Source organism: Puma concolor, chromosome C1, assembly GCF_028749965.1.
Source record: "Puma concolor isolate L17-30 chromosome C1, mPumCon1.1.hap2, whole genome shotgun sequence".
Lineage (NCBI taxonomy): Eukaryota > Metazoa > Chordata > Mammalia > Carnivora > Felidae > Puma > Puma concolor.
Window position 1 is genome coordinate 146,698,194 of NC_141674.1, and position 144,179 is coordinate 146,842,372.

Genomic DNA, 144,179 nt, shown 5'->3' on the forward strand with positions numbered 1-144,179 from the left:
TATAATGAAGCTTAATGTAGTATGGAGACAAGATACTATAGCTGTATAATGGATGACAGTACAGTAGGGTATGTATATAGCAAATATGTCACCTGCTGAAAAAGCTAGCTGTCAAGAGCGCTAAATACGCCAGGAGTGATAGCATTATACTTTTAAAGATTTCCCCTTGCCCCCATTACTTCATGGCAGAGTTACTCTTGAAAGTTACCTTAGCTTCCAAACACTGACCGATGTCGTTTGCCAAATAAAGCCTGCGTTTCATCCAGTAATATTCCAAGGAGATGTGAAGGAGGCAAATTCTGCCTTTCAACTTTCAGGACAGGAAGTCCCTGTTTCATTCATCTGTAACTAGTGTTAATTGCCGATTAGTTTTTTACATATGAACATCTTGTCTTTCAACTGCATTTCAAGTAGATGAGCACAATAGCCATATCTTGCACTGCTTTTTCCTAGCCCAGAGTGGATGTGGAATCAACCCAAATCTGTCTGTAACTTGCTGTAGAAAAATGGGAAATAGATTGAATCTCACAGATAATTTTCTTTCTCTAAAAAATAGCCAGCACCAAATGATCTCTAAAATCTCTTAAAAGATTCTATGAAATATGATCTAATAATTAATTACTCAGAAAAACAACTGTGAACTAATTATATGGAGCAACAAAACTGTTAATAACCAAGGGTCTATGGAAGAAAAGTATACAAGTATACAAACAATGGAATCATGAACAATGACGCTATTTAAGATCATACTATTCTGTGAAATCTCAAAACCATCCATGTAGTTGGTGAGGAGAAACCATGTAACTGCAATCCAATCACACTGAGGCATTTGGCCTGGCCTAACACATCCCATCTTTATACAGATCGTGGGGAGACTGTCTTTGGGAGAAGAGGAGGGTAACACCACAGCAATTAGTACTACAAATAGCAAAATGGCCGACCCATTATAAAACAAAACTCCTCCAAGATGTGTCCCTTACTCTTTCTAATCATAGTATTCATTAAATAAAGCACTATGAAAAAGAGAAGAGAAAAAAGAAAAAAAAAAAGCAGAGACATCAATGGGTTTGTTGCACGCAGAAGAAACCAGCTCAAAAGCAATTCATTATTAATGCCTGAATATTCTTGCTAAACAGTTCTGATTATTTCACAAGAAAGAGGTCAAGGTAGTGGAGAAAGGGATTTAATCAAATAAACTCTCAATCTCTCTCCAAATAGCATTTTCATCCAGCTGCATGTAAATTCATCAGATGACTAGCCTCCAAAAGCACAGGCAAGGTTAATCTGCTATGACTGTTAAAACTTCTATGATATGCCTATTGAATAAAGATTTAAAATGGGATGAACCATGCAAGTTACCCCAAATTGGTTTTTTTTTTTTTTTTTGCTCATAAAATACACGAAATTTTCACTGTTAAAAACAAACAACAAATAAGCCAAATTTCTTTCATTTATAGTGGGGTTTGTTATTAATTTCTTCGAAAGGACTCTTTGTGATATCGTATAGTTTTCATTTACTGGGATTTTTAGGGCTTCCCACCCTCAGGTTCCAGGAATTCAAAATGTTTGTGCTCTGCTTGGAATTAGCTTAAAAACTTTAAGACCTCAGAAATCGCATAAAAGAAAAGGGTTGTAATAAGTTTTATGATATTTTTGAAATCATGCTGATTTACTTTTACTTATATGCAAGATTATAAAATTCATCACATTTTCATCCAAAGGCAATATCGCTGGCAAACATTACCAAGTGTGTTGGTGATTTATTACTTAAAAGATAAATGCAATTTCAATTTCCAATCTTCAAAGTGTAAAAACGGATGGAGATAACATGAGTAAAAAGGTATATTAGTGTGTATTTTTACAAGAAAGGAAAATACATATAAAGATACAATTACTGCACAGGCACGATTTTACTGATACATTTTTGTCTGCTTCATTCTCTATGAGACTTCATAATTGTATAGAAATATATTATGAAAGTTAAAAGCCTGTTTTCAAATATGGCAAGGTACTCAATACCTTTAACTCTGAGAAGGAAGAACCTGAATTCATTTTTTTAAATATAAAATTATGCTCTACAGATGTTTCTAGAATTCAAGAGAATATAAAAGCATAAATAATCTTTGACAAGGATATATAATTTACCTTCAGCAACAAATAATTTAAGTGGTATCTCCAAAGGAAGTCAATGTCATAATTGTGAACCTATATAAAGATTTTGAAAACACCTATGGTCTCTTCACTGTTTGAATGCTCGTTTTATGCATTTTTCAATTTATAATTTCAAAATCCATATGACAACACACGACACCATGGTAATTCAGCCTATCGCTATTTCAATAATCCTTATAACACCTTTCTTTCCTGCTAAATTTGTTACATTGCATATTTCATCTCTGTTTTTAAGAAATCATGCAGCAGTTAATAAATCTTCTTTAAAAAAAATTAAAGTGTTTTTCTGCTGGCATTCTTTGCCCTCTTAACTCTCAGCACCTTTCTTGAATCATAGACACCATTTTACATGAGGACAATTTCTAAAAAGCAAAATATAACTGTCTAATTAAGGGCTGTGTGATTGGCTAGTCCGCGGTCCCTGTGACAGTTGTGACAAATACACATATTGGCACAGCCCTAACCTCACTTCACAGTTTGCAACACAAAGATGGTATTTTCAGAAATGTGAAGAACACTCTGATACAAAGCTTCACCTTGTCTAGTGCTATTCCATTTAATTTTTTATTAACTGCCTGAACATATGCCATTCTAGAAGAGGGTAATAGTTACAAAATGTCAGCAGAAACATTTAAACTGCTAAAATGTAAATGATTTTATAAATTTGTAATGAAAGGTAATTGTCATGTGGGAAAAGTAACAGAAAAACAGATATGTGTAAATGCAAAACTGGTAAAAAAAAAATACATCTTATTGGTTGAAGGTAGGAAAACCTAAGTATATTTTAATGAGTACTGTAAGTAGTATTTAAATAAAATTAGATTCATAAGCAGAAAATGTGAATTCTATAATATTTTATTTTCTAACATTAGGAAAGTTCATAATAATGACAAGACCTCATAGATCTTTAATGTGCTAAATTCAATAAACAGTAGGATATTAAGATGCTTCACCTCGTTTAAAAAAAAAAAACAAATAAATCAAAGTAGGATAATATAAATAAAAAGTGTCTTTTTATCAGCATAATAGCTTTAAAAGCACCAAATTCAAACACGCGTGGTTTGTTTCTTTACTTTCCACTACAGTGAAAAACAATTTAGTGATTAATCCCTTCAGCAACATAATGCTGGGTCAGTACTTTCAGATATATGTCAGGACGACGACTCGGGCAAAGGATTGAGTATTTCCTCAGCCACCACACAGAGCAACCACCTTCCAGTTAGGTTTGCGGGCAACCATCTTTAAATGCTTGAGCTGTTCTGCGTGGCCATGACAAGATTTGCAATTCTCTACGTTTATTTACACACCATCACCCCAACTAGACATCACATGGAAGTGGCATGGTCACAGCTGACCCCGGGGTAGTCCCTGTCCCTGCCGATCCAATTTCATCGTGCTCTGCAATTGAACTGCAGTCATACTGTGGAGGATGTATGCATAGGACTCCACGCCACAATAAAATTAGCAGAAGCTTGTCAGGGGGTATTTTCCTGCTTTACGGTGACAGACTCTGGACAAATAGGTCTGCTTTCCAGAAATCCACAGAGGTCTGGCTCTCTTGAAATGTATATGAGCCCAGCATATTTAAGCCACACTATTCTATATGGTAAGCTTGTTACATGATAGTTTGAGAACAATGTTAAGCCTTTGCTGAATACCCCATTTCCTTTTCACAGATTTTAAGGGTTTTAAATCGCCTATGAATAGACTACTTATTTTTGATTTGTAGAAAAACAGCTTCTGGTTAGTAGTGGTAACCGAGAAAAATTTATTCTTCCTTCAGAGAAAAAAAAAAAAATGCAGCACAGATCTATTGTATTTTGAAAGCAAAAGTTCAGAGAGAATCTTTTTTTTTTTTTTTTTTTTTTTGCAATTGGATAAATCAAGCTCTGAAAGTCTCTTTCCTGAACTCATATTTTACCTGTAAAAATTAATTATATCACAAGTAAAATCTGTTTCAGAAGGCACATTTAAATACACTTGCAAATAAATTTAGAAGATCCTTTTTTTGTTTGAGATACAATGTTAAGAGAATAATATGGTAAATAGAAAAAATTTTCTCATCTGTGGGGAGAACGTTTTAAAACATAATATGTTTTGTAATCTAGCCTAAAGTAATTTTATTAGATATTCTGTGCAGTTCTTACATCAAACATGCTCAGAAGCCCTGGGATCATTTTATATTCACTGGAAGACAGAAAGAAATCCAAAACCTAGTTAAATAAATTGTTCATTTATTCCTTCCCTTTTATGCACCAAGATCTACATGTGGTCATTAATTATAAAGAGACTATTATAGCACCATATTTTCATTCAATACGATGTCCTGGTATATATCAAAGAAGTCCCATAATTAAAACAGAAGGGCCACAATGACAATTAAAATTACAATCTATATGGGGAGAGAAAGTACAGTTCTGCAATTTTTCACCCTGTCACTGTCAGCTGCATGGACTATTCTGGTCACGTCTCTTGTAAAGCAGCCTAAATTCTTCTTCACCAATGCAACCTCAAAAGCATTATCAGCACCTAAGCAAAAGCCTATGCAAGTATAATTTAATACGAAGCCACAGTTTGCAAGTAATAGCGTATAAAGTGATATTTAAGTGGTGTTTTAAGCACACTTCTGATGGCTACAGCCGCTTTTCCCTGGTAAATGCGTTTTCCTTTGAGTAGTGATTATGAGTCCTAGGTGAAGAGGTCCTGTGTGCAGGTCTGTCTGTAAGCCTTACTTCCAGCTGCCAATCTTTACTTCACAGTGAAGAAAAAGCCACATAGCACCTTGTTCTTACTCTTGTATGCTGTCATCCCCTGAGCCTGATAACACAAAATCATTTCCACATAACACTTGCCTGCTTCTGCCTCTTAAACCTTGAGACCTCCACATTGTGCACGCACTTGCACCCTTGGCAACCGGCTCCCAGGAAGCCCCTGCCTTTGAACCATCAGAGTCTGGCAGCGGACTATTTTTAACACTTATCTTGGTAAATATCTGCATTAATGGAGTACAAAGCTTTTGGGTAGCAATATGTATTTGCTACAATTTATTGTCTATAAAAGTCACGAACAGTGAATTATTACTCCTAAAATTGTGTTTTTCTTCATAATAACTTTAAACCGAGCACTCATATATGAAGCATGCAATGGAGATTGAGAAGGTTTTGTATAATAAAACGGTGACATGGTCATTTTTTCCAGTTTTGCATTACAGAGGCACACTCATGCATGGTGCTTTTTAAATTCTTATTATGTGTGAGGTCAGGGGGTCGAATGTCAGAAAGTACTGTTAATTTCACGGGGTTAGGGGAAAGTAAATTCAGAGGGAATACAGATCACTTAGCACAGAAAACCAACTCCTCTGAAGTTTGGTTTTACATTTGTTAACCATATCCTTCAGCTGACGAACCATTGAGACCACGGTGACATTCTGGTCCCAGATATAATGGCTTGACATGCTGCACTGAGAGTGTGATTCCAACGCCCTGCTCCTGGTGCCAGGCTCCGACTTCCTCTGAATCAATGAAGCACTAAAACTCCACACAACTGGAACTGAACAAAGCATGTTGCCATTTTGGCTGTGATGTTTAAATTATAGAGAAAGCAGTCAGGATGTCTTAAAGTTCAATCTGACAAGAAATGTAAAATATATTTCTGTCTTCATTCTCTGGGAAGGTAGCATCTTAAACTGCACAGTATCACTACCCCGAGTCCTTTTAAAGTGGTTCATAATAGAGCATCAAAGACAAAATTCTTGCATTTCAGGGCCTTTTCTCTAATCACAATGACACTTCGACTGGGGCAAAGTTTTTTTTTCCGAGGGGGGGGGGGCGGGGATAATTACCTCCATAATATGTTTTGTTCAGTTGACAGTGTAGGGATACAGTTCCTTTATTTTACCGTTTGTTCTGAAAGAAAAAAAAAAAAAAATTAGCCTGCGCGCACAGATACGCGTGCCCCAAGTTCTACGACTCACCACCACCAACAGTGAGGTAAAACAATACTCAAAATATGTTTTAATGTGGGGAGGGTGAGCACGTTGCTGAACTCTGATCAAACCTACGAGTCTGTTTAAATATAGTTCACTGGGCTGGTGGGCAAAGATACAAATAGGTGCGGTAGGTGGTTTCATTTGTATGTTGTTTTATTTTTTTATTTTTTTTTTTTTACAAGATTTTTCAGATGCAAAACTCAAACTGGGCTCAGCTGCCCCCTTGGAATTAAATTTTAATGACGGAGGCTGAGTGTTTGTGTTTTGGCAGCAGGCTTGGTACTGTTCGCATTTAAACGGTTACAACCAGACGTGCTGGGGGACAATCCCATTGCAAGGCAGAGGTGACACTCCTCCAAGGTGGTTTACTGGGATGCTGTGGGATTCTGGACAGCCAGCCACGGCCACTTTTTAAAAGAATGCATTAGAATATAACACCACATACTTGAATTTCCACAGTAGCCTGAAGGCCAATGCTTTTCCATTTTAACACTTTTTCACTGGAAATAACAGTCCTATAGGTTTTTGTATGCCAAATGATCTACTGGTAAATAAAAGCCGTATGTGGTACTGCTCATAAAATCACCCTTTGTCCCCAAATAGCAAGAACAATCCAAGGTACATATTTTAATCAGGGTGTTGTGTTTTTTTTTTTTTTTTTTTAAGAATGATTATTAACTTTGCCGTGGCACACTTCACTGTCTTCCTTTTATAATTAAAAACTTTTTCCCCTCAAATCCCCTTTCCAGCAAGCCGCCTGTTGCCTGAAGTTTTAATCCTTCATTACTAGTTAAAACAAAATCACCAATTAGGCACATGAACACGTCTGTATTAATCTCATTAAGGTGATGGCACCAAATAAATTGGAACTATTTTTGTGCTTTTACTGTGTTCCTATGGCTTTATCAGGCCCTGTGGTCATATACAAAGACCTCGAAGCTTAGTCATTTAGAGTCATTCGGTTGTGGACTGAATGTGGCATTACCATCTATGGCTGAAAATTGCTTTCAGCTTTTAAACTGCACTGACTAGTCTGTAGTTAATCTTAGATCATTCACTCGCAAAATTAAATGAGCCAGAACGATGGTCTTTTTTTTTTTTTTATAAAATAATACATCACAAAACACTTATTTGCCCTGCCCAAAAGAGAGATCAAATTCATTTAAAATCCCATAAACCAGAGTTGTGAATTTTTAATTTTATTTAGTAGCAGAGAAATAGAGGGTAAGCTATCTTTCTACAGCACATCATTGCTATAAATTTACATATGGAACATGGTTTGATGCTTAACCAACCTTTAATCTACCTTTGATGTATACTTCTCCTTCAATGTGGTCATGTGACACCCTTATTAATGCAAATGTAGAAAAGAGTGTTTTGGACCTCTGATGTAATTAGCCATAAACCATGTTAAAAAAAAAAAAAAAAGAAGAAGAAGAAGAAGAAAAGAAAGAAAGAGTGGCTACTTGAGTCACTAGAGTTGCATATAAAGTTCAGTTATTATCACAGAAGAATAACCTTAAGAAACTAAGTTTAAAATTTTTACTTCACTAATCATATGTTTTCTGCCCAAGTAACTATTAAAGACCATTTTACTATACCAGCAATGGTCAACGAAGATTTGATTGTGAAAGAATTCATCTCTTAGGATTAAAACATTTTAATTTCCTGGGATTTTAGCGTGCTTCTGGTTAAAGTGCAATCACATTGAGAGAAAAACGCTAACTGAGGCAGGGGAAGGTGACTTCCTCATTAGCCTGTGTAATAATTATGTCAAACACATCGTCTTTTAAATGAAAACATTAGGTGCGTTGGCTTGTTGTTGATTCCCTTTCTTCCCACTGCCCCACCCCACAGTGTAGACCAAACGTATATGTTTTGATTTTTGCCAGTCACTGATTTTAGGCTCCAAAAAACTTGAGCCACGTCAGATGAGGGGAGGTCACTCCATCGTGCCAGATGGAGGTAAACCATTGGGATATTCTGAGGGGCTGACCGAGGGTAATTCCCCTGGTGATGACAGGACGTGAAGGTTAGATATTGGAAAATAAGGTTCATGCTACTCTGTCAGTAGGGCTAGTGCAAGCTGCCTGTTTGACAGAGAAGGTGGTGTGTGGTCTGGACCGCAAGAAAAAGGAAGTCAGCCACCCAGATCAAAAATTACTCTGTCGGCCATCCAAAAATGATTCTGACATTCAGCTTAGAGACACAGAAAACAAAATGGTGAAAAAAAATGAAGATTGTACTTTATTCTGGGATGGTCCAGGGAAATTCACGGACCCATCACAATATCATGAAAGTTTCCGAATTAAGATGATGATTGCCAACGCCATATTAGTGACATCTCTCTCTCTGTTTTTTAATTATAGGTTGCAAGTGTACATGACTCAAGCTATACAATCCCAGGAGTTAACTATTCATCATTTTCTAAAAATGGTGTTATAAGTGCAGGTAGAGTAAAATAAAATGCATTTCTGTCTGAACGTTATTTTTAATTTCAACAAAAGCAAAAGTCACTGAGCTTAATAGAAGTCTCTCGCTAGTTACATAATTATCTTTCCCACTATGGACATGTCCTTCTGTACCTGTTGTAATCATTTAGAAAAAGAGGATTTTGTGGCCAAAACGCCATACTCATTTTTATCGGGGTTGCCCTCTCTGTCTTAAAAACTTTCTTGAGATGCCTTGACCTGATTCTAAATATAACTCTATTCCTTAAATCTCGTCACATTGCTCCATTAAGAGACATTGAGTTTATATTTTTCCATAAATTTCAATGATTTAAAAGCACCTAAATCTATTCAAGATCTGTCCCTTTTCTAAGAATATGGATGAAGTAAAAGTACATGTATATTTTTAAATAACTTCCAAATCTAAGGTGACCATTTAAATACTTCACACTATTAGTTTTCCCATCTCAAGAAGAATATCTGCATATTGTTGTTTATTCTGTAAAATATTCCTTTTTTTTAATAGCCTGAACCAAATAATTTCTCATTTTTACAGGCTTCACTTCACTTTTCTTACAGTGAATAAATTGCAACTTATTTCCATGAAATTCACAGATGACACAGATCTTTATTTTGCATAAAGGCATAAAGAAGTGTCTAATATCTTCAATATTCATCTGCTAAGTGGACATTTGCATTGGGTTAGAACGGAGAGAGAGCCCCAACCCTCCCGCGGTGACAGCTGTACAAAGGGATGACATCTGACAGCTGTGACAGAGCTGAAGGGAAACTCAGATGACTCTCCCCATCCATGATCCAATTACAGCACACATCCCTCTGACAGACCCAGCAGCTTGACTCCAGCGTTTGGAAGGACAGTATTGATCTCTTGTCAGAAACCAGTTGCCTGCCTGCAATTGTGCGTTGCTGAACTTTGAAAAGCTATAGTACCCTCTTAAATGATAGGGGCAGGCAGGTTATAGTATTCAGGTACAAAGAGAGGTGCAAAGGGTATCTGCTAAATGCTCTAAACTTGAACAAATCATAACAATATGACAGTCCAATCATACTCAAGGAGCCCAGCTGATCTAGCTGGCTACTGTCTGTGCTAATGGAAAGACAGCTCTTTGTGTTTAGCGGGATGATCTTACTTGATGAAAAGGCCACTGCAATTAGTGCATGCTGGTTGGCTGTGTTGGGTGACAGGAGCACGGATGGTGTAATGGCAGCTGCCAATAACCCCAACTTCAAGAAAACAGACAATTAGGCCTTTGATCCTAACACTGTTAGTCCCTCCACTCCAGACCTCTGCTCGGCTTTTACTGTAAACTCACAAGGGCAATGTGGTTCAACCTCACCAAACAGAATGACTTGGTCAAGGGGTCAATTACCTGTCTCCTCTTGCTTTCTATTCCTGCCTTCCTTAGAGAGAGAGAGAGAAAAAAAAGACAAGGAAAGAGAGAGACACCCATGCAAAAGGTTAACCAACATAAACATTTCTTTCAACTATAATTTCAAGAAAGCTAATGTATGAGCATCAATATCTTGCGATGCAAAATTTTAAAACATATTTTGAAAAATAGGCTGGTAAAAACAAGATGCTAAACTTTATAAATGAGATAAGAGGTATCTAATGACAACTGATGTAGTACGTTCAGATACATGTAACACTCAGTGTTAATAAGTTATCAAAATCCCAGGATAATTAAAAGTTGTGTCCGATTTAACTTTATTGTTTTAGAATTGCATAAAGGTAGGTGAAATGTGCTAAACGCAGAGCATACCCAAAACTTGCAATGCAAATCATTTCAGGGCTTCTCATCAAGTGCTGCTCTACCAGAGAAAACACTTGGGCAGGAGTAAAACAAGTTGAATGCAATACTGGGACACACATGCGAGGACTCACGTACATACACAGATTATACCAGAACAGACAGTTCTATGATCAGAAACTCTAAGTCCAGTGCTCGCTTCAGCAGCGCGTTTGCCAAGACTAGAATGGTACGGACATTGGCGTGACCCCTGTGCATTGGCGTGACCCCTGTGCAGAGATGACACACAAAGTCAAGAAACGTGCCATACTCTTGAGTAAATGTTCTTTTTTATTAAAGTACTGCTGACCCATAATGTTTCATAAGTTTCAGGTGTACATCACAAGTTTTTCGACAACTCCGTACGTTACACTGTGCTCCACCCAAGTGTAGCCACCATCTGTCACCACACAACGCTATTACGATGACATTTACTCTATTCCCTATGCTATGCCTTTCATCTCCTGAATTATTCACTCCATGACTAAAAGTGTGTACCTTCCACTGTAAATATTCTTCATGTACCTCAAATTTAGAACTTTTCTTAACTTTAAAGGTTTTTTTTCTGTACTTGGGGGAGAGATAATAAGCATCATTAACCCTAAGTAGGTAGGCATTGAAAACCAAAACTATAGAATGGGTGTCATGGCAAACCTAGAAACTGACATTACCTACATCATAAATTAGGTTTCAGAAAGAACAGTTTGGCCTATTTAAAAGATACTATAGGGAATAAAAACTAGGGCTTCAGAAATAAGCAGAGATCTAGAGATCAAAAGCATGAAAAAAATAAACTTTGGGAGAGTTTTAGAGCAGAGAAAAACAGATATAACAGTATCTAAGATAGAAGAAAACACAAAGCCAATGTGCTTCAGAAGTACAAATCTTAATATACGTGTAATGATACTCCTGTTCACTCATATGGAAATAAATGCTAATTAAAACACCTGAGATCACCCAAATATATAAATTATATAATATAAAATTAATGAGAGTGTGGAAAAACAGTCTCTTCTTTATGGAAATATAAATTGCAACCATCTTTCTCAAGATTAATTGAGAAATATCTATACAAAATCCATGGTGAAGAAAAATTGCTCAAACATTGATGTGCAAAAACATTCACTGCAGTATTGTTTGTAATGAGAAAAAATGAACATAACCCAAACTTCCAGTAGGAGGGGATTAAGTAACTATATCATGATGCATACATGAAATAGAATGGCCAATAAAAAGAATGAGGTGGATTTATATAAGTTGATACGAAATTTTCTCCAAGATATAAACATTATAACAAATAAGTATTATCTTATTTGTATAAAAGTGTACACGAAAACAAATGTATGTATGGGGATCTTTGTATATCTGTGCATGTATGAATATATCTGACATCTGTATATATGTATGCATGCTTCATATATATTAACATTTCTAGAAATACAAACAAGAAACTAGTAATAGTGTTTTTTTGTTGTGAGTTGGAGATGGTAACACTTAATTTATATTAACTTACACTATTTGCATATATAGGTATTATTTTGATAACTTTTAAACTAGTTAATTAAATTTTTTGTGTTAATGATCTCTTGACTAATATAAAACTAGCCTAAATATAGGACTTAAAGGATTTGTACTTTTCATTCCTTTGGTAAACATTTTTTTTTCTTTTTCAGGTATGTGCTCATCTGGGAACATGAAGAGTAATTAGTAGTTTGCCTGACCACAAGAATCTCATGGTCTAGTTGGGGAGATTTAGTGTTTATTTTTTGAGAGAGAGAGAGAGAGAGAGAGAGAGAGAGACAGAGCATGAGCAAGGGATAGACAGAGAGAGAGGGAGACACAGAATCCAAATGCAGGCTCCAGGCTCTGAGCTGTCAGCACCAAACCCGACGCGGGACTCAAACCCATGAACCATGAGATCATGACCTCAAACCCACGAACCATAAGATCATTACCTGAGCCAATGTTGGATGCTTAACCAACTGAGTCACCCAGGGGTCCCTTGTTTGGGGAGATTTAAAATAAATGAATACAGGGATGCCTGGGTGGCTCAGTCGGTTAAGCATCCGACTTCGGGTCAAGTCACAATCTCACAGTTTAGTTTGTGAGTTCAGTTTGTGAGTTCGAGCCCCACATTGGGCTCTCTGCTGTCAGTGCTGAGCCTGTTTCAATGACCAAAAAGACCTGCAAAAGTTCCAAAATTTTTCATTCATTGAGATAGTATGGAGATGCAATTGTCCAAGTATGTTGAAACCTAAGAATCACCTGGGCTCCATGTTAAAGGATTTGTGTCATGAAGTCTTATTACCCAAATTCATCTTATTGAACTGATAATCTGCATGCATAACGAGTTATCTCAGGTGATTGTTATTATCTGACAAGTTCAGAAAAACCTTGGTAGAAGGGTACAGTATCCATTAGGCTAATAATCGTAGCCAAAACTTGATCCACCTGAGAAAAAAAATACCAGCCCAAATTAAAAACTCCATCTTTGGAGCACCTGGGTTGTTCAATAGGTTAAGGGTCTGATCCTTAGTTTTAGCTCAGGTCATGATCTCGTGGTTTGTAAGTTCGAGCCCTTCATCAGGCTCCACACTCATAGTGTGGAACCTGCTTGGGATTTTCTCTCTGCCTCTCCCCTGCTTGTGATCTCTCTCTCTTTCTCTAAATAAATAAATAAATAAGAAACCTCCATCTTTGAATTTATTGCTACAGTGACAAATACAAAGTAAAATATAGAACATAAAATCTTAATTCCTCCAAGGCTCTATTATGAGATAATTGTTTACTTTCTTGATAAACAAGTAAAAAAGTCTTATTTCCTTGAAAGCATCTCATAGAACAAAGAAAGTCCATAACCCTTATTCAGGTGACTTTTTAGGACAATTTATTACTAATTCAAATGACGAGATAATATAACTTATAAACATTTTAAACTGAATGACTTTAGTATGAAAATAAAAAATTAGATATTATAAAATTCCTTTGAAATAGTTTACATTTTTAATGATTTTCAATCTGACTCTAGTTGTCTTAAATTTTTTAATTGTTTTATGACTTTTAAATACATTACATTTCATTCATATTAGTTTACCTTCTCCACTAAATAGTTGAATAACTTTACCAATAATAATTTACTATAATTTAATAGTTTCTGTTTCCTAGAAGTCTGGAAACAAACCACAGGAAAGAAAGAGAAATTTTATTTCTGACTTCATTATAGTCCTAAAGATGGTGAGCTTGTTGGTTTTAGTTTTAGGCTTCTGTGGTCTAATTGTACGAATTGATCTCTTTGTGGCTCATTTAACACTGTTCTTCTCCATTTCAGAAGATTGTGTCCTTAAGCCTGTCCATCTCTCAAATACCTGCCATTGGTCAGAAGGAGAATGAGGAAAGAGTGTGAATGGTTTCATAGAAAAACACACAACAAATTTAATTAAATTCAACTCAATTCAGTTGAATAAAAACTTAAAGAATTCTATACCAAGGATGCAAAACCATGACCCATGAACTGGAGCTCAAAGATATTACAGTTAATAACCACAAATAAATACATAAAGGGAAATAACACAGTTTTGTATTATAAACATAATAACAAATATATACAAAGCACAAGAGAGGATTATCTGATGAGAAAGCAGAAAAGAACATACTTAATGAATTTAAGATAATTCTAAATGATAAATAAGCATTCATCAGATGTGTAGGGTTTGGGAAAAGGTTAATTCTGAGCAGGAAGAATAGCATGCCCAAAAGTGCATGAAAGTGTGCATGCTGGGAAACTGTAGCATTTTAGGCACCTGGGCAGCTCAGTCTGTTAAATGCTAGACTCTTGGTTTCCACTCAGGTCACAATTTCATGGTTCATGGGTTTGAGCCCCCATCAGGCTCTTAGATGACAGCACGAAGCCTGCTTGGGGTTTTCTCTCACATTCTCTCTCTGCTCCTCCCTGACTCATGCTTGTGCACTCTCTCTCTCTCTCTCTCTCTCTGTCTCTTGCTAAATAAATAAAATAAAATAAAATAAAATAAAATAAAATAAAATAAAATAAAATAAAATAAAATAAATAAAAGTCTGACAAAAAAGAGGAAACTGTAGCATTTTAGTATTGAAGGAATGCATGTTTTGAGGAGGAGAAGAAAAGAGACTCAATCCTACCGAGACTTTTTTCAATTTTGAGGTATCTCATTCTTTGTATTTATGCTCCCAGTGAAAACTTCCTCCAAATCCCCATGTACCTATTTAATCTCAGGTCCTAGAGAAAAATATGCAGTGGAACCATGCTGAGTAAAATTGCATTATTTATAGCTAAGATTCTCTGATAAATTGTGTTGTATCCAAAATATCCTAACTTAAGACCTGTTATAAAAGGAGACCTGATGCAGTCTTAATCTTCAGTTATAAACTTTTTTCTAATTAAAAATAAATAAATGCTGAAAAGACTCATCAACTCCAGAGAAAATCAGTGTATTTTTCCCTAAACCTTGAATTGTTTGTCTAACCTATCCACTCTTCATGATTTTTCCCCAATACCACACCTTGGTTCTTGCCTAGATTTTGCATGACACCAGCCCTGAAAAGGAAAGACTATGATGCATATGAATTAACAAAATCCATGTAAAAACTCTCATGAATCACTTAACACTCTGGAAACACCATCTCTTAGCACTGCCACCATAATGTTGTGTTTAATTTTTTTTTTTTGACATTTATTTACTTTTGAGAGACAAAACATGAGCAGGGGAGAGGACAGAAAGACAGGGAGTCACAAATTCCAAAGCAGGCTCCAGGCTCCGAGCCGTCAGCACAGAGCCCAATGTGGGGCTTGAACTCATGAACCGCAGATCATGGACCTGAGCTGAATTCAGAAGCTCAACTGACTGAGCCACCCAGGCGCCCCCATAATGTTGTATTTATAACAATGGACCTCTAACTAGGGAAACTCTTAAAGAAGTTGAAACAAGTCAATAATAGCCCCCAGCTTTTGGTTCTCTTCTTGATCTAACTGGCTTTGTAGCGACATAGGTCTACTATGGTATCCTGGAGACTTCACATGTCACCACATAGATCACATAGGCAATGCTTGACCACAGTTTTGGTGGAATGCCTTGTAATTCCTCCTGGACCAAGGGCAGACATCCTGATAAACTACGCTTGTCTACAATTTCTCATCTACATTTTATGGGAGATTTCCACGCGACCATTTATCATCTGTGTTCCTAGATTCAGCAGCATGCAGGTACGTCTACCTTGCCTCCATTTCAGAGTACAGCTGGAGGTTTCTGTAAGAGTCTATAAAACTGCTACATGAGTAATAAGATTTTAGTTTTCACTTGGGCTCATTGTCCCCTCACCAGCTGTATTTATGAAAGTGTGGCAAGTGAATCTAGCAGCTGTCACCAAGGTGTATCTTATGGGTCACTGGGTCACTTTACAGACTGGTCCATGGAAAATATTGCTTCCCCTTGAGGGAGAACTTATGTTTGGCGATAGAACTAACATTAATTTCCAGCGAATATCTGCAAAATATCTCTATGCAGTGAGCATAGAAACAGTCTATCCTATAGTATGCTAAAAACCACTCACCATACTAACATATACTGTTATATATGTAACATATATAACATATATGTTACATATATAACATAACAGTATGCCAGCCACTTTTCTAAGGATTTTGTACACACAATCTATTTTAATCCCCACATCAACTTCTTTATTAGTTTAAATCTATACATGAGGAAATTGGGGTTATTGGAGTTTAAGTAACCTCCCCATAGTTAGTACAGAGCTAGGATGAGCTATAGCCAAAGTTAGAATAGGCATCGTCCAGTTCTAACACCTTTTTTTTTTTATTTTTTTTTTAAGATTTATTTATTTTTGAGACAGAGAGAGACAGAGCATGAACGGGGGAGGGGCAGAGAGAGAGGGAGACACAGAATCGGAAACAGGCTCCAGGCTCTGAGCCATCAGCCCAGAACCCGATGCGGGGCTCGAACTCACCGACCGCGAGATCACGACCTGAGCTGAAGTCGGACGCCTAATGGACTGAGCCACCCAGGCGCCCCCCAGCACTTTTGTTTTTGACAGAAAATTGAACCTCCCACTAACAGTGATCACATCAAATATGTGCACACAGCAATTTATCTTACTGTGGATCTTTATGCCAAGTAAAGCTGATCACCTCATGTGATCAAATGTGCTCCACTCATTTCTTCAGAATACCACTTTTTTTAAAATAACACTTTATCAATTAGTCATTTCTATGTTTAATTTATATGTTAATATAAGAGGGGAATCAATACCTCATCCCCAATCATGTGATCATCTTCTACATGACAATAAAACATTTTAATAGGTATCTTTTAAAATTGAATGTTTTGGGGTGCCTGGGTGGCTCTATTAAGCATCCTACTCTTAACTTTGGCTCAGGTCATGATCTCACAGTTCATGAGTTTGAGCCCCACATCAGGCTCTGTGCTGACAGTGCAGAGCCTGCTTCAGATTCTTTCTCCCTCCCTCTCTCTCTCTGCCCCTCTCCGCTCACACTCTCTCTCACTCTGTAAATAAATAAACTAAGTAACTAACTAACTAAATAAAATTGCATCAAAAAATTAACCATTTAAACACCCCACTTATTTAGGCCAGTTATAGACCTATCCTTATGAAAACATAAGGAACATGGCAACGATTGACCCCCAGTAATGGATGTCCCTGAGACTCGACAATAAATACGGACCTATGTTGTCACATATATACTCTGAAGATTGTTTATCATTTCCTGTGTGCTGATATCTACTTTTGGCTTTTCAAGAACACAATTCCAAGGGAAGCTTTCCTTCCTATGTCCTCTGAATTGTAGAGCCATGTTAGGAACAGCTACCCTTCTACTCTCCAGCCTCCTTGTGATCCCATTTTGATTAGACAGAAGTTATGAAATCATCATCATTTGAAATGACCCTGTTTTCCCTATCAATACAGAGTCCCATGAAAATCAAGCAAAAGAAGATACAAATGAACAACAACCAAAAAACATTTTCAGAATTAATCCAATGTCTTATTTTATATTTATGAGATTTGACTCAATTAATGGTATGTATGCAGATAAAATCTTACGTTTATAGTTGTTTTTAGTAAAATATTATTTTACACTGTATCTATGTACTGTGATTTTCCAGGTATTAAGAATGTTCCAAAAACAAAATTTGCTAAGAAAACTATAGGAAATTAAATATAGACTTTCTGTATGTCTATCAAATTGCCAGGAAAATAAATAAATAAATAAATAAACCTTTGGCTCCAGTAAAATCTTGGCAAAATTTACCAATAAAGAGATGTGGTAAACAATAAGACAGTACTTGCCAATGACAAATCTAGAAACAAATATATGTATTTTAGATAGAACATTTTATTACGCATATAAAAGAAATAAATTACTTGTTCAAATTCTTAATCATTAAGGAACAAAAGGAAATAGGGATGAATTGTGAAACAAATTCACATGCAAAGATTTACCCTTTATATTTTGTGTTGACTTGTAATTCTTCATCAATATCATTTTTATAAATATTCATATATGAAAATTCATAAAGGGGAATACACAGGATGATATTTTGTTATTGTCCAGCTGTACTTTATAGTTAATGCATGAAGTCATACTCATTTAAATGTCTATAACAAATATCTTAGTCTTTGAAAATTGACAGAATCAGTTTTACATATTTTTATTCATTTGTTTCAATTTATGAACTGCAACCCATGGCCTCTGAGTACATGTGCATGATAAAATTATCAGAAAACAAATTATAAATAGTAATCACTGCCCTCTTTCTTAGCCACTGAACTTTATCAATGGCCTGACCCAACATCCCAGGCCTGAAGGCCGATCAACTTTACCCTGTCAGTTCATAAGGCAAATAAATTTCTAAATATAATCCCCCATATGAAGAACTTCCAACCTCTAGTTTGATGAAGCTGAGATTCACTGACTGTTGTCTGTAGTAGTTATACAGCAAATTTTAATTATGAAAATATAGAAGCAAAATTTACTACAGGGATCTTATAGAAACTAATTTATGCTCCTAATTCATAATTCATTTCTAAGTCAATTTAACACCATAAATACAATTTGACAATTTAGAATTTCTACTCTAAAAATAAATTTACATAGAGATATATAGTTTTATTTTAATAAAGATTATCATGTTGACAGAATTAACCTAATAGCAATTGGCTTGTAAGCTATAATAGGTTTTGAATTTTTCATGTATTGTATTTTCTACATTTCAATATAGTGACGAGAATTCTGAGGAAACACAAAACAGTTACTTGAAATTTTGAAATAAAAGTAAAGAATTGCTTTTAATCTTTAATTTTTAATAATTGCAGCTATTTTTTTCTTCCTACTTTTCTCCATGTATTTATGATCTTTACAACACTTTGATATTATTTAAAAAGTATGAAAGATTTGTTCATAAGGGCCTCACTCTCTAAGATATGAAAGGCTGTGAGGGGAAGTAAACAAACAGGGAGAAGGGGTCAGAAAAAAATGTCAAGTCCTTCTTTAAACTTTATTCATGTGGAAGTGGACCCAGCTGAGTTAGGTCAAAACAAATGAAGAAATAGTGAAATACTGAGCAAAAACTCAAGATTTAAAAAGAATACTCTTAAGCATTCAGAATGTGTACTATACATAGAGAAAATTTTGATATGTTAAAAACAGATTTTATTCTTGTGGAATAGTTAACAAAAGACAAACCTAAAAAGATATACCATGTTTATATGGAGATGGAAAGCATCCAGAATACCCAACACAGTATTGAAGAAGAAGAACAGAGCTGGAAGATTGATGCTACATGACCTCATGACCTATTATAAAGGGACAGTAATCAGGACAGCATGGAATTAGCTAAAGAATAGACAAACCGATCAATGAAATAAAATACAGACCGCAGAAACAGTCCCAAATAAATATACTCAACTGATCTTTGAGAAAGTGTACAAAGGCAATACAATGGAGTAAAGATAGTCTTTTCAACAAAGATTTTTCAACAAATGGTGCTGAAGCAACTGGCCATCCATGTGAAAAAAAGTAAATGGAGACAGAGACTTTATTATACCTTTCAAAAATTAACTAAAAATAGATCACAGGCAGAGCGCCTGGGTGGCCTCAGTCAGTTAACTGTCTGACTCTTGATTTCGGCTCAGATAATGATCTCACAGTTTGTGAGTTCAAGCCTTGTGTAGGGCTCTGTGCTGATGTGCAGAGCCTGCTTAGGATTCTCTCTCTCTCTCTGCCTCTCCCCTGCTCATTCTCTCTCTCTCTCTCTCTCTCTCTCACTCTCTCTCAAAAATAAATAAATAAATAAATAAATAAATAAATAAATAAATATCATAGGCTTAACTGTAAAACACAAAACTATAACACTCCTAAAAGATAACATAGGAGAAACCTAGGTGACCCCGGCTATAGTAACAACATCTTAGAAATCATTGATAAGCTGGTCTTTATTGAAATTAAAAACTTCTGCTCTCTATAAGACCTTTTCAAGACAATGAGAAGATAAGCCACAAATTGGGAGAAATATTTGCAAAAGACACATCTGTGAAAGGACCATTGTCCAGAATGTACAAAGAATTCTTAGAACTCAGTAAGAAAACAAATAAACCAATTAAGAATAGGTCAAAGATCTTAATAGACACCTCACCATGAAGATATGCAGATGAAAATAAATATATGAAAAGATATTCCAATCATATGTCATCAGGGAAATGCAAATTAAAATAACAATGAGATACCGGCACAAGCCTACTAGAATAGCCATAATTCAACATACAGGCAACATCAAATGCTGACATGGATACATATGGCACAACAGAAACTCTCATTCTCGTAGAAATGGTAGGAAGGCAAAATATCGCCCTCACTTTGGAAGACAGGTGGTTTCTCACAAAACTAAACATACTCTTACCATACAATGAAGCAATTGTGCTCCTGTTTTTTTTTTTTTTTTTACCTAATGACTTGAAAATTTAAGTCCACACAAAATCCTGCACCCTAATGTTTATAGCAGTTTTGTTTGCAATTGCTGAAACTTGGAAGCAACCAAGGTATCCTTTGGAAAGTGAACGGATAAATAAATTGTGGTACATCCAGACAATGGAATATTATTGAGTGCAAAAAAAGAAATGATCTATCTAACCATGAAAAGACAAGAAGGAAACTTAAATTTACATTATTACTAAGTGGAAGAAGCCAAAGATTACATACTGTATGATTCCAACTCTATGACATTGTGGAGAAGGTAAAGTGATGGAAATAGTAAAAAGATAGGTGTAGGGGAACCCATCAGCAGTATTCTCAGTAATACGGTACAGACATGTTCAGAGATAATTGGCTTTGAAATGACATCAAAGTTAGGGATCAATATTAGTATCGAGTTCCAACTTTCGTTAGAAATTAAGGCACTTTATTAAGATTTAGTGCAATTAACCCCTCTGGACATTCTTCCTTCCTGGTTTCATTATCCACTCAACACTAGACAGCTGAATTACTACTAATGCTTCTAGTCAAGTGGACTGCTTCATCCATATTTATATGGAAATTTAATAATGTTTATATCTATTTAAGTTTATATTTGCATAATGTAATTTTTTCTTTTCCCAAATGGAAGGCATTATTCTTTCAAATGATTGTTAAATAATTGGAGTGTGGATGGTATAAAACTCAAATTGAGGCACTTTGAAACTTCTTTCAGTTTGGCCACATTGCATCAGACATTAATTAATTACCAATCAAGCCAATCTATCTTAATATAACCATTTAAAAGAAGTACTGGAGAGATATGCTTGTATCCTATTGTGATTTATAATAAGAAATATATATTTAGCCTTTGTACCCATTTCTGGCACAGAGCTCCTAAAACTCTTTGAATTTCCCAGTGATAAGAGCAACAATAGTGTCCTTCTGTTATGTCAATGAGGTGACTATTGATCACACCTATGGATGGGGGCTGGTTGCCAGAAGAAACAACCAGGCTGTTAGAGGGTTGGAGCTTTCAATCTCATCCTCAATCTCTGGAGTGGGAAAAAGGGGCCTGGAGGTTGAATCAACTGCCAATGTCCTATTATTTAAGTGACATGGACAGGGCAGGGAAGCTCAGTGCTCTTTCCCCACACCTGGCCATATGTATCTCTTCCATCCAGCTGTTCCTGTTCCTTTTATAATAAACCAGTAATCTAGTAAACAAAATGTTTCTCAAAGTTATACAAGTTGTTCTAGCTAATTAATCAAACCCGAGGGTGGGTCATGGGAACGTATGATTTATAGCCAGTTGGTCAGAACCACAGGTCACAACCTCAGCTTGCAATCAGCATCTGAGGTGTGTGTGTGGTGGGGAGGGGCCAGCAGGGTAAGACCCAACCCTTAACCTGTGGAATCTGATGTGGTCTCTGGGTAGATGGTGCCAGAATTAAGTTAAATTGTAGGACGCCCAGCTGGTGTCTGACAAATTGTTGGTGGTATGGGGGAAATCATTTTCTCCCACACACCCATATTGGAATTGGATCCAGAAACCCAAAAGATCTTGTTACTATAAAAGTGGTTTTTAAAGAATCCTTCTTGGGGCACTTGGGTGGCTCATTTGGTTTAGTGTCTGACTCTTGATTTGGGCTCAGGTCATGATCTCACAGTTTGTGGGACTGAGCTCTGCATCGAGCTCTGCATTGACAGCATGGAGTTGGTTTGGGATTCTCTCTCAACCTCTCTCTCTGCTTCTCTTCCCTGCTCATGGTCAGTTTCTCTCTCTCAAAATCAATGAACAAACTTAAAAAAAAATCCTTCTTGAAGAATATGTTAAGTGTCAAAGATGAGGAAGCTAAGATTTCTCTCCTACTCTAACTCCTATGTATGACTTGAACTACAGACATCATCTGATTGAGATGCCCTAACTGGTAAATTATATTTGTTGACATTGAAATGAAAGGGGACAAAGTACTGAGGCAAGCAAAGCATAGCATTCTGGTTCCAATATGTGCTTTTCTTCTTTTCTCCAAATGTGGGCTGAATTTTCAGACTAGCATAATAACTTCTCTCAAGAGTCATCATTCATCTCCAAGTATCATTAGAAAGGTTATAGATTTAAATCCTGGCAAATGGGCAAATTTGGAACCTTAGGGTAGGATACACAGGTGATTTACTTAATCCTTAAGAAATGAATATTTAGCAAAAAGAAATGGACCCATTTATTCACAGGATATTATTTCAGTCTGTCTACTCCTTCTTGGCATTTACTATAGAAACTGACCAGAGAGTTATTCCTTGAGAATTTTACCTACTAATACCATTCTACTATATTTCTATTCAAAAAACCACACAAATATCTTCTTGTAATCTTATATCTTTGTTATAGAATAATAATGATTACTGGGGTTCTTGGGTGCCTCAATCAGTTAAGTATGACTTCAGCTCAGATCGTGATCTCACCCCGCATGGGTTTGAGCCCCGTATCGGGCTCTGTGCTGACAGCTCAGAGTCTGGAGCCTGCTTGTGATTTTGTGTCTCCCTCTCTCTCTGCCCCTCTCCTGCTCACGCTCTGTCTCTTTCTCTCAAAAATAAATAAATGTAAAAAAAATTTTTTTAAAAAGTGATTATTATAATAAAATATCAAATCTAAATATAGCAGCAACACCAATTAATCCATTAGTTTAGACTTTTTTAAAAAATTCCCCCAATTTAAAGTGTTATGTCTTATTCATTGCAGACTCCTCTCACCTTAAACATTTGTGATGATATAAAATCAACATAATAATTAAACATCTAAGAAATGCATTGATTGCACTGAAAAGTTTAGTAAAGGAGAAGTAGGATATAATCTCTAACAGGATTGAGACCAGAACACCACATAGAAGGGAACACAAAGCAAAAATCTTTTGCTGGGAACAAAAATCTATATAAATACAATGACCCTTATTCCTCTTGAAGGGGGAGATAGAAATAGTTATTTTATCAGCAGGACTCAACCTGAAAACATATACACACAATTGGACAACTGCTGATTATTATTCAATCATTACTAATTTGCATCACTTAACTGAGAACCAACAATGAACTGAGCACTGTCAAAGTTTTATTTTAGTGTACAAAAAGGTTTTGCATCAGTCAGAAGTGGTCAAAACTACAGATAGGGAAAATAATAAGATTTTACCAAGATATTACCTACTCCTTGAAAATTTTATCTATAGTGTAAAAGAACAACTTAAAATTTAGTGGTTTAAAACAGTAATAATTTATTATTCCTCACAAAGCTAAGGGTTGGCTATATAATTCCTCTGTTGGAATTGCTATCACTCCAGGGACAGCCGAGATGGAATGTTCAAGATAACCTCACTAACTAATCTGGAATTTGGACCTGGCTCAGTTTTGTTCCACGTGCTCTCCCATTGTTTTCGTAAAAAAAAAAAAAAAAAAAAAAAATTTAACATTTATTCATTTTTTGACACAGAGACACTGCAAGTGGGGGAGGGGCAGAGAGAGGGAGACACAGAATCCGAAGCAGGCTCCAGGCTCTGAGCTGTCAGCACAGAGCCCAATGTGGGGCTCGAACTCATGAACCATGAGATTGTGACCTGAGCCGAAGTCAGATGCTTAACCAACGGAGCCACCCAGGAGCCTCTAAACCACATTTTTAAATAAGAAATGGCAGGGGCGCCTGGGTGGCGCAGTCGGTTAAGCGTCCGACTTCAGCCAGGTCACGATCTCGCGGTCCGTGAGTTCGAGCCCCGCATCGGGCTCTGGGCTGATGGCTCAGAGCCTGGAGCCTGTTTCTGATTCTGTGTCTCCCTCTCTCTCTGCTCCTCCCCCGTTCATTCTCTGTCTCTCTCTGTCCCAAAAATAAATAAACGTTGAAAAAAAAATTAAAAAAAAAAATAAATAAATAAGAAATGGCAAAGTATTGTGACAATGTTTTGAGTTTACAACATAAATGAATGTTTTTTTTTCATAAATACATAGAAGATAATAAAATCTTTATTGATTGATAAAGATCAGAACTGTGTAGTCTAAGAGGAGAGCTGTTTCTGCTTGCTTCCTCATTATTTTATTTTTACCTCATATTTCTTTTCTTATGATAAAACTCTGCAATATGGCAAGACTTTTAATATCTTTCCATATTCTTATAAAATTCAAAAGAAAATAGAGTAAAAATATAGAATCACTTAAAACAATAAGAGAACAGAATTTAAAGGAATATGTAAAAATTACTGTATCTACAAATAAAAGCAATCTTTATATATTGCTTGGCACTTTTAGAAAGTGCTTTTAAGTATAAAATTATTTGACTTGCTTCTTACAATAACTCTGAGGAAGACAGAAAAGATGTTATTACCCCTATCTTACAGATTGAATTCAAATCTTTAAGTGATTGTTCTAAGAACACGTTCTTCATAGAAGGCAGAGACATGTAGAATTTAGGTTTTCTAAGTTTAGTAATTGAGCCATTGAGTTCCAATACTAAGCAAAGTTTGTCTCTTTCATTTAATGAAAATTTACTTAGAGTATGCGTATGTAGAACACTTTGTGGACTTCTCTTACTTTTCTTATTCTTTATGGCCATGCTTTATGCTTTCCTTCTTCTTTTTTATTTTTTATTATTTCTATATTAAGAGGATAAAGTCTGATTTTTGTTTGATTAACCATTAGACTCAAACACAGTGGTGTGCTTCCTGTGAATGGTCCTAACTGTCTAATAATTATGATAATGTTGACTGCCAGAGGTTTATGGGCAAACTAATCTAATTATTTAATTAACACTCATATCACCTGTTTGTTATTGCCTGAGATCTATGTAACAAATTTAAAAAATAATATATCCTGACTTAATTGCTAATTCAAAATAAACACGAAAATCTAAAACTAATTTTCATTTGCTTTAAAAATGTACTGTTAATTTATATAAATATATACAAATGCTCTGAAAGAAATCATATCCCAACTAAAATATCTATTACAGAAGATTTCATCACTTATACAGAAATAAAATTATGTATCAAGACTTAATTTGGTGTTGTCTATTTTAATATTTAATCAATTTGGTATCAACTATGGTTTTAAAACTGATTTGTTACTGGATGTTAAAAATTAATTCAGGAAGAGGCACCAGGGTGACTCAGCTGGTTAAAAGTTGACTCTTGGTTTCACCTCAGGTCATGATCTCATGGCTTCGTGGGTTAGGACCCTGCATTGCAATGTAGAGCCTGTTTGGGATTCTCTCTCTCTCTCTCTCTCTCTCTCTCTCTCTCTTTCTCTCTCTCTCTCTCTCTCTCTCTCTCTCTGCTCCTCCCCCACATGGACTGTCTCTGTGCCTCTCAAAATAAGTAAATAAATTTAAAAAAATAATTCAGGAAAAAAATGTGTCAAGGAATGTTAAATTATAATATACTTAAGAAAAATTAACATAAATAAGTCATATTAAAGGCTTCTTTACAGGGGTGCCTGGGTGGCTCAGTCAGTCAAATGTCCAACTTTGGCTCAAGTCACAATCTCACCCCTCGTAGGTTTGAGCCCTGCATGGGGCTCTGTGCTGACAAGTCAGAGCCTAGAGCCTTCGATTCTGTGTCTCCCTCTCTCTCTTTGTCCCTACCCTACTTGTGCACATTCTCTTTCTCTCAAAAATAAATAAATAAACTTAAAAAAAAAGAGCTTCTTTACAATTTTGGAATTCAAATTTGTATATAATTTAGTTTCTAATAACTTGTTTAGACTGAAATATGCTGAATATTCAAGAATGAAGAAAATGTCTAGTTGCCTCTTTGATTATAAAATTGGTGAACTATAAATTGCTACAAAGCATCTGTATTTTTGTTCATTTTGTTTAGAAAAATCACATTAAAGAAAATGACTCATGGAAAGTTACACACACAACAACACATGAAACAAATAAAAGGTTTCATCATAATGTGAAGTGTAATAATGAAATCCTTATAAACTTACTAGTGGAAATGAGAAGGAAATATTATACATTGACTTGACCCCATCACGTTTGAAAAGTAAAGGCAACTAATATTTTGACCCAGTAAAATTTTTCAAGCAAATAACTTATGTTACTTGCTCTTATGCAAAATTCACTTCCCTTAGTGTGTGTTTAGCTGGTAGTTAAGCGATAAATTACCACCACCATACAATTCACATAAGTTTAGGAAATGGGAACTTGTCTATCAACATATTAAAAAGACTCATCCTCAAGAAATAATACATTCTCAAAAAAGGTAAGTAGGGGCGCCTGGGTGGCTCAGTTAGTTAAGTGTCCAATGCTTGATTTCTGTTCAAGTCATTATCTCTGAGTCGTGAGATTGAGCTCCATGTTGGGCTCAGCGATGGGCAAGGAGCCTGCTTATGATTCTCTCTCCCTCTGCCCTTCTCCTCGACTTGTGCACTTTCTCTCTCTCTTTCTCTCTCTTAAAGAAAAAAAAAGATGAGAAAAAAAGAAAAGAAAAGAAAAGAAAAGAAAAGAAAAGAAAAGAAAGTAAAAAGAATGAGCAATGGTAAATCATGTAATAAATTAAATCATGCAGAGGTTGAATTTAAGAAGAATATAATGAACAGGAAAAAAATGTCATATTACATTAGAATAAGTATAAAAATTATGAAATTTTATGCCCTGAATAACATAGAAATAAACTGTATCATAAAAAAAAGAAAAAAAAAGAGAGAGAAAGAGAAAGAAAAGTAAGAATACAAAGATAATTTTAGGGAAAAAAATCATAATAAGAAATTTAAAAATCTCTCCATCCAAAAAAATAACAAAAATAAAAATGATGATAAAGATTTAATTAATAAAATCAAGTAATATAAATACACTTATCTACATATGTCATATTTACCTCACAAACATTATTTAAAATATCTTCCACATATTTGTGAAACAGTATAGATTTCAGTAATGACAGAGGGCCTACTAGGAAACTGAGGCTTTTGCAGATAACAATTATAAGCTCTGCACAAAATATAAAGAATAACTATTTAGAGACACTAAAGAGTAGCCAAATTCAGACAGAAATAGGGGAGTCTGACCCTTGAAAGAGGTGCACTATATTGGATGATACTTGAATTTACACAGTTTTCCACCTAAGTGTATTCTCCAGTCCCCAGTACAAGATAGCTAACGCTCAAGTAGAAAGGGATAGTCCTTAAGGAAACAGAGGATATAATTTCAGGTTTCTTAAATGCATGGAAAATGAAGGAAGAAACCCCAGGAAGAAGACAGCCACAGAAGTCATAAAAGTTGCATATAAATGATACTGAAATCCTTGCCTGACCCCTAATCTGTGGGCACTTGAGTAAGATTTCAAGGTGAGGTAACATAGCTGGAAGGCTAAACTCTGAGCAGAGTTTTCACTTTCTTTCAAGTAAGTGAGAATTGAGTTTGAGTTCAGTCAAGCTAACTGCATAGCAGATAAAAAATAATTACCCTCCAAAGAAGACAAGACACAGAACCTACAATATATTATTTAAAATGCCCAATAATTATTGACAAATGACTAGACATGCAAATATGCATGAGAATTTCAACAGAAAAAGCAGCCAATAGAAACGAACCTAGAACTGCCTCAAATTTGAAATTTAACATGTTTTTGAAAATTTTTTTTAATCTTTATTTATTTTTGAGAGAGAGAGAGAGCAAGAGGGAAGCAACAGAGAGAGAATGAAACACAGAATCTGAAGCAGGCTTCAGACTCTGAGCTGTTAGCACAAAGCCCAATGCAGGGCTCAAACTCGTGATCCGTGATTTCATGACCTGAGCTGAAGTCAGACACTCAACTGACAGAGCCACCCAGGAGCCCCTGCAATTTAACATGTTTAAAACAATTATAAGTCTGTTCAAGAATATAAAGAAATATATAATCATAAAAAATGCAAATATGAAAATGTTTTCATATAGATGAAAATAATTAAGTTAAAAAATCATGACCATAATATACTGAACATACTTCAAATGTAGAAATTAAACAACATATACCTGGATAAATCGTGAGTCATGAAAAAATCATAAGGAAAATGAATATTTTGAAATAAATAATATTTAAATATACCACATCAATATTTTAAGGATGCATAAAGCATTGTTTATACAATAACAAGAGCAAGTGCAGAGCATTTTGAAAGAAAAAAACTCCAAGAAATTAACAAAAAATAAACAAAAGCTATTGTTTTGAAAATATTTACAACTACTCATATAAATATAAATATATAAAATTTTTTGTGGCCAGTGTTGTGTGTGTGTGTGTGTGTGTGTGTGTGTGTGTGTGTATAAAGTCTTAGCAAGGGTGATCAAAAAAATAAAAAATAACTGGAAACTGTGGAAGTCTTCCATTTTTCCCCATCTCGCTGCTTTGAGGGCAGCATTGGGCATGTTGTGTGCCATTATCACAGTGATGGAGCATTTTGAGAGAAAATTCACTTTTCTGTCCAGAGAAACTAGGAAAAGCAAATCCTTGGGGGGAATCCCTGTTAATTTTTTTTTTTTTTTTTTTTTTTTTTTTTTTTTGCTTTTGCTGCTTTGTCATGAGAGTGACCAGGAGTGTTGAACTGAGTTATCAGTAGGAAACTAAGTTTCTGAGAGAAACTTTGTTTTTCTATCTGGAGAACCAAGAGAAAGGGTTCCTGAGAACTAGATAATACAAGAAAAATTTCAGATATATGATCCGGAGAAAAAATATATCCTAATTCTCTGTATGAGCTGGTAAAAGTCCCATACTTTTTTCAAACTAGATAGACACAAATTAAACCAAGGCAACACAGAACATGCTGAGGACTATATCAGAATATTAACTTCAGCCCAAATCCTAGACTCTAACCTTTGAGAGGAACATGGGCAAGATAGATCAGAGACATTAGGAGAAAGCTATGAAAACTGAACCGACATTAGAACCACTGGCCACAAAATGTGACATACATTTGAGGTCTTTACCTAACCAAGTTGAGTGTCTACTAAAACAAATAAAAATCAACACTCTTCACAAGATAACAGGAGACACAAACTCAAACATGATTTTTAAATTTTCAAGATAAATCCCAAATCATCTGCCATAAAATAACCAGAAAACTATGACAAATTCCAAAGAGAAAAGATAATTAATGTCAACTTCAAAATGGCCCAAATGTTGGAACTTTGAAACACTTGCCATCACCGTGCTGCCTGAAATAAAGAGGCTTTGAAATGGAAAGATAGAAGTATTCAGATAAATAAAAGTGATATTAAATAATGAAATATTTAGTACTAAAAATACAGCATCTGCCATTAAAGTATATTCATTTGATAGGATCAAGATGACAGGACAGAGTTCAGGCACTTAAAAATAGATCAATAAAAGTCAGGCAAGCTCAAGAACAAAAAATAATTGAAAAATCAAGTCACAAAGCTTAGAAACTTGGGAGGCAATATCAAAGGATGTAGCATTTGTCTTAGAAAGAGATTCATTCAGAAAACATATTTGATGAACTGGTGACCAAACGCTGTCCGTTTGCAAAAAGCATACATTTACAAACGTAACAAACTCAGCAAATCCAACTAAACCTAAGGAAGTGATGCTCACATACATCATAACCAAAAATGAAGAATAAAATATTAGAAGCAATCAGAGAAAACGGCTTGCTAGAGATTTATACTGTTTTAAATGACTGTGGACTGCTCATCAGAAACCATACAGGCCAGAAGACAATGGAATGATAGATATATTTAAAATATTGAAAAAAATTGTCAGTCCAATGTTTTATATCTGTAAAAAAAGTTATTCAGAAATGATGGTAAAATGAAGTCACCATAAATGAAGGATAATTAAGAGAATTCCTTTCCAAAATACCTTCTGTAAAGTAAATTATAAAGTCCCTCAGGCTTAAGGAGAATGATACCAGAAGGAAACTTAGAACTTCAGGAATGAAAGGAAAACAAGAGAAATGGTAAATATCTAGGTACATTTATTCTTCTGAACACCTGGGTGGCTCAGTTGGTTAAGTATCCAACTCTTGGTTTCAGCTCTGTCATGATCTCACAGTTTCGTGAGTTTGAGCCTCACACTGGGCTCTGCCTTGAAGATGTGGAGGCTGCTTGGGATTCTGTGTCTCCCTCTCTCTCTCCTCCTCTCCTACTTGCTCTGTCTCTGTCTCTTTCCAAATAAGTAAATAAACTTAAAAACTAAAATAATATTCTTCTTCCAAGTTATTTAAAATATATATCACTAGGGGCACCTGGGTGGCTCAGTTGGTTGAGCGTCCCACTTTGGCTCAGGTCATGATCTCGCGATTTGTGGGTTGGAGCCCCACATTGGGCTCTGTGCTGACAGCTCGGAGCCTGGAGCCTGCTTTGGATTTTGTTTCTCTCTCTCTGCCTCTCCCCTGCTCATGCTCTGTCTCTCTCTGTCTCCAAAATAAATATAAACATTAAAAAAAAAAAAAATAAACTATATGACTGCTGAAGGAAAACTTATAACACTGCTTCGTGGGATTTTCAGTATATGTGGAAGTCATACATATCGAAACAATAACATAAAAGAGGAAAGGTAAAGTGACCTGCATAATTACAAGGTTTCCTACATTTTATGTAAAAAAGAAACTACTAATTCTAAATGAGCCACGAAATGTAAGGTATATTTGTTAAAATACCTAAGGAAATCATTGAAAATATACAGAGAGATATAGCCAAATAGTGAATAGATACATTAAAAAATAATTTCATGGGGCACCTGGGTGGCTCAGTCAGTTAAGCGTCCGACTTTAGCCCAGGTCATGATCTTGGTGAGTTTGAACCTGGCATCAGGCTCTGTGCTGACAGCTCAGAGCCTGGAGCCTGCTTCAGATTCTGTGTCTCCCTCTCTCTCTGCCCCTGTCTCACTCACACTCTGTCTCTCTCTCCCTCTCAAAAATGAATAGACATTAAAAAATTTTTTAAAAGTAATAATAATTCCGTGAAGCATTCGTGGAGCTTCAAACCATGAGGAGCAAAACCTAACGTTACTGGTAGGAGAAGTACATAAACCCCTAATTATACATGGATATTTCAACTCTCCTTTATCAATAATACTTAAGAAATAGAGAGAAAATCAGCAAAGATGTAGAAGATATGAGACACATGGTCAGCAATCCTGACTTTATCCACATTAATGAAACAGTCTCAAAAAAACATAAGAATGCAGGTCTTTAAGTACACATGGACAACACAAGAGAGTAATTACCATTATTAGTAAATCAGGGAGATAAAAATTATAAAAATAATGAGAAATTCCATATCTTATCAATTATAATGGATAACATTTTAAAAGGTTGACAGCACCAAATGTAAGCAAGGATGTGGGGCCACTGGAATGTTCATACATTGAATACGGGAAGGTAAACTGGAAGGATAAGTTACAAAACAGTTTGGCAGTTTCTTACAAAATTGAACATGTACCCATTGTGTAATCCAAATAATTCCACTCCTAGGTATTTACCCAAGAGAAATGAAAATATGTCTACAAAAATTTTGCCCAAGAATACTTGTAGAAACTTTGTTCAAAATAGCTTAAAAAATGGAAATAATTCAAATGCCCACCAACAGGAGAATGTACAAACAGATTGTGGTATATTCATGATAAAAATTCAGGAAAGTAATTTGGCACGAGAGGAGAACAACTAGGAAGGAGACTGAAAAAAATGTTCTATTCTTGTTAGGGGTGGGGATTACATGAATGTCTGCTTTTGAGAAAATGAATTAAATGCTTAAGCTACGTACTAGGATGTGATGTACACAGGATGACTAAAGCTAACACTTCTGTATGATATATAGGAAACGGAGTTGTTAAAGAGAGTAGATCCTAAGAGTTCTCATCACAAAGAGAGAATGTTTTCTCTTTTTTTTTCTTTTTTGTGTTGTTGTTGTTGTATCCATATGAGAAGATAGACGTTAACTGAATCGAATGCATTCATCATTTCACAATATATGTAAATCAAACCTTCATGGTGTATGCCTTAAACTTATACAGTGATGGATGTCAATTGCGTCTTGATAAAATTGGGGAAAAAAAGTTTATGTATTCCACATACATACAGTAAACAAATACAGAATTCCTTTTTGTAGTAACGAGTTAGCAACTGTGAAACTACTTTCTGTGTGCTCTAGGCTTGATTAAATGAATGAACATATTGATAGTAATGAGAGTCCAATTTCTCACTCTTGGGAATTTGAAATACCAGTATGAACTCATGGTCTTTAAGACAGAGAGAAAAATAAATAGATATAAAAAATGATATTATATATGTCACATGCCCTTTCTTTTTCCAATAAGAGCCTAAGACCAATAATACAGGCAGCAGTGAGCACACTTACCACCCTGATTTTGGCTGCTAAATATCTTTTTCCACCTAAAGGTTGTGAGGTTTTTTTGGAGAAACAGCTAATTCCAAAGCTGGGGTATGAAAATTAAAAAATAAACCTGAAGTGTCTTCTACTGCCTTCAATAAGAAAATATTCAAAGAATGATGGGAAAAAAACCCAAAGGACACAAAAGCTGAATATAAGAGAATCCCGCTGAACAAATACGATACATGTCGAGCATCAGACATGAGTAACTATATTTATGGAATACAGTATATTGCATATAAGAATGCATGAGCCATCCTAATGTAGATAAGTAAATAAATAGACAACAAATAAATGAACTATAAATAGTTTATAAAGCATTCACAGTTGTTTTTAGTGGGAGGTATCTATTTATCTATACTAGTGAAAATGGAATTTCTAACAATGCGTTTGGATCTATAAACATATACCACCGTGGCTTACACGTAGTATGAATTTAATACACATTTGTAAAATTTAGGAAAGGAACACAGCAAGAAAAACAAATACTACTACATTTATTTAATGGTATTATTTTCAGCAATCGATGCAATTATAAATTTTGCAATAAATGTTAAAACAATTTATCCAAACTACGTGTTTTTATCACCTTTTGAGTAACAGATTACTTAGTCGACCACATAAAAAACTATTCCTCCAAGCAGCATCCTTCCCTTCCTGATGCTTTCTGTGTTAGAGCTCCCAAATATTTCACAAGGGAATCCCATACAGAGAAAATGAGACACTCACACTGCCAGAAATGGGACACCAGGGAGCTTACTAGGATATTAATACACGTGAGTTACAGTAAATTAAACTAAATGAAGAGCTGTCACATAAGGCATAGCGTCTACTGATTACTTATGAGCGATTCTGGATGAACTGCCAGCTATCACCTATACACTCAGCATCAAACCAGGAAACAGTAATGTTTGCTTCTAGTTTTAATGGAAGTAAAGAACAAAATCGGAGTGGATTTTGTCATTTTGCTCCTGTTATATTCTCAAACACTGAATATACATTAGATGATGTTGATTACTTTTATTTTAAAGAACAGGTCCCCCCAAATTGTATCATAGACTCACAATATTGTCAACTTAGATGCCTAGAACACGTGATACATCATTCCTGTTTTCAATTTGTAACGACTGTTTATTCCTTATAATCTTCGTATTCTTCCTGATTCCCATATTTTTCGAATAATCGTATTATTTTCTCTTAATTAAAAATATTGCAATTTGATATGCTTTTTCAGAAAAAACAAGTGACAAAAGACAGCCACTAAGGCAAGTTTATTCACCTGGTTACCCAATGCTAGCTGACGTATTGCTGCACTAAATGTAAGCCTCCAATAGTATTTTTCTCTCTTGTAACTGACCTTTTACAGTTCAGTGTAAAGAAGTGATTGGTTTCATCCGCTAACTTTGAAGTCAGCATCACAGCTTTACCTTTTATACTGAACACCTTATTCTGCTCAAGTTCTGTTTTATTAGCTACCATATTTGGAAAACAAAGGCAGATAGTTCAACTTGTGTGCCATTTGAAATTTTACAGCCTCTCATGCCATATCATGCTATTTTTTATCGATCTATCCTCATAGAACATAAGCATAAAATAAGGGGAAGTCCCTTGGATTTTACAATGGGTTGAGAACCAAATTCTAAGACTAAGCAAATTAGGTAAAGCAAATCCCTTAGTATCTACAAATTAAGCAAGTAATACCACTTTTGTGAGCCGGAATTCTCTCACTTTTATTTATTTATTTTTTTTTAATGTTTTTTTTTCAACATTTATTTATTTTTGGGACAGAGAGAGACACAGCATGAACGGGGGAGGGGCAGAGAGAGAGGGAGACACAGAATCGGAAACAGGCTCCAGGCTCCGAGCCATCAGCCCAGAGCCTGACGCGGGGCTCGAACTCACGGACCGCGAGATCGTGACCTGGCTGAAGTCGGACACTTAACCAACTGTGCCACCCAGGCGCCCCATCTCACTTTTAGCATGAGAGTGTTAAACTAGATAACCCAAAGAGTTTATTGTATATCTAAATGTGAGGTATATTCATTTAAGTAAAATGAAACTTAAGAGAAATGGGAATAATAAATGTCTATAAGACTTCCAGTTAAGATGGTCTTCTGAGTTCAGATATTAGCTTCCCCACTTCCCCTATTATACAGGACACATATCTTGAGGATACACTGAAATTTATAATGTGGTTCACTTCCTATAACACACTGCCACATGCAATACCAAGTATTCACATTGCCTGGGAAGTGCCAATCACCTCCCTTTGGCCACCTGCATATCTCAGCCAACCAGCTACACACCCAGAGTTTCCAGCTTTAATGACATTTCTAGACTTGGTTTAAACTCTGTACCAAAGAGATCAGGTACGGCATCCTGAACTGCATCATCCAAGGGGTGATGCAATCTTTTAGAATTGGGACCCGATAGATTAAAGAGACAGATGGAAGCCTGGGAGATTCCCCTCTTTACTATATTAGTTTGTTAGGACTGTCATAACAGAGTACAATTAGGTGGCTGAAATAGCAACAGTTTGTTTTTTCATAGACCCAGAGGCTAGGAGTCAAGGACCAAGGTGTCAGCACGTTTGGGGTGTCCTCAGACCTCCTTCTTTTGTGTGCAGACAGCTGTCTCCTCTTTGTGTCCTTACATACATGGCCTTTCCTCTGGGTACACATACCCATGGAGCCTCTTCCTCTTCTTCTAAGGATACTAATCCAATCAGAATTAGGGCCCCACCCTTATGACCTCATTTGACCTTAATTACTTCCTCAACGGCCTTTTTCTGAATACAGTCATATTACACGTTAGGATGACATATGAATTTTGAGGGAATGGAATTTAATCCATAACATGTACCTGCTCTTATGGGCTTCTTTAAAATAAACAAATAAACAAACAAACAAACAAACAAATCCAGAAGAATCTTGTATACTGAGTGGACATATCCATTGAGCTGTTTCTCTTTGGAGCTTGTCATGAAGTAGTGTCCATTTTGGTAGTCCATCAGTTAGCTTCAATTCATATTTCCTACCTCAGTTTCCTTTCTCTCACCCTTTCTCCTTTAGTTCTTTCTCCAGACTGTATTTTCCAGAGTATCTGTCATTGCACTGGTACATAAATTGTCTGTATATCGTCTGTATACATCTTTTTCAGGAACTTCTAGATCAAGCAGACAAAATTAAGTTGTAACCTATACAAGATTTGAACACAGTTAACTCATCCCCAGCCTGTTCCAAAAAAGCAGAAAACACATTGATAAATTCACTGTGAAGTTTTATGTTCATCTGGCCGACTGTAATTAATGGTTGCTAAAGCTGTAGGTTCCAGGGTGGTCAAATTCCTCTGATGCCCTTGTCTTTTAGCTCCCCTGTTGTCTTTGGGTATTCCTAAGAACTCCTTCTTAAATAGAACTCATACATTGTAGTTCTTCAGCTGTGATCAACTGTTATCACGCAGGAGTCCTGCTGACGTGGTGATAAGATGTAGAGAAGAGGATTATTTAATATTATGATTAAATCTCAGTTTTTTTGGTGGACCTAAGTCCCTGAGCTGTGACCTCCCCTTTAGTTTCTTGTGTTTTTTTTTGTTTTTTTGTTTTTTTTTCTTTCCTTCCCCTGAGGTGAGACCAGCTACAGTTGGCCCCAGCCGGTTAATTGCCCTTCTGCAGACTGGGTGAGATAAGACTCTTTTAAAATCTATTTTCACAGGAGAAAAGGCCTTCGTTACGTGAAACTCACCGGACATATTTCAAATGTTTCCTCTTGCCCTCCTCTGCCAGTGACTGAGGGTGCTTTTCCTTTGTTCTTCACAGGGAGTCCCTGGTGGTTCCCAGAAGTAAAACCCATGAAAGTGTGGGTACCTCCTCACTCTGATCTTCCAGAACTTTTTCGCTCCCTGATAACCCACCCTCAGTCTCCAGCAATTCATCCGAGTTTCTATTTAAGTTTTCCTACCAGTTTATGACCCCAGTGGCTTCCATTCCAGAAAGGTGACCTCAGTGTTGCTTCTTTGTATTTCCTCCTCTTCCCAGATCCCAGGGTAATCATTTTCCCTGTGACCTCAATTCTTTCACGGGGCCCAGAAAAGTCATTGATTTTCAGTTTGCTCAGCCTTTTCCCTTGTTGTCAGAAAAGAATTGGTAATTTCCAAGCTCTTTACATTTAGAAGCAAAAATCAGAAGTACGTACAACTAATTGTGTTTTTTTTTTTTTTTTTATATAAGAAAGTGCCATGTACAATTCCATGTGGATAGCTGAAAATTTCCATGGAATACATATTTTTCTAGAAAACTCTAAATTGCCACAAGTTAACTTATAAACTCACAGAAATATAAACAGGATGATGCTAATAAATTTAGTCGGTAATTTAAACTTTCTTACAAAAAGACGCTAGGCACAAAGAGTATTACAGTAAACTTTATAAGCCTTTTAAGAAATAAGGAATACTCCTTAATTATAAAACATTTTCCCCACAAAACAAAGAAAGAAAATTTCCCTATTAAGAATCTAGGAAAAGAAAGGAGCTTTTTTAACCTAATAAAGTTTATTTAAAAGCAGCCTACAAAGAAATACTAGAAAATGGTGAAACTTAGAAATGTTTCTAATTGAAGTCAGAAATAAAGGATGCCTGGGTGGCTCAGTTGGTTAAGCATCTGACTTTTTTTTTTTTTTTAATGCTTATTTATTTTTGAGAGAGAAAGAGTGTGAGCTGGGGAGGGGCAGTGAGAGAGGGGGACAGAGGATCCCAAGCTGGCTCTGAGCTGACAGCAGAGTGCCTGATGCAGGGCTCAAACTCACAATGAGATCATGACCTGAGCCGAAGTCTGGTGCTTAACTGACTGAGCCGCCCGGGTGCCCCAAGCATCTGACTCTTGATTTCAGCTCAGGTCTTGATCTCAGGGTTGTGGGTTCAGGGCCCATGCTGGGCTCTATCCTGGGTGTAAAGCCTACTTTAAAAAAAAATTAAAAATTAAAAAAAAATTAAGTCAGAAATAAGACAATGACACCACATATCATCAACTATATTCAGTGTTTTACCAGTGCTCCTATTTAGGTAATAAGACAAGAAAAATAAATACAAGGCAGATACTTCATTTCTTCATTTCTTATTTATTGGCAGAATTCAATTCCTTTATGGTTCTAAGATAATGCCCCAATGTTTTTTTGTTTTTGTTTTTGTTTTGTTTTGTTTTGTTTTGTTTTTTTGTTTTTGGCTGGCTGTCAACCAGGAATGGATCTTAGGTCCAACCAGCCACTTTAAGGTCCCCTCCATCTCAGCAAAACAAAACCCCCTTCATGCCAACCTCTTTCAAGCTTTAAATCTGACTTTGTCTTCTGCTGACAGCTTAAAAAAATACCCTTCTTTTAAAGGGCTCATGTGATTCAGTCAGGCCTACTGGGATAATCTCACTATCTTAATCTCAACAGATTAATAACCTCAATTACATCTGCAAAATCCCTTTTGCTATATAACATATTCATGATGATAACACCAGGGGGTGGAGGTCATGGGGAGCCATCTGTGAATTCTGCCAACTGTTGTACACATACCACTGATCATCACATTAGACTGATATTTAGTGGAAGCATAATGCTCATTATTACTCCACTAAAAAATTTTAGTTGTAGCAATAATTAATTCATGAATGAGCTGACAACACAGTAGCTCACTCATAATAACGTTGTAACTTAATTCTTGCATCACTCATCACATACCATCATGTCACAAGTGGATGGATTTTGAGAGGTATTGTCAATAGTCATCATCATCTTTGTGATACTTCCCTAGATTGTAATAGTTGGAGAGAATGATATTTTCAACTCAATTAAAACAAAATCCTTTCTGTGAAACAAAATCACTCACCCAAGAATTTGCTTTAGTTAAATCAAAGATACATATCTAGGCATAAAATATAAGTATACATGTTTGCCAAATCCTCACACTAATTTCAAAATGGAAGGATAAAAAGGAGTAAGCAACTTACCAGCAATTTAATGAGCTATGAAGTAGAACTGATGCATCGTAGAATTGTGCTCCAGGCTGAACAAGGACATCAAATTTTCCTCTGAGATAGATTTCCACTCTGGGATGACCTGAGAAAATATATTGTATATACATACACAAACTAGATATAAAATGATAAGAAAAATTCCTGCTCTTCCTGAGTCCCTTGAAAGTAAGAAATGTTTCTTTGATTTTTTTTTCCCCTTCCCCCTGAAGTGCTTAGAAGGCAGTGGACTTATCAGAGTACTCAAAGAGTAACCTCACCATTGCTATAAACTATTGGCTCTGGTCCAGCTTACAGTCCTGTTGTCTTTGGACCATGCAAGGACTTTTAAAAATTAGAGGGGCGCCTGGGTGGCTCAGTTGGCTGGGCGTCCGACTTCGGCTCAGGTCACAATCTCACAGCCCGTGAGTTCGAGCCCCGCGTCAGGCTCTGGGCTGATTGCTCAGAGCCTGGAGCCTGCTTCCGATTCTGTGTCTCCCTCTCTCTCTGCCCCTCCCCCGTTCATGTTCTGTCTCTCTCTGTCTCAAAAATAAATAAACGTTAAAAAAAAAAAATTTAAAAATTAGAATCAGATGTCACTATTTTTAACAGAAGATTCCATATTTTTTAGCAAATGTAGATTTTTGTCATATACTGAAACATCAGCAGGTCCAGTAACTCAGAACCCACATTCACATATGTTACCCATCCTCTGAAGGTGTTCCAGTCTAGCTGGTGCAAGCTCTCTCCAGTTTAGGACGCCAGCAGGCTGTTTTATTTACTTATATTACCTCCCTGGATTCTATGGAACTTTACATTTTCTACCATTTCTCCTCTCTAAATGTTGTTTCCATGATGCATTTCAGATATTTTAGTCGCAGTGGATGCTCTGAGAAAGGGGAGGAAAAAAAAAGCAATATAAATCAAGAGTATTAAGTACAGAAACTTGACTACACTTGCTTCACTCAATATTTTCCAAACATCATCGACTGCAGAGCATCTTATTGAGTTACACTTATTAATATATAACAAAACTGGTCATTTATGGTAATCCAATTTAGTTCTCCTTACCCATTGCAAAGATATGACATGTGGTCTTAGCCAGGCTCTGCTACTTTAAGGCAAAGTTTATATGCTAAAATTTTTGGCAAAGAGAGAGGAGGGAAATTTGAAATCCCAAGATCCTTGCAACAAGAATAAGGGGGAAAGGAGAGTAAAACAAAGAAAGAGGAAAAACTAATCCAAGGTGGTACTTGACCAAGCCAGTCAAGAAAATTTAACCCATGTTCTCTAATATGAACGTTACTGCACTGGCCATATGGAACCATAATGCTTCAGAATTGCCATTGCTGGTTCCATCTTGTCTCTTGTATCTAGTCAATATTCAATGTCTTTTTTTTTTCTTTATGTTGGTTACTTGTCCCCTCCAAGTAGCCATTAGGAAAGCCATGTACTGTAGTAGAATGCTTCAACAGAGTCCAACATTGGTGGGAATTTCCAGAAACTTCGGGGCCTGGTTCAGTTAAATCTACAATCCAGAACTGCTTCTGCTACCTCTATGATGGCAGGCACAAATTAAGCCTTGATGGAGATTTACACTCACCCAGGATCAGGCTCACACAGCCAAAAATGTTAGGAGATGAGGCATGGGCAGTGGCACCCAGGAATCTTCATAGGGCAAGTGGTCCAGAAGACAAATAGGATCAAGCAAATTGGGAGGATAGATACTTAAGGATTGATATACTCTATCAGGTGATGCTTAACCATGAACATTCAACTCAGCAGGAAAAAAGCAACTTTAGAGAAACTGTGAATTAGTTTTCCTTTGCCCAAGGACCATCTGCAATCAGGTTTTTGAACCCATTTTCTCTAGTTTTGTTGTTGTTCTTTTGTTTTGTTTTGTTTTAATTTACTCAGTTCATTTACATACTAGAAATTCCTATAGTTTTATGCGCGACCCAAGTTTTCCAGTTTCTATCTTTGTTCCTACTATGGCTTGGTATTATTGCTTTCCATGACTGGTATCTTCTATTTCTACATGAAAACAAAAGCATTGCATGTTTATTCACAATTACTGTGTTTTTAATTTATTTTATGCCAAGACCATTGTGCAAAAAAAGTTGATGGTAATTAAAAATTATCTTCTTCATTGATAGACAATGATCCTTTGAAAAATGAAGATGAAATATAACATCCCATTTACAGTTTCTAGGATCTAAGTTTGAAGAATACTCTCATATAACATATTTTCTATCGACTACATAAAAAATTTCACAATGGTTTTGAACAGGAGAATTTTATAGCTAGATAACTAGTAGGAAAAAGAGTACAAAAATTCAGTGGCTTCCTTTTCTGACAGACACATTTATTTTTTTTTCTTACCTTATTTTTTCACTTCTCTATGGGCTCTCTATTTTTTATTGATCTATTTGAGTGTTCTTTTGCCAATATCACACTGTCTGGATTTCTGTAGCTTTATAGAAAGACTTGACGTCAGGTCCTGTCAGTGTTCCGACTTTGTTCTCTTCCTTCAATATTGTGTTGCCTCCCCATATAAGATTTAGAATCAGTTTGTCCTAAAATCACTTGTTGTGATCTTGACTGGTATGGTGAGAAATCCATAAATCGAGTTGGGAAAAACTGAAATTTTGACAACACTGAATCTCCCTATTATGAACATAAAGTACATTTTCATTTACTTTATTCTTTGATCTCCTTCATTAGAGCTTCATAATTGTCCTCATCTACAGCTTGTACGTATTTTATGGATATTTTTTGACATGACTAAGTATTTCATTTGAAGGGTTATTAATTTAAATAGTGTTTGTTTTAATTTCTAATTCCACTTATATATTGTTGACATAAATATTGACCTTTAATTCCTTCCTTAACCATGGATTTAGTTCTTTTTAAAGTTAATTAATTTAATAACTCCTGCTGAGGAAGATATGTCTGTTTATTCCAGTTGTTCATTTCAATTCATTTTGCTTTTTCCCTCTTCTCATCTTCTATCTTGGGTAATATCAAAGATAATAGCTTCCCCTGAGATAACAGCTGTCTTGTGTTCATAGCCAGGGTTTACCTCAGAGAGGAAGCCTAGCTCTTGCTGTGTGCACACTATATGTTAAGGTGTGAGCTGGGGACCTTTTAAAATTCACATTAATATAAGATGAGTGCTACTATGCTCAGAGTACTGATGAGGCAGCTGGATCTCAAAGATGTTACATAACTTGGTCTGGGTCACATCAACAGAACACCGTGGCTCCAGACCTTTCTTGAACATTTCTACAACGCACAGTCAACTGTGATAACAGCATGCAGTAATTTACAAACAGACCCCAAAAGTTTAATGGAAAGTTATAGGTATCGTACAACTACAGAAATGTGGGCAGCTTCAGTTCCTGACTATTCTCAGGGACATGATTTAATATAAAATGATTCTTAATCATATGTTTGTCGTCTCTGTTCATCAGTTCATCTTCTCTGAGGTAAACTAACCCACACACAAAAAAATCAAGTTCTGAAGTCCCTAAACACCTTACGAACTTTGAAAAGGGACAAACTGGTATCATGTTTTCCCAGTTCTCTCCTCTCTGCTCTCAGAATATGACCACACCACAAAATAATCCAGGGAGCAAATAGTTTAGGGCATTCAAGATGGTATTACTTTCCCCAAACTGCACTAACACTGAGACAATTTTAATGAATTTTCAAAGACAGAGCAACTTATTTTTGACAACAATATATCTTACCTATTGGGACATCCAGAAATTATGCAAACTCTAAGAGCAAATATTCTACTGGAAACATGGAATGGTTATTTTTTAATTGTTCTCAACATTTTACATGTAAGTAAAGATACTTTTATTTTGCTTTCCTCTCACATTTGCCTTCTCTTCTCGTTAGTCTAATATTGGCAAATTAGACCAATGCAATGACAAAATGTAAGTATTGTTTTACATTATTTTTTTTTAATATTTAGGAGTATTTGTACAAGAAGAAAAGTTGGAGTGAATCACCTACCTTATAACACCATCCACTCTATATTTCTATTCCAGTGGGCTAAAACACACACACACACACACACACACACACACACACACACACACACATTAAAAAGCACCTGTGTCTTCTCAGACTTGTCTTACACACCCACTCTGTCTTTTTATGTAAATAAAAATTTACTTTTGCAACTTTTCTTTTCACTCTACATATACTTTGCCCAAACCTTCCTTCATATCCGTGGCTTTAATCATCACCTGAAATTTAGATTCTAATATACTGATGACTGCCAAATCTGTATCACTGTCCATAACTCAAAAGATGATACATGTTCCGATATGTTCTTTTATTTTCTTTGGTTTTCTTTTGAAATTTCTCTTCGGCTGTCCCTTTCTTCTTCTTCCTCCTCTCAGAGGATGCTACACTGTACCTTTCATAGATACTCCCTGTATATGTCAGTTGGTCCATTCCTGTTCCCAATTCACGTGAACTTAGCCCTTGCACAATTTCTTTACATTAGCTTGCATTTACTCTTTTTTCTCTGGTTGCCTTACCTTCTAAAGCTCACTAAGATCAATAGAATAATAGCCAAGAAATTCTGAAGAAAATGATTTTAAAAACATATTTTTATAATCAACTAATAGTTATTAGCATTAGCACTCATAAAATTTATAATTAAAATGCTTGCTACTGTTCTCATTGTGTGATTTTTCTTTCGAAAGGAAATTCCTAAAACAGAAAGGGCCATAAAATGGAAAATATTTATTAACAATGTCAAAACATTAAAAAGAAGGTATGGACGGTAGGCAAGTTGAAGAAGAAAGTTTTGTCTTATTTGAAGGAAAGTTTTGCTTGCTGATTATAATATGACCTTAAACTTTATACATATCCTATGCATATCCTGTATACCACTAGAGGAAAAAGAGCAACAATTTTAAAAAGCAGGAGGAAAAAAGCAGGAGAACATAGTAAAATAAAAATTAAACATTGAGAAAAAATAAATAGAAAATATTGACTGTAATAGCAGACATATAATAAATGGATCAGTGGCAAAGTATAAAATCAGATATGAGACAAAACCTATCAATGACTATAATAAATGTGAACGGCTAAAACTTATCCCACCACCACAACTAAGGCATCTAGAGCAGGAGCAGTGTGAGCCCCTGCCCCAGGTCTCACTTCCCAAGGGTGAATTTCCTCCTGTGGGAGACCAGGCCTGAGGTCTGTACACAGGGTTGCTGTTTGCAGGGTTAGGTTAAATAGCTGGAGTTGGATTTCCAAGCTTGTAGTGTCTACACACATGCATGCAAAGCCCATCATTGTGCAGGATGATGGAGCCTCAGGTAGAAAGAGAAACATAGAATCCTGACTAGGGGCATGTTATTTGCAGGAGTGGGAGTTCTAAATGACCTAGAAATCCAGATCATTTTGTAGGTAACTTTTTCAAGGGATTAAGTCATATTTTATTTCACAGCTTGTTACTTTGATATGTAACTTTTAAGTATTTAGACATATGGTATCTAGGCTTCCCTTTATACTTTTTACTCAAAGCCCTAGGTGGGAAACTCTCTCTCCACCCCCCTGGAAAGTTTCCCTCTGCAGGATGATAAGCCTGCACATCTTAGAGTGAAAAACTGCAGCTCTTGAAAAACACTTTTTTTTTTCCCAATTTGCAGCTACACTTTCTCACCCCTTTGGATTCATTTTTTGTTTGTTCGAAATGGCATATCTAAAGAAAGACTGCAAATCCAGCCAGGTAGATATATTATTCTTTTCTTCTCTGTAGTTTAATAGTCTAGATTCAGTGTGATCCCTCTTGCTTCCCAAAGAGAAAATAAGACCTTACATTAGAGTTTTCAAAGTCATGAATATACATCATCTCATTCCGTCCTCACAGCAGCCCTGGGAAGGAGGCAGGTGGGCATCCTGGTTGGAAGAGATAGAGGATGGAATTGTATAATGGGTGAGGCTGGGAATCAAATCTATGGTGTGGATATGTAAATGGATGTTTTGTACTTAAAAGGTTTTCCAGACTGTTTTCAGCTGTGAGATCAGTAGGGCAAAACTCCCCTCTGCAACTTGTGTGCTTAAGCTCCCTGAGCCACATGGCACAGATCTTGGTGTTCCCTCATTCGAATGTTCAGCTTGTCCTGTGTGGCTGAGAAGAAACCAAAGGGCTGTGTCTGGAAGCTTCCAGACCTCTCTGTGATGGCTGGCCCTTTCTTTCCTGTAGTACGCTATACACTTCTCCTTTCTTATAGCCTCTGGTGAATACAATCTGTGAAATCTTTTGAGTCCTTTCAATTAACCGACCCAGTATAAATTGGTACAAGTGTAAATAAAATAAGTGAAATGGCACTCTACTTGTAGACCTTTTCCAAGGAATGTAACCCTACCTTATTTTATAGATAGAGAAACTAAACCAGAGAAGTTACATGGTTTGTTCAATATCCCACAGCAAATTCCAAATTATTGTATTAGCAAAAAAATAAATAAAAAGAAATGTATAGGAGCATAGTCATTGAGTTAAGAATGGTTAAAATTAGGTTTTCACCTCAGGCCTGTTATAAGCAAGCTATACCACTGGAAACAAATTGCTAAATCATCACATCCTTCATATGGAAAATTGAAGTAATAATACAGCTTGTGTCTTAGTGTGACTGAACAAAAATAGAAACATTTCAGAATAGACAGACAACATCTCTCTTCCAGGGTGACAAAAGGTGGAAAATGTTTAAATCAGTTGACTTTACAGAATAAAGTACATAACTCCTAAGGAAAAACATGGATGGGTGGGTGAGAGAGAGTGGGAGGGAGATTTGGGAGTAGAATTTGTGACCATTAAAGAGGAAATAAGGAATGCCTCGGCGGCTCAGTCGGTTAAGTGTCTGACTTCAGCTAAGGACATCATCTCACAGCTTGTGGGTTCGAGCCCTGCATCAGGCTCAGTGCTGACAGCTCAGAACCTGGAATCCTGCTTTGGATTCTGTATGTCCCTCTCTCTCTCTGCCCCTTCCCCACTCGGGCTCTGTCTTTCTGTCTCTCAAAAATAAATGAACATTAAAAAAAATTAAGAGGAGATAAAAGGGTCTTATGATGAGAAGAAAAAGATTTCACCACAAAATCCAGCAATATTTATTGATAACTTTCATCGTGGGAAAAAAAAAATGAGTGGAAGGCAGTGATAGGACAAGGAATGAGACTAAACACATGAAGACTAACTTGAGAAATTACAAACAAACTGAAGAGTTTTGGGGGCGGGGGGGAGAAAGTTAAGAAACAAACAAAAAATAACAACTAAAAGAGCAAGTAACATGATGTCAAAAGATATCTAATCTGAAGAGGGGAAGAAATGATTCAGAAGCAGTTATCACAGAAATGAGGACCATTAAGCTATTGAAAGTAGCTTAGGGATTGAACGATTTTAAACTAATTAATACGGTTTTCAATAACATAAAAGATAGAGGTGAATTGAACAGAACAAATAAAAACACAAGTGAACCACACAAAGGACATTTGACATATATTATATACATATATATATATATATATATATATATATGGTTAATATATAGAAGATTAAAAGACAATGACAACCATTTTTATCATTCTCGTGAATGAGCCCCCCTCCCCCAAATATATTTATTTTTGAGAATTCTTGTATAAAAAAAAGGATAAAATACATAAGAAGCAGGAGCACTGTGCTGATAACGAGTGACAAAAATGGATTATTCTCTACAAATAGAGATTTGAGAAGAAAATTTTCTAGGTGTGAGTCATAAAAAAGTTCTTGGTCAAACGCACCATGATTCTCCTTTTAAAATGATGTAAATAGCACCTAATGTTATAAAAGTACAAAGAGTTGATACTAGTTTTATTCTTGGATTAATAGAAAAAGACAGAGTAGCACACAGAAGGTTGCTAAGCGTCAAAGTGAGCTACGATGTCACACCGAAAAGATTAGCAAAGATCTAGAATTGGAATCGTCACTGTGTTATAACTAATGGCCTACTATTCAGGAGAGCTAATAAATGGGTGTGCAGATTATTTTATAATGAATTAAATAATTAAATTAAATAAATACAAGTGCGGTTTATGGTCAACTAGTGGAGAGGGCAAACGATCATATATTTATAGTATTTTTTATCTCATTATAACGATTGTTGCAAAGAACATTTTGTAAAGTTGCATTTGTCTATTTGCCTGTAGCCTTAGGATAAAATACAAGGAATTACACGGTTTGCTTAAAGTTATAGGGACACTCATGTAATATAAACTAGAATAAACACTGATAAAAAAGAATATAGTTTAAAACACAATTGTTGCCTTCCTCAGTATAGGAACATAGAGAAATCTAAATTGAACACAGCCTTACATTTCTTTCAGACAAGTATTACGCTCATTCAAATTGTTGTCAGGTCCTGAGACACTCAGGTTTTGAGCTCACTCTGCTTTTATATGGGAAGTCCAAATTTGCAAATTTTCACGAGATTTTATGACCTTCTGTTATATGCTTACTAATTTAGTCATTTGGCCTTATAATGTTTTACAATTGGCTATTGTATCCCTTGAGGAAATGTAGAATTGAAAGAGATGTTAAACTCAGATAACTTCACTGCTGATCAGAGAAATGACAAGGAAATACTGTTACACATCATGTCATTTTATGACACTTAAGATTAAGATCATAAATATTTGTTGAATGCTGAAGAGCTGGTCATTGTTCACATATTCCCAAATTTTGAGAGGGGGGAAGGATAGTTAAAATAAATTGGTAAAATTAAGTGGAAAGGAGTATCAACTTAAACTTGACCATGCTTCACATGTTGATAAGAGAACTCTTCAAACTTTACAATGTACTTTGCATAGAATTGTAGATAAGACCAGGATGTCGCACACTAGATTATTTCAATTAAAATGGGACTAATCTATAAATCTTAAACACTAATTTGAGATCTGGATATTACAGACAGGAGAGGATAAGAGGGAAATTAAAGGATGCCTCGGTGCCATTCTAAGAAAATGTTTAAAAGTGTACACTTTTTTTTTTTTTGTTATCTCTTTTGCACCATTCCACTTCAAAGTATAATTTTCTTTTTGTTCTCAAAATCCTGATGTGCTCACATTGCCTTATGTCACTTCCCAACTTCTCAGTCCTATCTCATGCGACCTAAAATTACTTACCTGTCCTCCAAATTTGGAAACTACTTCTCTTTCTCTCCAAACAGCTCATTTGTATTTATATACGAGATGTAAGTTAATCTTATTATTTTTTTTTTAGTTTATTTATTTTGAGAGAGATGTGTGTGCGTGCACACACATGTGTGGATGGGGGATGGTCAGAGAGAGAGAAAGAGAGCAAATCCCAAGGAGGCTCCACACTATCAGTGCAGAGCTCAGTCTCCTGAACCATAAGTTCATGACCTGATCAAGAGTCAGTCGCTAAATCAACTGAGCCACCCACATGCCCCTGATATAAGTTAATCTTATTAAATTAATTTTTTCAAACTTAGCTGATGATAATAATTATCATATTAAATATTAGAAATTTTAGAAACTCTTACACTCATCCCAGACCAATTGATTGATCTGTTTGAATCAACTCATGACAGTGTATGCGTGCATGCCATGTGTATGCATTTATATACTACTGTTATATATGATAATAATGTTGTTATATATACTACTAATATGTTAGTTATATGTTAACTGATATTATATATAATTTTGTATAACATCATTATATATATATATAACATAATATACATATAATGAAATGATGACAAGATGTAAAATGCATCTATTAATTAAGTCAATTACATTTACATTACTTCTTTTAGAAAAGTATTATAGGGATGCCTGGGTGGTTGAGTTGGTTAAGCGTCCATTCGTGGGTTTAGGGGTTCAAACCCTGTGTCAGGCTCTGTGCTGACAGCTCAGAGCCTGGACCCTGCTTTGGATTCTGTGTCTCCCTCTCTCCACCTCCCCACCCCGACTCATGCTCTGTCTGTATCTTTAGAAAATGAATAAACATGAAAAAAAGGAAAATATATATATTATAAACAGTAATATATAAAAAAAAACACTGATGAACATCTTTATAGATAAGTATTTCTTTGCATTTGTCACTTGTGCTTTAGCATAGTTTTCTATGTAGAAGCAATAAGAAAACTATGCTATTAAATGTTTTCTCAAAAAACCCTGACTGACATTGGCATCTGCCTTTCAAATTTAGGAAAGTGTATAACTTATAGCAAAAAGTTGGCTCTTTGTGGGAGATTTACTGGAACACGGTCTATGTATAAAAGGCAAAGTTCTTGAAAGAGAGAGTAGAAAACAAAGCAGGACTGAACTGTTCTGCGTTGAAGAATTAGAGGAATTCGTAGTTTGTACCCAATAGTTTGAGAAAGAGAGAGAGAGTGAGAGAGAAAAAGAGAAAGAAAGAGAGATGCTAAGGAGAAAGTAAGGACATGGGTGGAGGGAAAAGGGAAAGGGGATTTTCACCTGGAAGAGAAGAAAGGAAGAACTGAGACACATAGGAGAAGATCAGGTAGAAATCTCATATGGCAGCAAAGGAAGAAAGACTTTTCCATGCCAGAGTTTGTGTGTATGTACAATATATGCGTATCTTCCTGATTCTCAATAACTGTGTGATAAATTCAATGGGTTATTATTTTTTTTTTGTAAACACCTGTTGCTAAAATTTCTCAAGACTTTAAAGTTTCTTGTAAAACAGTACACTTAATTGTTTTATAATATCCCTTTGTAGACCTTGCACAGTGTATTTAACTGATATGATATTGAGTATAGAAATATAATTTTAACTCTTATAAATTATGCTTTGGTGACAATTTTCATAACTGGATGTTGTCATATATCTTGATCATTTCTAAAATTGAAATCACTACCACATATGTTGAAAATTTTTTTTCTTAATTAAAATTGGTCAATGCAATAAGAGAAATTTTAAAGATTCTTTTTTTTTTTTCCAACGTTTATTTATTTTTGGGACAGAGAGAGACAGAGCATGAACGGGGGAGGGGCAGAGAGAGAGGGAGACACAGAATCGGAAACAGGCTCCAGGCTCTGAGCCATCAGCCCAGAGCCCGACGCGGGGCTCGAACTCACGGACCGCGAGATCGTGACCTGGCTGAAGTCGGACGCTTAACCGACTGCGCCACCCAGGCGCCCCAAGATTCTTTAGTTCACACTTCCAAATTTTCCTCTGGCTAGGAATGGTGCATTATTTACACTCCATCGAGGGTGCCTAAGTTGGCATCCTTACTTAACGCAAACTTCACTAGATATGAGAAGCTTTTCTCTTTTTCTTCTTAAACTTAGTTAATTTGAGGTGAAAAATCATATATCAATGATCTGGGGAGACTCTTAAATACTTTTTGCACGTTTATAGACCACTTGTATCTCTCCAGCTGTCTTTTATGAATTACCTGCACACAGAAAACGTTTTACTCCTATTAGTGATGGTGTAGAAGCTTTTTCAATATTAAGGTTATCAATAATTTTTGTGTCAAATATACGGCAATGTCTCCCTACATTATCATTGTCCTTTTAATTTAGGTATGGACATACACTCTCTTTTTTGTGTTCTTGTCATTAAAGCTACTAATATTTTTTACTTATTTTTTCACTTTCCTTGTTTATTTAAAAAGTTGTTTATCCTTCTGTATGAGACATTTTTATTTCCTAGCAATGCCTAAGGTTTCCTCCTACTGACGTTATGACTTACATTCTATTTCATTAATGTATCTTTAGTATATCTGGGACTTACTTGGAGGAAAAGTTTGATATGACAGTAATTCTAGCATTTTCCAAATTGCTAAGTCAACTGTTCCACTAATGTTTATTAGCAAAGACCCCTCTTTCTCACTGATTTTAAATGCTAATACTGGAAGGTGAACATTTGGGGAGAAACTTAGATGCTATCCAAACAGAGGACAAACCTCTGTTCTTAGAAAGTTCAGCATATGCTTTGGGGAAGTAAGGAGCTCCTCGGATAAAATGATACTTTGAAAAATTCAGGAGGGTGTGCTAAATAAATCCAAAATGCCACTTTGGCTAAGTAATTAATGTGTTGTGTCACATTAATAGATTTTCTACTATAATATTCTTCGTGTTCCTAAAATGAACATATTTGGTCATTTTGGGTTATTTAAAATAACATGTTGCAGGAAATTAGCTAGTATTCTATGTGAGGTTTCGTACATATTGCATTAGCAAAAATTAGCATGTAGATTTTCATTGTCCACATTTTAGTAAAACAATCATGCCGTTCTATTAAAACAAATTCAAGGGGCGCCTGGATGGCTCAGTTGGTTAAGCAGCTAACTGCAGCTCAGGTCATGCTCTCACAATTAATGAGTTCGAGCCCTGCATCAGGCTCTGTGCTGACAGCTCAGAGCCAGGAGCCTGCTTCGGATTCTGTGTCTTCCTCTCTGTCCCTCACCCGCTCATGCTCTGTCTCTCTCTGTCTCTCAAAAATAAATAAACATTAAAAAGTAATAAATAAATAGATAGATAGATAGATAGATAATAAATAGATAAATAAAACTTGAGATTTTTTGTTTTTCTATCCTCAGTATTTGTAGCATAGAAACTAATATATTGACATTTGAAACTTATTTTTATTCCACCACCTTCTTAATATTCTCATTAACCTGCGGAGTTTCCTTTTAGAATTCTAATACTGTATAAGCATATAATTGTATTTTCATGTTTTAAGTTCACTATGCCTTAGAGCAATAAACAAACAGTGCACAAGAAGGTTAAGTTACTATGAGAGCAGTTCTCCTTACTTGGTTTATGATTTTAATGGGAGTGCCTCTATTACCTTATTATGAACATTTTTTTAAAATAATAGATTATTTTGTACACTTTAACTAGTAATACATTTTAACTAGTAATACACAGTCAGGTATTAGATTTTTTCATGTTTATGTATTTATTTTTGAGAGAGAGAGCGTGAGAGAGAATGAGCCGGGGAGGAGCAGAGAAAGAAGAGAGAGAGAGAATCCCAAACAGATGTCATACTGCCAGCACAGAGCCCATCATCATCATGGGGCTCGAACTCCCGAACTGTGAGATCATGACCTGAGCTGAAACCAAGAGTCGGATGCTCAACCTACTGAGCCACCTAGGCGCCCCGATCATGTATTAGATGTTTTTAATTGCTGAAAGGTTATCTCAATTTACCTGTATTCTACCGCGTATATGTAAAGGCATTGAAATACATCAACATCTATTAGTGTTTCAGCGTCTCCACAGTACAGTTTAAGAGCAGCTTCTCTAAACCTACAATACCTAAATTTAGGTTCCACCTCTATCACCCGCCAAGCTGGTAGACCTTGGCCAGTTTGCTGAACTTTTTTTTTTGGTCTTAGTTTGCATACCTGCAAAATGGGATAAAAATAAACCACTTACCTCATAGGACTGTTGTGAGATTTAAAATTCTTAATATGTGTAAAGCACTTAAAAACACACCTGTCACATAAAATTGTGCTAAACGGGTTTGTGATCATTATGAGATGCAATGCAATGACTGATAGTATTTTCTAGTATTAAACTCCTCTAATCTACCCGATCACTCTTTATATGTATGTTTCTGTCTAAATATGTGTATATACAAAACGTACACACTTACATTCTTATACATAGTATGAATTATATAAGCTAATAGGTATTTTAGTATACAGCATCCTCATAGTAGAAGTGTGGGTGGACAAATATTTTCTTTGTGTGCGATGTCAAGTTTTGGCATGTTTAACTACGTTCATGTTTCTTTATTTTCTATGCTCTGGTCCAAAGGTGTAGAACAAAATTTGTATTTGTGTTCTGTTACTGCCATAAGGAATGACCACAAACTTGCTGGCTTAAACAACAACATGCATTATCTTATAGTTTTGAAAAACAGAATTCTGACATGGGTTGCACTAAATCAAGGAGTCAGCAGGACTGACATTTTTCCTGGAGAATCAAGGGAAGAACCAGTTTCCTTTACTTTTCTGGCTTCTTAAAGGCCACTTCATTCCTTGATTTATGGTTCCCTTCCTTCATCTCCAAAGAACTTCTGTCATCACACCTCTTTCTCTGACTATAGCCAAGAAAGTTTCTCCATTTTAAGGACTCGTTTGATTAGATAGGACTCACCCAGGATAATCCAGGATAGTCCTCCTATCTCAGGGTCTGCAACCTTAATCATATCTGCAAAGCCTCTTTTGCCACATAAGGTAGCAGATTCTTAGGATTAGGACATAGACATCTTAGATTATTTCTCCTTGTTCATTTCCCACTGAAACTCTCTCAATGCTTTGGAACTCATTTATTAATGCTAAGCTGGTTCTCCCATTCACACCCTCTAAAATCTTCCAAATATTTGTGACCACCTTTTGTAGCTGTTGGCAGCTATCAAGTACAAACTCTGTCAGATCATTTTACTATGACTTATCTGTTTCAGAGACATTTCAGAGGGCTCTTTTCAGTTATTTCCCAGTTGAAGATTAGACAGGAAAAATCATCCCAGTGCATTTTCTCATATTTTCCTTCTCCTCTGCAGTAAAATCATTTTATATCCCTAAATCATCTTCCCTCACTCAGGAATAGCAAAACACCTCACTCTTTCTTCTTTGTACTGGTTGCTTGGGCTGCCATTACAAAATGATACTGGCTGGCTGGTTTGCCCAATAGAAATTTATTTCTCACGGTTCTTGATGCTGAGAAGTCCAACATGAAGGTGCTGACAAGATGCTGAGGCTTCTTTTCTTGGCTTGTAGGTGGCTGCCATATTGTTGTGTGCTCACATGACCTCTTCTTTGTGTACAAGTGGAGGGAACCATCTCTGGTGTCTGTCCCTCATCTTATAAAGACATCAGTTCTATCAGATTAGAGCTCTACTTTCTATAATATCCCTCCACCTTTAGAATGAGTCTAGAGACCTTAAGTTTCTCATAATATGCAACTTAGTGTTAAGATCATCCTATAATCATTTTTTGATCATGCCACTTGTTTTATTTCTTATATCAGTTCAATTTTATTCTTTTCTGGTCATCATTTATTTCATCATTCATTTAGTTGAGATTTATCTTTTGTTCCTTTTCTATTATCTGAATTACCTATTAACTCATCCATGTTTATCCTTCTTCTTTTATGAAATAAATATTTTAAGCCTGCAAATTTTCCACTCACTGTGAATGACTTTTGCTATATTCACTAAGTATTGGTAAATAGATGTTTAATTCATTCTAGGTATTGACTAATTTCTTTTTAGACATCAGATATTTTAGGTACTTCTTTTAGATTATTTTAATCTTTTTCCAAAGTATATGTCTTAGTGTGTTTAACTAGATGTAAAAATTATTAGATTTTTTAAATCTCAGAGTAAGAAGAAATGCAGAATCCTAGCAAAGACTGAGAATCCTGGAGGAACAGCATAATTGGAAAAGCATGAGATCAAAATCAGGTATGGTGACTTTGAGCTATCAGCATCAGAGAAATGTGGAAATGGAAATGGAAAGTAGGCAGGTGAAACTCAAAGGAAAGTTCAGGCCAGAGATATAAGTTTGAGAATTGTTGGCATTGGGATTGGTTTAAACATGGAAACACAATTCTTAAGGAAAAGATGCATAACCAGAACGTAGGTAGGTCTAGGACCAAGGGCTAAAGAGCAACCCCAACATCCAGAAGTCAGGAAGTTTCAAGTGATAAAGTAGAAGCAGCTTAGTTGATAAAGTGCAGAAGCTGAGTTGTTAAGGAGCGTAGAGAAATAATTTGGTAGCTGGAGGGAGATTTTTGGTCAAAATTTTTTTGTGTTCTTTGTTTTGTAAGGAGTAGAACACCAGAGCATGTTTGAAGGCTGATTAAGACATAATAATCATCTTGAAGAAAGAGAGTGATTGAAGACACATGAAAGATGAAAGGAAAACAAAAAAGTAAAAACAAAAAATGGCCTTAAATAAAAAGACTGACAACACCAGATGTTGTCAAAGAAGTAAAATGACCAAAATTTTAGTTATTGTGGATGGAATATACACTGGCATAATGATATTGTTAAAAACATATATATATCAGTTCCTTAAAACAACCATACACTCTATGAGCCAGCAATCCCACATATAGATATTTATCCAAAAGAATCAAAAATCTATGTTCATAAAAAGAATGTCTATAGTGGCTTTATTCATAAGACCCCAATTAAAGAAATTAAAAAAAAAAAACATAATACCCCAAAACTTTAGAAATAACCCAAATGTCCATTAGTAGGAACATAGGTAGACAAATTGCATTGTATTCAGAGAATATAACACAACTCAGCCATAAAAAGAAAACCAGCAATGTAGGTGAATCTCAAAAGAATTCCTTAGTGAAAGCAGCCAGACACATAGCAGAACATGTTGTATGACTCCATTTTATAGGAAGTTCTAAAACAGGCAAAACCAATTTTTATTATAAAAAAAAATCAGAATGGCAGTTTCTTCTGATGAGAGTGGAGGTAGGACACTGATCAGAAAGAGGGTGAGGAAATTTTCTGGGGTGATAGTGATGTCCTATATCTTGATAGGGGTCTGTGTTATACAAATGTGTGCATTTATTGAAACTTAATAAGAATATATTCCATCGTGTGTAAAATTTAGTTCAAGAGAAAAAAAAACCACAAAAATAATAGTTAACTATAGGCATGCTGAAGTATTTAGGGCAAATGTAATGATGTCTGCAACTTACTTGGAAATATGTTTAAAGATTACCAGATGGGGGGCGCCTGGGTGGCTCAGTCGGTTAAGTGTCTGACTTTGGCTCAGGTCGTGATCTCGCGGTCCATGAGTTCGAGCCCCGCGTCGGGCTCTGTGCTGACAGCTCAGAACCTGGAGCCTGCTTCTGATTCTGTGTGTGTCTCTCTCTCTGACCCTCCCCCCATTCATGCTCTGTCTCTCTCTGTCTCAAAAACAAATAAACGTTAAAAAAAAATAAAAAAAAAAAGATTACCAGATGGATTGATGATGGATGGTTACATGTGTGATAAAATGAGTGTAGCAAAACATCAATGGTAAATCTAGGTAGTGGCTACATGAGTGTTCTCTTTCTATGTGTGTGAAAATTTTTAAAACAAAATGTTGGGGAAATAGGAAGTAAGGAGAAGGTGTCTGGAGCTATGTGGTTGGATTTCCCTTTGATAGGAGAAATGCCACGGCAAGAATTTGGAGGGAAAAAGGCAGTCAAAGAAGTGTTGCTCCTGGAATAAACCAACCCTGGTAGAAAGAGAAGAAATGAAGATTATTAGATCATTTCAGTATTATAAAACTCCTCAGAAATCTCAGTTTATGGAGTTACAAGAAACGTCTGGACATTTTTTGTGGCCCAACTGCTCATCAGTGAGTAAGTTCGTTAAGGGCACAGTCAACATTTTTATGTTTTTCTCTATACGCCTGGCACACAGTGACCAATCATGACATTTCAATTAATCAGATGTTCCTCTTCCTCCTCTATGCTCATCTTGAATCATGCAAAAGGCTAAGAATCCCAGTCTTATGACTGCACAAAGCATCCTCTCTTCCATGTCTGTAAGTTCATTTAAAATCTCTTCTTCACCATTTTACCTAGGGATCTGTTTTGCTCTCTCAATACACTGGAGTCAACGGCATCTCCACTGCATTTTTGCAACTCTGTCTGACAGCTGATGTAAGCTGGCAGAAGACGAAAGGTATTTAAAGTGTGGCAGAAGGGCTGAGTTCACGCACAACAGTGACTCTCCCCTCTGATACACTCTTGCTCACTCTGAACCGTGCCGGGTTAAACAAGCCCAGTCTCTCTCTAGCACCTCATCCAGGACTTGAATTTTCTTTAGAGGGGCATGCCCTCACTCATTTGTTTGTATGTTTATATTTTCTGCGGCAGGCAAGAATAAAAGACAACTGAAAGGTGCAGGTCATCTCTAATGGAAAAACGCTGGAGTGGACTGACCTGAAATGTGCCGTTAAGCACACCAGGGACACCTCAGCGTCTTTTGTGGGAAAGGAAAGCAAAGCGGCATGCAGATTTCCCTAAACTCAGCATGCCATGTAGAGACCGGACCTGAAATTAAAAGCAAACAATTCTTTTAGGTTTTTTTTTTTTTTTCTTTTACCGACAGAAAGATTCTGTAAAATTCTACCACCCACTATGGGGGGTGGGGGAGGATAAAAGCAAAATGATTTTAAAAAGTAGCATGTACATTCAGAATTTAAATTTCTTGCCAGTTCAGCAATGTAAGATGTCATGGGTAACACAGGGAATACTTATTTAAATTTTTCATATACTCTCAGAATGAATCAAGATTAAAACGAGGAGGTGCACATAATGGGGAAAAAGGAGCAAAATCTCAGACTTCCTTCCAGGTGAAAGATTAGCCTTTTAGGACCTTCTTAAATAGCAACTGCTATCTGCTTGCTTTAAGAGCAAGCTTGTCAAACATAGTTTTTCTAGACATTTCTACTCCGTTAGATAACTAGCATACACTGTTTAAAAAACAACTGCTGCCTTTAGTCCTTATCAATAATAACAACAATAATAATAAAACACTTTGCAACAGCAAATACATTTGATCTAAGAAGCTGATCAGACACGAATCGATGTATAAACTCCGGTTTAAACAGCCTGACACAGACATCTTAAAATGTGTTTGGATTTTTCAGCGTACCTCGTAATAGAGAATTTTGGTTTTATTTTTGGAATGGTTAGTGCTATGTACAAAGTAGGTCGGTGCGTACTTTAATTATCAAAATACACCAAAAAACCCCCAAACTTGAGAAAATGTCTTTATTTCACATTGTAACTTTGTCTTCCACACTCCAGTTGGTACTGGTATTAGACACAGTGACATATAACAGAGAAGGGACATAACATAGACAAAGCAAACAAAAATTGAACAAAACACAGGAAGATGACATTTATAATGCCGCTGACAAAGGCAGTCACTTCACTTTAAATAATGTGGCAGGCTGCAAAACTATAGTAATTACTAGAATTTCATTTTCATTAACTAATAAACCAAGGAAAACAATTTAAGTATCTGAATGTCATTTTTCAAATGAAAATAAACTGTAAACATTTGAATAACATCACAGCAGGGATAATATACCTAAGGAAATCTATTGAAATATGCGAGTGGATTCATCCTCTTCTATCACATTAAAACCGCAATTGACTGTAAACCTCCTACCACTCTCCACTGAGACTTTAATTGTAAAGATTCCTGTTACATATCATATTAGAATTTAGTTAAAATTGTAGAACACATTATTTCCAATCAGACAGCCAACCATCACTCACAAAGATTTTTAAAAAGGTGATTAATAATTCATCTCAGATAAGGAAAAGATCTATATTTATACCATCTTCTCAGCCACCATAAACTACCTGACAATTGTTCAGTAATGATGCCCAGTAAATTCTTTAAAATGGTAATTTGTCATTCTGTCACTTCATTTGTGACCTAAAATTCCTCACTTGAGGCATCATCAAATAAATTAATCACTTTCCAGGATCCATTTCTCTGTTCTGCACGTTATTATGCCCGGGCTCTCTTGTGTTTCTCTTCATTTACATATATTTAATGGCTGAGCCGTGGTTCACGATGGCACATAACGCACACATCTCATTACAGGTGAAATATTCTAACTGCCACTATCACTGGGAAAGAAAATAACTCTCCCAATTTAATTTTCCTGATGTAACAAAACCATGATTCTTCACTATGAAATGTTGGTGCCATCCATCAGTCACAATCAATAAAATCATCATAGAAGTACGCCTTCTTCAGCATCTTTCCTTCATACTGGTATTATTTGAGGAAGGTAATTAAACTCATAATATGTAATGAATGTAAATGAAGTAAAAATCCTCACGTTAGCTCTCTAACTATGCTTATTTTACAGCTTTGATTTAAAATATTTCCCTCACAACTTACACATATATGAGGCCTGAATAGAGAGAGCCACGCTGCAGAGATATTCATCAACCAATAAAACTAATGTTTAAAAGAGCGTTTTTGATATGAAAGTGCCAGGTATTAATTACTACGTCAGATTTTTCGCTGAAAAGATACCTTCTCTTAGAGTTTACGTATTTTCAGTCTTTCTTCCAACGCAACTAATAGTTTCTGGGTAGGCACGCTCACGTGACAAATTAAGCGATTTCATTTTAGCAACCGGGTCTGCTTCATTGCTACCTTTTCAGGGCCGCGGGTCCTGCCTGTTCTCCTGTAAGAAATTGTCTCGTGGAACTTGGCAATTTTGCCGTTTCTGCCTGAAGAAGCCTGAGAAAATATAGATCAAAGAAGCAGGACGTTTCACAAACAGTGGTTTGGGAATTAGCACTTCCGAACTATTTCCACCCACTGTAAATATTCATCTCAAATTGCTATTGTATTATTTTTGTAAAGGTCAATAGGGAGTGTTTTAAAGTAAACTAGTGTCACATAAACATTGCCCATGTCTCTAAGTATGCTACAACTTAATTTAACATTCATTAACTGGTTCTCCTCACATACTTAGGAACATGAGTTTCAGGGGAATGGTGCCTTACAGAAGTCCATTTGGAGTGAGGATTCCCTTCATTATGAATTCATCATCAAAGAATGGCGACTTTCTTTATCTTGGAAGTGGTCCCTGTTTGCTTGTTTAAAATAATGCTTGAGAGAGTGTCTAAAATAAGAAGTGAAATATTAACTCTACCTCTCTGAAACAAAGGAGAAAGTAGGTGAATATCACTGCTCCACAGATGAATGACCTAACTACGATATTGACAAACCATCTACACTGTACTACTTTCCTTCCTCATTAATTATCATATAGTTATTTTTAATGGGCACTTATTTAAGAAAAAAAAAAAGACTGTGTGTGCAGTTTTGCATATGTTTTTATTAACATGGCAGCAGTCTGTGAACCTAAAGCCAAACCTCCATCACACAAACCCCCATAGACTTGGCTGGAAATAGTGGCTAACCACTTGCTGAAGGTCCCTGGGGTCGGCCTGAGGTGCCTCTGAATTTTGAGAGTATCATCAGCTCAGAGTGAAGCAAGAGTTTCGATGGGCGTTCCAGCATGAGGCTGGACTGCAGCCCCAGCTGATGTTTGGGGATGGGGTATAGCTGGTTGAATCTTCAAATAGACACCAAAGTGACTTGGGATGTTAATGGGGGATGATGGCGGTGAGAAATAGAAAATGAACTTCTGTCATAATTAAACAAAACAGACGCAAGTCTCATAGAAAATGAGATCGGGATGCAGTGATGGATGTGAATGGTTAAGCTTTAAAGTTATTTAAAAAATCTCATGAAAACTGTAGTCAAGTGGCACTAAGTATGTGTATTAACACAAAAGGAATTAAGCAAATAGTTTAAACTATTTTGGACAATAAGAAAGAGAGATAGAGGAAAAAATGTTTATGAGGCGTAAATGAGTTCTATGCATTTTAGCAAATTCGATAATCTAATATTCAGTGAACAAAAGTAGATTTTAAGGACAGATGAGAGTAGCCAGTAAAGAAAATAGGTATAAAGGTAAGGTTCATGTCATGAGCAAAGAGGAAAGAAGAAAGATCTTTCCAAATACAAATGCATATATTAATTATGTTAAATGTACCAAGGAAACGTGATTGCCCACATTGTGGAAGAGTGCACTTAACAAGACCAAACATTTAATGGGGGTGGGAGGAATTTCCTTATTACTTAAACAATAATCTCTTCACTCCCCCAGTCATATTTACAATTCTACTAATAAAAGCTACCCAAAGTGAGATCCCTGGATATTCCATTCATAGAGATTTGGCTGTTAACATATGTCCCCTAGTAATAGCACTAGAAAACATTGTTGCTACAATTAGTTGCCTCAAATATTGTTTTCTAAGACTATAGAAAATTTTAAAGCATTGTTAAACTCAAAGCCATAGTTGCTAAAATTAACGCTGTATGGGAATGTTCAATTAAATAGACATTTCCATGGGGGAAATCTTAATAAACTTAAGATAGTAAGCTCAGGTCACATATCCTTTTATGCCCAAAAGCCAATGTTTTTATAGGCTACTTAAATAACCAGTTTTGCTGATAGGACTTACTACTGAAAATTTGAATTACCCCAGAACACAAAGTAAACATTGTATTGAGTTTGATACACTAGTTAGCTAGGTAACTTTGCATAAGTTACATTTTCTCTCCAGAGTCTCTGCCTAATAATGATCTATCGTATGGGAATTAAAAACAAACAAACTAACGTATGATTCACAAGATGGCTACCCAAATCAATAAGCAAATAAGTGAAAGTGAGTTATAAAGCTTTAAATATGAGGCTAATTACATTTCTTTTTCTTTTGTGTTGTATTCGTTTGCTAAAGCTGTAGTAAAAAATATCACAGGGCGCCTGGGTGGCGCAGTCGGTTAAGCGTCCGACTTCAGCCAGGTCACGATCTCGCGGTCCGTGAGTTCGAGCCCCGCGTCGGGCTCTGGGCTGATGGCTCAGAGCCTGGAGCCTGTTTCCGATTCTGTGTCTCCCTCTCTCTCTCTGCCCCTCCCCCGTTCATGCTCTGTCTCTCTCTGTCCCAAAAATAAATAAATGTTGAAAAAAAAAAAATTAAAAAAAAAAATATCACAGAGTATGTGGCTCAAAAAATAGAAATGTATCTCTCACAGTTCTGGAGCCTAGAAGTCCAAGATCAAGGTATCAACAGGTTTTGTTTGTCTTGAGGGCTCTCTCCTTCACTTGCAGATGACCACTTTTTTGCTGTGTCCTCGCACGGTCTTTCCACTATGCATGTGCATTCCTAAAGTCTCTTCCTCTTCTTATAAGGACACCAGTCATTGGATTAGGGGCCTACCCTTAGAACCATATTTAATCTCAATTACATACTTAAACGCCTGTCTTGTATAGTCACATTGGGAGTTAGAAGTGTAAAATAAATTTTGAAGACACAACTCAATCCATAAAAAGCATATTGATAATAAAATAAATTCATATACATACCATCAAAAATTGAAAGGAAGTCTTCTTAAGATGACTGTGTTAGAAACCAGGTCTCCCTCTTCTCTGGGAAGATTGCATGCCCTATCTTTTTGCAGAAAGGTAGAGACTCGTGACTAGTTTCAGCCTTTGTGCTGTAGCTATAGGTGATAATTTTAACTGTTGGTTTGAGACCCTCCATCATTGTGCCCCTTGCCATGGTGGTCATGATCTTGAGTTGAGTTGTAATTGTCACAAGATTGAGGCAGCCTGGGTGACTGTATCTTCACACGGAGGAAAACTTCCCTGTATATTTACTCAGAACTGCAGTAAATGTGGGGGCACCTGGGTGGCTCAGTCAGTTAACTATCAGACTTCAGTTCAGGTCATGATCTCATGGTTTGTGAGTTCGAGTTCTGCATCAGGCTCTCTGCTGTCAGCACAGAGCCTACTTTGGATCCTCTGTCCTCATCTCTCTCCTCCCCATCCCTGCTTTAGTGCTCTCTCTGGCTTTCTCAAAATACATAGATAAACTTAAAAAAAAAAATACTGTAGTAAATTTTGAATGCATAGGAAATTAACCCTTAATTTTGTTAAACCACTGTGGCATGCACAGCCTAAAGTGACTCCTGATGAGTCACACCCATGCATAATCCCTCGAGTGCAAGAATTATTTATTTTGTTTCTGACTAATAGAATACGCAAAGATGAGGGGACAGTCAACCCCTTGATTAGGTTCTGCTATCTGGCAAAGGTGAGGGGACGGCATACCCTTGACTATGTTACACTGTAAATGACTCTGCCTTAACAGACTACAGGGGAGGGACTCTTTCTGGCCTTGAGTATGAAAGCTGCTTTGGTATGAATGGCCCAAAAAACAATACTTTGGCGAGAGACTGTGTGAGGCCTCTAGGCCCTCAACATAGCCCCTAACCAACTCAGAGGAGAACAGCTCTGCCTACAGTGTTAACAATCCTAGGAATTGAATTCTGCTAACAACCACATGAACTTGGAAGAGGAGCTCAACCTCTAAAATGGAATGCAGCCTGACCAACCTCTTGTTTGCAGGAAAAGACTCTGGTAAAGTGTTGATTTATTAAAACTTTTGCTTTATTAAGAGATCTCTATTTGCACTGTGAGATAATGTATGCTGTTTTGAGCCAGTGAATGGTAGTAAATGGTAGCCAACAGTAGAAACCTGACATGGCCACTGAGACCTTTAGGATTGTCAGTCCCATCTGGTAGTGGAACCACTGGTAAAGTGGAAGCAATAAGGGTTGGTTACCTGAGAAATTAGTTGGATAACTGACTGAACAATCATAACTCAATAAGAGTCCAGAAGAATGGGCTGACAACGTTCGGAAGGGAAGTATGTTACTCTGTTAACCTCTCACTTACATTTTTGTCCATTGGGTGATGTAAAGAAAACATATCTTTTGAATTTCAAGATGGCACAAAGTTTAGAGGGTTATCAAAAGCACTAGAATTCAGATATAGGATCTTGGGAAATCTACAAAGGATAAATCAAGCAAGTATTAATTAAAATGAAATTAAAGGTAGGGTCTTTGTTACCAAGTCCAGCCCTGACCTTTGGCAACTGCAGCTACTTGACTTGATTCCATGATATCAAATGTTGCTCCTTCCACCAAATGTGAGAGGAGCATGAGCTGAAGCACCCATCTTTCATTCTGAAAATATTTGGCCATGCTTAACCTGGTGTCATCTTCCTCAGCATCGGCATCGGAAAACACAACTTAACAACTGTCATGACTTCTGTAGAGAAAAGATAACAGGCACAATCCCTACATATAGAAAATCCCACACCTAAGAAACTTACATGCACTCTAAAAACAGGACATAGATTTGAAATAGTTAAATACACGATCCCAAGACATTCAAGGAACGGAATCCTCTATTGCTTAGAAAAGGTTTGGCTAAGGAATTGCAGAATGGAACCTAAGTGTGCCAAACTCAAAAGAAAATTACTTAATAAAAGCCTTTGTTTGTTTACGTGTGGGGTTGAACCCTAAATAAAACACCTGAGACAGCTCTAGTTCCTTCTAAATGGCAGCACCCCAATACAAATGATAAAGTAAAATGTTCTCTCTACAGTTTGTAGAACTGTACAACATCAATAAATACGTTTAGTAAGTAATATCTGTCCTGTACATCTTATCATTGAAGTTCACGAAAGAGCTTCTGGAAGTTCCTTGTATATAAATTAAGTAATGGGGAATAGTTTCTACTGTTCAGTAGAATATAAACACAGACCTGATTGAAAGCATGGTAGGGTCTCATTTAGTCTTGATTCTACCAGATAGGTAGATAGATAGATAGATAGATAGATAATAGATTTTTTTTTACTGAAGGATTTTTAACACTTTATTGCAAAATACTAAAATGGCATATTTTTCCCCCCTCCTTTGACATCTGACTGCTGTAGGTGCATTGAGTTTTAAACCAAGCATTCTGTTATCATTATAGAAACAAACCAAAGGGAGAAGTTGTCCACTGTGAATAATGCTGTTGCAGTTGAGATGAGCGGTGGGTATGTGGATTTCAGCATTTTCAGTGGAGCGGTGTCCAGGAAATATATGAGCCCTGTACCACCTCTGTATCTTTTTCACAAAACAAGACAAAATGAAACTGACAAGTGCAACTAACTCATTCCAAAGTTTCTCCCCTTTTAGTAGTCTCAATCGTGGGGAAGCATGCCTAAATCCTGAAACACATTTTCCCTGTTTTTCCTATTACGCAATGTAGTGAGACTGTTCTTTTTCTTCCTTTAATTGTTAGCATTACCATTTGTTGTTTGGCTTTGTGTGGTACTTAGTTTCAATGACAACAATTAGTAGTAGATGTGCTTTTGCTCCTCAATGCTGGGAATTGGATTTTTTTTTTTTTTTTTTTTACAGGCACATCCTGTTTTCAGTAATTGGATGTACCACCAAGGAGTAAAACAAAAGATGAAACATCCTTCAAAGGAAGACAAACGGAATTAATATTCCAATTAGGTAATTACAATCTACCAACCTAAAAAAACTCCAGTCTTTTCCTTTTTAATCGCAGATTATTGTGCAACATAGCTCTATTATACTTAAAGCCTACTTTCTTACACCATACACAAGAATGCTTTTTAAGTTTGAGTTAAAATAATTTCTTCTAATGTTTAGAGAGGCTAGTTCTGACTTCCTTGGAATTTTCTGGCAAAAGATGGCAAATGAACCAATTTCTCGCAATGTTCTTGGTACCTTCACCTAATTTGAGGATCAAATAATATGAATCATTCACATGACACATTGTAACATGTTAGATTTCTTTCACTGAAAACAATTGTGTAGGTAATATTAAGAGAATGGACTCAGGAGTCAGACTGCCTTGGTTCAAATCCTGATAATGTTATTTGTCAGCTGCATGGCCCTGGGAAATTTCCTTAAACTTAGTATCTCAGGTTTTCTCCAATGTACAATTGTAATAATTCCCACCTTATTGTATATAATAATAATAGTTAATACCTGTGAGCATTTAATATGCACCAAGCCCGTTTCTAAATACTTTACATATATTGAGTCTACACATGTATAAACCACCTGGAATAGTTACTGGTAAAATCTGAACACTCAATAAATGCTAGAAATAGTAATGACTATTATTAGGATTAGTCACAGTCATAGTACTAGAAACAGATGTGGTAGAGTTCTTATCCATTTTTTTGAACCTCATGTTTGTTATAGATTTCAAATCGCGCTCCATACCAGAAGGACATTCCAAAACTCCTGCTTAGTACTAGTAAGAGTTGAGATACTATGTCATGAGTATCTATAAATGGTGGTGAAAACTTTCCATTCAATCCTTTATATTAAAAAACTGTCTTTAAAAAACAATATGTACTGGTACAAAATAAGTTTCATCTAGATAAGTCCAAACTAACAATATGGAAAAACAAGCAAACAAGCAAAACAGGGAGTATAATACAAGTTCCCTACTCTAACAGAGACTCATGGGAATACTGAACAAGTGCTAACAACTTCCATTTTCTCTATTAAAAATGCTGAACATTAAACAAACAAAAAAAATTAACGGGAGGGGGGTTCTGGGTGGCTCAGTCAGCTAAGCGTTGGACTTTGGCTCAGGTCATGATCTCACAGTTGATGGGTTCCAGCCCTGCGTCGGGCTCTGTGCTGACAGCTCAGAGCCTGGAGCCTGCTTCAGATTCTGTGTCTCCCTCTTTCTCTGCCCCCTCCCCTGCTCATGATTTGTCTCTCTCTGTCTCTCAAAAATAAACATTAAAAAAAATTTTAAATACTGTTTTTATGGTGAAGTGTGGTGCTTTTTGTAGGAGTAAAAAACAAAAAGTTCGAGTTCTCCTTTCTCTTGTGTACACCACAATTCCTCTGTGTTTGGCCCCCAAATGCCCCACACCTCTCAAGTGGAGATAAAGTGAGAAGAACATCTCACATGCAGACACCCTTACGTATGCTTACCTGCCCTCTTGTGCTCGCACACATGCTCTCCCCCGTGCCCTCATTCTTGAGAGAGAGAAAATGTAAAGCAATAAAGTTATGATTCCAAACACCAACCTCAATTTGAAACTGTTGAAGGATATTAGTAATTACAAATAGCCATGTATTTTAAAGATAATGTCAACATTTTGTTGTTCTTGGGTATTTTAAAGTGTCGAGTAAGAACACACGCAGTGGTAAAAATTAAATCAAGCAGCCAAGTGTAGTATAAAGTAAAAGGGCCACGTCCCCATTCCACTCCTCTAAAGAAATCATTGTTCATAGATTGCTTTATGTTCTTGCAGGTTTCTATGATTTGTTTTTTAAGCTTGATAACATATTAGGACTATCCTTTCATGACAGTATTGATAGATTTCTTTTACTAAATATTGGAATGCTCCTCACCCATTGGGACACAAGACAAAATCTGGAGTATACATTAGATGAGGTGATCAAGGAAGCAGTGGAAGCTATGTGAACAGACTCTTGAATAAATGTGCTGGTATGCCATACCAGGGAATGGAGTTATCCTTACGACATGTAGGCTTTGTTCCCTGTCGCTACTATTTCAAGAAACTAAATGGACTTTTGCCAGGTAAAGGCTGTGTAATTCTTCGAGTGCTTTGGTTATAAAGAGTTCTAAAAGTGCAACAGATGCACATTTAAAATGCTAATAAAGGGGCGCCTGGGTGGCTCAGTCGGTTAAGCGTCCGACTTCAGCTCGGGTCACGATGTCGCGGTCCGCGAGTTCGAGCCCCGCATCGGGCTCTGGGCTGATGGCTCAAGAGCCTGGAGCCTGCTTCCGATTCTGTGTCTCCCTCTCTCTCTGCCCCTCCCCCGTTCATGCTGTGTCTCTCTCTGTCTCAAAAATTAATAAATGTTAAAAAAAAAAAAAAATTTTAAATGAAAAAAAAAATGCTAATAAATATTTCCAAATTGTCTTCCAATGTGGTTTGCCATGCTTTGACACAAAGACTGTGTTTCTATCCTCCCAAACAACCTATCAACCCTGCAGACATTTAAAACATGTTTTAAATGTTTCTTAATCTTACTGGGAAAAACTGGTATTTCTACTTCCGTTTCCTCAGGTACTGGTGGGTTTGCAAACTTTATGTATTTTTGCATTTTCTTATCATTACTTTTTCATTTAACTATGTTTTTGCATATGTAGTATTGGTGTTTTCCCAAGGGATATGCAAGAGCGCTTTGTGTAATAAATTAGATAGAGGTTGAAAGTAATTTCCCCCAGTTTTAATAGCTTTTTAAAAAATGTTTTATTTATATTTGAGAGAGAGAGCAGGAAAGGGGCAGAGAGAGGGGGAGACAGAGAATCCAAAGCAGGTTCAAAGCTTTCAGTGCAGAGTCTGACATGGGGCTTGATCCCATGAACCATGAGATCATGACCTGAGCCAAAATCAAGAGTCAGATGCTTAACCCACTGAGCCACTCAGGCAGCCTCAAAGTAATTTACCTAGTTTAATGTTGGTCTTCCATTTCAACTTTGCTTATTTTGCTTATTAATTTTTTGAAGATTTATATAGTTAAAAATTATTTTCCTTATCTATTTATCATTAGGTACCTACACTGTGCCAGACTGTGTTCTAGGAGCCAGAAATATAAAAGGATTAGAAATGTTTACAATCTGTTGAAACGCGATACACAAACATTGTATAAATGTGTTGTACAAAGGATAAGCAGGAGATAGAATCAAAAAGTGTTGGGGGATATGGGTCTGCTCATTTACATAAAGGAGTTGAGGAAGGCCTCTCTGAGAGGGTGACATTTAATCAGACACCAGAAGGAAGTGCAGGATAGGTCTCCAATCAGAGAAACAGCGAGTGAGGTCGAATAGTGCTGAATGTGTGTGAAGAATGGCAGAGGCCAAAGGCTTAGTAGATGATCAAAGGGAGAGAGAAACAAATGAGGTGAGAGAGGAGGCAGGTATAAAACCAGGTAGAATATCATAGGCAATGATGTGAAAAGCCATTGGGAGATTTTGAACACTGTGTCTGATTTAATGTTAAAGAATCATTCTACCCGCACTACAGAGAAAAGATTATAGAGGTTGAGAAAAAAGGCTGAAACAGAATATTTGTGAGAATATTGCAAGAGATCAAGTAAGAGATAAAGCTTCAGGGCATTTTACTATTTATGAATTACTTTTTTGAAGAGCAAACAGACAAAATTTACATATAGTTTCTTCTTAAAGTGAAGTTAAAATTTTTGTATGTTAATTAGCTATTTTATCACATGCAATCTATCTTACTTTTATTTATTTTTGGATTGAGATCTAATTGACATAAAACATGGTGTGAGTTTAAGGAGTAAAACATGTTGATTTGATACATTTACATATTGCAATATGATGACTGATGTAGCATTCTACAGGTCACACAATTATCGTTTCTTTTTTGTGGTGACAACATTGAAGACTGAGTCTCTTTTCAACTTTAAGCATATAATACAATATTGTTGACTATAGGGGCGCCTGGGTGGCGCAGTCGGTTGAGCGTCCAACTTCAGCCAGGTCACGATCTCGCGGTCCGTGAGTTCGAGCCCCGCGTCGGGCTCTGGGCTGATGGCTCAGAGCCTGGAGCCTGTTTCCGATTCTGTGTCTCCCTCTCTCTCTGCCCCTCCCCCGTTCATGCTCTGTCTCTCTCTGTCCCAAAAATAAATAAAAAAACGTTAAAAAAAAATATATATATTGTTGACTATAATCACTATGCTGTGCGTTAGATCTTGAGAACTTATTCTTCTAATTGCAAATTTATACTCTGGTACATCTCCACAGTTACTCCACCCACCCCTCATGCCTCTACTCCCTGGTAACCACCATTCGATTATAAGTTTCTATGACATTAGCTTTTATAGTCCCACATTTAAGTGATAACATACAGTATTTGCCTTTCTGTGTTTAATTTGTCTCGCTTAGCATAATCTCCTCAAAGTCCATCCATGTTATCACAAAGGGCAAGATTCTTTCTTTCTTATGGCTAAATAATATTTCATGACATATTCTTTATGCATTCACCCATTGACAGACACTTGGATTGTTTCCATACTATGCCTATTGTGAACAATGCTACAAGAAACATGAGAGTGCAGATACCTCTTCTGCAGACTTTTTTTTTTTTTTTTAAGAGAAAGAGAGCATTGTGAGTGGGGAACAGGGGCAGAGAGAGAGAGAGAGAGAGAGAGAGAATCTTAAGCAAGCTCCAGACCCAGCGCAGAGCCCAACATGGAGCTTGATCCCATGACCCTGGGATCATGACCTGAGCTGAAATAACGAGTCAGATGCTCAACAAACTGGGCCACCCAAGAACGCTCAGCCATCTTTTTGATATCTTGTTTTCTTTTATTTTTAAGTTTATTTATTTATTTTGAGAGGGGGAAGGGGCAGAGAGAGAGGAAGAGAGAGAGAATCCAAAGCAGGTTCCACACTGACAGTGCACACTGACACTGATGCGGGACCTGAACTCACAAACCACAAGATGACCTGAACTCACAAACCACAAGATCATGACCTCAGTCGAAATCAAGAGTCAGACAGTTAATCTACTTAGCCACTCAGGCACTCCTTGATATCCTGTTTTCATTATACCCAGAAGTGAGATCTCTGGATTATATTGTTCTATTTTTAATTTTTTGAGGAGTGTCCATAGAGTTTTTCATAATAGCTGAACCCATTTACATTCCCACCAATAGTGCACAAGGGTTCCCTTTTTTCCACAATCTCACCAACATTTTGTCTTCTTGATGATAGCTATTTTGACAGGCATGAGGTGATATCTTATTGTGTTTTTGATTTGCATTTCCTTGGTGATTAGTAATATTAAACATCTTTTCATGTACCTGTTGGCCATTTGGATGTCTTCTTCAGAAAAATGTCCATTTGGTTCCTTTGCCATTTTTAACTGGATTATTTGGCGGTTTTTAGTTATTGAGTTGTATGAGCTCTTTATGTGTTTTGAATATTAATCCCTTATCCAATATGATTGGCAAATATGTTCTTCTACTCTGTAAGAATGATTAATTTTGTTATAATGTCCATATTATACAAAACCATCTTTGATTCAATGCAATCCCTATCAAAATTCCAGTCGCATTTTTCACAGAAATAGAAAATGCAATCTTAATATTTGTATGGAACCACAAAAGACTCCAAATAGCTATAGCAGTCCTGAGAAATAAGAATGAGGAATCACATTTCCTGATTTAAAGCTATACTACAAAGCTATACAGTTAAAACAGTATGATACTGGCATAAAAATAGACAGACCTATGGAACAGAAATAAACGCCCACATAAAAAGTCACTGGTACCTGACAAGAGAGACAAGTACATCCAATGGGGAAAGGATAATGTCCTCAACAAATGGTGGTGGGAAAAGTGGATAACCACATGCATAAAAATGAAATTGAACCCTTATCTTGCACACTCACAAAAATTAACTCAAAATGGATTAAAGACTCAAACATAAAACCTGATTCCATAAAACTCCTATAAGAAAACATAGGAATGAACTTCCTCGACATTGGTCTTGACAATGGGTTTTTGGATACAACACCAAAAACACAAGAAATAAAAGCAAAAATCAACCAGGAAAGCTATGTCAAGCTAAAAATTTGCACAGCAAAACAAATAATGAAATGTGTAATTTATTTGAGAGTAAAGGCTAAAATAGGGTTTCTGCTTTTTTCCTGACATTGGCCTATATTTTTTCAAGGACTGTTTGGGTTGAATGTTTTGATTTTTTTTTTTTTACTTTTTTTTATGTTTATTTATTTTTTTTTTTTTGAGAGAAAGACAGAGACAGAGTATGAGTAGGGAGGGACAGAGAGAGGGAGACACAGAATCTGAAGCAGGCTCTAGGATCTGAGCTGTTAACACAGAGACCGACACAAGGCTCGAACTCACGAACCATGAGATCATGGCCTGAGCCGAAGTCAGATGCTTAACCAACTGAGCCACACAGGCATCCCTGGGTTGAGTGTTTTACATTTAGAAACTCACCAAGAATTTTTTTTTTTTTGTAAGTAATAAATTAAAGATCCGGCTTTAAGGGTTTTTTTTCCCCTGAAAATGATCTAACAACTTTTTATTTAAAAATTTATCTGTCCTAGACCTGATTCTTACAGGTGTTTGAATGTATTTCTGGACCATGAATTCATTGATCTTCTTGATCTTTGATCTTTGTGCCAGTACAATGCAATTCTAGTTATTGCTGCTTTTTAAGGTATTTAATATATTTAATATATTCAGTAAAGAGAGTAAAATCATTCTGTGACAAAACTAGCTACAACTCTTCTGTTAAGCTATTTATAATTAACTTTCTCTACCATCTTTAAAAGGTAGATAAGCAGAAAATAAGAAGAGCCAAAGACAATTATGTTTTTAAAATGTTACTTGCAGAGGCACCTAGGTGGCTCAGTCAGTTAAGCGTCTGACTTTGGCTCAGGTCATGACCTCCTAGTTCATGGGTTCAAGCTTCATGTCAGGCTCTGTGCTGACAGCTCAGAGCCTGGAGCCTGCTTCGGATTCTGTGTCTCCTTCTCTCTCTGCCCCTCTTTCCCCACTCTCTGTCTCTCCATCTCAAAAATAAACATTAAAAAAATTTTTAAAAGCATCAAACAGTTCAGTCACTGGTATCATTTGAAATATAGATTTTAATTTTGATGAAGTTCAATTTATTTTTTTCTTTTGTTATTCATATTTTGTTGTCATAAACAAGAATCCATTGCCAAATCTAAAATAGTACAGAATTACCTTACATTTCTACTAAGACCTTTATAGATATGTCTCTAGTATTCAGGTCTTTAAAAAAATTTTTAGTTACTTTTTGTATATGGTATGAGAGTATTTAGGTCTTTGAAAAATTTTTAGGTACTTTTTGGATATGGTGTGATAAAGGTGCAATTTCATTCTTTTGCAGGTGGATATCCAGTTTCCCATTCCATTTGTTGAAACACAACTGCTTCCCCATTAAAGGGTCTTGGTATCCTTGACAAAAATCAGTTGACCATAAACACGTGGATTTATTTTCGGACTCTCAAGTCTATATGACTATTCTTACGGCAGTATCGCAATGTCTTGTTTACCGTGTTGCTTTGTAGTCATTTCTGAGATTGGGAAGTGTGAGTCTTCCATAGTTTTGCTTCTTTTTTGAAGGTTATTTCGCCTATTCTGAGTTCCTTGCAACTCCATATGAATTTTGTTTCTTCCTTTCAAATTCTTTTTTTGCCTAATTACCCTGGCTAGAACCTCTAGTACAGTGCTGAAGAGAAGTGATGAGAATGAACATCATTCCCTTTTTATTGATTTAGGAGGAAAACATCCACTCGTTCACTATTACATGTTAGTTGTGGGTTGGTTTTTTGTTTGTTTGTTTTTTTAACTAACCTTTTATCAGGTTAAGGAAGGTCCCTTCTCTTCTTAGTTTGTTGAATGTTTTTATCATGAAAGAGCATTGGATTTTGTCAAATGCTTTCTCTGCATTTTGGTGTTTTTTTTTTTTTCTTCTTTTTTTTTGCATGGTGTGTCTAGTAAGATCAACGTGGTTTTTTTTACTTTTCTGATATGGTATATTACTTTTTTTTAATGTTTTTATTTGATAATTTTGAGAGAGAGAGACAGAGCATAAATGGGGGAGGAGCAGAGAGAGAGGGAGATACAGAATCTATGAAGCAGGCTCCTGGCTCTGAGCTGTCAGCACAGAGCCCAATGTAGGGCTCTAACCTATGAACCGTGAGATCATAACCTCAGCAGAAGTCAGCCGCTCAACAGACTGAGCCACCCAGGCACCCCTGATATGATATATTATTACATTCATAGATTTTCAGATGTTAAACCAAGTTTGCATTCTTGAGATAAAACCTACTTGGTCGTGGTGTATAATTCTTTTTATATGTTGCTGAATAGATTGGCCGGTATTCTGTTGAAGATTTTTGCATCCATATTCATAAAAGATATTGGTCTGTAGTTTTCTATCCTTGTGAAATATTTGTCTTGTTTTGGTATCAGGTTAATCCTGGCTCCAGAGAAAGAGATGGGAAGTGTACTCTCCTGTTCTATTTTTTTGGACAACTTGTGAAAAATTGAAATTAATGTTTCTCTGAATGCTCAGTGGAATTTACCTGTGAAGCTATTTTGGCCTGGAGTTTTCTGTGTGGTAAATTTTTTGGTTTTGACATCTATCTCTTTAGGTGGTATAAATATCCTCAAGTTTTCTATTTCCTTTAGATTCAGCTTCAGTGGCTTGTGGGTTTTTGGAAATTGGGCCAGTTCCTCTGAGATATCAAATTTATTAGTGTACAGTTGTCAGTACTATATCTTATAATCAATTTTCTGTATGAGGTCATTAGTAATGTTCTTACTTTGACTTCTGGTTCTAGTAATCTGAGTTTTTCTTGGTCAATCTAGTTCAAGGTTTGCCAATGTTTTATTCTTTAACAATAAGAACAACAACAACAAAAATGGATTTAGTTTTGATGTTCTCTAATTTTCTTTTAATTGTATTAATTTCCATACTAATCTTTATTATTCCCTTCCTCCCGCATGCTCTAGGTTTATTCTTCCAGTGCTTTAGGGTGAAAGATTAGATCAATATTGATTCTTTAAAAAAAAAAAAAAAAAGTTTTTAATGTTTATTTATTTTTGAGAGAGAGAGAGCATGAACCAGGGAGGGTCAGAGAGAAAGGAAGGCACAGGATCTGAAGCAGGCTCCGGGCTCTGAGCTGTCAGCACAGAGCCCAACGCGAGGCTAACACCCATGAACCATGAGATCATGACCTCAAACCTCCCATTGTGAAGTCTCTGATGTTACTCTTCAAGGTCACAGCCTTCAGTATGCTTACACAGGCCCTCTGATGACAGTGTATTTGGCAGGACTCTTGGATTGTCTCTTTCCCTGACCACATTCTGGTATTAAAGCCCCACTAAATGCTGGCTCATTGTTCTATTGTTTTCCGTAGTGCCCTGGGGCACAAATTCCTTCCAGACTATTCTTATCAAATTTGGGGAACTTGAAGTTATCTTCCTAGGGTCAAAGATTTGTTCTGATCCCTAGAGAGCTCTTTCAGACATCTATTGTCCCATTTCTCTCCAGTAAACTGTCCTACAGTTTAGCCCATATATCCATAAATCTACTCATCTCTTATCAATTGTCTCTCACCAAAATGCCCATCATTTTTTGAGAGTGCCCTTAGGCCTAACTTCTTCAGTCTTGCACATAAAGTCAAGTTCCTTTAGAGAGGAATTTGGAGTTCACTGTTTGGTAGCTTGCTTGACCCACCCAAGCAAAATCTGTAAGCCATGGCTTTGGAGCTGGTAGCAGATGTTAGTGGAGAGCTTCTCTTTAAGTGACATCTTACTTCAGGAGCTGAACACTCAAAGGATAAGAAGGGGCCAGCATCTTTGGTTTGCCTCTCTTGCTCTTGGCATGGAACGCCACCTAGTGGGCCAGCATAAGGGCGACTGGGGTCTCCAGTATTTTCAGCAGCACCATGCCCAAGGTAGAGCCTCTGTCCCGTGAGTGGGGGCTAAACAGATGAAGAGAGCCCCCAACTCTCAGCCACACTCACCCGTAACTTCGCCTCAGCAAATCTAGCTGGGAGCAAGATTAGAAACGCTGATGTTCTGTACCCTTAGGACAGATGGACCTTCAATTGGTTGCTGGAGGGAGGAGACAGGTCTCCTCATCTAGTGTGAAATGGAGGTTTATGTCTTCTTGAACTAGGAGGAGGGAGAGATGAAGGGCATGGGTCTTTGTTCAAATACCACACATTCTCACAGTTCTTACTGAGTTATAGTAGATTTTCTTGATTAAATGTTTCTTCATTTGCTGTATGTCCTTAGGACCATTCCCTGAAACTTTAAATGGTTATTTTTATTTATAATTTTCCCCAGTTTTTCTGGATTGCAGAGCTCCTCATACAGTCGTGCCAGAAGCAAAACTCCCAATTTGCTTGTTTTTTAACTGCAAAAATATAAATAGATTCTATTCTATATAAATAGAATCATATGGATGTACTCTTGTTACGTCTGGTTCTTTCCCTCAATATTATGCCTCTGAGATGCCACTATGTTGTTGCAAGTAGAGGTAGTTTCTTCTCTTTTGCTGCAGGTAATGTTATGATAGGAAAAGACAGGATTCAGTATGCAGAAAGGGAGAGGCTAGGGCTTGAAGGTCCCTGGGTGGGGAAAAACACAGTATTTGAAAACATTTCTTCTGGGGAATGTCTGACCTCGAGCAAACTCCCTCAGGAGCAAAGTTCCTCTTAAGAATGTAACAGAAACCACCTACTCCCCTTTAGGAATTTGACAAAAGACCTGACGAAAAATCAACAGACCATAAAAGTTATGACCCACAAGGAATGGTATGGCCATAGACCACCCCTCATACCAAGGAAACGAGCCAATCAAAAAGGGTGACTAGGCATTTAGAGTTACCTAGCCAATAAGGGTAGAACCTGAGAGGAAACAAGGGAGTAGGAACAAGTGGGAAGGCGTTCACTTTCAAATGCCCCCTCTCAGTAAACAACACTTTCATACTATTTTTACTTTCTCATCTTCTGCTGTAATGAACTTTTGCCTGAGGCTCGTTTTATTCTGTGTCCACCTCTTCATTCTTCAAAGCGGTGAGACAACAGATCCCCGGTATTGAGGTAAAAAATCCTGCAACAATATTTCATGGTATGAATATACCATAATTAGTCATTATCCTCTTGAATGTTACTGGCCTTCAGCTATTATAAATAAACCTCCTCTGACAATTTTTCAGACATTTGTTGGATGGACATAAACAAGTGTTTGTTCTTAGCCTAACCCTAGAAACGGAATTCATTGGTCATAGGATATATATATATGTTTGCCTTTAGTAGCATTTGCCAATTTCTTGAAATTATTTTCCCAATATGCACTCCCATCAACAATAAATGAGGGTTTCAATTGTTCCATAGTCTGGCTAACCTTTGGCGTTTCTTGACCCTTTTAATTTCAGCCCTTTTGGTAGTGCTATGGTGGTATCTCTTTCTGTAATTTGTAATTTGTCTTTCTACGATATCTAATGATGTCAAGTATCTTTTCATATGTTGGCCAAATTAACAGTTTCTTTTAGATCCTGGTGGAAGTTGTTTGCCCATTAAAAAAAAAAATGGTTGTCTTTCCAAGTACAGTAACTATATTATCTTTTCAACTTCTCCTTGCACTGACAGTGGTCACCTGTGGCAGGCAAGCTAACATTAACACAAGAACCATGTTCGTTCGTTTGCTTTTTAATCTTATTGGCAAAGTACAATCTTGGAAGACACTGCCTCAAAATAAGAGTAGAGAAAGCAGTCCACAAGTGAAGACACCTTTGGATCCCCTCATACCTATTCAATCTTCTAGTCATACACTGTCGAATGCTAACCACAAAACAGACATATTGTGATTATCTGTAAACATTAGAGGATATAGCATCGAGCTGTATTGCCTCCACCAGGACTCCGAGCCGTAAACTTGTAAGTACATTAGAAGCCGACACTCAGCAGACTTTGCTGAATTGCTGGCAGAATCAACATCTGATCGATATGCATGTTCACCAGCCAAGCTGACTAGTACATCTGTTCTGTGAAGAAACATACATTCTGCCTCTAGTACAATCAGTGTAATTAAAAATTAACATGCATTAATTGTTAGAGCTGATGTAAACAGCTGATGTTCCACTTAGCACTGTCTTCTGTACATATCATTAGGCAAAGCCAAATATTGTTAAGTAAACAGGCAGCGCTTACAAAAAGGAGAGAAATGGAAAACTAATTCCAACTAAATAAACTGACACTGTATCATAAGTCAAATTAAAACGATTAACCAGAGCCAGATTAAGGCTCTGGATCTTCAGAGGAAAACAATTATAAAAGTCACATTTCATTATTTGAATCTTATTTTGGCAACTGTGTTTAGGCTCAGTCTGAAATAGAGTCGGGGCGTGCGTGACACATTAGGATTTCAGAAGACATAAAGAACTCTAGGAAAAGTATGATTCGGGATTGATTTATGGCTTAAACATTCCACGAGAATGCATCATTCACAGCCACTCCAGTAACCAGCATTCTCCGGGGAGACCCAAATCTGATGCTTAATGTTAAAAAGAGTCTATTTTCTTCCGCATGCACCTGCCTAACTGCCATGGCTGTCAGTGGGAGTTACAGGCACAGACTCAGAAGAGAATATACACCTCACGAGTTAAGTCCTGTCTGACTCTTTTTTTTTTTAATGTCATGGCAAAATGATTTCTCTATCTTGATTCAAAACCAGAAAAAAAAAAAGTCTCCAACAAGCCAATCTGTCCAGTGAGGTACATTCCCAGGTCAGAGAGCAGTTGTGTCTTTACAGATTGCCCAGGGCATTCAGCTGTTGGGCCCCAGGCGCTTCCTCCTCTGCGGAGGCTGTTCCTGCCAGGGGCTAGCCTGTCACTCTCAAATCTGATTTCAAAATGGTGTGACTCTGAATTTTGAGAGTGATTTCGTAGGTTATTTCCTCATGAAGTTGCACTGAGTTAAAAACAACAACAACAACAACAACAAACTCCCAGTAAATGTTCTCAAAAGGAAATAAAAAACACACAGTGCCAGAGTCCAAAGGAGAGACCGATTCATCAAGAAATCACGGGGCGGGACCCGGGGGGGGGGGGACAATGCTCAAATACACGGGGTCAACCCTCTTTTATTTTTGTCATCATGGCAACGTCATTAGAAAGAGAATAAAGGTATAAAAACTCCCTTAGCATGTAGCGTGAGGCTTCTGTTGTAACTACATGGTTATGTGTTTGAGAGAGTGTCTATTTTGTTTATTCATAATTGTATTAAATTTGCCTGCAAATGAATTAGTTCATATATTAAAGAAAGATATAAAAATGTTGAATGTACTCATAACAAACAACATTAGATGTGTCAAGGATCACAGGAATCAAAATGGAGCCTATAAAAGTTAAATAAGCTACATAAATTTAGGTCATGAATATAAAAGCTGGCTTGTGAACTTCTAAGTTTTTCTGTTTGCTGTTCCAAACCACCATCAATTTGCACGCTTTACACATAAAATTTTTAGGTTAGTGGTAATAGGATAACTGTTCTTGAGAATTTAAAGTAAATATCGAAAAGACATCATCCTCGTTATTATAAAAATGTCTGATATTTACAAACATACTAAGCCTTTAACATTAAATATCAATTTACTATCTGAAAACAGTTTGTGAAAATTTTAAATACACTTTCTCTTTTTAAAATAAAAAAATTAAAATTATTGCATAAACTATTTAAGTGAAATAATTTGAAAATGATGTGATAATTAAAAGTTAACATATCCAAAAAGAAAAGTTAACATGCATGTATTATTAAGAAAGAAGTAACCTATGCTTCCCACAAACACTATATTAAACGTTAAGATTTCTTTTTTTTTTTTTTTTTTTTTTCCAAATTGCTCACAAAATCAAGGACACCACCTGGGTGGCTCAGTCGGTTAAGGGTCTGACTTCTGTTCAGGTCATGAGCTCACTGTTGGTGGGTTTGAACCCCACCTCAGGCTCTGTGCTGACAGCTCAGAGCCTGAAGCCTGTTTCAGATTCTGTGTCTCCCTCTCTCTCTGCCCCTCCCCTGCATGAGCTCTGTCCCTCTCTCTCCAAAATTAATAAATGTTTTAAAAAAATTACCCAGAAAGTTTTAATGATCTTATGGCATCTCAAATGCGTGACTACCTTCAAGCACTAACTTAGTTTGTATAATTAAGATAAATTTGTTTTTTACCTTGAAAACTTCTTTTTAAAATATCTTTCATTTCATTTTATTTTCTTGGTATCACACACATACCTAATTCAATCAATTCTGGAAAGTTCTACTGAATTTTATTACCCTATATTTGCACAGTGACTAGGTAAGACTTTGCAAAAATTAAAAACTAAAAAAAGTATGCATCTCTTTTGTTAAAAATTGAAAATAGTAAAGGCATCTTCTTCATTTTCAAATAAAGGCAGGATGAACAAAATATGTTGATCGTGAAAAGAATAAGGATACCTATTTTCTACAGCATTTTATGATGATCTCATATAATATATAATGATTCTTAAATCTTCAGTGTATGCATAAACACACATTTTTCCCAAAGAAGCAAGTGTGAATTTGTGTTATCTTAAATCTCTTACATAAATCCCTTACTTTCATAAATGTAGTAGCAACCAAATAAATGTCATACAAAGGAAGGAAGAATATAAAATATAGAATGTGTACTCACTTATGGTTATTAAAGCTTCATTAATAGATAGTTCTTACTTAGTGTCTCTAGGAATATAATAAACATATTTAGGATTGATTTATCTCCTAATCATTATTATCTTTTGTTATTTTGTCTTGTAACACCTCATCCATTTTCTTTTTTTGTTATGGGGTCAGGTCAAAGTCTTTGCTTTTCATATTTGATTATGCTTTCAGGTAGTGGAATTTTCAGTAAATGATATGCATAATTAACAGTAAGAAGTACATTTGTACTCAAATTCTCTATTTACCCCCCAATCTACTGATAATTTTGCCAATGGGATTTACGAATACAATAAAGAAACTGATACTCACTTTTTCTGTGTGCAATATAATAATATCCACTGTCAATATCACAGCTAATCCTATCACCTTTTCATTTATGTCTTAAAAAACTAAAACTCAGGGGTACTTAGGTGGCCAGTAGGTTAAGTGCCAACTCTTGATCTCACAGGTCATGATCTCACAGTTCCATGAATTGGAACACTGCATCAGGCTCTGCTTGGGATTCTGTCTCTCCTCTCTCTCTGCCCCTCCCCCGCTAGTGTGTTCTCCCCCCCCCCCCCAATAATAAATAAATAAATTTTAAAATAAGATAAAATAAGAGGCATCTTGGTGGCCACAGTTCATGGGTTCTAGCCCCATGTTGGGTTCTGTGCTGACAGCTAAAAGCCTGGAGCCTGCTTCAGATTCTGTGTCTCCCTCTCTCTCTCTGCCCTTCCCCAACTCATGTTCTCTCTCTCTCTCTCTCTCAAAAATAAACATTAAAAAAATAAAATAAGATAAAATAAAACTCATAAGTATCTGTGATTCCTATTATCAGCAGTTTGTTATTAATAATTGCTTTTCCTTGCTGTAGGATACTTTAAATATTCAGTTCTCTTCATTCCTTTGTCCAAACTACAAATAGGATGCTACAGAACTGCAATTACAAGTATGACAATATATTTTCAGGCTACCCATAAGGTGACAGATCATCCCTCCTGGGTTCCCTTTGGGTTGTCTATTATTTAGGAATAGTAGGACTACATGGTGGGTCCATCAGGAAGACATGAAATGCTTCAGAAGACATATGCACAGGAAGGTGGAAGAGATTGAGGGTAATGTTTTTGTTTTAGCATTTTGAATTGTATGAGTCAAGAACTAGAACTCAGGTAGCACTATTCCTACCAAAGGCAAAGAATCTTTTTAGTACTGATACAGGGACTCTCTCTCAAGGTCTGTAAAGAGCAAAGGATCTTGACTCAACTGCCATTCTAGTTCAAAATCTCAGAGACACTTTCATCCAAGTTGACCAAACAAGAGAGCAGAGTGCCAGGGATGTGTGTAGTCAGAAGCACTATCTGAAAACAGGGAAGTTGAAGTTGAAATTCAACTCTTGGCCTTCTCTCACTCTATAACAAAATTACTGAGCTCATCTCAAAAGAGAAAAGCAATTAGTTAAATCCACCTTGGCCTTTGTATCTGCCCCAAAGTCCTGCGGTGTTTCCTTACTTTGTTTTCTATCTAATGCTCTACATTGCATGGACCATGGTGTCTATTTCAGATTTCCTTCATCAAGCCCCTAACCATCCCCTTTGCTCTCAGGGGAGACTCTACTCTTAACTCACAGAACACAAAGAAGCCAGAAAGTGAAGATTGTCTTAAGACCCTGCCATGAAACCTACAAAATTACCTGCATCTTTATCCCTTTTTCCATCCACTTTGTGTGAAAATAGAAGGGGGGCACCTGGTGGCTCAGTCGGTTAAGCATAGGGTGGAGTCTGCTTGGTATTTTCTCTCTCTCTGTCCCTCTCTCTCTGCCCCTCTCCTAACCTCTCTCAAAATAAATAAATAAACTTAAAATAAATTTTAAAAAAAAGCAGGGGGGAGCCTGGGTGGTTCAGTCGGTTGAGCGTCCGACTTCAGCTCAGGTCATGATCTTACTGTAAGTGAGTTCAAGCCCCACATGGGGCTCTGTGCTGACAGCTCAGAGCCTGGAGCCTGCTTCAGATTGTGTGTCTCCCTCTCTCTCTCTCTCTGTCCCTCCCCCACTCACACTCTGGCCTTCTCTATCAAAAGTAAATAAACATTTGAAAAAAAAGAAAATAGAAGAGATCTCCTTTTTCTCAGGCTACCTACCTGCTGGACTACATTCTACCCTTTATGACTTCTCACAGTACTCACTCTACCCATTCTACCCTCACTCCTTTGTAGCCATACTTCTGAAAAATGTAATTTGCATAATAATGTCTAGAGTTTTCATCCTATTGATCCTCCACAGTCAGCTTGCATTTTCAGAGGAGAAAATGTTTTATTAAAAAAGATTAAGTGCACAAAAAGAGATTTCTTGAGGGATGCCTGCAGAGGAGAAAGGGAAGGGAGTACAAGAAGGTGAGGACAGCTTTCAGACTGTGATGCTGATATGAGCCCTTGAAAGAGAGAGCATTCAAGGATGCAGGTTCATTAGGAAGAGTCTCAGACTGTTGCATAACTGTAGGATAGTGTCAACCTGGCAAATGAGGACACCTCAAACCAAAGTTACCCATTTAAGGAATGCCGGGTCTCTCAAGACTGGACCTATATTATATCCTCTCTGCTCAGTCATTGGCTGTGAGCAGCCAATGGGAATTACAGCCTCTGCTGAAATGGTGGTAAATCCAGAAGGACAATGCCTGGAGCCATCATTCAGTTCTGTTCCTGAAGCAGAATACTAAAGTGGGACATTTTCTTGACAACACACTCAGCCTCCTGTAATTTACCAACAGTCATACCCCACCATTTAAATCATTCTCATCCAAGCTTCCAATGGACAAAACCAATGAACTCTTTCTAGTCCTTAATTTTCTTGTCCTTTCTGCTGCATTTGACACTGTTGACCACTCCTTCCTTGAAGTTCTCTTCTCTGGACTTCTGTGACCCTGGACTGAGAATTTTTCTCTTAAACCTCTTTTTTGTGAGGTTCCTTCTCTGAGAATTACAATTGAAACTCACTTCCCATGTTTCCAAAATTGGCAAATGTCACTGTTATGTACTAGGTTTGATAAAATAAATGACAAATTATAAAAATTAGTCAGTTTAGGCAACCATAACAATATGTCATAAAGTAGATGATTTAAACAAACATTTTTTTTTTTTTTTTTTACATATCTGGAGGCTTCAAAGTCCCAGATCAAAGTGTTGGCCAGTTGAGTTCCTGGTGATGGCTCTTTTCCTGGTTTGTAGATAGCCGCCTTCTCTCTGAATCCTCACATGGCTTTTTTTTTTTTTCTTTTGTGCAAGCATGGAGAGAGAGAGCTTTTATGTACCTTCCTCTTTTTTAAATTTTTTTTTTAATGTTTATTTATATTTGAGAGAGAGAGAGAACGCACAAGCAGGGGAGGGGCAGAAAGAGAGACAGAGACAGAATATGAAGCAGGATTCAGGCTCCTAGTTGTCAGCACAGAGCCCGACATGGAGCATGAACCCACGAGCCATGAGTTCATGACCTGAACCAAAGTTGGACGCTTAACCCACTGAGCCACCAGGCACCCTCGTCCTTTCTTCTTAAAAGGACAACAGTTCTATACAGATTAGTGCCCCATGCTTATGACCCCATTTAATTAGTTTAACCTCAGTTACCTCCATAAAGTCCTTATGTCAGAATACAGTCATATTGGGGGTAAGGGCATCAACATATGAATTTTAGGGGAACACAATTCAGTCTAAAAAAATTAGCACTGTCTTTGATTTTATGTCTTGCTTTCTTACCATCCAGACTTTGTCAGTACAGTACCTGCCGTTCTACCTCTTAAACATCTTGAATCTATTTATTCTTCTCCATCATCATGGGCTTTCTGAAAGTATAAGCCACTTCCCTTCTTACTTGGATTGTTAACATAGCCTCTTTCATTGGTTTCTTTGTCATGAGTTTATTGTCATTGCAAATTGGGCGATCTTGCTCCAATTTAAATCTGACGAATATCACTATCTTCTTTTTTTTTTTTAATTTTTTTTTTCAACGTTTATTTATTTTTGGGACAGAGAGAGACAGAGCATGAACGGGCGAGGGGCAGAGAGAGAGGGAGACACAGAATTGGAAACAGGCTCCAGGCTCCGAGCCATCAGCCCAGAGCCCGACGCGGGGCTCGAACTCACGGACGGTGAGATCGTGACCTGGTTGAAGTCGGACGCTTAACCGACTGCGCCACCCAGGCGCCCCTATCACTATCTTCTTAAATGCTTTTCAAGATCTTTGAGATACAGTTCATACTGCTTAATATTGCATTGAAAACTCTATTGCCTGGCCCCTGCTTATCCTCACCTTAGCCATGCCCCATTAGACTCTGCATTCAAGTCAAACAAAACTTGTTTTAGTTGTTCCCTTATACAATTCTTCTTCAGGTCTGTCTAGATATATTTTCCTCTAATTCCAAACTTGACCAAATCTCATCCATTTTTCAGAGGCCATCTGGGAAACCTCCCTCAAAGCTGTGAGTCCAGATTTGGCATTTGTTTTACATGGTCTGTGAACACTGTATTCTATTACAATTGTATTGCAACTGTCCAATTTGTCCAACATGTCCAACTCCTTTGCTAGTTATGGAAACATGAAGATTGGAATTACTTCTGTTCTGTGCATGGTAACAACACTTAAGACATGTTAGATAGTCACCAAATATTCTCGGTAGCCATTTTCACAACATGATCTTGGAGTTACTGTCTTATCCTTCACCACACTCTACCCTCAATTAACTGCAAAGCCTTGAGTTAATCTCTTCAGCCCTCAGCTTCTTCATTTCCGGGTGTGCTCTCCATGTGAGTGTTGACCTTCAGGTGACCATCTTTCAGAAGATTGTTGAATTCCACTTGATTAAATGACTGGTAAGTTCCTCCCCGGCTTTAAAATATGTTTTTGCTTGGCTAGACAGTCTTGAGTTAAAGTAGATGATAAATGTACAGAGTAACATCACTCGATTATATGAAACACTTTTTAAATTATAATTTCCTTTTAATATAGTCTTCTTTTATTAACCTAATAATTGGTAATCTCCCCCCCCCCCGTTTCAGTTCCATGTTGACTTCATATGGACACAGTGTGTGCCTGAACCTTTAGCCTTAGTTCTCAACTATTCTTAAAGCTAGCCAGCTTACCAACTAACCAATATTCTAGAGGTCTGCCTGTGACACCTTCTTCTTCAGTTTTCTCATCTGTAATATGGGGATAGCAATAATACCTATCAAAGTTTCTTTGTAGAGAATTAAGTGAGTTAATTTTCTTAAGGTGGTTGGCACACATTAAACTTTACATAATGCCATTAATTATTATTATGGTAAGGGAATCAGACCCTTTTCCACTTATCCTGATTTGACCCTTGGATTAATCATCCATCCTCACAAGTACCATGACCTTTCAACAGATTCCTTTGTCTCCAGGCCTTTAAAATTTCTCTGGTTTGTGAGATACCACAAACCTTTAATTTTTGCTTAATAACAACTTTGGGCTTCCTTTTTGTCTTTGAGTAAGCAGTGTTTCTGTTACCAAAACAAAATGAAACAAAGCAAAAACACACCCTAATTATTTTTCCTTTTTGTTTCTAGGTTTTATCCCCTGTCAATTCCTCCTTGTACCTCACTGTCCTTCTGCTTCTGTCACCTGAGTATGAAGAATCCTATAGCTTAAGTAATATATGATGAGTATTTTACTGGAACTGGCATTATGTTCTTGCATCCACATTGCAATGGCCATGACCTCAGACCAGTTGAGCTCTCTCAAGCCCATTATAACTTTAAGGGAGAGTGTGTTTTATTGTGATAAATGTTGATTAATAATTACATGAGAAGTCTAGGACTCCTAGGGACAGAATATAAACCTTCCTACTGAAAAGCTCCCTACCATCAGGGAGAAGCTTCAGAAAGTTCACTTTTTCTGAGATAAAGACTCTAGTACCTACATTTCAAAGGAGAAAGACGGGAGGCTTATTTTATATCCTACCTAGTTTGCAGAATTGGAAGAATTTAGCAGAGAAGACCAGATATATTCAATACTCCCTCCTATTCTCACCTCCGCCTGTCCTGACTCCCATTGCAGCCCCAGGCAATATGGCATGAAAAGGCTCAGCAAGAAATATTCATTTGTAAAAGAAAAACAAATCATTATAGCAACACTCACTGGTCATTCTGTAGCAAATGTGCAATGCTCAGATTTTGTATTTTCCTGAAATAACATGCACATTTTAGGCATGAAATTATGATTGTTTGACTGTGAAATGCTGCACCCAAACACCATGTGGCTTTTAGCAGCATATCATCATATCAAGAACTATTTTTACCCTTTGGCGATTTTTCCTGCCTTGGCTCTGAGAGCTAGTCCATACGGTATTTGTATGTGGCATCAGTGGCAAAGATTTTTTAGAAGAGTAGATTTCTTATGTAGTACCATGTACCAATGATAGCACAGAATCTAAAGTAGAAATGAAAATAACCTGCTTTCAGGTTCAACTGGCAAGAAATAAAGTCATAGTGAATATGAAAGAGGGAGAAACAAAGATGAACAAGGACTTGAAGCCTACTGCTCTGTTCTTATTTCTCTTAAAAATTGCTGTACATGTCTACTAAGTGTTAGAATATCAGAAAAAGTATAGTATATTTAAAATGTATATTCTATATTTCTTCCCCAGTGATTTTGAATACTAGTGGCAGTGAACTTTGTCCAGCATCCGTTTGATAAAAGCAGACAGAAATCCTTAGAACCTCAGCGTATTTGCTGCCTTTCAGAAGCCTGGGCAGAAGAAAAGAGCAACTTCTTAAAAGATTTAAGCACATATTGGTCCCCTTCCAGGACGCAGACATGAAGCCATATAAGAAATATTTTGAAAAGACAACCAAAATTAGCCAAACTCTTTAAACTTCCAAAATGCTTGGAGCAAAAGTCTGTTTTAGTTTAATCCAAATTAGTTTGCAGACTTAACTAGAAAGAGAAGCTATAGGAAAATATGAGTTGGCTTAACGTTTGTGTCTTGTCTATGACTACAAAGTGGGCTTTTGTCTCTTGAAGAGACAGATCCGGTTATGGGGGTTTCCAAACACATGATGACATAAAGGTATGGTGATACTGAGCCTGGACTCTAAGATCCAAAAACTCAATTTTCTTTGAGCATAAAACAAAACTATGCTAATTCATATAACATTTCTTTCTACCAGCCTGTCCATTCTAAGGAAATAACAGTGTTAGAAACAGTCATTAAATCAGCATTGTTTTATACTCACCCAATATATATCACTGCTTGGCAAGCAGATGTTTCCATAGCTGCTGATATCACTTTTCAAGGTTCTCTAGTGTTAATCTTATTATCTTCTTCTCATAGTTCCTTTTGTAGTCACTTCTTTAAGGAGTTTCCCAGCACTATTCCTTTATAATAAAATGTTCCAGAGTTTCTATATTTAAACTGAAACTCAACTTGTCCATGCAACCTAACTTGTTGCATATGTATTGCAAAGAAATTCCATTTTGTCAGTTGATTTATTGTTGTATCAGAAGGAATAAACTCTTGAACCCCAGGGGAGAAAAATTATGCTGTTCCATTCTACTCATGACATTTCAACATAGGCCAAAAAATAACTGGGATTATTTTCTCAAGTGAAGAAACTGAAATACATTTTAAAAAAGAAAAAGAAAAAGAAGAAGAAGGTAAACATTTTGTCAAAATCAATGTTTCATAAACCTTTAATTGTAAGAATTTCTCATTCTCCTGACAGTGCTTAAGCTTCATTTTGTAAGTTTATATTTTCCAGAAAAGTATTGCTAACCCATTTGTTTTTAAAAATTTGTCATCAAAATTAAGAAGGAGGATACTAGGTAAAGAAACAAATGTGTGAAGTAATGCATTTCTTCCCAGTTAATTCTTTGAGTGAAGTAACATCTGCCTGATAATTGGACTTGGCTGAAGTAATGTAACTGTCCTTGTCATTTTTTGATCATGTATATTTAAAGCTCCATACAACAGCAAGAACAGCAGCCCTAATGAGGAATAACCAGTATTATGCATTTGTAGGCTGTTGCAGATGTGAACATACAGGAAAGTAACACTTAAAGTTCTCAATCTGGAGAAGTAGGAACTATTTATGATCCCATTTTAGAGAAGATGAATCTGAGACTTAGAGAAGTTGAGCGGTTTGGTCCAAATCATCAGTCTAGTAGATGGCAGTCAGGACATTGAATTGATTCACCCAACCCTTAAGCCCATACATGAATTCTGACACATTCCTGGGCTGTTTTCCACCTCCACCAGAAACTAGCTCATGGGTACCCAATAAACTAGATCACCAAGACTGCCTTCATTACAATTTTCTTTCAAGTTGCCTCCCTCCTTCGTTCTTCCCTCTACCCTCCCACTACCAAACAAGGGGAAAATTGCCCTCAAAAATGTAGGGTGGCTTCAGAAAGGGTCTCTGCATGATTAGCAAGGCTAATAGAAATCCCTTTGAGTCGTTGCAGCTGATTACCTCGGTTATGATCATCAAACAAAAGAAAGGGGCAAGGAACATCAAATGAAAAATGCCTAAATTAAGATTTCCAGTTCCCCCAAATGTGACATATCAAAAAGGCTTTTCTAATGAAGAAAAACACAGTTCTCAAAAAGAGAATTGTGGTACTTGAGGTTGTTTCAATGTGTTATTCAGCTTTATGCTGTGAAGCAACTTACAGTACTCCAATTGTTTACTCACTCGGCTACATGTAAAATGTGTACTTAGGAATGCTTTATAATAAGATATTCAACAAAGTCTGTCTTATTTAACTGCATGGATTAGAAGGGGCAGGCATTTCATTTTGGCACAGTATGGCCCACTACCTCATTTCATCCTGTTTGAAATATTACTCAGAGTTCAGAATGCCAAGCTTTGAGCAGAAAAGAACAATGTGTGGTTTAAAAAATAAATAAATAAAATAACAATAGTGATGATGAGAAGAGAGTGAAATAATGCAATCCCTGATTCTGTTAGATGGCAGCTCGTTTGGGGTGGGGGACCGAGGAGGGGGAGCAAGTCCCATGATGTTACCAAAACAGAATCTAAAAAAAACCCTGCAATTACAAAAGAAGCAAAGTTTAAACCTCCCCTGTAGGAGTGAGGGTCACCAAAGCACTGGGTGACTAAATGAGAAAGACTCGAAGAAAATGTCTGTGAGAACGACTGGTGAGCGGCAAAGAGAAATTGCCAAGCAGCCTGAAAACAAACTTGACCTTAATGGTGACCATATTAAAAGTATAACAGAAAACCTCATGGAGCAAAACCAGAGCAGTAAAGAAAACAAGCAAAAGCTCTGTGGAGTCACTTAAGTGTTTTTCATTTGCTAATAGAAATGAAATATGTGATTGGTGGCCCCTGAGATTTGTGGGTATCCTACCTATATGAATTCCAGATCTTGCTCCACAAAAGAAGAAAATCTACTCTTCCATGAGCATGGAATGAAATCATTTATCTGAAGGTGAGAGTCATGTTAGAAAATTGTGATCTCTTGCTTCAGTCACCTTTAGGTGAAGAAACTGTAACTGCAAACAAATTAAATGACTCTTCAATGACCTTAGTGTAGTCACTGTCAGAGGTGTTCTCACAGGGTGTGAGTGTGTCTGTGCCATAGCCAGGAAAATGATTTTTAATCCCTTTATTATATATCATGTATTTATTTGTCCACATTTTTACAATTCTGAAATATGAGTGCATTTATATTTAAAGTATATATTTTACAAGGCTATATATTTTCTTAAAATCTTCTTTCCTTTCTTATTCTTCCGACCCTCCCTCCCTCCCTCCCTCCCTCCTTTCTTTCTTCCTTCCTTCCTTCCTTCCTTCCTTCCTTCCTTCCTTCCTTTCCTTTCCTTTCCTTTCCTTTCCATGTCTCTTCTTTTATTATATGCCTCCCTACAGAACTATTGTTAAATCTATGATCCATCATGGGACACCTGGGAGGCTCAGTCAATTAAGTAGCCTCCTGATTTCGGCTCAGGTGATGATCTCATGGTTCGTGAGTTCAAGTCCCGCATCAGGCTTCGCACTGACAGCATGGAGCCTGCTTGGCATTCTCTCTCTCTCCCTCTCTCGCTGCCCCTCTCCTGCTTGTGCTAGGCACGTGTATGCTCTCTCACTCAAAATAAATAAATAAACTTAAATTAAAAAAAAAAAAAATCGGGGCGCCTGGGTGGTGCAGTCGGTTGAGCATCCGACTTCAGCCAGGTCACGATCTCGCGATCCGTGGGTTCGAGCCCCGCGTCGGGCTCTGGGCTGATGGCTCAGAGCCTGGAGCCTGTTTCCGATTCTGTGTCTCCCTCTATCTCCGCCCCTCCCCCGTTCATGCTCTGTCTCTCTCTGTCCCAAAAAAATAAATAAAAAACGTTGAAAAAAAATTAAAAAAAAAAAAAATCAGGGCACCTGGGTGGCTCAGTCGGTTAAGCATCCAACTTCAGCTCAGGTCATGATCTCACGGTCTGTGAGTTCGAGCCCCGCGTCGGGCTCTGCGCTGACAGCTCAGAGCCTGGAGCCTGTTTCAGATCCTGTGTCTCCCTCTCTCTCTTTAATAAACATTAAAAAAAAAAAAATCTATGATCCATCTTATATTCTCACCTCTGTTGGACAAGAAACTTCCAGACTGAGATCCAAGCCAACAACAGAATTCCCAAGGAGCAGATCATGGATATGATGGAAGTTTGGAGGAATCTTATTACAAGTTCAGCTTTTCTTCTTTATTTATTTATTTATTTATTTATTTATTTATTTATTTATTTCAAATATCCTGAAATACAAGCTATACAAGGGCTAGAACACATCTTTTGTAACTATTAAGCTACTATTTTTTCCACTCGATCATATTTATCATTTTAATTATTGTTTTCACCCATTGACAAATAAAGTTACAGAAAAAATACTACAGTGCTTCCTTCACTCACTTTTATGGTTCTGGCCAGCACAAAGTAAAATTGAAACTGCGTCAATATTTTGTGAATTTCATCAGTGAAGACAGCTCATATTTTCTGAACTTTAGGCTTGTATATAAAGTTGCCCTGAAAATATTATATTTAATTAGTTGATAAAACTCCATTTTAATTAATATTTCATAGAGTAAGCCTCAGAGTGTTTCACATACGTCAGCATAGATCCAGAGAGTGTGGGTAGAGAATATTTTTGTGGACTAAATTTAAAATTTAGAAATTCTATGTATATAATTAGCTATAAAAAATTTAGATTATTTAATTAATGTGCTCAGATGATACAAATTCTTTCTGGAAATCATCTCCAGGCAACTTTGTAAGGTGCCTCATTGTATAGAAGGGGGGGAAGGTGGGTAAGAAACCAGCATCGACTATTTATTTTTGTCTTTTTTTCTTCTGTATTGGCGTTCATCTATTATGAGTGTATGTTTCCTTCAAAAATGGCGACTGGTTTGAACTGCAACCACTTTAAAGATTAGGATTATAATTTACTTACGAATCTTTACAACTATTAGTACAAGACTTTTTTTTTTAAGTAGTTTTAGGGGAAAATAGTCATTCTCTCTCTTTTCCTGATTTTAACAGTCCAGAATACTATTATTTATTAAAATATCACATCTAATTGATAAATCTAGGTACTGCTTGTCCATGTAAAAGTACATTGGAGATATTGACCAGGAGTTTATATTCATTCCAAGGAGAAATCTCTCTACCTAGGAATTCATCTGATTGAGTTTATGATGTAACTTTTACGATCAAAAGTCATCTTTTTCTTGCTTTGCATTCCAGATTTAAGGAAAGATCAAAATTGCAACCACTCTTCAGACACACGAAACACCCCACTCCTCCAGTCTTCTCCAAATGAAACAATACAGATCTATTAGTGTAATTATCGCATAAGGTCATTTACCACTTTGTAATTGCTGCAGGTTGTGAATGATGTATGAAATGAAAGCATCTGCAGTGCAAATAGAACATAGGCAAGAATATGCTGTGTGCTAATTAGGTAACCATCTCCTGATAAGACCCCAGGGAGACAGTACAGCAAAATCCCACAGTGCTCTGCAGTCACGAGGCAACAAAACATTCCTAAGGAGTTCAAAAATATATCCATTATTAAGTATAATCCTTTCCTCTCCTCAGACTCTCTGAACTCTGTTCCCTGCATGCACACACCCCTTCTATCTACTTCATCCTTTGCAATGCAAATCAGGCCCCAACAGTCAAGAACCCTCTGATTACTGCAAGAACTGTTCTATTTAGTCATATTAAAGGCTGGGGACTTACTTAAATAGTGTTGATGAGTTGTGGCTTTTCTTGTTTTCCTGGACCTTTCTATTGAAATGCTTTGTTTTGTTTTGTTTTGTTTTGTTTTCAAGAGTGGGCACACTGCTAAGGAAGAATGGCAAGGCTTAGTCATCACAACCTCCACTACTTGAGGTGGAAGGAATGGATCTCATGGCACTTAACACAAAATCTTTTTGCAACAATCCAACAGGTTTAAAATACATAGACCAAAAAAAAAAAAAAAAAAAAAAAAAAAAATGTTTCGCAAGCTGAGTTCTTAACCAACTCTTAAATATTCATGTAAGTATTTTATATGGATGAACTATAAATCTCAGGAGTCTGTTAAACGGAGCCCCTGACACTGGCTATACTAATTAATTAATTAGTTAATCAGTTCAGTCAAATTAATAACCAGTAAGATGTTCTTTCTTTGCTTCCACTAACAAAAAGAAAAAAAAATTATATTTGTTTAGTTTCCTGTGGGCCCCGTATGGGTAGAGAGAATTTTTTTTTTTTAATTTTTTTTTTCAACGTTTATTTATTTTTGGGACAGAGAGAGACAGAGCATGAACGGGGGAGGGGCAGAGAGAGAGGGAGACACAGAATCGGAAACAGGCTCCAGGCTCCGAGCCATCAGCCCAGAGCCCGACGCGGGGCTCGAACTCACGGACCGCGAGATCGTGACCTGGCTGAAGTCGGACGCTTAACCGACTGCGCCACCCAGGCGCCCCGGGTAGAGAGAATTTAATTCCATAAACTTTGCCTATCAAAATGCATCACCTAATCATCTGGAAGACCAATAATGAAGGTGACTTTCTTCTGTGGTGATCTGTTTGCTATTTGTGCAATATTTTCTATTCATCTGGCCTTTTTCTTGAGCTCAACATAATGCACTTCTTATGACGTTACACTGTCAATTCCCATTGTTGTTCCAGTACAACAAGATCACTCTTAACTTGTCTTCAGTGACAACATTTGACCTTGTGGTTAGTGTCTTGTCTTTCTATCCACTGCTATTTGTGACTCATAAATGCTGCTCATAAAATTTGCTTATGTGCCTCACACAATAAGCTTATGTGCTTATGTGCCTCAAATTTTTTGTAAACTTTTACTTTAGCGTGGAACTTTAGGCCACATCGATTTGTTTCTGCCAACCTTGCAACCGGCGTGCTTCTCCTCTGCGTTGTTTTTTTCTAGGTTCTTGCCACTTCACAGCTACGGAAGTGAACAGAACTTTGTGGCTGCTTTGCATCCTACAGCATCAGTTTTTAGAATGTGAATACTGTTCCCCATATATTGATTGTTAGTGCAGATAGGATAAATTTATCCTAACTTATTTTTATAACTTTTGTATATGTCTGCTTGGAAGGTGCGATCATTTTCTCTTAATAAAAAAAAGATATACTGAGTGCTCATTAGGTTACAGCAATAGATATAGATTCTCAGACATAGGGAGAAAGAAGCAGAGAATGTCATTTTTATCATGCAGCTTGCACTACAAGAGGCAGATTATCAACAAACAAATAACCAAGGAGATTCTCAGGTAGTTCTAAGTATTTGGCAGAAAATTAAGAGTGCATGTGAGAGTGAATGCAAATTTAGACTGAGGATTTAAGAAGATCTCTCTGAGGATGTGATATTTATGTGAAGATCTGAATGACACAAAGGAGCTAACTGTGATAAAATCTATGGGAAGAACATTTCAAGTAAAAGGAAGAGTTAGCGAAAAGGTCAAAAGGCAAAAATAAGCTCAGTTCCATTAGAAGTTCCTGGACGTTCTTAAGCCTGGAAATATGTGTACAGCATTGGATTTTAGAAGATTCCCCAGGCTTCAGTGGGAAGAACTGAAGAATCAGGATTTAAACAGCTTGTTAGTTGGCTGATGCAATAGTCCAAGCAAGGGAAGTTGGTGGTGTGGATGGGGAACAGGTAGTGGAAATGGAAGGAATTGGATGGATTTGGAATATATTTTAGAAGCAGAGTTTATAGGAGATACTTACGGAAGAGGTGGGAATAGAACCAAGAGAAAGAAGATTATAGGATAATTCCAAGATTTTTGATGATCAACAAGTAGATGTGAGTTCATTTACCCAGACAGACAAGACTACGGGAGAAACCACTTCTTTGGAAAAAGGAGAATGAAAATTGTGCTTTGGCCATTTTTTGACTTACCCAGTCTTAGAGTAATGCCTTTGAGAATGTCAAGTTAGCACTGGAGATAAATTTGAGATTCCTTGGAGCCCTGAGACTACAGAGCTCACCTAAGGAGTTCATATAGATAGACAAGATAAAAGAGAGCAGAACCGTGCCCCGAGGGACCGCTGATGATAAAGGTAGAACAGAGGAAGCAAACAGAGGAGACTGAAAGGAAAGGCCAGTGAAGTCATTAATATTATGATGTTGTGGTATCCCTGGAGGTAAATAAAGAAAAGCATTTCAAGAAAGCAGCAAAGTGGCCCAAATGGGTGAGTAGGAGCATCCATGGCCATAAAAACGATTAGGCATCTATAAACAAAAATAGTTCGGAGAGAGCTCAGCAAGTTAAGAAACTTCAGCAATGCAGTGAAACAACAACAACAACAACAACAACAACAACAAAAACCTTGAGAATAACTGAAAAGGGAAGGGAGAACAGCTCCATGTTCCCTGCATCATCCCATCCTCCAGGGTAGTACTGCTTAGTATCAAGAGAAAATACCCCGGCTAAAAAAGAGTTCCTATCACTGGGAAAGGGAGAGAGGGGTACGGAGCCAGCTTCGCCAGCCTTCTGGGGCACCACATGAAGTACCCGCTTTGGTTTCACCCTACTCAGAGACTGGCAAAGCTGAGATGTGTAGAGATAGCTAAGAATGAGAAAGAAGAGTGGGGGCTGTCATTATCAGCCACGTAGCAGGAGACCATGGTTTAGCGTGACCTGCTCTGCGGAAGAACCCCGGCAACTTTCACCACTGAAGAAATCAACCCAACTGTAGATTTCACCAGGTTCTGCCCACAGATATTTGCCTTTGTAGACACCAGCCCCGAACCCCTCCCTGCTCTCTCCCCCCACCTTGCCTAAACCTGGGATCTGCACCAGCAGCAGGAGTGCAAGACTCGGACCTAGATCCCTCTAGGGGATCTAGGGGACCCCCTCCTAACCCCACCGCGTGCGTGCATTTGGGTCTAGCTATGCCAGCTGTGTCACTGCACACCGTCAGAAGCCCAGCCACCGGCCTCCACTGCTGTGTGTGCATCAGTGGCAAGATCCCGCAGCCACGGAAGTACACGCTGATAGCCCAGGTGCAACCCTATCTTCGGTCACTGGCCTTCACCACGGGGCTCACCTATAGCCAGCTTCTCCAGCTCTGTGCCTGCACTGGCCCTGGCCTGACTTCTGACACTGGCCTTCCCGCCATGCACTGTTGGTGAAGCCCTGCAGTCACAGTGGTGAACTCCACCAGGACCTCTCAGCTGCTTGTAGGTCTAGACTCGGGTTATCTCCTGTCGCTGACCTGCACTCCCACGCTTGCTTGCAACTAGCCCCTCTGGCTATGTACTTACACCCTGCCAGCCAAACTCTCATCACCAACTTCCTTGGCTGTGCATGTACCTGTGGCCAGACTGTGCAGCCACAGGAGCATACATGACAGTCAGGACCTGCACGGCTGTCGGTGCACCTGCGCTGCTGACCCTGACTCTGACCACATGTGTGTCTGCAGTTGGCCCCTACCATTACACAAGCGCCTGCAGCTGGACCTCACTGCTGGGTGTGTGCGTGCAACCGTCTCGGGCCACCGTCACTGCCTACCCTGGTCCCTAGCTGCTAGAACTTGAGACATTGCTGAGGGCCCCCCAAACCCCATGCAGCCACTGTGAACTAAGAAAGAATACACTTTAAATATCATTTAGGATAAGCGTGGAATTAACGTGGAAATGGCTAATGCTTGCCTTGCCCAACGGAAACAGATTCTTCAAAAAATTTGAAAGATTCTATTACAGAAGAACAACAGTATGCATTCACAACAGATAGGCATATCCAGATAGAAATTAGCTGTACCCCTTACTGAGTTACCTTGCACACGTTAACTTCTTTTCTCTAAATTTCAGGGTGTTCAAGTGCAAAGTGAGGCTCCTAAGGCTTATTTCATGAGATTCACTTCAGGCTTAGTGAAATAATTGTGTAAAACATTTAACATAATGTCTGATAGTATGATGCATGTGTAAGAAATGGCAAATATTTTTTTTATTATTTATTCATTTATATTTATTTATAAATTTAATATTTTACTTCATAGATCCTTGAAAATTGAGACCCATATATTTCACTTTGTTAAAGAGTAAGTTACATGATGGCAGGAATCATGCTTTAATTACTTTGAATCTCTATACCCTTCTACAATGCTTTGCACATAGTAGAAAATCTGTAAATACCTGTCGAACTGAACTGAACTGAACTGAATTCCTTGATGGTTCTTATCAATTGCTGTGTAATAAATCTCCTTAAAACTTTGTGACTTAAGACAGCAACATATTTATTTTTGGTTTGAAACACTTTTGTCCACTTAATGTCAGCTAGGATGGCTCAGAGCCTGGGGGCTAGAATCTTCTGAAGCCTCACAAATTTCGAAGTTGGTGGCCAACTAGAAAGACTGAAATAGCTAGGAGATGGAACAGCTTGCACAACTTGGGCATGTCTCTCTATCTCTGTGTGGTCTCACCAGCTTGAGACCTTCAGGGAAGACGAGTTTATATGCCAGCTCAGAGCTCCCAAGGCAGGAATCTTGAAAGAGAGAGAGAGAAAGAGAGAAAGTCAGCAGAAGGTGTATGTCTTTCTATAACCTCCACCAGAAACCACTCTACCACATTCTTTTCATTGAGTGGTGGAACGTATTGTGGTGTTTTCTGAAAATACAACCTACTGGCAATGTCATTCAATAACTGATCCAAGGTAATCTGACCAGAATTCTGAGAATGAGAGCAATGAAATGAAATTGGCCATACATTAATAATTGTCAAATATGAACAATAAATGTATAAGGGGTTCATTATTATTCCCTCTGTGGATATATTTGAAATAGTATATAATCCAAAGTTTGCATTTTGTTTTTAATTAAAATCTTATTTGAAGCTGGAAATCTACCTCAGATTTTTTTGGTCTTAATCCCATCAATATGTACCTGGTGTTTTGTTTTTTGTTTTTTGTTTTTTTGTTTTTCTTTTCTGTCTTACTTTTCTGGGCTTCCTATTTTCTGATTTTAGCATGGGATAAAGATCAGGTTCTCAAACAGACTCCTTGATTATATTCATCATTACTTCTCAATTATCTAATTTTCTACAAGCATTGCTGATACTGACCATGTGCTCTTGGAAATGCCAAAAGGCTTTGTTCTTTCCTTATTTATTTTAAGTTTATTTATTTATTTTGAGAAAGAGAAAGGGAAAGAGAAAGAGAAAGAGAAAGAGAAAGAGAAAGAGAAAGAGAAAGAGAAAGCTGAGGAGGGTCAGAGAGGGAGGGAGGCAGAGGATCCAAAGCAGACAGCACGATGCAGGGCTTGAACTCAGGAACTGAGAGATCATGACCCGAGCCAAAGTCAGCCAGTCATCAACTGAGCCACCCAGGTGCTCCAAGACTTTTTTTTCCTTTTTATTCTTTTTCTTTTTCTTTTTCTTTTTCTTTTTCTTTTTCTTTTTCTTTTTCTTTTTCTTTTTCTTTTCCTTTTCCTTTTCCTTTTCCTTTTCCTTTTCCTTTTCCTTTTTTCCTTTTTCTTCTGATCCTACCCTTAGCTTAACATAGTTCCCGCTAAACCTTGGACCAGATTGTATTATGGTTCAAAATACATGTTGCCTTTTCTTGTGGGAGATTATCTACCCCTGCCCCATCGATAACAGATTTGCCCATATAAACTGGCTTTGTCCTGTCGAATTCGACGAAGGATAGGTGTGACACTTCTAAGGGAAATGATCTTGGGATTCTAATATTTTCTATTCCCCCTGCCGCAAAACCAGCAATGCCCCAGGCAGCAGCTGCTGCTTCAGCCTGGTTCTCTGGAAGAAGATGACTCAGAGGAGAGTCATAGTTAACCCAGGCTGGATATTAGTACAAGCGAGTAGTAAACGTGTTGTAAGCCACTTGCTTTGAGGCTATTCCTGGAGTATAATTTAGTCTAAGCTGTCTGCCCTAAACTCTGTCCAATCAGTATTTGTTGTGGTTTGTTCAGTTCTGGGTAAAGATTTTCCTCCAACAAATAAATATCTGCCATCCGCAAACTAACCTGGTTGAGTTTGATGTTAGATACAAAATGAGGTAATATTCTCATAAGTCATAGCAAGGCTATCATCATCTAGATGACCTCATTTGTGATATCACAAGGATTAGAGATTAATATGTTTGTCTATATGTGTTCACAACCAATATTAATCCTGGCAATAAATTATTCTGATGATCAGTATTATGTCTTCAACTGGTAAAATGCTAGTCAGTTTGTATTACGTTCCTAAATATCTGGAAACAACCATTAGAATACTGAATAAAGAGCAAGTGAATTCCAGAAGTAATGAATATTTATCTCCCAAGTTTTCATCCTTTTAGTATAAGCACACTGATAGTCCATTAAGATGAGTAATGTGTTCTTTTTCTTTAAGAATGCCGGTGTTATTTGTGCATGAAAAATAATGCAGTATTTTGTGCTAGTCAAGACAGACTAGGTAACAAACAACCTCAAAGTCTCAGTGGCTTAGCACCTATGATTTATTTCTCGTTCATGAAATGCATGTATAGGTCAGGTCACCCTCCTGGGCCGCTGTACTGTGTGTGGCAGCCTGACAACCTAAGGTGTTTTAATTCTGCTGCTCTGCCCTCTCAACCCACCATTTCCAGGATTTCTGCTGAAGGAATAGACTGGAGAATCCCATGCAGAGGCTTTTTATTGCCTTCATCCAAAACTGGCACACCTCATTGGCTCAAGTCAGTCATGTGGCCCTCCCCAAAGCTATGTCAGGGCTGGCTCCGAGGACTCCGGAAGAAAATAAATATTGATAAGCCATAGTAGCATCTATCACTGCTGCTTTGATGTTTTAAACAATACAAAAAGGATGCCCTGATATGGGATTGTTACACGGACGGGAATGGAAAGAGAAGGGTTGCACAAAAATTTAGTTGTGGGGTCACCGAATTTCCACCTTCATGCAAAATATCAGAATATTGAAAGTAAGTGCTTTACCACTAATGTAGCAAGATTTCCCTCAAATTTATACAGTAACATCTCTCACCACTGTATTTCTTTCCATAGAATAAGTAGGATATTACTGGAAAAGCGGAGGTGGCAACAGAAATAATACCAACAGCAACACTTTGAGCTGGCATTGGTTGCATACTCATTCAGTGCCGGGCACTATTTAAAGGACTTTCTAGAACTATTTTATGTAGAATGTATGCCAAAGAAGACCTAGAGAATGGCTACTATTGACCTTGGAAAGTATATTTACAGTCTCTCAGTAGTCACAATATAAAAATTCTTTCAAATTGTTTCAAAGAAAATATGAATGACTGATACCAAAGAATGTATGATCTTAATGACAATATCTCATTCTATATAGGAGTTTTCCTATTTCTTTACATTCTTTTATGATTTGGCAGGAGTTCAAAGATAACATATGTGCATTCCAGTGCTCCAAGTATTTCTGAGTCTGTGCTAACATAAAATGTGCTTTCACCTCACCAACTCTGTGCTATAATACCAACTGGGGAATATTCTCATGTATGTCAATCAGACATAGGGTAGACACTACAAATCTTAATCCTGTCTTAAATTGGCATGGGGGCAGGGGGAAAAGCTTAAACAAAGAAATTGCAAGACTATGAAATTCTTCTGGAGAATAAAGGAAGGGGCAAGCAAAATTCTGCATAATAGGGCAGGGATAGAATGTGATAGGAAGGTGCACCAGTGACTTTAAAAGATCTTGGTAAACTTTATTTCTTAAACTAGGCTTGGGGGACACAAGTATTTAATTTTACTATTTGAAAATGCATATATACCATACACATTTGCATAGTATAATTCCATAAATAGCAAAAGAAGTTTTTTGAAGGAAAACTTAAATAGACACAAAATCACAGCTGTATTTGACTCTTTAAATCACTTTATAAATGTATTTTTTCCTACGTAGAACAAAAGATTTCAGGGGAAACTGACAAAAATTTTTTTGGATCAGTAATGACCATTTTCATTAATGAACACATATACAGTAGTAACAGGTAAAAGTTCATTGGATCAGATTGAGAGTAGTGCTTGAAACACAGTGGGCACTTAATAGATGCTTGGTGAATGAATGACTAACAAGAATGAAGATGAGAATATTTGAAGCCAAGAATGTTGAAGTCCCGGCTATAGCTGAGTATGGTACTTCTCAGGTTTGACCAAATAACCAACAAATGAGTCACATTTTTTTTTTCTTTTTGTCCACACATGATGATGATCTTCTAATTATATCTCTCTTAATAATAAATATAATAGTTTATTTTTGTTTTATGTGTTATAAACCTAATACTACACTAGGTGCTTTACATGCATGCTCTCTAATCTTCACATCATCTTTCTAAGGTCGGTTTTATTAACCAATTTTATGATGAAAACCTGAAGCACAGAAGAGTTAAGTAATATGTCCAAAGTAACATAGCTAAAAAGTGGTAGATTCAACCTCCAAATATGCCCCAAATTAACATATTATAACTCTACTGCACAAGAAAAAGCATTAGGGGTTACACGGATATGAAGATATCTCAATTTACAATAATAACACAAATCCACCAGCAGGCCTAGATGACCAACATCCAGATAATCTATTCCCAGCCAATAAAAATCACCATGTACGCTCCTACATCCAAGATGGAAGTATATGAAGACCTTGGATCTAAAGAAAGATCTCATAGTTTTAAATCCTGTATTTCTGAACTATACAAAAGGAGAAATGTTCCAGTGGACCCATTTTGAGAATGTTCATTTATGCCAATAGTCTGGACAAACAATTATATCCCACTCAGGAATATCTGTTGTCAGTTCCCTCACAAAGAACAAAAGTCTAAAACTTGTGCCTTTCTATTCACATTGTTTTATCTCAATAGGAAAAACAAACAGCCTAGATTTTGTCAGATTTGATAACTCGCTTGGATAACCATAATTTTGTGATTACGTTTTCATCATTTTTTTAGTAAGACTTTTTCAATTTTTCTGATTATTTTTCAAAACCATATTTAGATCCTTCTATTTTTTTAAGTTTATATATTATTTATTTTGAGAGAGAGAAGAGAGAGAGAATGAGCGAGGGAGAGGCAGAGAGAGTCAGGGAGAGAGAGAATCCCAAGCAGGCTTCATACCATCAGTGCAGAGCCTGACATGGGGCCCAATTTCACCAACTGTGAGATCATGACCTAAGCCAAAATCAAGAGTTGAACGCTTAGTCGACTGAGCCATCCAGGTGCCCCGTATCCTTTGATATTTAATAAAATATTTCATCACTCTTGTCAATTCTGAAAGATTTATTAAACTTTGCTTTTTACCTGTGTTTAATCCTCTAAAAAGAATTTAATCAATTTTATCCTGATCTTCTTTTGTTAATTAGGAATAACCTATTTTTTTTTATTGGGTAAACTTTCATGAGTTGAAGGGAAAGATGATGACCAAAGCAATTGACCGCTTAGCTTATTAAATGTTGGTGGTTTATAAAATATTGTAGCTTAAATGCATCATTTAAATTTTTTTTTTCAACGTTTATTTTATTTTTGGGACAGAGAGACAGAGCATGAATGGGGGAGGGGCAGAGAGAGAGGGAGACACAGAATCGGAAACAGGCTCCAGGCTCTGAGCCATCAGCCCAGAGCCTGACGCGGGGCTCAAACTCACGGACCGCGAGATCGTGACCTGGCTGAAGTCGGACGCTGAACCGACTGCGCCACCCAGGCGCCCCTAAATGCATCATTTAAAAGATATATACAAAACAGATGTTCAGAGGCAAATCTCCTTAACTAAAATAGAAGACCTCTCTCTAAGTGTGAGGGTAGAAATCCAACAAAAGGTAATGTGTACCATTGTGGCTATATTCATGCATTAAATACTTAATGAAATATGCTATTTCTAGTACAAATAATTGCTTTTGTTTTCATCATCTTGCCTGGTGCATCGTAGCAGGCTACAGAATAGTGTACGTTTTATCGTGATCTACAATCAGACCGTTCATAAAACTCTAATGGAAATGAAGATTTTGCTATTTGAAGTGGTCAAATTTCCATTTTCAAACACATCACAGCTTATAACCACTGATGGCATTTGGGTTTGCTGTTGAGTTTTAGGATAATAGCAAATTATAGAGAAAATCTACCAATTCTTTGTCAGTTGAACTATGAGGGGGAAAAGGCGCATTATCTGCCTGAAAGAAAAGCAAACCTACATGGTGTTTTTAAATGAAAAATATATATTTGTTTGTAGCTGTATGCTATTTATAAATTTAAGATCATTAGTCCTGCTTAAGAGACCAGGGAGTTTGCGTGCAAGTGGATAAAAATCTTTCCTCTCTTACATTTTAGGAATAGAGAGGAGGGTAAGGAAAGCAATGTAACAAAGTGCTCTCTTTATTCCTGTTTCAGTGGTCTGTGATCCATAAAACCCAAGTGCTTATTTAGAACAATCCAAACTGATTGGAAATGTGTTGTTGCATACCTTTGCCTTTCTAATACTTTTTCATCTGAATATACCTTCGAGTATGTTCCTTTGTACCTCATTGAAACCCCCAAGGCCTCCCTACTTCAACTCAAATCCCATTTTTCCTCTGAGTACCCTACTGCCGGCGCCTCCTAATCAAGGATCTCATTCAACAAATATTTTGTAAGAGCCAGCTTAGAGATCACCCTCTCTAACCTCTATGCAATTTAAGAAGTTTTGCCATGAAATTCCTGACATACTTAACTGTTGGTTAAATACTTGCACCTAGGGGAAGCTCATTACTGTGCAATGAAGTGATTCCTAAAGCATCTTCCTCATAGTTTGGCTAAAATCTACTTATCTGTAATCATCATATATTGGTCCTTGCCCTGCTCCTTGAAGACATAGAAAAGTCACCTAATCCTTTTTTTTTTTTCAAACAATGTTCCTTCAGATATATGAAGGACATTTTCATGTCTCATTCCTGCATTTTCTCCAAGTCAAAATATGTTCAGTCCCTTCCATTGATGTCCATCATGCATAAGTTCTAATCACCCCCTAGTGTCTTAGGATTTTCTTTAACATACACTTCAACTATTGATCTTAAATGATCACTCTAATAATTGTTCTCTATCTTAATAGTGGTGGTATTTATGATTTTATAAAATTAGCATGTCAAACTACATGCAGAATGGGTGAATTATATCGAAATCAAATTACACCTTAGTGAAAAACAACCCCCCGAGGCATATAGATGTATATGACACCTAAATGGAACACAGTACCTCAGGCATTGTCTAATGAGAACATAATGCACTAAAGGTATCACCTAAAAGTATCTCTGGATACTTCTCTACTTGCTTTTTCAGCCACAGCAGTGCTGCTTCATACAAATTTACAGTCAAGAAAAAGTGCAAATCCTCTCTTTGAAGGAAATTATATACAATTAATTTTTGAAGTCAAATATGGGTCCAAACACACATCCCAGTTTTGTTCTTTCTTAAGTTCTATTTCTTCAGTGTCCATTCACTCACTCTGTGAGAACCTACTGCCCTGGCCATGAAAAGTCAACAAGAGAGATGAGGACACTGCCCTCTTGTAGGGCATGGCTATTAAACCTGTGGTCTCAAAAGTGCAAAGCACACATTTCTTGAGTGTGCAAAGGATCTTTTGAGATAAGAGAACGCCAGTGTGAAACTTCTATTTATGTTTGTCTCATCTGTTAAAAATTTCTGAGATGCTTTGTGCCTATTTCATAATATGCATTGAGGTACCATTACCCACATGTTTTCTGTGTGTGTGTGTGTGTGTGTGTGTGTGTGTGTGTAATGGGGGTGCTTAAAAAGTTATACTGAGGGGCGCCTGGGCGGCTCAGTCGGTTAAGCGTCTGACTTCAGCTCAGGTCATGATCTAGCGGTCCGTGAGTTCAAGCCCCGCGTCGGGCTCTGGGATGACGGCTCAGAGCCTGGAGCCTGCTTCTGATTCTGTGTCTCCCTCTCTCTCTGCCCCTCCCCCGTTCATGCTCTGTCTCTCTCTGTCTCAAAAATAAATAAAAACGTTAAAAAAGTTAAAAAAAAAAGTTATACTGATATAAATGCACCATCTCAAAATATGGAAGCCAGTTTCTAACAAGCTAACATTACATGTAAGCTATCAGCCATCATATAAACCTGTATTCTGTCCAATAGCTTATGTCCTCCATATTTGTTTTAGCCTCACTCTCTCAACAAATATGACTATATATGGGCTTAGAAAGCATTATATATTTCTACTAGTAATAGTCATGCTAGGTTTTGCTTTCTGTTTTGCATTATAAACTTTTTAGGATAAGGAAGAAACGCTTGGGGTAAGGAAGCCTAAGCATAGTCCAAAAATGAATGATCCTAGAGTCCCCATTCCAATTAAATAGAAAGTGAGAAATAAAAGGACCACCAGACAATTGAAGAATTTCAAACAACATTAATCGAAATTAAAAACGTAAAATATTTTATAATTACTCCAAAAAAGTTAACCACTTCAGTACAAACCTAACAATATATGTACGTAATCTCTATGTTTCAAATTATGCAATGCTGATTAAAGGGGAATCTAAGTTCACAAGTGGGAACACTCAGCATGGTAAAGATGTCAGTTCTTCCTAAATTGATCTGTAGATTTAATGCAGTCTCATCCAAATCCCAGAAAGATTTTCTGTAGATGTAGGCAAGCTTATTCTAAAATTTCTATGGAGGGGCTTCTGGGTGGCTCAGTCGGTTTAGCGTCCAACTTCAGCCTAAGTCATGATCTCACGGTTTGTGAGTTTGAGCCCCGTGTTGGGCTCCGTACCGACAGCTCAGAGCCTACAGCCCACTTTGGATTCTGTGTCTCCCTCTCTCTCTGCTCCTCCCCTGCTCACGTTCTGTCTCTCTCTCCTTCAAAAATAAATAAACATTCAAAAAAAATTTTTTTAATTCCTATGGAAAGCTACAAGCCCTAGAATAGCTAAAGCAATCATGAGCAAGAAGAAAAAGTGGGAGGAAGCCCTCTACTAGATACCAAGGCCTGCTGGATAATTACAATAATCAAGACTATGAGAAGTGCACTGGTGGCGCAGTCCGTTAAGAGTCCAACTGTGGCTCGGGTCATGATCTCACAGTTCATGGGTTTGAGCCCCGCATCAGGTTCTGTGCTAACAGCTCAGAGCCTGGAGCTTGCTTCATATTCTGTGTCTCCCTCTCTCTCTGTCCCTTCCCCTGCTCATACTCCGTCTCTGTCTCTCTCTTAAAAATAAATAAACATTAAAACAATTTAAAAAAAGAAACAGACTATGAGATACAGATAGAAGGCTAGACACAAGGATCAGTGGAACAGAACAGAGACCCCAAAAATAAATAGACTCACACAAATGTGCCAAACTAAATTTTACAAAGATGCAAGAACAATCCAATGGAGGAAAATTAACCTTTTTCACAAATAAGCTTGGAAAAATTGCATATCCATAATTGACAAAATAAACCTCAACTTAAGTCTCACACTGTATACAATTTAACTCCTAATAAATCATTGATTTAAAACACTTAGAAAAAGCTAAAGAAAAAAAAAGTTAGGGAAAAAAGTAGGAGAAAATTTTTGGGATCTACGTTAGCAAAATGTTTTTATAATTGACAGCAAAAGCACTATCCATAAGAGAAATTGACAAATTGGATATCATTGGAATTTAAAATTTTTCTCTGTTAAAGGTCACCTGAAGAGGGTAAACAATACAGAATGGGAGAAAATATTTGCAAACCACCCATCTGATAAAGGACTCATTTCTGGAATATACTAAAAAAATTGTCAAAATTCAGAAATTTAAAAAAAGTAATTAGAAAACGGGCAAAATGCATAAAAGATATTTCAGTGAAAGTTTAGACAGATGGCAAATAAGCACATGAAAAGATATTCAGCATCATCAGCCATCAGGGTAATGTGGTTTAAAACCCATGTGCTATCACTACACACCTATCAGAATGGCAAGAAAAAAATAATAATGGCAACATCAAATGCTGGTGAGAATTTGGAGAAGCTGGATCATTCAGACATTTCTGGTAAAAATGCAAACTGCTACGCTGTTCTCGAAAATAGTTTGGCAGTTTCTCATAAAACTAAATGTGCAACCAACTACCAAATAACCCAGCAATTGAACTCTTAGGTATTCATCTTAAAAAGATGAAGATTTATGTTCACAATGTCCACAAATATTCACAGCAGCTTATTTGTAAAAGCCAGAAAATGGAAAACAAAACAAAAAAAAACAAAACAAAAAAAACAAACAAAAAAAACAAACCCAGACATGTTCAATGGTTATATGGCTAAACTGTGGTATATCTACCCTGGAATACTGCTTAGCACCAAAAAGGAACCAAAATTGACACAAGGCTCAATATCAGGTACTGTGAGATCGCGACCTGAGCTGAACTCAAGAGCTGGACGCTTAACCAACCGAGCCACCCAGGTGCCCCCAACCTTATTTAAGGTTAAATCTTTTCCCAGTCCTTACTTCAATCTACTTCAGCACATTGGCTGGCCTGTGAAGTGGAAGGACATCGATGTCTGCTCTTTCCCCACCAAGTGGTGCCCTCAGCCCCCAAGGTCGCTGACCCAGGTTTCTGATTCTGTCAGGTTCAAAAGGTAGAGGCTGGGAGTAGGGGGATAAGAAAACTCTATACATGATGCTTTTACTTGTGCATTATTTCTCTCTAGGACGTCCTCATCTGTATGCTTGAAGAACTTTATTTTGTTTTTTAAGAACAGGCTAGTTCACTGTCATCTGTTTTCATATAGCTTTCCTTGATTTCTCCAGTCAGGACTAACTGTCTATGTTTTATGTTCCCCTGACAGTCTGTATATTTCTTTATTAGGACATCCATCCAATTGCATTTGGTCAGACTGAATTGATGTTTACTTTCAGCAGAGTAATAATTTACACTTAGAAACCACTTGACCTCTATTGTTCTAACAATCAGCATGTAAGTATTTGTGTGCGATGTTTTTAGTTTATGAAGCAATTCTGGCACTGTATTCCATATTTGGAGTTATTCTTTCTTGGAAAATTTAAACTGCTAATTCTTTTAATTTTGATAGTGCAAATTTGTCATTAGGCAAGTTTTGTTATGATAAGGAGTTTATTTCCTTTGCATATTTCTGATGCTGGCTTAAAATTTTAAATTACCTAATATGTGACAGACTTATTTATGAAAATATAATAGACTACATAGAAGTTTTTAAAAATCGACAACATAACTCATAATACATTTCTCACAAAGGAAGGAAAAATATGTTAATTTCACTGCCAAATTTGTCTGATTTGTAATGACTCCAAGGCAGTGAGTTGAGAAAGAGCTTTTGGTCATGTCTGGCCAAATCAATTGTATCAATTATAATTGATTATAATGTCTGCTATGATGCAGAAAGAAGTGTCATGTATATGCCATATTCTTACTAACATGATCACTAATCACATGTTAAAAATTTATTTTCAGTCATTTTCACCTATGTGTGTTGTTTATGTCATTGTAGTTATGGTGCTAAGCAAAAATACTTTCTATATGTGACTTGAAGTATAAATGTGACCAACTGTTAAGTCCTCTTCTTGTGAGCTTCATTTCTGCTTCCGAATGTATTGAGATTACCAAACTTTTATGAATTACTCATTAGTATACGAGACCAGCAGGCAGATTCTCTCAATTGCAGAATTCCATGTAGCAGCAAATACCCATCTGTAACAGTGCTATGTATATTAACTCTATAATGAGCTGTCTTTGTTATGTTGAATACAAATATTTCACTAATTTTAAAAATTCCATTTATAATTCTGGATTTGAAGAATTAGCCTCACATCCTTTCTTGATGTTAAAACTATTAGAGTAAACTTTGAGAAACTTCTGGTCAGAATATTTTTCGTCCTGCTATATACTTCACACATAGGCAAGTAAGTTTAAATGCATCTTATGGAAGGCGGGAGGATGGGCTGTATAGATGCCCACACAATAGATAGACACACACACACACACACACACACACACACACACACATACACACATACAAACATATACATAAATTTGGACATTTCTTTTGATTGACAACTCTCTCAACAGAAATTACTACATAAATAATTTGTCCTAAAGACCAGGATGAAGTCTGCACATATCTTCTAAAGATAACACCGATTGTACCCTCCATGCATATGTCATATGTTTTACAAAACTTTTTATCTTGAAAAAAATTATAGATTTGCATGCAATTGTAAGAAATAATAGAGAGATTCCGTGTATCCTTTCCTAGTTTCCCAGTGGTAACCTGACATAACGCCATAGTAACATCATACCATAATCTGGATCTGGATATCCATACAGTCAAGACACAGAATGGTTCCATCATCAGAAGTATTTCTTTCTTTGTCCTTTTATGGCCACACACATTCCCTCTCCCATCCCCTTCCCATTTCTGTAATTTTGTCATTTCAAGTATTTTATAGAAATGAAATAATGCAATATGGAATCTTTGGAGGATTGGCCTTTTTTCACTCAACATCATTATGGGAGATTAATCCAAGTTGTGTGTATTTGTTCCTTGGGATTCTCTCGCTCTGCCCCTCTCCTGCTCGGTCTCTCTCTCTCTCTCTCTCTCAAAATAAATAGGTAGACATTAAAAACATAAATACTATGAAAAAGATTAAATTAGGCTAAATATTTTTTGGAACTGGATATTTGTAATTAGAGAATTGAAACTGAACGTTGAACTTAAGAAAGCAAGAGATCACTTTATTTTCAAACATGAAGATAATCAGGAAATCATGGGGCCTGTTGGAACTTTCGTCAAGAAGCAAGTTAAGAGGGGTGCTTTGGTGGCTCAGGCTGTTAAGCTTCTGGTTCTTGATTTCAGCTCAGCTCATGATCTCACGATCGTGGGATCGAGTCCCTGCATCCAGCTCCATGCTAACAGCATGAAGCCTGCTTGGGATGTTCTCTCTCAATCTCTCTCTCTGCCTCTCTCCCCAGCTCACTCTCTCTCTCTCTCTCTCTCTCTCTCTCTCTCTCTCTCAAAATAAATAAGTAAACATTAAAAAGAAAAATAAGCAAGGCAAGAATTGCCCACCCCCAACAAAAAGATTTAACAGGACAGCTGGACAACCAAATAAAGCTGATTCCATTATCAGTCTTCTTGCATTTTGTTTCTTCAATATGCTAATGATCCCATCATTTGCTGGTGAGGCTGTAAGAACAATGTACAAAGCTGGTTATTCCAAAAACTGACCTTCGAACTAGTTCATAGCTATTGAACAGTTGCTAGGAAGCAAATGCTTTCATTGTATGATTTTACTTCTTCCCCATTAAGTCAAAAGACACACGAGATGTAAGGAATCCAGCAGATCCTGGATTTTAACCCAAGGAGTCTCAATCAGGCAAACATGCTTGAAATGTGTCAACTACGTTTTCTAAAACTCTAAAATTTCAAATTCAAAGCAAAGGATACATTTCAAATCTGAGACACCTTATTTTAATGGTGTAATCTGATAGGTTTCCTATCTGACCATTGTGTCTATTACCCTAATTAAAAAAATAAATACTGTCGGTATTCGGGCATGTAGGAAAAGCAATTCATCTCACTGACGCCACATAACAGACACAAGCAATCTAAGAGACAACTAAAGAACAATAATAACAAACACCCTTTTGGTTAAAGCTTTGTGGAATATAGTGTTAAGATCTCATATTAGTCACTCGAGACTTGTGGACATAAGAATACCTTCTCTTGATGGATACAAGAAAAGCCTTCAGAAATACATAACAAATTTCTGGGCATTCGAGTGTGGTTCACTAATACCAATTCTTCTAAGCCTTTAATGATATGCACGGCTAGAATCATTTAATGATACCTGAAACAGTATCTTTAGAGTCCTGGAGATACTCATGTCTCAGACTCAAAGTTGGATGCATAGAAATCTGTTATTTATCTCCTTTACTTATTTAGCCTGTCTGAAAACTGAGAGCTGAATAAAATATTTAACAGCTAAATTCTTTTTTTTTTCTATTAAAGACTTTTAATGTGAAATCACCAACAGAAAAAAAAAAGAGCAGAAAAAAACTGCTTAAAAGGTTACAGAAATTGATGCATATAAAAATGTCCATCTAAAAATGACACAACCTCAAAAAGTTACTATTTTTTTTAACAAGTATGTTCCAAAAGAATATGGCCACATTTCAGAGAGACATTTCTTCTCCCAACACCATGACAAGTGTTGATATCACTAAAAGGATTCTGAAAATGAATTCAAAGCAACATCAATTTTTTTTAAATGTTGGAGAAAGTAAAATGATTTTGGTATATATGTCTCGTAAAGACCTTCGTTTTTACAGACTCTTAACTCAGTTCTCTTAATACTCAAAAGAACTATTTGGACAGTTACATGGATCTTTCTCAAAACCTATTTTTTAAGCATTCTCACTCACACACAGATGTACACACACACACACACACACACACACACACACACACTCATGTTTTTTTTTTTTAAAGTGAGCAAGTCATTTTACTCATGATCTCACATATCTTTTTTGCCTGGCAATGTATTCTGATCCCTGCTAAATAATAGGAAAACAAGTGTTTGCAGCAAATGCTCTTATAAGGAGAGTTAGTAGAAATTTCTGCAGGTACTCTCCAAGCCCAGGGTGATTTTTCCAAATGGTCTGTAAATTCTCTGTAAATTAAGCACTGGCATTTCACTTCCCTTCTGCTAATCACGTCAAGCTACCTAATTCCTAACTGTAAAATCAAATGTCTTAGTGACTTTCTCCTAGCTGAGTCTTCTCAATAGCCTCTCATATTAGGGATTCAATGGCTGTGCTTTAAATGAACCCGTTTCACTGGCAGGTGCCTGCTGGTTTTTAGGTTTTCAACGGTACCATTACTATCATTTATAAGGATAACATCACAATTAAGAATGTATGAATAATTTAAAGTTGAGTAGCATTCAGTTTCACAGTCTGTCTGGCACGAAGGTTGGAAAGTGCAAGGTCTTTATTTTATTACAAAACACTGGCTGTCTGGGTAAAAGGAGATGAAAAGTTACTAATTTCAGGCTTTACTTCAAACCCTTTAATCTTGCAAATAAGTGCCTTCAGTGAGGACTTTGTGATCTCCTAAAGCCTAGCCAGAGTCGTTCATGTTCTTTGTCTTTTCCCAAGGTCCTTACCTGATCCTAGGTGAGCCAAATGAGACAAAAGGGAATCCACTAGAGGAAGTGATTATTTAATAGAGCTTTTCCTGTTAAATCCTAACTTGTGCTGTTGGCAAATATTATGAAACACGATCATTTCATTGCCATAAATAATGTTATATAATTAAAATTCCATTCTGTGCTTGGGAACAGTGTGATAAACCGTTTGCGAATTGGTAATTCTATTTATTAAAAACAGAGGCATTAATTTTGACACGTTGAATTATAACACAGACAAACAGATCTTGTGTTTTAATTAAATGCTCTATTTGATGAGCTTTTTTAGTCTAAGATTTAATACCAGATCCTACAATTCGTATGGTATAGAGCAGGGGACCATCTTAGCAGGGAATACAGAGACTCTGGTGGAAAAGCTCTGCTAGGATCCAAAAGGCACAGAGCAGGACCCCTGAGCCTCTCCGTCCAGCACCCCCTCTCTGTGTCAGGCTTGGTACCATTAGCTGGTTTGTTAAGACCTCTCCCAGCTCCCTTTTTTCTTCCAAAGCCTCCAGCAAGGCTCCCGGTCCTCGAAGGCATTACTTATTCTCTAATGATAAAGCAGGGCTGAATATTTTTTTAAATAAATAAATAACAACCAAACTGCTTTGAGCTTTCTTTCACATTAAGCTACATTTAATATTCATTTCACATTTTTTTTCTATTAATTAAAAGTAAACCGTGTATTGTATGGTACATTATCCCTCTAACAGCCCCATGTGGAGATCATGAAGTGGAAGACTAATGGTGTAGACTTTAGCATTTAGTTTTAACCAGAATAATTTACATATCTGTGAGAAGAGTCCAAGGCATGTGTAAATAAGCAGAACTCTGAGATATCAAGACCCTTGCTTGGTTTACTATGGACCGCCGAGCTATGGGCTGTGTATTTATTCCATCAGTCAGGTAATTTAATGAGACTTACACAGCATCTATTTCTGCAGAAGAGACAAAAGTTATTATTAAGGAGAGGCATGTGGCAGTAAGAAAAATGTGTTTGCTTGTTTTATTTTATTCTATTACCCCGAGTAGCAAAGGTGATCCCATTCAATGTTCATTAAAGTTTACCTTTCTAATTTATCAAAGGGGACCCACATCAACAGTTTTATGCTGAGATTTCAAAACTGGAAACATTAAAATTTGATCCCAAATGCCAGATATTTAGGGAGGCTTTTCATTAGAAAAATAACCACATAGCTTTAATCTATAGATTTTTATTAATGCACAACTCTATTAGGTGAACCAGAGAAAGTACATTAAAGAAAAGTCATCAACTCCGAAAGGGCATTTGAACTTCGAATTACCCAACTTTCAGACCAGTTCTAAGGGAGGAAAGACATTTCTGAGAGAACGGGTGAGTTTAAATAAATGATCACAAAAGCATAGGTTTCAGTGAATTTGTCTGGAAAGAGCTATGCTGTGTTGTGAATCGTGTTAGGCAGTTACTAGAAGACTAAGAGTATTTTAAGAAAACGCTGTGTTTCTTTGATAAAATGTAAATTGAATGACATCAGGATTTAGTATTCAAACTGATTTCAGTTATAGGCTCTTAAAATATGCCTTGCATGGAATAGAGTTCTCTGTGAGGAAATCATTGTAAAGGGTACAGAAATCAGTGAGGACGACTGCTGTGTGATGCTAAACATCCGTAAGAAACGTGAAAAACTCAATCACCGAGGATGTTTCCAAATAGTCATCATTCGTGGCATCAACGTTGCCAAATGGGGAGTGAAGAACAGAAACAAGAGTCACCCTAATGATAATTCTGGTTTAGTAAGATGTTCGGATAACTGATGCTAAGTGTGCCTGTAGAATTTGAATTCCCTGGATCTTTGTCTGAAACTTCATTCCGAAGTTATGGCAAAATTGACATGAATCCTGAAATATTTAAAACTGATTGAACTGATGCTGTTCCTTTAAAAAACACCATCATCCTTTGTAACCCAAACCAACAGTATGAGAGCACAAATGTTCAGACATAGACACTGCATTTTTACATGGCCTCTTGAGTGTTCACACTCCTACAAAGGCTGTCAGACCTGCTAAATGGCATAGCCAAATTTCTCTTGGATCTTTTTATAATACAATGATGCATAAGTGTAAGTCGACGCAGCATTTGACTCCTCAAATACCATATCACAAAGTCCTTCAAATATGCAACTCAATCCATAGGATGAATTCGAGCCAATTCCACACACAAAAATATATCTGTAACTTTACATACCCTTTGCATATCGTAACCTAATGTTAAACTTACACACGATTCCTCCTGCAGCAAAAACTCATTTTAAAGTTTTCCGCTTTGGTTCAGAATGAACTTACTTCATTCAAATTATGAACTTTAGGCTGATTATATGAGAATAAATCTATAGAATACATACTCTGGTGAAGGCTAATAACAACTTTCCTCTGTTTTCGTTCCAAAGTAATTATTTCAAAGAATATGGCAAGTAATTTATTTTCAAAATACACATGAAGAAAAATGAATCTGACAACAAAACACTGAGAGCCTCAGAAGAATAAGGTTCTTCATTTTTTATAAAGTTCTTGTCATACTACGTTTTATTTATTTATTTATTTATTTATTTATTTATTTATTTTTGTCACTGCTTCCAATAGATTCGGAGTTTCTAAGGCATATATCATAATTTGGCTATCTTTCTCTCCTCAACACCATTTATATTGCCTTGTACATAGAACATGTTCTCAGAAAATACCTGTATTGAATGTTGAATGAATAGAACTTCTCAAGGAGTTTCTGCAAGAATTTCAAATAGTTTAGCTGCATCTGGGATTCCGAGACTCGAAAATAACAGGTACGCTGCTTTGAATAAGAAAAGCTACACATAAATCATTGCAAAAACCTTTTTTAAAACAGAGATAGTCATTCTTTCTGAGAGATGATTATTTTCTTCTTCAGATATTGGTGGTTGTGATAGATATCCCACACATGTTTAAACCTAAATACTCTTACTTTATTTACATTTAGGCTTCATAGAGCATTTCAGTTTGTCTGACTACGCCTGTCCATTTTATGTTTTAAGACATAATTTAACACTTAAAAATATTGCACTTTTCTTACTCTTCCAGTCAAGTGTGATTATACAGAAATATGTGTCAATTAAAAGATTGCTTGCTATATCATTAGTTGGCAGAGATGCAATGGAGTTTCCCAGCAAAATGAATCTTGAAACATTTGCCTTTCTTTTATTATAGTCTTTTTTTTTTTTTTTTTTTTTTTTTTTTTTTTTATTTCTGTCATTACATTTCTTTGGACAGAGATTAAAGCAGAGCTATTTTCTATTAAATTGCTCAGCTAACCAGCAGTGGTCCTGAAATCTCAGGGCCTTTTTTCAGAATACACTTGCACATGAACATATCCTTTATTAGTTGGATTTTTAAAATTCTGTCATGGGTCCTGGGTACCTATATGTGGCATTCACTCAAATAATTCCTATTCTCCCTCATACTTAAGAACCAGTGCGACTCTTGTGATATCAAGGCTCCAGGGTCATATCAGGTGAGTGCTTCCATTTTAGTTTTCAACTATTCAGTATACTGATGGTATATGGCTAAACCTCTAAAATGTGGAACAAAGGCTACATTAATTTTCTGATCTTTTTAGAACCACCCTGTTAGAGTAAAGCAATGCATTCGAAAGCCCTGAATATTTAGAAATTCTTTGGTTGAGGTGCTGTGATTTTTAATGAGCTTTCACTTTTATTTTTTACTCATTGATATTTGAAGATACATGAATACGCTGACAACATACACTTAATTCCTCTTTAAATCATAACACTTTTTAATGGTTCCAAACACGTAAATATGCCGATGATGATAAAAGTATTGAAATTTAGAGACGCCAAAAGCCCTTTCCTGTAACATGAAGAGTTTTATAAAGGAAGCAAATGATTGTTTGGATAATGCTAGCTTGAGACAATAGGAACTGGGATGCCGTGACATGGAGCCTCTCTCCTTATGTTTTAATAACAGCCTTCTGAGCACACATATTCACTTTTGGATTTTTAAGCAATTAGTTTGCAGATGTCACTAAATAAATGGCATTCATTCCTTAAGCAGGAACCATACCTGTTAACCATCTCAGCCTATTCTAGCTTTAAAGCTGGGCTTGATGTGCACAGCATGCTCGAAAACTGTACTCACAGTTCAAATGAGCTGGATTACAGACCATGACCACTGAGACCCTCACATGACAAAGCCTTTGTGTAATTAATATGCAGGGTAAAATGCTCCCTGGACTGCTGCTAAAGCGATTTAAATCATGCACATAAAAAATGTAATCACAAATTTAGCATGGTGGACAGAGTAGTCACACTGGGCTTGATTGCATAGAAGGTTCCAAGTGTGTTTTAAATGTCCTTTAAGATTGAGATTAGGACTTGTACTTACAAGATGCATATTAATCTAAAACTCAACATTTTTCAGTGTGGGATCACAGTAGGAGAACATTATGGGCAATAGAGGTTCATTCTAATCCCAGTAGGTAATTACACTTTGAAATAATATTCTTTAATTAAATCTTGTTTGCAGTTGATTGATTTAAACACTAACTCTAAAAACCTAAATTTGAGTTTTTATCAATTTTTGATGCTTATTGCACACAACTTGGGCTTTAATTGATGTTTCTGAAGTTTTAAAGCCCTTGTCCACCGTATCCTGGTTGAATTTAGTGTGATTATCAACATCATTCTTTAATACTCTTGATGACTTCCTCTGGAAGCTCGATAAGTCTGCGCACTTTTACAATTTTAATGGATACCTGAAAAGTATTTCATGTGTCTCAGTGCCAACATGTACACGGAAGGGTCTTCTATTGCACCTTTAGTAGACACGTATCCTAATCCCTTCTCTGAAGTACGGAGGGTTTTATTTTTTTCAAAAATATTCACCATTGGCAACATTACAGAGTAAAAATCGGACCACAGCTCTCGTAACGGACAAGGTGCAAAGAAAAAGAACTTCTCAATTTCCGAGTAATTTGCATCTTTTCAAATTTGAAGTAATATGACATTAAGCCACAGCCACAAAAATACTGCTTCCGTGTATTCACAAAGAGAAGCTGTCTAACAATAAATACATCACCTTTTATGTTTATAGCTCCTTTCTCGCCATTTGGCAAAGCTTACCAAAACACGATTAAAAGACTCGTTGTGGACGTGTTCAGATGAATTCCTTTTTTGTTGAATAATCCATATGCCACCAAATCTGTGTAATAACTGCTAAAAGCAATATGTTTTACTGTACCATTGTGAAGGAAGACCGTTCTGGCAGGTAACATTAATATCTAATTGAATTTTAGTCTTGTAGATTTTGGAACTCTTACAATTCCTCACTCCCCTGACATAAGTGCTTTTTCTGAAGGGAAGTTGTGAAAAATGTCATGTCCTATAACCCACAGAAAGGAACGTTGAAATACGTCCTAATTTGGCACATGATATTATCTGTCAGGGATGATCAAGGATCTTCATAATTTGTTGCAAATTTGCAAACGACAATGAGACCAATTTAATGGGCATCCACATAACCAACTAGTTGTACTGTTTACAGATTTATTTCCGGAACCACAAAATTAGGTCTGGTGTCCTGAGCATTGTGATTTAAAGATGTCGTTCACCAGTGTTTATATTTAAATTCATACAAACAAGGATCAGCTTGGTTTCAGCTTCAGCGGTGCCACAGAGCAGCATCTTGTAGATGTAGCCCAGTAAATTACATTCATGATGCCATATTTAATAACTGAAAATTCACATTTTACAACAATTGCATTTGTCACTGCTGAAAAACAAACTGGTACGTGGAATGTTTTATTACAATGACTACATTCTTGTGAGAAATGATTAAGTCACTATGAGAGAAAAGTAAGGCCAAAAGACCTCATTCACCGTAACGCAAATATTAATCACACATAAATAATACAGGTGTCTTGCAGTAAGCCACATTCCCCTAAAATATAGATTACACATCCTAGGGGCAAATAGTAGTACAACAGACTTGAAATAAATCCCTCAAGCCATGGTGGCCAAAAGGAAATCATTTATGTTTTGACAGTTTAATATACTTTTTGGTTATGCATAACAGATGAAAATATTTACACCAATATAAGAGAGTGAAAGAAAAATTAAATCTGACTAATCGACCTGTTCAAAGTATGATTTTTAATTTCAAGGAATTTTTTTTATAACTACGCCAAATAACAAATACGCTTCCTCCAATTCAACCGTATCCATTCATTTTTAATTATTTCACAGCGGCTAAAAAATAAACCAGTCTCTCAACTTAAAGAGAACTTTTCTTGGTATGCACACATACCTCGTCTGGAGAGAAAGAGGGCTGCCTGCCAACCCAGAACACCGCAGGGTAAGATGAATGTCACCAGGAGGGGTGCAAGGGACGTGGACGTGGCTGGGCTTTTGGGGGGCAGAATCAGAGCCACAAGAGGTTATGGGGCAAAAAGACCTATTGACCGTGACTTTGATTTTTTACTGAATTTTTGTAACCTAGACATGTTATTTCTTCTAAAGAAAATATTAAAAAGGTATGTCAAAATGGGAATCCTCGTCTTAGATCCACATCCACTCCTGCTTTTCAACAAGCGTCTATTGGACACTGACAATGCTTGAAACACTAGGTAAGGCGCCAGAGAAGGAGTGGGAGATTAGCAATCAGCCAGATGGCTCTTTGGCCTGAGAATTTAAAATTCACTGAGAGGTGTATCTGAGAAATCAAATAACAGGACAGACCATATACAATCAAACATGGTATTACATGGTTCAGACTAAAGCATTACAGGAAAAAAACTCAGGACAATGAGGGAGTTGAGGGTACAGGGAGAAGGTGCGTACGAGTAGATAGCCTTCCACAGGAATACTGACATTCCAATAATGTAAGGAGTCCCCGAACTCAAGTATAGAATTCTGAGATTGGCAAATACATGAAGAAATGATTTGTAACACTACGAAACCAAGGAAAATCTGTGTGAGGTTTCAGAGGTTTTAGATAGAACACATTTACATATGACATTTGTACCCAAAAAAAAGCTGATTTAGCCATAAGTATCAAATAAGATGGAGGGATCTGCCGACAGTGGTCACTATTCAAATGAATGGTGTATTTGGAAACTTTCACGTTAAAAGACTCCAAATGTGCCTGTAAGAGATAGCCAAGCAAAAGTAAGTTCTAGTTTTTCCTACTTAATTTGTTCTTACATCCTCGTTTCTGTCATTCTGTGTTAATAGGTTAGGAACTTTCTTCTTCAATAAAATCACTCTCTTTTGCTAATATCTACATCACAACAATTCCTTTATTTTCCCTTGACCGAAATGACCAACCAGTCAACATCACAGGCTCTCCTGTCCCACCTATTCCTAGGTATGAAGTGCCCTTCTGCCTGTCAATGGCAAACCACTCCACTTCTGCCCTGGATCCTTCCTTCTTCCCACCCGTTACACTGAGGACAACTTTGCTCCCTAATTATGTCCTATGCTTCTTATATTATCAGTTTCTCTATTCCTATAATATCATTTCTATTAGCACACAATTAAAAGAAGAAGAGAAGGAAAGAAGAGGGGGAGGAGTGAAGGAAGGAAAGAAGAAAGAGGGAGGGATGGAGGAAGGGAAAAAGGAAAGAAGGAAGGAGGAGAGGGAGGAAAACAACTAGCTCTCTTTCTAGCCCACTTCTTTATCGTTTCCATCACACCAATGTTTCTTGAAATGAAGATCTGTATTCAACTTCACATTCTCTCCTATGGCTCTAAGCTCAACCTAATTCAATCATACTTTCATTCTCACAGCATCACTAAGACTGCTTTTAAGGTCACCATATTTTCAAATCCAATAATCCAGTCCATTCTTATCTAACTTAGGCCCTCACAAGCATTTGCAGAGTTGACCTTGTCATCTTTCTAAAAATATTTTCTTTTTTTGACCTCAGCATGCCCACATTCTTGGTTTTGTTTCTGCTCCACAGATGGCCATTCGATGGTGTCATTTTCTGGATTTTCTTACTCAGATTTCAGTCTAAATTTTGAGGACTTGCAGAACTCTGTCTTATATATCCTTCTCTTTCCTCTCTATACTTTCCTCCTAGGTGATTCTCATTCAGGCCCATAGTTCTACATAATGATTTTAAGGTTCAGTCTTTATCTCTCTAAAACTCAAAACTCACATACAGCTGTTTTATTCATCCTGCCCCTTGAACAGTCGAACCCAATTAACATGGTAAAACATAATTTTTAATTTTTCTTGGTAAAATTGCTTCTTCACTCAAACTGAGTTTTCCTCACTCAGTCAAGATGACCGCCACTCACCCAGCTTTTCAAACCAAAATGTAGGGCTATGTCCTTCTCTTGTTTAAAAACCTCCAATGAATCCCCATGATACTAAAAATGGAATTATGCTCTTTATCTTATAGCTGTTTCCAGTATTCCACACAATCTGACCCTATGCTCTTCTCTTGATGACCTCTCCTATGTTATCTTCCTTCTTCACTACGCTTCAGACATATCAGCCATTTTCAATTTTCTGAACATTGTATCTTAAATTAAACGCTAAACTAGCTAATCTAGTGTAGCCGCCAATGTTCTCTATCCCATTATTCTTTTATAATTCTCTGCACTAAAATTATAACCATCTGATATTTATCTTGTTGGTTTGTTTTCTATCACTCTGAATGTTAACTCTAAGACAGTAGAAGCCTCATCTGTCTATTCTCCACTATATTCTCTGACTCTAGAATACAGCACATCACAGGTGTGCCCTTTCTTCCTGATACATAGCACACATTCCAACAACTTGCACAGAACTGTGGTGAAACTTCAAGGATAACACATTTTAATAATGTGTGACTCAATCTATATTAACTATGGTTGTTTTCAATTATTTTTCCACTGGTATTAATAATTATATTAATAGTGTTATTAGCTGTTATAGGTAAACATAGTCTCTATGGTATGCATATATGTTAAGAAAACATAGCTTCCTACTAGAGGGCAGATGTAACATGGGCATATGCTTAGCTTTATTCCTCATGTGTGATGCTAGCCTTCACTAACTACTAGTGAACACTTGGATGCTGGAAGGGAGGGCATTTGTTTACTTCACACATCAATGAGCAAAGTGGTACTGGACAACAGCCACCTGGGATTTGAACCTAAAGGAAATGGAGGCCAGTCACGTGAAGCTGAGGTCCCACCCAATACTTTTTCGAACCTGGACTGCAGTCAAGTATTCCTCTCTATCCCTGTGATTCCATCTGAGAGGCTTGCCTGATGCTTCCAACATCAGGCATCTCCTCAGCCTTTCCCTAAGGAAGTGTCTTCAATAGTCCCTGTGAGAACCTTTTCCATTATTGATGAAAACACATCAGGTAATGGAAGTAGTTCCTCTCAATAAAACACAATAAAACGCACAGGAACACTTGAGGAAAGAGGACAATTATGTTTAGAGATTTCTAGCTCCTGAAGAAAATATGCTGTCCTGTTCCAGATACTCAAATTAAAATGAAATCTTAGGTAAGACCAAAAATCTTTATTCCAGTACTCTACCACAGGGTATTTAAACATTGTTTCTTTAGGATATTAACTTTTTCCTTTTTTCAGTTTACTTGGACTCAATAACTTTTGTAGGCCCTTGACACTTTGGTTTTTGTGGGACCCTTATCTCTGTAAAAAATTATCAAAAAATGTATTTTTACTACACTGATAGAAAAAAATGTTATTATGATATATGAAAACTTTTTTCATGATATAAAATGTCTTTTTTTCACATTTTTTAAAAAATTAAAACATTCTAATGGGTCCCCAAAGGTAGGTGAAGACCAAGCTGCTGTGTTTAGTGGACCTGATGGATAAGCTGGCCCCACTCAAATGAAAGAGACAGAAATATTTTGAACATGACTTGTCTATCAAAATGCTAAATCATTCTTCATAAGATGGTATTGCACCTTACTGTTTTTATGGTATTTTACATTACTAAGTTATTATTCAACATTCTGAGCACCTAGACATGTAAAACAATTAATGCAAGGCCAATCATTTTCCATGGGTATTAGAAGAGTTAAATAGTCTCTCTATTGGGTAAAAGGAAACCCTCAGATTTTAAATCATTAAAAATATTGCTATTTAATATCCTTACATGTATGGATTTACAAGACCACATTCTTGCTTTTTTGGGATGATCTTTAAAAAAGAAAAGATCTAGAAAAAAGCTAGAAAGATCTAGAAAAAAAAAGTCATATTTTAATTCATTAAAAACCTTGAATGTGGAATTGATAAACCAAAGATCTTGTTATAATGACTTATCATTCTTCCCTTTTCCCTTCTCTTCCTGAAAACATTGAGGCAAGTGTTTATACACTGTATCCTACCTCTTTTCTCCAACTTCACCCTACACAGGATGACTATACATTCCAATGTGTTCGGGATAATCCCTGTTTATGACTTTTGCCCAACACCCCTCTTTCACTCTTACAAGTGATCCAGGTTGGACAATGAATTGTAACCATCTTACCTATAGTAATTCTGAAGTTGATTGTTCCTTCAAGTCTATTTATATTCTTGATAACAAATTTACCTAAATACAAGGAAAGATAAAGAAGACATTTCTACCAGGTTAAATCTCTTTGAGCATAGGTGTAGCTCTGTAAATTCCAAGTGCAAAAATTACTGTTAGCGTCAACTGCCTCTATAATAAGGTTCAATTAGACTCTCCATAATCTGATCTCAACCTATGAACAAATACTATATGGTCTCTCTTATCTAATCTCTTCACTATTCCCCACTGAGATTTTCATCGTACTCTCATTCTTCCCATTCCTATCTGCTTTAGATGAAATATTTTACCTGTCCCAGGGTCACTCCTGAGAGCCAAATCTTGAGACCTGGTCTATTATACCTGCATCTAAAGCAGATCTTTGCTTCTCTCCCTACTTCCCTCCCTACTATGAAGGGATACTATGAAGAGATACTATGAAGGGATACTATGATAATGCCACATGGTTTCATGTTCTTCTCAACATTGATAATTTGCCTTGTAGGTAGAAAGCACAGATGTCTATCTACACAGACATTTCAGTACTTTTCTTAAGTACAAAATTTGTCTTCTTCTACCTCCTGGAATACTGCTGGAACTTCATCAAAGGCCTTTCTTTCTTTCTTTCTCTCTTTCCTTCTTTCTTTCTTTCTTTCTTTCTTTCTTTCTTTCTTTCTTTCTTTCCTTTTTTTATTGACATTCAAGTGCCCCTGGGAATAGCAATTTATAAAATTTTTGTCAATAACGTATACTTTAGTATAATTTAAAATTTTCAAAACAGAGTGTAATAGGAAGAATGGGAAGAAAATGGAGGCTCTAGGGTAAAGGCAGAGTAAAACAGTGTCTTGCCAAGAGGAAATTGTTATGATTCCTAGTCCAGCTAACTCTTATAACCCACCAAGTCTTTCCCTGTTAGAATCAGCTTTGAATCCAATTTTAAAATATCCCCTCCCCTTTTAAATGGAGACATCATAGTATAGTGTTAAAAATATATATATGTCCCACAATCTATGAGGCTTGGATACAAATACTAATTCTACCACTTACTTACTACGGACACTCCTGCAACTTAAAATTTTTCTCTAAACGTTAATTCTCTAGTCTGTGAAAGAAAGAAGGTTCCCCTGACTTTCAGCTAAAAGTAAAAGTAAAGACCCTCTCCTGTGCCACTTTTCAAATAAAGTGAGGCATCACAAATGTATCCATATTACAAGAAAAGAAAAACATGCTAAATGAGAACACTTGCTCTGGGACCAACATCTGACCAGAAACAAGCAGTTTGGGTCAAAGGATGCCCCGGCCCTACCTATACAGCCAAGCTCTGCATTTCTTCCATCTTCACAATTCTCAAAATGTTACTCTCTGAAAGAAAGGCAAAACAAAACAAAGAAATCTCGTATCCAGGGACACCAGGCTCCGATGATGGTAGAAAAGCATCACATCATACATGGGGATCTAAATAAAAGTCTAGTATTTAAGAATGAGACCTCCAACTCTTTTCTCACTCCACTCTCAGTACCCATGCCTAGACTCAGACCTTTCTAGCAAACAAGCAAACTGGCTAGCAGGCTGGACACCCTAAAGCAAAGGCAGCAGGTTGACAGTCCTTCCTGTCCACCGTATGCTTTCAATCAGTACAGCCAATAATCATCAGTTATTTGTAAGGAGGAGTGAAAAAAAAAAATCTTGAAGTAAGGGGACTATCAAAAATAAATAGGGAATAAAAATAAAAATAGAAGTAAATTGGATGAGAAAAAATAAGACAATTAGAGGACCAATTCGCAAACTCTGACATCTGACTAAGAGAGGGTGTAGACAATGATACGGAAGAAGTTACAGAGAGGGGCGCCTGGGTGGCACAGTCGGTTAAGCGTCCGACTTCAGCCAGGTCACGATCTCGCGGTCCGTGGGTTCGAGCCCCGCGTCGGGCTCTGGGCTGATGGCTCAGAGCCTGGAGCCTGTTTCCGATTCTGTGTCTCCCTCTCTCTCTGCCTCTCTCTGCCCCTCCCCCGTTCATGCTCTGTCTCTCTCTGTCCCAAAAATAAATAAACGTTGAAAAAAAAAATTAAAAAAAAAATAAATAATAAAAATAAAAAAAAAAAAAAGAAGTTACAGAGAAAAATAAAAGAAGGAAATCTCCTGGCAAGAAATGTGCTTCCAGACATGTGCCCAAGCAAGAAGAATGAACAACACATAGCAAAGCATAAAATCATGAAATCTTAAAATACCGCATATTACAATTAGATTATAATTGCTCCCAGAGAGAAAAACAAAATATACCCCTTTAAAAAGTTAATATACAGTGGATTAAGAATCAAAGAGGGTCCAGACTTCTCAGAGGATACACTGGGAGCCAACACACCGTGGTGCACATAAAGGCAGAGTGACGACATTTCTGTCAGATGCTCCAACAACTCCCCTTCCAACAACCCTTTCCCAGAAAGCTTATTGGAGGATTCACCTTACCAGACTAAGGATGTAGAACAAGAGAAGAATAAAGGGAATTCCAGAAGACCATGACGAGACAATACCTATTAACAGGGCTAGGTTAAAAAATGAAACAAGCCAGAAGTGATACATAGAGGAAGTCTTCGGGGAAGGATGTCACCAGGAAATAAAATCAAATGATGCAAAAATCTGAATGCATAGAAAATGACACTACGAATTGGAAGGTTATAGGGAGATTTGCTGTAGGCCTAAAAACAAGTTAGAAAATCAAGCAAAACAATGTATTAAAAGGACTACCTCATCTGTGTTGATCTGCCTCTACCACACCTCAGAAGTAGAGCTCTCCGTTCTGCGCTCTAGCATGAGGAGAGGTATGAGTCAGCCCTCTTGCAGCCTAGCCATTTGGTGTTCATTCAGGCCTTCCCCGGCCTTTGACTTCTGGGGATGAGTAGGGCCCTGTTTGGGAACATATCTAGAGGACCACTTTTGTGTTTTGCCTTTGTTTTCAGCTCACTGACTTTCTCCATCACTGGCATGCAGGCCCATTTTCATTACAGCCAATTAAATTTGGCTGACTGTGTGTGTTTTAGTGGTGGGAGAGCAAGCCCATTGTCTTTTAATTTTTGTATTTTCCTTCATCCCTCTGTATTCTGCAATAAATATGGACAGAATTAAAAAAAAAAAAAAAAAAAAGAAAGAAACTCTGGCCAGTAGAGTCTTTACTGTGGAAGGATAAACTGGGCTTCCAGAAGATGCCTGGGTTCATGAGAACTGGAGAAGTGGAGCTCATCTCCAGGCCGAACCTCTGTTTACTGTCCTTCATTTCTCAGGTTTAGCCTTATAGGAAGAGTGCCAGATAGTTAGCAAAGTACTGATTTCCTCTAGTGGCAAAGCCATTGTGTAAACACGGTGAGGGATAAACAGCCCAGTATTTCTAGCTGCAACTGGGATAGGATGGAATTGAAATGAGAAGCAGGAATGTATAATGTAAAGAAAATTATCAGAAATTGGGAACCTTATTCCTTACTTTCTTCTAGCTACCTAACGGAGAAACCCAGAGTGTCTATAGCAATTGTGGTAGACAATGGAAAAAAAAAAAAATCAGTGAGTCCTGTACCCAAAAGGACATCTTGTCACCCTGATGTTGTCATGAGCTGGACAAATGAGACCTGGTCCCTTTCAGTTTGCTGTCTCCTTTGCTTTTAACACAAGACTTCCTCCTTCACTGAACTACTCTCCACCTGACGAGACAGCTTGCCATTTTCTTGCGACCTAATCTCAAAACACGGAACATTAGGCTTAGTGGATTGACTAAACTGCATTGACTGTCTCCTTGGATGTTTCTGGTAGGATATCATGACAGGCTGCAGCTAGATTTTACAGTCACTAAGTTGGTGGCGAATATAACAGGAATGCATAGTAGAAGTGGACATAGGCTCCCAATGTGCCATATGAATCCACAGGTGGCCCTATGGTGGGTGAATTCCTGAATGGGCACTACCATCTGCACATCCAGACAGATACTTGACATGTGTTGCCCTCAAATTCCTATGAAGTTGAATGAGGCACAGCAGGTGCCATGGAGGAGCTCGTGCTCCTTAAATTCATAGCGTGTTCAATGTTCAAGGAGTTAATTAAAAAATACTCTCCAGATTTACACATTTTCTCAGAATAGATCAAAAGAGGGTTTGGAAATACAAGCCTAAAGTAAATAAGACCAACTGCTGATTTTTCAATTAGGTTATGTTTCAGGGATACAAAATTACATATTCCTTTCCTCTGCACGTCCCCTGCACTTTTTAAACACAGAGCAACCCATTATTAAGCTATTAATCACCTCTTCCAATTAATTGCTAGAAAATGACCCAGGTTTTAGTAGTAGAGTTGCAATCGAAAAGCTCTTTGATATTTGGCAAGGTAAAGTTACAGGCAGTAGTCATTTGAGAAGGTGAAGCTATTAGCTGCTGTTTAGAATCTCAATTACTCTAAAGATAGATAATTACAAATAAAACAAACTTGTTCTCATACATGAGTAAGTGCTTTGTTTTTTCTTTACAAAATTTGTGCGTGATTTTTTTTCCAGTCACTAAATATAATTTCCACATGAAAAACTGGCCTTAATGATATGAAGGATGGCTACAAATAGTATCTCTGTTTTCATCAAAGAGAATAAATGCATTTCCTGGACACTGACTGTTAAAGCTAATTGATTTATTGGTTCTCCATACAGTGGACTATTGTCTTTATGCTCTTGGGACATGGAAACTTCAGAAAAGGGCTAAATTCTGCCACATGGACATGACAGTTGAAGCACACCTTCCCTTTCTTCAAGTGTAGGGTTTCTTGGAGTTCAAAAATAAGAAAGAAAAGAAAATTTCTTCCCAGGATTTGTTGGAGTTAACTGAATGTGGCTGCAGCCCTTGGCTTATGGAATGTGTACTTTTACTGCTTTAACGTTCCTGAGAAGTTAATAGTGTGGGGGGTTCTTTTCCCTTTAATCATATTCCTTTCATAGTAAAATATTTATTCAAGCAAATGTAAAGTACTTGTCAAAATATGAGAATATGAAATTCCCATTTTTAGGTTTCTTAAACACAGCAGTGATACAAAATAAAAAGTGATGCATTTTCCCCCAGGGCTAGTTTTTAAATTCACGAAATTACCAAATATGTTTTTGTTTTCTTTCCCTTTTACCTTTTGGCTGCTGTATAAATTAGTAAATATAATGAGAGAAGTTTCTCAGCTGTCATTGATCTCAACATTGTACAATCATCGCCATAAAAAGCCACAAAGGAAAACAAATGAAGTGAAAACCCCAGATACTGCAATGGTTCTCCTCAGTCTTTCCTTTCACATGAAGCATAGCTGATGGATTTGGTGAGGGCTTCAAGGAGAATTTAAGTTCAGGAAGCAAAATAAAGATCGACATTTTGTATCGTGTGTGCACGAATCAGACTGACACCAAAGGGGAGAGAATATCGATGAAATGATTCCAGGTTTGAAGTGTCCTGTGTTACTTGCGGTTCTCTGGCCTTTGATGCGAGTAAATTCTAATTTTTCCCTGTTCCAAACTTATCCTTTGTATAGCTATTTTTTAAAAAGAGAGAGAGAGAGAGAGAGAAAGGGGAAGGGGCAGAGAAAGAGGGAGAGAGAATTTTAAGCAGTCTCCACGCTCAGCATGGAGCCCAACATGTGGCTTAATCTCCCAACTGTGAGATCATGACTTGAGTCAAAATTAAGAGTTGATCACTTAACTGAATGAGGCACCAAGGCACCCCTTTGCATAGCTATTGACATGGGTTGGTTGGAAAGACAGTATGGCGGATGTTAATTTTTCCACCAGAGTTACTTTACCCCCAAGAATACACAGAACACTATTCTCAATAAAGGAACATACTTCTCCAAGCTGAGAGCATTAGTACATTACTTGCCAATGCCACCTTCACGTTTGGTCCAGGTATCTATTAATTCTATGTGCCAACTGCAGTCAAAACCAGAAAAAAAGAAAGAAAGGCTTACGTGTTTTCAAAAGATATTAATAAAATGAATTTCTCTTGCATGTCAAAAAGGTCTAAATAATTTCTGGAAAAGAAGTTAATTGGCGTAAGAAAATCGGATTCTCCCTTTTTCCGACGTTTACGTCTTTCAAGTTAGTTCGCTGTTATCTCACCAGAAGGTATTACCCCACCAATTTGTGTAGGTGAACTGTCCCATATGTTTAATTGTTCCTTCTTCATAGCAGTACAGCTTAAAAAAATAAAATAAAATAAAAATAACATCAGGGTTCTGCTTCCAGGCTTAAAAAGGAAAAATATTACTAAGTGATTCACAAATTGAAATTGTCTTCCTCAATACAGAAAACTCTGCAGGCTTCATTTGAAATCAACAGTTTTGAAACAGGGTAAGTTTGAAATTCCAAGCAGATTTAACTTGCTCTGTGCATTGGGACAAGAACAAGGCAAAAGTTCATTCTGAAATAGGTTGTTTTTATTAACAAGCTACAAATGTTTTCTGAAGGATCACTGTGAACAGTGGGTATGGGCAAATGGAGTACCATTTAAGAATTATTATGCTCTCTATATTCAATTTTTTAAATTATTTGATAATGAAGAATAAACAGAGTAATTGGCAACCTATGCTAGCATGTTTCCATGCAATAATTTCCAAGGGTCATGGTGTGGCAAGTGGTCAGAATTTTGCAGAGTTGCTGTAAGAGGAAAGCTTACAATCAGATATTCTGTATTCTGTGTATATGCTGAATCACCTTTATGCTGAATCATCCCATCTCTTAATAGCCACCATAACACTGGGTAAAAAAGTCAGAAGTCAAATGAGAAACTTGCCAGTGCTGAGTAACACACAAATCTGAATTTTCAAGATTTCCACATTTATTAATGCTGCCATTTTGTTGTATGTTATACATCTTTGAGTCTGTAGTAACTTCCATAGTGTTGAACACATTGCAGTATGTAGGTAATCAGCCAATTGCTGAGTGAACAGGTGAATGAATAAGTAAATCTGCATTTCCCTGTGCTGAGATGAAGCACTGAGCACAAACTGAGCGCATGGCTTGGTATCCATAAGGATAACCTCTATCCCAGGATTAGAATTTTCCTCTGGGTTTTCCTGCTCCCATAACGTTCATGGTAATTATCTCACATTGGCTGTCTATGCACATTGTATCTGCCAGATCTCACCTACCTGGTGCTGGACCAAGCTCTGGAATAAAACTTTGTATTTCAGTATCTATCCAATCATTTTTTTTTTTTTTCCTACTTAGATCTCTACTTCCAATCTCTCCTAGTCAGCTTTACACTATTCCCACGTACCTTGCAGATTAATGTTAATTTTGTCAGTGGAACAAGGTGAGTTGGTCATAATCCATCACTGCTTTGAGATCTATATCAATAAGCTGACCATTCTGAGCAATTATACAACTCTCTGTCTAAGCGGTAAACTAATCTGATCACCAGAAGGCGAAGCTTGGCTGCCTTCATACCTCTGCATGAAATAAAAAATAAAATAAAAGAGAGAAATAAAAGCAACATTTTTACCAACGAATTACAGTGATGTATACAAACTGTTACTCTCCACTGACAAATGACCGAGGAGGTGTAGGACAAAAGCTTCATGGTGCATCTATGCCAACCCCAACTAAAGCAAGTTCACTTCTAATATAACTTTCCTTTTCCAGTAGTTGTCCATTTTTGGTGGGACATACACTTAAGAGTATATGCAAATCCGAAGTGATGATAGGCACTAAGCAGCCCACAGTAGCCTGAAGATCAAGCAGAAAGAGTAAATAAGAAAGAAGGAGGAGGAAGATGAGGAGAAGGAGAGAGAGACAGAGAGGGGCAGAGAGAGGGAGAGGGGAGGAAGAGGGAGGAGGAGGAAAAGGAAAAAGAGAAGAAGAAGAACAAAAACAAGAAGAACAAGAAGAAGAAGGACTAGAGGAGGAGAAAGAAGAAAATGCTATGGTAAAGCAGAACACTCCAAATCTCCTAAAACAATATTTAAATTTCTCACTTAATCACACATGGCCAAGACTTATGTTAACCTAATATATAATGGTATTCAAGCTCTTACCTAATCATACACAATCAAGGCCTCTTTACAAAATAACAACAATTGTTATTCAGGATATGCATAGACAATAAATACAATTTTTAAGGAGATACTGACGAAGGAAAAAGAATATCAATTGTAATAGTTCGAGTCGTCATGATTCGTTACTATCCATTTTTTTCAGAATTTTAAAACAAATCTTAAAAATTGTCATGGAGACATAGGGAGCCTGTGGCTTGCTTGTTTCCACCATCCATCCTCTATTAATAAATGAATGAGTTCTACCTCAACTGGAACATAGAGAACAAAATTCTCCATGAAGTCTTCCTGGGTAAGATGTTCCACGAGTTTGGCAAGGTTTAGAATATAGTAAAACCTTGGTTTGCGAGCTTAATTCATTCTGGAAATACGCTTGTAATCCAAAGCACTCATAGACCAAAGTGAATTTTAAGAACCGTTGGCTCAGTGGTGATCATGTGACACTTAGTGTCATGTACCAATTGTGTTGCAAGACATCACTCATTTATTAAGTTAAAACTTATTAGTAATGTTTTCTCATCATGCGGAATATTCACAGAACAGGTTACTTGCAATCCAAGGTTTTACTGTACTAGGATTCCAAAGAAATGATTAGTCTCCAACTATTTAACTGAAGTTCATCTTTTTGTTTGGTTAGACTAAATCTGATGTTCATATTTATCTCTTGTAGAATAGGAAGAACCAAGTGCAAAGCATCACCATCTTTCGTGGGGAAAGACCAGAGATCCGCCCTGACTGAATATCAAGTCTGTACCCACAATCCATTGTTACAACTGTTCTGCTCTGGCCAGGTGGTTTTAAAATGGTTTAAAAAATGCAAAATTAGAAAATGTAAAAATGACAGAAATAAATAAGATTTTTTTTTCATTGACGTTTACCTATTTTCTTAGAATGCTGAGGATGAATAAAAGGAGGTTTTGAAAATTCTTCACACTGAAGGAAATAGCAAGGTTGTACATAACTGACTACTCTGGCCTTCCTAGCATTCTTATGGGTTATAAAGCCCTTTATAATATCTGATACCCAACTGAGTACTTCCTTTTACCATTAACTCCTTAAACCATGAATATTTAACGCAAACCAAGTTTAAACCCCTGACTCTTTTCACAGTTAGTATCTCTAATCCTTTTTTCCAGACTAGGTATTTCTAAATCGTGTTAAATCTTTCATCTTCCTTCTGGTCAATTTCAAGGTTTTTATTGAATCAAATGAAACTTTTTTTTTTTTTTTTTTTTATACCAAGCTTTCCTTTTGCTTTTAGACATTTCTACTGGCTTTGCAAGAGCTGTTCAAATTAGGTGATTATCCTCTATGTGGCACACTGATTTACACAGTCCTTATTTTTAGGCAACAACCTCTAAGTGAATGATTTATTTACTTCTCTATTTATTTTTTATGCATGGAACAGTCGAAATTGGTCCTGAAAATCTGAAGGCACTTTTTCCTTTTTGATGGACTTTGAAAAAGTTTGCTTTTTTTTTTCTTTTTTTTTTCTTTTTCTACATTTTAGCAAATGACCCAAACTCTACTTTCAATAATCCTAAAAGATAAAATGTTAATAAACAAAGCTGCAATTATATATAACATTTTTTTCTGACACACTGTTAGAGGAATACACTAAAAACAATAAGGTTGAACTATAGGTACAGTGATACTGTACTAGGGTTTTTTCCCCCCCACCCTAAGTAATTTTATTTCCTATAAAGTTATAAAAGATGGTGTAGCTGAGTTTGTTATTTATTTCCCTTAAATTGTAAGACCAAAGAAAAGGTAAAGAGGAAGAATGGTTAACCTCTGGTGACCAAAGGTGCGCTTGATCTGTTATTTTGTGTTCTATACTCTTCAAAAGAGCAATATAAACAGAATTATTTATGCCCAGCAAAATGTTGCTTAATTACTTATGCACCACTGTTTGCTTGTATTTTAAGCTCTCTCTACCACCCACAGGCAGACGTTAAACAGCTGCTAAAAGCTAGCTTTAGTCTTGCCTGTTTGAAATTAGCATACTTGAGCTTTGAAAAAACTTTGTTACCAATTTACATATGCATAGAGACTGATATTTAGACTCACCATATGATATGTCCCTCAAGAGCTTTTCTTATTGCCTCCATCCTCAGGTCTCAACCTAGAGACTGTAAATCTAGCAGGTGATTAATTCTATACCCTTGAGAAACTAGCAATTAGCACTTGCAACCAGTAAAAAATTGTCATTTCAAAACCCTGTTTACTATGCCCATGTATTTTCTATGAACTCACCGTTAACTCTAAATAGATGTGGATGGCAATAGATCTGCAGACATTTCTGTCTCTTCATGTAAAATATAATATTGCTACCAGCTAATCAACCTATTAAATATATATAATTGACATTCCTTTTTTAATACAAAATAGCAAGATGTAGCGAGCGCGGAAACACCATACATGATGTTTTATGTTACTAAACCTTAATCAGTTCATTTCAACACGATGACTTTGTAGGGTTTACCTGTTCTGTGTCAATTCTTATCTCTGATAGCTGAAATTACCGTACTTCCAGATGTTCTTATGCATTATTGAGGTCTTCTGCAGTAGATGCTGGAAAAGGTAAGATAAGGTTTTATTTCTTTGTAGTAGTCACAACACTGAGATCAAAGACAGTAAAGTGCAGTGCTTAGTATTGAAAACTATGATGAACCTAACATTTATTTTCAAGTCGCAAACCTATCATAAAAACTGCTCATCAATCTTTAGTTAACCATTTCGTGTGTGATCTGTGAGTCGAGCAAGGAAATGTTCTGCAAGGTTTAAAAGCCCATATTTGACCGCACAATAAATTAGTGCTAATTGGCGTGTGTGTATATCACAAGTTTTTAAATGAAAATATTTATTGAAAGCTCTATCCTATGAGGCAAGAGTGAGGATAAAAAGAAAAGAGAGACATGTTAAAATTATCTCCTGGAATAATTTGCATTGAACAATTCACTCTGGTCAGGTTTAAGAATCTGTTAAAGAAGAATTTATACACACCCACACACACACACACACACACACACGCACGCACACATGTTTTTTTAAATGGTTTCTGATAAAATCTGGCAGTGCTCTGGAGAGTGCTAACTGAAGTGAAAACAGAGTAATTCCATTTTCTGAAATGTTTTCAGTTCAGTGCAAGGGAAAGAAAATAGGTGAAAATAGCTAACATGCATGCTACCCGCAGTGTGTTAACTTACTCTAACCAAAACATTTCATTTTGAATTATATGTTACACATTTTTATGATTGCAAGAGGAAAAAGGGGAAAAAAATGACATGCAAAATGTCCTAATTCCTAACTTCAGTAATCTTCAGTTAACGAACAGCCTTACTTTAAAAAGAGACATTAAAAATCCTGCAAATGCAGAAACAGGCAGAAACAATTTAGCTCCCCGTATTAGAACACCAAGAGAGCAGATCTTTATTCAGAGTGAGGGGCAACGCAGGATGATCTCGTGCAGAAGTGGACCTTATTTTCCCCGGTTGCACCGTCATTAGATGGCCTGCTAAAAAAGCCGGCTAGACTTTCAACTAATTACATCATCGGATCATCATACTGTTAAAATCAGTTGCAGGGCACTTGTACACAACAAAATCCCTGCTTCTAATTACTATTTTAGTGTCTTTTTCCTCGTGACATGTTGGTGATAGATCATTATTTTTTCAGCAATTTGTTCGCATTTATATGCAATATAATTGGATCTGATTAATTATTATGATTAATGACTGCAGAATTTCCTTGCAAAGCTATTAATACTGGTAGTATCAAATGAAAGACATGGACAAATTAAAGCCAATGGATTCCTGTTGCTCGTACTCGCAGCTCCTGGGCTGAAGTAACCCTTTGCTGTTCCCCAGCAGACAGTGACTGCACACGAAGGGCTCTTCAAATGGCCGTCAGAAGCTCATGATGTGCGCAGTGCTTGAAATGTTTTTTGGCTCATCTAGATGCATTGGAAATGAGAAATCTGGTAGGGCTGTGTCCAAAAAGAGCACACGGTGTTATCGACCTGAAGTGGTAAGGAAATGTGTAGCATCCAAAATATGCAGAAGGCTATTAAGAAATAATGGTCTTAAAGGATATTTATAATTTCTCCATTTTCCTCGACAAACATGATATAAGGCACTTAGTTAACTTCCATTAAATGTCAGATTACAAAATTTCTAAAGGACATATTTATGTAGAGTGTGTTTTGTATTTTAAATTATAGTCTGGCTTAGAAGTAGGATATTACATGTAAAAAAAGCAAACAACGACTGAGTAGCTTAGGGGATCGACTTTCCTGTTACCTCTGGGACCTGACTTTAAATCTGGCTTTGAGCAAACTGAAGAAAAATCATTTCAATCTAATGGCAGCAGCAAATAAAAAAATCAGATAGTTTGAGTTCCTTGAAGGTGGCAGCAAGCTTTTTGCTTTATGAAGTATCCGGAATTCTGGGCTGTAAAAGAAAGGCTTGGGTTTGGGTGATGAGTGCCTGGTGATAAACTGTAAATTACAAAAGATGTTGAGTGTAATTTGCATCTGTCATAAACAGTTTCAGCCCTGCTCATAGCATGATTCTTAACAGGGGGGCATGAAGTCTTGGATCTTGCTGAGAAAATGGATTCATTTTATCTCACCCAGAATTGGTAGTGGTGCCTGCATTACCCTCAAGATGCTAAATAAATAAATAAATAACAAAAAAAAATTTAAATATAGCTCATAGCATTTTAGGTAGAGCTGAATGAAGGGATCTGAAAAAGTTCAACATGAAAATGGGATTAGCTTAAAAAAAATGAAACAATGCTTCATAGCCACCCTAACATACAAATAAAAGAGATGAATTTGCTTTATAAATAGCTGCAATTCTTGCTTGATAATTCATATTAAAGGAAGCTTGCCAAAAGGACAAAAAAAGGTAGACTAAAGAAATCATTCTGTTCAGGCGAGTTGCAAAACATTTGAAACACACATAACTCCTAGTCCTTTTCATTTTAAAGGAGTGAATTCCTGGGAAGCTTTCACACGATTATTGATAATGAAAGGGAAAATTCTTTGTTCAAATCCCTACAGTAGAAGATATTTGGATCTGGTCTATATTTCTTATGGAAATGATTAAAACAAATATAGGAACATCATTCACAATCTTCTAGCCCCTACCAGAAGAAGTAATTTGGCCTATCAGAGTTCTTAGATAAGCCATGGGCACCACCCCCCGCCTCCCCACCCCTGCCGAATGGCTTGCTATCAATTATTTATATAAGGATAATGCTAGTTTTTCTTCTGAGAATAGAAAAATGGGATTAATGTGAAGATCAACACTGAAGCCGTTTTCATGGGCTCCTTGTATATATAAACTATGTTCACGGCAATTATTTTAGAAATTAGAGCTGGCCTTCACCCCAGGTGACGGTAGGAGTTGTGGTAAAAGGCAGGAATCCTGCTAAAGGATTTCATTTCTTTTCTTAAGTAAGCATCACGGCCCAAGAGAGAGAGGGCACTCATACGCCTGGTAAATAATGTTGGGTGTTCACAGTTGTTAATATGAGAAAGGTAATGAAACAATTAGTAACAGAGCGATTAATGACATTATTAAATACACTGTGTATGCATTCCATTAAGAAAACCGGTTTTAAAGTACATTTTGTTGGGAAATGTAACATAAAGCAAATAAAATCTCATACCACCCAGGGCATCAATAAAAATAGTCCTGGGCACAGGGTGCTGACAATTAGAATAGATGACCTATTTATCACTTCAAGAGAACTTCCTTTCGTTCATATCTAAGCTTGATTTCAGGTAGCCACTTTGGACTTAATGAAAAAGAGTCATAGTATGTTAATTACAGAACTGTCTTGTGGCAATGTGCCTCCAAGCATTTTACACACTTTTGTGAGAGAATCTTTACACTTGAACTTTCATTGTCATCCTGGAGACACAGAGCTGGTAGGGCTGTTTCTGATATGTGTGGCCAAAGGACTCTCAAAAAGAAGCTTGTTTTCATTTCAATCAAACCAGATAACAGAATGACCAGAATCAGTGATTCCCAGGTTACCATTTTAAAGGATCAACTTATTTATCAGTCCTTTATCTAACTATTCAGAGCCAATAACGAATCATCCAGCAAATGTGTGGATGGAGTCAAGAGGAAATACTAGGTCCCTGGATCAGTCCTCAGCCACTGACAGACAGCTAACCATTTAAGTGTCCTGCATCAATGCCATGCATTCTCTGAAGGACAGAATCTCTGGAAGCTGTTCCTTGGTACCCTACCCTCTACACAGCCTGTCCCATTCAATTCTAGTGCCAAGAAACTCCCCAGACAAAGAACACTCTGAGAAAATCTGATCGATCCAAGACTGACTGAGGTTTTGAAACTCTTCTACCCCAAATGGAATTAAACTACTGAGTCAGAGTATAGGATATACCTCCTAGGAATATAAAGTCTGGGTTCTCCCGTATATGTCTGTAGTAGAAAGAATGGCCCAAGGAATGGTTAAAATGTAGGCATGCAAAGGGATATAAACCGTGACTATTCCTCAGTTAATGCTTATTCCTCAGTTTATGCCTCTGTCAGCCTTTCCTACTACAAAATAAGTAACTTAAGGGGACTGTTGCTTTTCTCTGGAATTCTCACTCACTTAGTGAGTGATGGGTGCTATGTAATTTTTACATTAGTGCTATATAATTTTCCATTTAGAGTTTTTGGACTAGTTAAAGACCGCATAGTTTCCTTCATCATTTTGTAGATAAGAAAACAACGTTTCAAGAAGTGAGATAGTTTGCCTAATGTCACGATATTAATGAGTGTCAGAGTTTGAAAGAGACCAAGTTGCCTCTGCTCTAAATCTCTAGCCTTTCCAGTATATTACACAGTTGCTGACAGATATAAAAATATAATATAGCATTTAGATTTTGATATTTTTTTTATTCTGACTTTAGTCAGTGAGAATTCTCTAGATTAGTATTTTCCATGAGAATAACCAATACTATGGCTCATACTTAAAACACATTTGCAATTATTCCATTAGAAATGGAATTAAAATTGGGAACCATCAAAACACCAAACTATAGGTAATTAATTCAATAGATGATAACATTCATACAATAAAATACTGTTAGGCCATTTTCTTTTTTTTTTTTTTTTTTTTTTTTTTATTTTTTATTTTTGGGACAGAGAGAGACAGAGCATGAACGGGGGAGGGGCAGAGAGAGAGGGAGACACAGAATCGGAAACAGGCTCCAGGCTCTGAGCCATCAGCCCAGAGCCCGACGCGGGGCTCGAACTCACGGACCGTGAGATCGTGACCTGGCTGACATGATACACACCAAATGTTTAATAGTGGGTATCTCCAGGAATAGAAATGGAAGGGTAAGGAGAAAGAATTTCATGATATACTGCAGTCTGAGCTACCTGATTTTGCTTTAACAGCAAAAATATATCTGTTTTAATGGTCAAAAATTAAAAGGTAAAAATAAGCAATTGCACAAAATAAAATCTTACATGCTACAGGCTTTGGTGATATTTATAAAGCTCGATTCCAGGAGGTATGTTTTGTTTTCAAATTCTTATCACATTTCTAAGGTACAGACAGTTTCTGGTAAGCAAAACATTTAGTGACTTATTTAATACCTTGCTAAATATTCGCTTATTTTTTCAGTAAGACTATATGTAATAATGCATGATTATAAAATATGTCACGGACTATTACACTTTTATCAATTAAAAAGATTATTCTATTTTATTGTAATTAATATAGTGCTATTTTATGCAGGGAAACAAGAATCAATTAAGTTATGTTTGTTTATTTTGTTTTTTGCAATTATTTAATACCATACTATCACTTCCAAGGATGTTAGTGCACATTTCTTAGTAAAAAAGATTGAAAAGACAAAGCAATTTAGCCAACGCCTCAGCCATGCAAGTTCAGTGTATAATATTGGAGCTCCTCAGTTTCCCATATATACAGCATATTCTTAGAATAAAAAGATGCAACCTCATGTGAATTTGGTAAAATCATATTTGTTAGGAATTTGGAACACCTCAAAAGAAGACATTCTACAAATATTACATTTGAAGAGTACCAGAAATGCCTATGTGGTGTACAAAACAGAGTTGATCAGTACATCAGTTTGTGAACTCCGTTCTCCTTCAAATGTCTGTTTCAGCTAAGATTTTTGGAAGTCGTGAATGTAAGTCATATAACTTGGTGAAATCTCTAGGAGCAAAACAAGATTCTCAGTGTTAGACCTCAAAACATCACTCCATTTTAAAAATAAAACTTCACGGGGCGCCTGGGTGGCTCAGTCGGTTGAGCGTCCAACTTCGGCTTAGGTCATGATCTCACGGTTCGTGGGTTCCAGCCCAGCGTCGGGCTCTGTGCTGACAGCTTGGGGCCTGGAACCTGCTTCAGATTCTGTGTCTTCCTCTCTCCCTGCTCCTCCCCTGCTCACACTCTGTCTCTCTCTCAACAATAAATAAAGATTAAAAATTAAAAATAAATTAATAAGAATAAAAAATAAAACTTCTTTTAAGTAAAATTTATACCTGTAATAAAAAAACCTACTAATGATAAAGAAAATGTTTCCTAAGTGATTAATGGATCACTTCTCATATTGATGCAGAAAATTAAAACATGTTTTTATTCATTTATTCTAGGAAAAAGTGTGGTAACTTTAAATTTAACAATTCCATATTAGTGACATCTTTCTACTTGACTATTCAGGTCTTGTCTAAGGATAATTTAGTGGAAAAGAAACCATAATTTTATTTTCTATTTTATTTTTGAGAGAGAGAGTGCCGAAGCAGGCTCTGAGGTGTCAACAGAGAGCCCGATGTGGGGCTCAAACTCACAAACCGTGAGATCATGACCTGAACAAAACTCGGATGCCTAACCAACTGAGCCACTCTGGCCGCCCCTCTTTTCTGATGAAACAATGTATAGAAGGATTCAATTGTTCTCCCAAATCACAGTGCAAGAAACAGGAAATCAAGTCAAGAACCAAAGGACAATGCATTGTTGTTCTCTAAGACCCTTTTATTTTGATATACCATTTACATATTTTGATGTTTTAAATTCCAGAATGTTAGATAAATACCTAGCAGGAAGGTCACATGTCTTATGGTCAAATTTTTCCCGACAAAAAGCTTCCTAGAAATTGTGCTAAAGTCTTACAGAAATTGTTGTGCTATGGGGCGCCTGGGTGGCTCAGTCAGTTAAGTGACTCACTGTTGTTTTCGGCTCAGGTCATGATCTCACAGTTCATGAGATGGAGCCCCACGTCAACACAGAGCCTGCTTGGGATTCTCTCTCCCTCTTTCTCTGCCCCTCTCCCCCCTCCCCTCAAAATAAATAAATAAACACTTCTAAAAAAGAAACTGTTGTGCTAAATGAAGTTGTTTTCTTCAAATATTGATCACGGTACATTGCTGAAATATGAACCAGATCAGCAGCAATATTTACAGCCAGAAATGTGTTGCTGGATATTCTTGTTTCTCTGAATTATTTTAATCCTCCAAGGAAACATATACAGAATGACGAATATGCATTAGAAATTAAAGTTTGTAAATCTAATGTTTAGAAATCAAGAACCTGAGCCTCAAAGAAGGTTGAAAGTCACACTACCGTAAAAGAGCCCTACAATCACTAACTATGTGGAAAATCACACATTAAGATGTGATAAATGCAATTCACTAATGATCATCTCTAGCGATATTATGGCTTCTCAAGTACACCGCTGTATTCGTATTCAGGAAAATAAGAATGATTTGCCATTTTACTGAAGGGAGCCGCCCTGGATTCTAGTTCTATTGCTGTGGAAATACTTCTTAAAGCTGTTTTACAATAAGAGGACACCTGTTTGTCTTCTACTGTTGAGCTGAGACACTCGCATCTGTTCTGTAAGATCAAAAACAGCAAAGGTCAGTTTATTTACTGCTGCCAGACAGCATCCTTACAAAGACATCGGAAAGCAAAACAGAAGGGTAAGGGAAGGAAGCTGTAAAACACGGTAATGGGGGAGGTAGACAGTACAAAGAATAGGCAAATAACATCTAGCTGTGAGTAAGAAGGAATATACTTTGATAACAGAAGGCCCAGGAATGAGAATTTTGTGATAACACAGTGAAGAACTACGCAAAACTTGTCAATCGAAATTATATCATATGTGATCAGGAAGTACATGAACACCCCTCGGTTTTTCTTTTCTTTTCTTTTTTTTTTTTTTTTCAGAGATGCACGTGAAACCCATGCAATCAGGAGATGAGAGTTTCTGCAACATGTCTTTGTTTTTCTGGTGAATGATTTGCCTATTTATGACACCAAGAAATCACAGCAAAATTATGCCACCAAAGTTAATGCAAGGTTAGCGAGGTGCAGAGAAATGTCTGCTGTTTTTGAAAGAAGTATAAAAGAATGAGGAATAGATGCTGATTCCCAACGGGGCAGAATCTAAGCTTAGTATACTCGTCTGTTTGTATGTATGTATGTACGTATGTATGAAAACGAGGCTCCCGCAAGTCAGTCATCGATGAGACAATGACCGGAAACACACTTGATAAAAGCCCTGCTATGATCTTCCCTGAATGCTCTGCCTGGCTGTTTCTGTGCCAAACTGTCATGGGGCAAAGACTCTACATTTCTATATAAGTTTGTTAGGACTGTCATAACAAAGTACCACGGATTGGGTGGCTTAAGCAACGGAAAAGTCTCTCTCACAATTCTGGAGCCTGGAAGTCTAAGCTCCATGTGCTGGCAGATTTTGCTTCTCTCTTGTTAGTTCCCAAATGGTCACCTTCGTCTTGTATCTTCACACGGTCTTTGCTTTAAGCATGCATCCTTGGTGTTTTTTCATGTGTCCAAATGTCCTCTTCTTTTAAGGACACCACCTAAATTGACTTAGAGCCCACCTTGATGGTCTCATCGTAATTTAATCACCTCTCTACAGGTGCTGTTCCTAAATACAATCACATTCTGAAGTAGTGATTACTAGGTCTTCAGTATATCAATTGTGCGACGGACACAATTCAGCTCAGAAGAGTGTGACTTGCAGTCTGTCCCGAGTCTATCGCAATGTGTTAACCTCCCAAGAAGGCTAGCCCGTCTCTGAGGTTCCGAGTAACGTGACCATATCGCACTACTCTGATGTTTCATTTTTACTTTTTTTCGATTGTGTTCCTCAGGCCCCTCACATTCCATTGTCAGCAGTCAGTAGCAGACCGGTGGATATTTAGCAATGGCTTTCTAAGAAAGAAAAAGAAGCCGCGACTTGTAGCCTTGGCTGTTTCCGTGGTGTACGCACTCCCACCGTGACCAGTCTGCCAATATCATGTCACCAAACGCAAAGCTGGGAGGAGGTGCGTGCAACTGGGCCTCACGAGCCAGTATGACTGGCTCCCGCACACCTCTGTCAAGTGGTTTCGGAGAGGTCAAATCTCACTTTGTCCCAACCGTGATCTTTTTTACTTTCTTAATATTCTTGATATCTATTTTTTATGTGGTTGGATTGGCCCCACATTAAAAAAAAAAAAAAAAAAAAAAAAAAAAAGTTTATAAGTACCTACTCACCTGATCTCTGAGGTCTAGCAGCAGGAAGCTTTTAGTCTTGATTCTAGTATATTGACTTTCTATTATATTTGTGATCAGTTCTAAAAATCTCTAAAAGGATAGACTATTGTTTTTCTACTGCCTTCTTGGTTTGACCAGAGATGCGTGTTTCTTAAAACTCTCCTCGAGAATTTTTGCAAAATGTGGGATGCAGCCTTTATCTACGTGGTGCAAAAACAATTCATCAATGTCCCCAAAGTGGTTCATATAGTTATTTGTCTTTTAATTCCTGAAAAACTGCAGCAGCCACTTGTCAGCAGCTGCTCAGTTTTTTGTCAACATTGCATCTAATATAAAAAAGCTTGGAGAAGATGGAAACAACTATCCACCAAATTAGGGGATTGAGTGAATATCTCCCATCTACTTTAGTAGTCCTCCCATGTTCCTACTAATCTCTGAAATTCTTTCGTTAAAGCAACAATTTTTTGATCAATAAGCATGTTCCATTTCTACCTTTTCACCAGCACAGAAAGTGTATTGTTGTCTATATCTGTAATACCTAGAATTTATCGTACATATAATAAATATTAGCAGATTGAATAATTATTAACTGATAAAAAATTAATAATTAGTACTCAGAAAAATGAATCATTATTACTAAGACATAATGCATGGTGTGCTATTTTCAGGAAAAGGGACGGGTTAAAATGAGCCCTTTTTAATTAAGAGAATTTTCAGACTGGAAGACTTCCTATATTTGTATTACCCTATGTTATTTTTAACTTTCAAAGTAATTTTTAGCAAAATTTTCCTAAGGAAATTCTTAGAAACCAGTAAACAGCGTATGACTTTATTTAGCTTCATGAAAATGTTTTAATGAATGAAGACTGCTGGATGGTTTCAAGAAAACCACAGAATAACTAATGAACAAATTCCAATCCCATTAGGGAATAATTTGCATTATTAAATATGATGTTGACTAATCACTAAAAAAGTGACTTTAATACTTGCAATAATTTCCTAATTCTAACTCCATTGCCGTTAATGTTTAACAATATTATATACATACTGTCATTATGAAATTTCCTTGGTTCAACAATATTTTTATTTTAAAGTCATGGAATATATACACAATGTTACTTAGAAACCCTGTGCAATAATTTAGTGTCAGAAATGAGCCCTCATGTAGCTCTCATACAGCTCTCAAATGTGTGCAATAAACCACGTATAGTATTCCCATTGTCCTGTGGATCTCTATGAATCTCACTGATTTCAATGTACAAATACAGAAAAAGGATCATGTAGAAACACACACGTTCACATTGAAACAAAGAAGTCACATAAAAGACACAGTTTGGGTAGCCACTATGCCCTATAACTTAAATGGCCAGATCTAACTCATTCAAAAGTAATCACTAGTCATCCCCAATTGCTTATCTAAGTTTTGAAATTTTCTTTTTAAAATTTAGGGCCAAAGAGCATCTGCTAAAAAAACAAAAAACAAAAAAAACAAAAAAACTGCCTTAAAAAAGGTAGTTGGGTGAGCGTATTGTGTTTCTAGGAATGTAAACAGGAGAGACTTGAAATCTCCAGTCACAAAATATATCCCCAACCATAAGATTCCAGGTAGAACAAACAAACCAAGCAACATTAACAAATGATGCAAATAATCTTCCTTTTTTTTTTTTTAAGAAATAGCAAGTTTTCGTATTTTTTTAATTTGTTACCCTTCCTCAGATATATCATATGTGAATTAACTTGTGCATGTGTGTGTGCAATTTTCTTATTTTCTCACTGTTCCATCAAATGTGCACGGTAGGTCTGTGGAAAACTTGATCTGAAATGGCCTGGTAGGCTTTAAAGAAATAAAACCGAAAATTAAACAGACATGTTCTATGACATCAAAATGTAGCCCCCACCAAAAAAAAGTACAGTGGTATTTATTTCTTCCCTTTTTGAACTGGCACACTGTGACACTGTATCTTTATATTGATGGGATGACATATTTCTTTAGAGAAAAAAAAAAAGCACTGAAATTTGCATTTAAACTTTGAAATTAAGTAGGATTTCATTAATAGCTTAGGGAGAAATAGAATCCAGAGAACCCAAAGTTGAACTGGCCCAAAAGAGGAGGCCATTAAACATTATGGCACTAGCATAATAAAGGAATTCAGATGCATGATTTAATAGAAATTTGCTTACCCATTCTAATTGTATTCCCTGTAAATGTTCCGTCTGCTTAAAGGTCACCCAACACTTAGGAATAAGAAAATGCCTAGCAACCTGTGGGAAACTGAAGAAAATCTTCAACATCACTCTTTTTAAAACAACAGCATGCAAGAATTACAACATGAAAAGTTGTAAAATGAGAGGGGCATCTGGGTGGCTCAGCTGGTTAAGCGCCCGACTCTTGGTTTTGGCTCAGATCATGACCTCAAGGTTTCATGAGTTTGAGCCCTGCATCGGGCTCTGCGCTGACAGTGCTGAACCTGTTTGGGATTCTCTCTCTCTCTCTCTCTCTCTCTCTCTGTCTCTCACCCTGCTCCTCCCCCACTTATGGTGTCTCTGTCTCTCTCAAAATAAGTAAATAAACTTTAAAAACAAAAGTTGTAAAATGAATAGTACCCTTCTAAAACATTCTAGGTTTCCTTTGGTGTGACTTTTTATAGGACATTAGTGGGTTATCTTGGTTCCACTAACTGGTTAGTCTTCTTCAAATGACAATAAATTTAGAAAAAGAAATTGTTTGATATATATATCTGGAATCTAATAAATGACAGTGTGTGTGAGGAGGTGGGGGAGATCCTTTATCCATAGGCTGAAGAAGTTTGAA

At 36.8% G+C, this 144,179-nt stretch overlaps 1 long non-coding RNA gene across 3 annotated transcripts; it reads right to left on the reverse strand.

Moving 5' to 3' along the window:
- Positions 1–6,000: 6,000 nt before the first annotated feature.
- LOC147578482 (uncharacterized) lies at positions 6,001–87,019 on the reverse strand. 3 transcript variants are annotated; one of them, XR_015255231.1, is made up of 5 exons: positions 86,799–87,019; positions 58,897–59,106; positions 56,775–56,885; positions 38,799–38,907; positions 6,001–6,077 (listed from the first exon to the last, which is right to left on the reverse strand). It is a non-coding gene; the product is annotated as an uncharacterized LOC147578482 (long non-coding RNA). The 3 variants fall into 3 exon arrangements; XR_015255230.1 differs by lacking the exon at positions 6,001–6,077 and adding an exon at positions 34,783–36,279; XR_015255232.1 differs by lacking the exons at positions 6,001–6,077; positions 86,799–87,019 and adding exons at positions 34,783–36,279; positions 59,376–60,547.
- Positions 87,020–144,179: the final 57,160 nt, after the last annotated feature.